Source organism: Halictus rubicundus, chromosome 10, assembly GCF_050948215.1.
Source record: "Halictus rubicundus isolate RS-2024b chromosome 10, iyHalRubi1_principal, whole genome shotgun sequence".
NCBI classification, from domain to species: Eukaryota; Metazoa; Arthropoda; class Insecta; order Hymenoptera; family Halictidae; genus Halictus; species Halictus rubicundus.
Window position 1 is genome coordinate 1,647,593 of NC_135158.1, and position 144,179 is coordinate 1,791,771.

Below are 144,179 nucleotides of genomic sequence, written 5' to 3' on the forward strand. Positions count from 1 at the left end.
ATTTCAAGAAAATTGTGATTTTTTCAATGCCAAGCGCGGAAAAATTTTTTTTTAACATGCTATACATCATTTCCCATAGATTTTTTTCACACTGATTTCAAATCCGGTCTCAAAATTTGTCTACGACCTCAGGATTTTGCAAAAAATATATTTTTGTGACAAAAACTAATGAAATCATTTTTTCGTTGAAATGATTTGTTAACACACTAGTTTGAAGGTACATCTTATTCTCATATATAAAACACAATAGAAATAATAATAATGAAGTATTTGAATGTTTTGAGTTTCTTACGAAACATGAAGCACTTCGCATCTCTTCGATCTCTAGTAAAAGATCAATTAAAGTTGTGCCAAAGAAAGAAAGTAGCACCAGAAGTTCGAAACTTCGTTGATGAAAATACGTGAGTTAAAAAATTTAAATACTTATCTTACTTCCTCTGTAAATGAAAATATAATTATGGACAATAGATATCTAATTTATACTACATTATAGCCACACACAGTCTGCAGAAAGTGCCAGTAGCAATGACAGCGATACGTCAAGTGATGAGGAGATGCGAAGTGCTTCATGTTTCGTAAGAAACTCAAAACATTCAAATACTTCATTATTATTATTTCTATTGTGTTTTATATATGAGAATACGATATACCTTCAAACTAGTGTGTTATCAAATCATTTCAACGAAAAAATGATTTCATTAGTTTTTGTCACAAAAATATATTTTTTGCAAAATTCTGAGGTCGTAGACAAATTTTGAGACCGGATTTGGAATCAGTGTGAAAAAAATCTATGGGAAACGATGTATAGCATGTTAAAAAAAAATTTTTCCGCGCTTGGCATTGAAAAAATCACAATTTTCTTGAAATTGTGCAAGTTTAACGAATTTTCTCAAAGTTAAAAAGCGTTCGTACCATAATATCCCTATTTTTCCCATATTCTAAACAGTTTCAGCTTTAATTTTTAAAAAATTTCATCGCTCTACCTCATTTCTATCGAAAGTTCTTTGATTTTGAATCCGATTTCGTCCAAATTGCCCACTGTGCGGCGTTGTGCCGCTGGACCGTGCCGGGTTTCATTTGTAACTGCCGCGAGTCGTTATCGAGTATCGTGTTCAACTGACGAGTTAAGTAATAAATCTCGTTATTTCGGTCGTTACCCGAGTATATATTTGAAGGGAATTATACGTGTTCAGCAACCACAGCGATTTATTCTATATTGAGAGAGGTATCCCTTTGAGGAGTTACACACAAGAAGCGCTTAGCGCGCGTCCGCTCGCGTTTATATACTTGCGCTGGGTCGAACATTCTAGATGTCCGACGTTTGAACTTTTTATTGGAATCGCAACCGTCAGCTATTTTGCTGACGGATTAATGACCGTTGGGTGATGCGTCTACGTGCTCGCACGTCGATGAGCCCTCGCGGCCTCGCGGATTTGCTTACGCGAATACATGTTCTCGGTTTCTTTCCTAGCTTTCACTGTCAGCTGTTTTTGCTGACGGGTTAACAGCTGCCACATATTATTCGTGAGGAGTGGGCCTCACGTTCCTAACCAAATTCCTACTCGCCGCGGCCACGTGGCGCGTCCATCTTGGACGAGGTTATTTCGTGCGTTCTCAGCAGAGAACGTGTGGCTTCTCTCCACTGACCCCCTGAACTCGTTGATCGAGTTGTCTACACGTTACCGCGTTCGTGGTGGAGGAGCTCAGGTGCACCACTCTACGGGGACGGGACATTGCCCGTCAATTCCCCTGGGCACATTTCCCCAGATTAGTGTGAGGGAAATCCCCATGTTGCGTCGCAGTGTGGTGGGATGGGGACTTTTGTTGTGGGTTCGAGTGCCCGTGGAGCGCTGAAGCGCTCTGCTCGTGGAGGTTCACAAATAACTTAGTACACAGAGTAAAATGGCGAAAATTGTTAAAGATTTATTTAGAAATTCTTGGAGATGTAACTCCCCGGTTCTATAATGAGTTCTGTCTCATCCTGGAGCTTCAAATCCTTTTTCAGCTTCTTCCTTCTCGTCTCGCTTCCTTAGCCAATAGGAAAATTGGGATCTTCTGGCTAGGCGTTGATTCGTCGGATCACTCGTCTTCCGGTTGCTGCTTGATGGTGATTGGTAGTGGATGGATCTTAATAGCGCACGCACGGGAGTGGGGTACGCATGAGGGTGAAGCCCCGCCAAAACGAGGGACGTGGGGCCATGTGGGACCGAACAAGACAGAGGTCCGAGGGAGTTCCAAGAGGTCCTTGACTGAGAATTTATGACCTCTTGTCCTTAACTGATTCCGGACTTCGACTATCCCTAATTTATGTAGAATTGGAGAAGCTACTCTAAGAGGCTGCGTGACTTTCTCTAAATTCTGCAATTAGTCTCGCCGACTCGAATTTCGTCAAGGATCTCTATGGAACTCTCCGGGTCTTTCTTTACCTACTCTAAACAAATAAAATACGTATGTATGAAATACGCAATTACATCTTATATTTAAATTTGCCTCTCCGCGCCATTAATCGATGCTATATATATATATCTAGCTATGTTCGCGTGGTCAACTAGCCACGCTACACCCACATTCTGTAGGGAATTTGTCCCGCGCATCCGTCGCTCCCCTAGGCCGTCCCTAGGGGAATCGCCGACACGCCGTTGGCAGCACTACGCCTCACGTTGAGGAAGAAGGCGGCAAGTGGGAGAACGCTCTCCCCACTTGCGAACACTTCGTTCGTGGTCTTCAACGAGCACAGACGTCCATTTTACCACAGTTAAGAAAGAAGTGAAGTTCATTTTACCCCGCGTGTCTCCTGTCTAGATCACGGATGCTCCCGCATCCGAGTTTAGTATCGGTCTCGTGATTAAAACCGCTACAATTCTGTAGGGATATTGGCGCTGCCGCGCCATTCCCCTAGACACACGCCTAGAGAATATGCTCCGACGAGGTTGGCACTCTCAACCTCGGGCAATGCAGGCGAGAGAACCGCCTATGTACTCTCTCGCTGTCGGACTCTCGATCGAGACAGACGTCTCGATCCTACGCTCTCGAAGTAAAGTCGAATAAAGTTGTTTTGTTGTGTGACGTCGCCCTAATCGAAACAGGCGCCATCTCGGTAATAACTAGACACGATACCGCGCGTATTCGAACAGACACGTATTCTATAAGGATAATTTTTAAGAAAGCGCAGTTAGAAAATGTTATGTTAAGTTAAGAGGTCACTCGAGTAGGGAAAGCGAGACGCAAGGAATGCCAGCTGCAAGCGATAACGGAGCGGAACCACTTCTACTAGGACCAGGCCCGCTTAAGCGAAGGACAACGAGGAAAAACAGACCCGAGAGAAGACAGCTCTACAGCCTCCCTCAAGGACCTGGAAGACATAAATTAGTCACCCCCGAACAAGAGGCCACCTACGAAGACATCGAACGGCAATCGAAACGCACGTGGCATGCTACACGCGAGTAACCCCTCAGATTACGTCCCCTTGGGCCACTCCTTCGAGGCCTTACGCATTCTAGGCCCACGCAACTTAGGGGAGGAGACTACCCTTCTGATTGGACCTCACGACGCCCCACTATCAACGCATCCTGGAACCGGAGGTCCGATAAAAGGAACAGAGCAAAGGCCCGCGACACTCGTTTTTGATCTCGAAAATCACTTTGTCGACCCATCAACATTATTAGAAATACAGTAAAGTTTTCCGACCAAGTTACGTTTATAACATTTTATATCCATTTTCCCTTCCCAGATAAAGCCGCGTTCGGGAGTTTAGTACCTTAGTACTTTGAGGCGTTTGAACTCATGCCGCGAAATTGATAGATTAACCGGTTGTGCCATCTGCAGACAAGTATCGTAATTTCGGGTCCCTAATACGTACATAACAGTGGTGACAGCGGTGGGATACGCCAACTTTCGTGCGCGCTTTTTCAAAAGAACACATTTGTGACTTAGAATTCGAACTGAACTAACAGTGTATTTTAATTAAATAAGGACAATAAAAGAGTGCAGGTGAACATTGAACTGTGAATTACAAACTGAGTTTTCGTGCCACTCTTCCCTCCTGGGTTTTGGCGTGGTTTCCCCAGGGAGCGACGGGTGAATACCGGAAGAGGTGATTATCAGCGGCCACGCAAGCTAGCCTAAAGCAACCCTGAAATCACTGGCAATCACTGGATACCTGCTGCGCACCTGCCATCCTGATAGCTGCACATTCAACGTCCATTTGAAGAAGGGAACAACATCTAGTAAACGAACCTACCCTTCTGGAATTCAGTAGCAGCGGACATCGTCAACTCATCAGCAGCTCAAGTGTAAGACACACGTTCATTGTTTCTATCTCGAGTGACCAGTCAGGATTAGATTAGTTTGGTATTTAGATTAAGATAGATAATTGTCTAGTGTAAACATGAGTAACGATAGTCGATCGACTAGCTCGTGGGTTGTCGCGTGCCCGCAGGGAACCTCACGGTCTGATAGCTCCTCCGATTTCTCTCTTATCCCTTGGCGTGACCCTGAGATCATGCGAAATGAAATTGACAAACCATTTGTTCGGCCACCGGGGTATCAACCCCCATCGATTGTGTCTGAACAGTACGAAAATTCGAATATAGAGGAATTATCTTCTGCTTCCGCTGTCTCTAATGTCGAATCCGTCGGCGGATGCCAAATCTCTTTAAAATTAGCCTCGGAAATTTTGCCTGAATTTGATGGGAAGTCTACACCGGTGAAAGAGTTTACGAGATTATGCCGCGATATTTGGAAGGCGGTAAAGTTGAACGAACGGCAATTTCTTGTTAAAATAATAGAGAAAAAAGTAATTAAGGACGCGAAAAGTCATATCCGACGACAACGAGATACGTATAATCTGGAAGAATTACTAAAATCTTTGGAACGTGCATTTACCCCAAGGCACACTCTCGACACCCTCCAAACGCGTATGTCGAATATGTATCAAGAAATCGGAGAATCTGCACTCCAGTACGGGAATCGAGTCAAAGAATTATTAGACGATATACTTGACGCGATTGATGAAGAATGTGATCCGGACGTCGCATATGGAGTACGGACTAGGGCCATAGACAACGCCTGCAGTTGTTACATCACGGGATTGAGTAATACAATCGAGACTCAGGTTCGTCAAGGAAAACCCGCGATTCTCCAAGCGGCCATTGATTTGGCGATGGACGAGGAGGAACATCAAAAGAATAGAGCTCGTGTTCGTCGGGAAAAAATCGTGCGATACGATCGTCGCGAACGTGGGCAAGAACGAAGATTTGACACGAGACGTCCTCGCGAAGAAATAGAGACAGTCCGGGTAAACGAAATCCGGGCAACACGAGGCGGTGATGATCGTCGTTCACGCCTTTACTGCCATACCTGTCGGAAACCGGGTCACGCGTCAGAAAACTGCAACAGCTTCAAACGGCGGGAGGCCCTTATGTGCACTTATTGTAAACGGAAAGGTCATAACGAGTTTAATTGTTTTACTAAGCGCGATCGGGAACGACGTAGTGATAATCACCCATCATCATACATTGCACCTGGGCGTAATTTAAACTCCAATCTCGCTCTTCGAGACAGCGCTACGAAGAGTGTAGCAATAAAAGCGCGACCCGACTCTGCCAGGTTAACTACGATCTCAGTCGAAAGCGAACAACCCAACTCCCCGTCATAATTATAGATCATTGTTTTTTCCATAACAACCAGGGTTATTTCCTCATTGACACCGGTTCACAATTGAATCTAATTAAAGAAAGTGCGATTTCTCCAGAGGTTCATGTTAACACTAAAATTTCGTATCATTTGAGAGGCATTGGGACAGGAACTCGTCGAACCTATGGAGAAATTACTCTCAATATGCTGAGTGTCGAAATAAAATTTCAAGTAGTAGACCATAGCTTCCCCATAGAACAATCCGGAATTATTGGAATGGAATTCCTTACTAAACAGCAGGCTCTTCTAGCTTTTCGAGAAAAATTGTCAAGTTCACTAATCTTAGGGAATAAAGAAATTCCGTTTTGTAACCACCCTTCGTTCGACTTGCCGCCGCGAACTAAAACGTTAATTAAAATTCCTACTAAAACTCCAAATTTAAGGGAAGGTTACGTTAGGAAAATGGATTTCGGACCGGGAGTGTACGTAGGAGAAGCAATTGTTTCGCAAGATCAGGGTCATGTAAAATTGTTCGCCATTAATTGTACGTATGATCAGGTCAATATTACTCTACCTCCGGTCGAACTGGAAGATTTCGAGGCTCAACCCCCATTAGCCCGTTCTGCTCGAATCGGTAACCCAGGTATAGACAACCAACGCTCCTCTGCCGAGAGACTTTCAAAGCTTTCTGGCCTTCTTAAATTAGATAATTTGAACGAGGAAGAAAGAGTTAGTATTCTATCAAGTGTTGCTACTTACGCATACCAATTTCACTTACCTGGAGATAGATTAGAGTCCACCACCACCGTAAAACATAAGATAATTACCACCGATGAGAGCCCGCTAAACACCAAACAATACAGATATCCTCAGATCCACAAGGCAGAAATTCAGAACCAAGTCCAAGACCTTCTTAACAATAAAATCATCGAACCCTCCGATTCCCCATATAATTCACCTGTTTGGATCGTGCCGAAGAAGCCGGATTCGTCTGGTGAACCTCGTTGGCGAATGGTCATCGACTATCGCAGACTCAATGAAAAAACAATTAACGACGCTTACCCACTCCCTAATATAACGGATATCCTCGATCAACTAGGAGGTGCTAAATATTTTAGCACGCTCGATTTAGCCTCAGGGTTTCATCAGGTATCTATGGACCCCTCTTCTAAATCAAAAACCGCATTTTCAACCCCTTTTGGACATTACGAGTTTAATAGAATGCCCTTTGGTCTTTGTAACGCACCAGCCACCTTCCAGAGGCTTATGGATCGTGTCCTCGTCGGTCTACAGGGTATCGAATTATTCGTATACATGGATGATATTGTCGTCTATGCTAATTCACTCGAAGAACACTCTAGAAAACTAAACACTCTGCTAGGTCGCTTGCAAAACGCTGGGTTGGCACTTCAACCGGAAAAGTGCATGTTTCTTCGCAAAGAAATAGCTTATCTAGGGCATCTGATCACTAACGAAGGAGTGAAGCCGGACCCCGGTAAAATTAAAGCCGTGAAATCGTTCCCGGTACCCTCGAATAGGAAAACAATTAAATCCTTTTTAGGATTAATCGGATACTATCGCAGGTTTATCAAGGACTTCGCGAGACTCGCAAAACCCATGACTCGATTGCTAAAAAAGAGTACTCCATTCTTCTGGAACCATGCTGCGCAAGAAGCATTTGAAAACCTAAGAGACACTATCTGCCGGCAACCCCTCCTGCAATATCCGGATTTTCGCAAATCATTTATAGTCACTACCGATGCCTCCAACTATGCCATCGGTGCCGTCCTCAGTCAGGGTGATATAGGCAAAGATCTTCCTATTGCCTATGCATCGAGAACACTGAACGACACCGAAACAAACTATTCTACTACCGAAAAGGAATTACTCGCCATAATTTTCGCTGTTAATCATTTCCGCCCCTATCTGTACGGCCATAAATTTACCCTTGTCACGGACCATCGACCTCTAGTTTGGCTCCACAACACCAAAGATCCAACCTCCAAATTAATGCGATGGAGAATCAAATTGAACGAGTACGATTATAATATCGTATACAAGCCAGGACGCGTAAATTCCAACGCGGATGCTCTTTCCCGTAACGTTCCGGATGAGGTTTTGCAACAAACGGCAGTGGAACTTCAAAGGGATTCTCACTCTAGATGTCAGGAAAAGATGCTTGTCCGCGCGGACAAAACACCGGTTACTGATATCGAAACGGGTGACGATCCTGGCAAAGTATCTCAATGTCTCGAATGTGAAGCTTCCGTTGCCGCCTGCTTCTTTGCTAGCGAGAAGTTGGCGGAAGAGATAGGAAATCTACCCCAGATAAACAACCAACTTGTATCCACCCGAACACCATCCACAATAACATCGAAATCCTGCAACAACATTTGCATGACTACTCAACAAGACAAGACAGTAGATCGTGTCCCGGGGAGTAAAGTGTGGACCCTTCTTCCTGCAACGCTGGAAAATTCGCCTGCACGCTATGTCGGTAGTTCCGGTTCTGCGCGCAAATTCCCAGACCGTCTCCAAGGACAAGCTGCAGTGCAACGAGAAGCGACGATAAAACCCGTACTCGCAACGAGGGAAATCTCGCCTGTACGCCATGTCGGAGTTCCGGTACGCGCGCAAATTCCCGTACCGTCTCCACGGACAGGCTGCAGTGCACGCATCGAGGGAAGGTATTTATGGGACACGGTTGACTCTGACGCTACCCAACCCGACGATAACCCTTTTTCAGAAGAACGAAACATATCCAACCAAGATCCACCGATCGCTGCCCGATTCAACACTAACGAATTATACACTTTAACCCATTCATGTTTTACCTACAGTAAAGATTTCCTATCTCTGAGAAAAGATCACATAGTTCATTTCATTTCGGCAAACTACGAGTTAACTTCTGCAACTAGTAATGAGTTACTCGAACAAGGGAGGTTCTCCATCCATGAATTGCGCAACGTGGATGCCAACGTAGGTGAAGCCATTGCCATCCGATCCGGTCGAACCAATATTTTCCACTTAATTACCCAAGAAACCCCCAATTCACCTACCAGCCTTACAAACATCGAATTGTGCATTCATAGTTTAAAAAATTTAATGAAGGGACTTGGCCTCTTTACTTGCAGTGTATCGAAAAATCGTAACGACTTAGATCAAATTCCTTGGATCGATATAGAAAAACTATTCAAGGCTGGTTTCTCGACGGAAGGGTATACTATCACTATATGCTCAAACGAACTAAAATTTCCCCCAAAGGACGACCAAAGTCGTATCCTTAAAGAATACCACGAGTCTGTGGTGGGTGGTCACAAAGGAATTACTAAGTTATATAACCGTGTTCGTGAAGACTTCTATTGGAAAGGAATGCGAAAAGATATCGCAGACCTCGTAAAAACCTGCCCCAGTTGTCAAAAATTCAAACTAGTAAGGAAAGGGATTAAACAACCTCTTCGTATTACAGACACCCCTCAACAGGCATTCGATAAGGTACAGTTAGACATTGTTGGACCTTTACCAGTAACCGAATCAGGTTACAGATATCTCCTCACTCTCCAAGATAATCTGACAAAATATTCAGATGCTATCCCTCTCCGAGAAATGGATGCAGTCTCTGTTGCTTCTGCACTTGCAGAACAATTTATTTCTCGTTTCGGATGCCCAAAAACCATCCACACTGATCAAGGTAGAAATTTTATGAGCCGAATAATGAAATGCTTTTGCCGCATCTTCAAAATCAAACAAATTAAATCTACAGCATACCATCCCCAATCATTAGGTTCGCTCGAACGCGCTCACCACGTCTTCATCGAATATTTAAAACACTATTGCACTAAGAGAGATTGGGATAAATGGATACGATTCGGCATGTTTTCCTACAATACATCGGTTCACGAGTCTACAGGTTTCACTCCCCATGAACTTATTTTTGGTAAAAAGGCCCGCATCCCTTCAGAATTTGCCGACGTACAACCACCCCGAACGTTTTCTCAATACTTCGACGACCTTTTCTCTACAATAACAACCGTACAAGCATCTGCCGCCCAAACCCTTAAGAAAGCCAAGGCTAAGTGTAAAAAACTTTATGACCGGAACGTCAACCCACACAAGTTTAGGATCGACGACCACGTGTACCTGCTTCACGAACCTCGAACTTCCAAGTTTGACCCCCAATGGAACGGACCGTATAAAATAACCCGATTATTTGATGATTTCAATGCCGAAATCGCAATCAACCAATCACGTATGAAGATAGTCCATACCAATAAACTTAAATTAGCCCATATTAGGCCTGAACCGCTACCCGATCCACAACCAGATCCTTGATATACCTGTAGAATATCGAGTCGAGCATTATAGCAAGGGTGCTTACGTATGTATGCATATGTATCATGAATGCGGAATATAGGCGAAATAATATATGCATATATCTTCCAAATAAGCTGTATTGTTAGTAACACCTATTTTTATACTTAGTCATACCACATCCTTTTATAATTATAAACATCATTATTAAGATCGCTATTACTATTGTCATTTAATTTCTTTTGTGTTTTTGTATATATGCATACCTTTAATATGATTATGTTACAGTAGTTATTTTCTCTATTATTCTATATATTAAAATAAAATATCTGTCTATGTTACTAAACATTTTAGTACCTCTGCTTTCTATAATAAATATTATTATAACTACCCCCTTCCTATACTATAATCATACTATACTATATTTTTTTTTTATTGTCATCATTATTATTATTATTACTACTGTAGCAATTGGCGCTTTGCTATTATTTTTCCTTTTGCGTTTACCGTTAATTTTATTATTAATCTATTATTATTAATTATTATTGTTCCGCTTAGTTATAAGGTGTTCTACCTAGTATTAAAGTAAAAGTTGTTACTACATGTAACATCCTTTTTATTAAGGGGGGAGGTGTGACGTCGCCCTAATCGAAACAGGCGCCATCTCGGTAATAACTAGACACGATACCGCGCGTATTCGAACAGACACGTATTCTATAAGGATAATTTTTAAGAAAGCGCAGTTAGAAAATGTTATGTTAAGTTAAGAGGTCACTCGAGTAGGGAAAGCGAGACGCAAGGAATGCCAGCTGCAAGCGATAACGGAGCGGAACCACTTCTACTAGGACCAGGCCCGCTTAAGCGAAGGACAACGAGGAAAAACAGACCCGAGAGAAGACAGCTCTACAGCCTCCCTCAAGGACCTGGAAGACATAAATTAGTCACCCCCGAACAAGAGGCCACCTACGAAGACATCGAACGGCAATCGAAACGCACGTGGCATGCTACACGCGAGTAACCCCTCAGATTACGTCCCCTTGGGCCACTCCTTCGAGGCCTTACGCATTCTAGGCCCACGCAACTTAGGGGAGGAGACTACCCTTCTGATTGGACCTCACGACGCCCCACTATCAACGCATCCTGGAACCGGAGGTCCGATAAAAGGAACAGAGCAAAGGCCCGCGACACTCGTTTTTGATCTCGAAAATCACTTTGTCGACCCATCAACATTATTAGAAATACAGTAAAGTTTTCCGACCAAGTTACGTTTATAACATTTTATATCCATTTTCCCTTCCCAGATAAAGCCGCGTTCGGGAGTTTAGTACCTTAGTACTTTGAGGCGTTTGAACTCATGCCGCGAAATTGATAGATTAACCGGTTGTGCCATCTGCAGACAAGTATCGTAATTTCGGGTCCCTAATACGTACATAACAGTTGCATACACGAGTGAATCACTAGCGATAAAAGTCTCCCAGCGGTTCTGTGCAGAGTAGGCTGCATCTTGGTTCCGCATTTATCCGCGGGACCCTTAAACCTACAATTCCCGATATAATGCTGACATCTGCTCAGCCTTAGCATGGCACAGAACCGGGCCGTCTTTCCTGGAACAGAACCGGGCCGTCTTTTAGCATGGCACAGAACCGGGCCGTCTTTCCTGGAACAGAACCGGGCCACCGACGAGATATATATAAAGACTACCAGCCTTACGGGAGAATGTGTCGCTCGAAAAATGCGGTGTGGGGCCGGCGGCGCTCACGCGCATGTGCCATGCGGCACGCGTTAGTGCGCCTGCGTTTCCCGCGTTTTCCGCGGCGAGGAGCGTCTCGTCGACGACTCTTTCTCTTTCGCGAAAACCACGCCGCCGTAGCTAGTCGCGTCTTTCGGAGTTGAATTTGATATATAACGGTGTTACTACGCTGTCCGTACTGGACGGACCTTGTATCTCGCGTCTAGCTGTTTCGCGAGTTTCCTCGTTGCCATTCGGTGAATAAACGTTGTTATTTGATCGTTACCTGACGCCTTTATTAATCGTGAGGTGTGGGCCTCACGCAGTTAACCTGTTCCGACTTCGCCGCGAATACGTGGCGCGTCCATCTTGGACTATCATATATTGCAAGCGTTCTCTCTCGAGAACGTGTGGCCTGTGGTCACTGGAGACCCTGTTTTCTGTACTACGTGCTCATCGTACAGTCCCCACGTTCGTGGAGGACAGTCTGAGTCTACGCTCACCGATGTGGTGTGTACCACTACAGAGGAAGTCGACAGACAGACCACTTCAATATATCTCTCTCTAAAATCCCCACAGCGGTGTGGGGCCGGCGACACAGCCGCGCAGTTAAGCGCTCCTGCGCCTGCGCGGCCGGGCGATAGCGGCAACGAGCGCGTTGCCGACTGTGCCTTCCTTCTTCTTCTCCGAGTCGTCGTCGTGAGAATACGCTGCGCATATAGCGTCTCTTCTACGTAAAGTGTATCCTGCGGTGTGGTGCCGCAGGACTGCCGGCTCGACATATATTGTCATCGCGACTCGTTCTGGAGTGTCGCGAACTCGCACTTTGAGCTCATTCAATAAACCTCGTTATTCGGTCGTTATTCGACGTGTTTATTACTCGTGAGGAGTGGGCCTCACGTGCTTAACCTATATCCTCCTTGCCGCGAACACGTGGCGCGTCCATATTGAACGCAGTCCGTCTGAACATATATTTCGTGCGTTCTCGCCAGAGAACGCGTGGCCTCCGGCCACTGGTGACCCCAATCTCTCGTGTGTTACGAGATCTATGTTCCTAGTCCCCACGTGCGTGGAGGACCGTCGGAACTCGGCAGTGCGTACACCTGTACGCCTCCACCACCAATAAAATCCCCACATTGGTGACCCCGACGTGATGTTGGGAGTCGTGGGAGACGTGGTGGACCAAAAATCCCCACAGCGGTGGTCTTCTACCGCCCTCTAGGATAGATTTTGGCTGGAGCACAGACGAGGTATAGGAGTAGACCAATCACCATATGGGATTTCGTGTCTCACATGTAAACAACTGGTTTTCTTACGCCCTCTACGCTGACGAGCGATAAATGTTGGAACTAGATCCACAAAAATGATCAAATCTGGTCAAATACAAATGATTGACCAGTTATGTACATATCTGATGTTATGACTATAGGTTCAAATTATATTTTTTTATTTGATGTCATTACGTTATATATCTACAATTATCTTTATCAATACAATATTAATAAATATAGATACTACGTTTCCAAATTATAGAAATACAATTTTCATAAACCTTGAACGTAAATAACATTTCTCCATACGTATAATTATTATTCGCATTTCTACAAGTTTTTAACACTATTAATACGCAAGCATTTTGAATATATTTTGTAACTGAACTTGAAAAAGAAATTAAATTGAAATTTACTATATATTTTCATGTATATTTCATTTAAAAAACATAAACTTTAGTTTTAAAGAATCATCCAAAATATCAATTAATATTAGTTGTAAAATTCGAAAGAGTTAAGAATTAATTAATCAATAATTATGTAGTTGATCTTTTTTGCAAGATGTCAATCTATTTCACTAGTGACTGAGAACGTAGTTGCATTATTTTCTTTCACGTTTGTAGTGAGAAAATAAACGACGAAGGCAACAGTACGTCTCCTTACGTTGCTTCTACTACGCACGCGCTACACACAAGCGTACCTCTATTCTGTCCGTGTGAGCTGCCAGCCCGACTGTTCGACGCGTTCCGCCGAATTCACGCAGAGTTGGGAAAAATATTTATCTGAATAAAAATTTCGAATAACGAATAAAAAATAAAAAAATTTTTATTCGTTATTCGAAGGTTCGAATAAAAAAATTATCTTTATTCGACGAGTATCGGATAAATAATTTTATTCGACGAGAATTTATCCGACGAATAAAGATCATTTTTTTTATTCGAAGCGGATTTATTCGAACTTCGAATAATTTTTTCATCTTTTATCTGTATTTTCTATTCGAAGGCTTCTAATAAAGCTTCGAATTACTTTTACCGAGCGCCGAGATTCAAAGACCCATCGACGACAAACAACATACAATGTAAGCCGATGGAGAATCGCGCACGAATGAAAGTTTAAACTTTTAGATTTTTCAACATATCCTCATAAAATTGTGACGAGCGAATGGAGGGGGTTTTCCTGATGAAAATGAGGTCAAATTCGAGTGTAATCGAACAAGTTTCACTGATACGTAATGCTACGATAAAAATTACAATCTCATTAAAGACAGTCCAAATGATGTCGTGTTTGGACTCATTTTGATCGGGACAAGCTTTAATACTCATTCACGATAAGAACGATTGAATTTTGTCATAACTTGAATATTGTATTTATTCTTTTTTTTTATTCTATAACTATTACAGAATATATTTTGTTGAATAATCATTATTTGATAAATATCGCAAGAATTTCCAAATTAATTAATTACACCTATGAATTATTGATTATAAAATAATGATTACAATGGTGAACAATATGGAAAATAAGAAGGCAATAAGAGTGTAATGAAATTATACAATAAAAAATAATTACCGACGAGATATATATAAAGACTGCCAGCCCCCGTGTTAAACTGCGAGCTTCAAAGTGGGTCCCAGGTGGGTACTGGGAGCGATCGGTAATGGCCCCTATGTCGAGATACTCTCGTCGGTTGTAGAACTAAGAACGTGGAACTATCACTAATCTCAAATACCAACATCGCTACACATGCTGCGCTCGCTACCTAAATAGAACATTTGCTCGTGAACTAGGGAAGAAATGTCAGTGAAATAGGCAATAAATAAACGTAGAATGCTGACATAATGCATTCTGTAATTGTTCCTTATTGTTCACCATTGTAATAATTGTTTTATAATCGTTAGTTTATAGGTGTAGGAAATATGAAAGTAACATTACCAAAAAATATCAGAATTTAAAATGTGTAACGGTTCAAGTCTCGTCGCGGGATGCGCGGCGAGGCGTGCGAGCCCTCCCCGGATTGGCTCAGCGGCCAGTGTTCTTTGGGGAGGGGAATAAGGTGGTTAATTAAATACGCTTTATTGAGTGGAATAACAGAAAACAAGTTTATTTTATTTCTTGGGTCCCGGATTCCTCGTGGGTCCGGTCGCGGTCGGTCCAGTGCGGAGATCCGCCTCTCAGCTGGCCTATTACAACAGAAATGAGCGTGGACACCCGGTGAATAAACGGTTTTTAACGAATGAAATTATGAACATTCACTGAAATTAACCTAAACGACTAATTAGAAACTTAACCTACAACACGCACTTAACCTAAACGCGCGGAGCAACGGGGCTCCGAATCGGCGGACGGAACAGGTCCTCGCGGCCACTCGCGGCGGTGACTGGAAAACCTCGGCGGAGCATCATCCACCGATGGACGACGGAGTAAGCGGTGCGCGGTTCGGTAGGGAGCGCCGGTGCTCCGAAATGTCGCGTTACTACTGTAGGATCAAGGAAGATAATATGAAAATGACGATATATTTTATAATTAAACGTCTTTCGCCGAGATCGCGTTTCACCAAAATCCGCCGCCTTGAAAGTTGCGCTGTTTTAAATTCGCTTGTTAAAACTATTAATTGTTTTTGAGCATCGGTCTCTGTTCCGCTCGCGAACCCAAACACTACCGTCTCAACGTCCCGATGCACCCCTTCGTCCCTTCCCACACTACGGTCCGCGGTGGCGCGGGCGAGCAGGGCTCGTTTCGTTGCGGCGAGAGAGAAAACGCGGCGCGAGGGCTTGCTCTCGCGGTCTCGGACCCGGCGACGGATGGTCCTCCCTCCCTCCTCTGTTCTCGGTGATGGTGTTCGGGAACCTCCGCGGCTCAGCAAGGTGGTAATGAACTGGTGACGTGTCCTGGCGTCAGCTGAGCTCGCGGAGCGCGGGTGGTTTTGTCCCCGGATCGGCGGGACGCCTCGCTTGCCGTCCCCGATCAACCGCGGCACGAGTTCGCACGTACGGACGTAAACCCAGTACGTGTGGCTCGATGCCGGCGTGGTTACTCGTCCTCGGTAGTAGACCGCAGGATTAGCTCCGCACGCTGCTGCGGCCGGTCAACGACTAAGCGCACGAGGCGCGAAGCACGGTCGCGGATCGGAAGATAGGATATCAGCTGGGTTCGGGAGCGGGTCTCGAGGAGTGGGGAGAACGAGCCGGAGTGTCGCGGCGACGGTATACTGGAAAGTACTGCCGTCGGGCGATTGCCACCTCGGGGCTTGCTCGCGGTCTCGGCTTTCCTTATACGGGACGTAAACCCACGTATTTGTACGGCCGATCCCGGCACTTCCTCGTACTTGCCCGGTAGTAAACCGAGGTACGCAAGGATCTGCGCGGCTGCGAGAAGTCCTGAGCTCGGGTGTTACCCCGAGAGCAGCTCCAGGCCAACTTCGCTCTCGGTGGATTTCGGCGCGATCTTTATAGCCCGAGTACGGACCTCGTGTGCTCGTTCGCGAATCTTCGGTATTCGCCGATTGGTCCGAGCTCGGGCCGAATTCACGGATTGGCGCGCGGCTGGTTCCCGGCGGTGATTGGCGCGGGTCTAGTCCGCGATTGCGGAAATTAATTTGGAAATTATTTCGATACAAAATAATGACTATTTAGAGTTCGCGTGTTCGTTAACTGAGCGGTAACAATAGTTAAATTAATTAACTAGTAAAATTATGTTAAAAATGGTTTATTTGTAAAATAAAAACTTTGAGAGAGAAATGTACGTGATAATCATGAGACATGTACAGATGGAATGAACAACGAGAAACAAATTGTAATAAAAATGAAAGTTAAATTAATTGCTATTTTTAAATTACCTAGACAACATTATCCAAACAACATTAAACAAGAAAAGAGAAGGAGGAAACAAGAAGGCCGCGATTAGGGTGCATCCTCAAATGCAAACAATGGTAAGCGTCTTCAGGAGTGATCAATGAGAAAAAGCGGCCGCGGCTTCAAGACTTGTTTTCTCCTTCTCGGAGCTTGTTTGTTTAATGTTGTCTAGGAAATTTAAAAAAAAAGCAATTAATTTAACTTTTCATTTTTATTACATTTTGTTTCTCGTCATTCATTCCATCTGTACATGTCTCACGAGTATCACGTACATTTCTCTCTTGAAGTTATTATTTTACAAATAAACCATTTTAAATGTAATTTTACCAGTTAATTAATTTGACTATTGTTACCGCTCAATTAACGAACACGCGAATACTAAAAGTACATACAACCTACAACTGATGACAAAATTCAATCGTTCTTATTGTGATCCTTAGTAAAAAACAGAAAATTAATTTTTGTACTTATTTATCCGATAATACCACTTCTAATGCTAGACAGCATTGACTGCAATCATTACAGCTGAGGTAGTAACGAGGTAAAAGTATTAACTAAGTAAATTAACTTTCGATGGCTCTTATCCATATAATTCTATTTGGAGGCAGTAAACGCACAGATACAGAGATACAGAGTCAACCGATTTCGATGAAATTTTCAGTTCCTGTATCACTAACATAGAGGTAAAGACACATATTTTAAATTCTTATTGCGGATTTAAATAAAAAATTTTTGGAAAGTGTCTAAGTCATTTTGTTTTGGATCTTCGTTGGGTTCCGTAACGCAGAACCTTTAACTTACGATCCCGAAATAATTGAGAAATAAAATGCAATTTGTGGGAGAGCTATCTGATTTATTACTACCGTCACTGCGATTCTCGGAAAAGAGACCGAGGGCTCGACGGATTGCCGTGTATATTGACGCGGCTCTCTCCCCTCGCCGCGCACCCCGAACTACTCGGTCCGCCCGAAGTGTGCGGGGAGGGAGGGAGACGAACCGCGACGACGGCCGAGTCCTCGATACAAACAAGGTTCGACATTCACTAATTTGCTGTGTGTGCGTGCGGACGCACAGCGGCACCGAACAGCTGATTGCTCGAACACATTTTAAGTTTTAATTATAATTGTATTGTTTCCTATTTTTTATACCTTATAGTATTGTTTCTTTATATCTTATATTTTTTATATTTTATAAGCAAATAAACTTTATGTATAATCATATTTATTAATTGTATTGTTAAATTTCATTTTCTGTGAGCAATTGCCCTGATTTTCGGGCCCGTCAGACAGGAGAAAACCTGGGCAACGGCGGATTTTTACAGGCCGTGAGGCCGAGCCACGCTCGGCCGCGCGATACGTGGTCCACCCGTGACAAACGGTATCTCGTAGGCTCGATTTTCCCGACGGATCTTACAAGGTTCGGGATTGGAAACGGGCGCCAGACACTCGCAAGTGTCACACGAACAATTCGTACGAACGCGAGACGCGAATTATCACACCGAACCTACGAGAACCGCGCGAGGTCCTGGATAGCGGCAGCCTGGGCCAGGATTCTACGCGGAGGGAATACGGGACGTTTCCCGCGGCGGAAAGGTTCCTCACAATGAAGCGTACACGAGTGTGGGCTTCGAGTTAACATTTATTTGTTCCGGTTTTTACAAGGGGCTGTCGGGATCGCCCGGCAGCGGTGTAAACGAAGCCCGCGCGATTTTACAAGCTTGTACGACAGGTAGACGGTCGCTCGCGCTTTTTGCACCCGGATATGCTTTTCTACGTGTCGAACTCGATCGCGGGCGCGATGTACGGCAGCCTCTCTCGACAATTAGCCGGTCGAGAAGCGACCGGGTTCCGATGAAATACGCGGCAGTAAATTCTAATGACTGTGGCCGTCGGAAGTAGCCGGAAACGGCGATACGGCATCCGTCGCGTCGTCCCACCGTGGGGCATCCCCAGATTGGATATATTCGCCAAAATCGGCAACGGTACGGGCCCCCCGCCCGTTGACCGACCGACGGCCTCACCCCCTTCGCGATTCTATCCTGATCGCGATTCACGGCGAGCGAGGTCACGTCTTAAATTCGACTCGAAGTCCGGCCGATTCGCAAAAACGCTAACCGAGCCAACGCGAAAATAAGTATGGTGCGGAAACCTGATCGGCACTTACCACTCGGCAACGTGGTTTCTCAGCTGCTTAGTTCTTTCGTGGTTCGACAGCTTCTCCTAGAATCGTACGCCTCGGCAGCAACTAAGATTCCCAAAAGTACTTTGATATTTACGCACTCGTAAAACAACTACCTCGTACTGATTTCGGCAACACAGTGACCTACTTCTCGAAGACTCGCTAACGCGGAAGCGAGGCGTCCCCCACTATACTAGTTTTCCCTGCTCCCGCGCGACGCTCGGACCTATCACTAGCTCTCGCGCGTCAGGGCCGCGCCCGGCGGTCCGGGGCCCTCGTCAACGGATTTATCGGCTAACGCTTTCCAGATGACGCGCGTTGATTGGCCGATTCCCACGTAGGAAGACATCGAGCCGTTCCCTCGGCGGACCCGTAAAGTTTTCCGGGGCGAGGCGGCGACGAGGTTGAGACGATGTTCTCCTCGGGTCCATAATTCCTCGGCGGCGCCTCCGAGTTGACAAACCCGGGCTCGGTGTTCTCCTCGATGTTCTCCTGCAGGGTGTCCCTTGTAGCCGTCCCCTGAGCTTTTCTCCTCGGAGTTTCCGCGCTCCTGGGAGAAGGAAAAAGAATCCGGGTCCCCCTGGGACCCGGCCACGGTCCTGCAACTTCTCGTCGCGCCAAGTGGCGCGGCGTTTAAACCGCGTTAAACTCCAACCCAGGATCTCGGATGCTTCCAGGGAGATCGATCACGACAGCCGTTATCGCGGCGGTGCCGCCAAAGGGTGGCCCGGTCTTTCGATTTTAGATCGAAAGGACGTGGACAAATTTGCCACATCACAATATACATTAGTAATCACATCTAGCCTTTTGCCCAAAATTCGGCTATTTGTCCGCACTGTGCAACGCGGCGAGAACCGAGCAGTCGAACTCGATGCGAGAGGACTCTCCGCGTCTCTTTCTTTTCATATGCTGTTGTAACGGTTGCGTTTTCCTTACGCGAGCGGTTAATCGCGAGAGGAAGGAATTCTGTCCTCTCCTGGATTTGCTCAGCGGCCAGGGTCGGCGGAGAGGACAGCGGGTGAAGTAAACGTAGGCGGTTTTAGAAAAAGATGTGTTTTATTGTCGGCGGCCTCTTGCCCCGGTTAGTGACGACGGTTCCCGGCTGGCGGGCTCCGGTACGACGGCTGGCTGTAAGCAGCACGAGAAACGACAAGTTAACCTAATCTTACTTTACTTTAACCTAATATATACGTGGTAAAATTACGACGAAACGCGGAGCGAGCGGAGTTCGCTAATATGACGGTAACGCGAAGCGAGCAGGGTTCGCTTGTACGGCGGTAACGCGGAGCGAGCAGGATTCGCTTGTACGGCGGTAACGCGGAGCGATCGGGACTCGCTATTTTACGGCGGAAACGCGGAGCGATCAGGATTCGCTGGTACGGCGGGAACGCGGAACGATCAGGATTCGCTGTTACGGCGGAACGCGGAGCGATCAGGACTCGCTGGTACGGCGGGAACGCGGAGCGATCAGGATTCGCTGGTACGGCGGAACGCGGAGCGATCAGGATTCGCTAGTACGGCGGGAACGCGGAGCGATCAGGATTCGCTAGTTTACGGTGTTTCCGATTCGGTGGATTTCCGGGATTCCGGGTCTACGGCTGGTCGGTGGGAACCACCGCGGCTCGGCGAGATGATAGTGAATCGATGTTTCCTCGCTGATGGCCGAGCGCACGGTGGCCGCGAATTTACTCCGACTCCGGACCGACGGGGCGCCCCACTCGTCGCCCCCGAATCGGATCGCGGTGGGGGTCGCTCGCACCCAGGCGAGCCCAGAGAACGAGCTTCCCGTCACCAACGTCGTAGCTCGTGCAAGACGAGCTCCGAACGCGGCTGCGATCCGATGAGGACTGCCACGAATGTGACGCGACGCCTGGTCGCGGACCGGTGAGCGAATTTCGCAGGATCGGCGGAAAGGAATCGGGGAGGGGGGAGAGAGCTGGAGCGCGCGACGAGTAGTAGCGTCCGGAGACACTGCTCTCGTCCGTCTGCTCACTCGAGACCTCCTCGCGGTACTGGTGTCGCTCGCACACGGAAGAAGCCGTAGTACGGGTCCCACCAAGCACCAGCGTGTTCGCACACACACACGGAAGAAGCCGTAGTATGCGTGTTCACACGCGGCTGCGAGTGGCCAAGAGCTTGGGATGATCCCCGTTGAGCAGCTCCAAGCCAACTCCGAACTAAGCGCGCTCTGCTCCGGTATTTATGCAGAAAGCGCGGATCACGGAGAGCGCGCCGTCTCACGAAATGTTCGCGAAGCGGCGGCGTGCTCCGATTGGTTCGCGCTCGGGACGGTTGCGGATTGGCTCGCACTAAGGTCCGCTGTGCGAGCTCGCGACGGAACGCGGATTTCGCCGTTTCGTCGCACTGTTCTTCTTTGCGTCTGAAACTTCCGTCGTTCATTAAACAAGTAAATATCATCGGAATTTTGTCACATTTGGTAACGTTTTCAATGGAAAAATGAAACGAATATGTTGGTGAAAGTCCGATAAAAAAATAATTAATAATAAAAAAGTTAATTTTTTTATTTAAAGGCCTGAACTCACGCCGGTTATTGATATTTATATTTGAGAATTTCTGTCGATTTTTCGGTTGAAAATCATATTTACAAAAAATGAAAGACACGTAAAAATTCCACAAATGCAGGTTTTTTTATAAAAATTGAAAAAGAACATCGATCCTATTTTTACAGTAGGAACATATCATTAGAACTTTTTTTAATCGAAAAAGTGACTATTATGAAATAAATTTTTGCAACAGAGTCAATAAATTTATGTGTAAAGCTAAACTAAACCAAAACTGAAATGATTAAAAATTTCAAAGGTCCAAAAAGAACTACGATTCATAAGTGTCTACAGTTTTGTTCGATCCCTGCTTTGGTCATTGGGCGATACAACTATAGTTGTCTTCTCTGTGTGTGACCTTGAATGACCTTGGAATAATTATTGTTACTGAATTCCTAATGAAGGGGACTATCATTGTAGGTGTTTAAAAAAGGGTGGTTCCATTTAAAAAAGTCAAGGTGACCTTGATATCTCTAAAAAATTACATAAAAACAAAATTTTTTGGCATCGCGTCAGCCCCATTTTACCATTCAACTTTGTCCTTACCATCTTTTACGTATCTTTCGAAACAACAAAGATATTTGAGGTGCAAACGTTAGGAGATTCACCCTGTATATTAGTTTGTAAGTTCGCGCCGCGCCATTAGTTTGGATCTTTTGCCGCGACGTCTACCGCAGCGTTGGGGACCATTGCGGGTCCCATAGTTCTGTTCTGTTCAGTTCTTTTGTCACCGTCATTGCCCCTTGTTGTCAACATTCCGATGTTTGTTATCCGTTGTAATCAAATATTAAAACTAATAGCCTCTGTTACGGATTGGGACGGAGAATAAACTCTTCTTTTACGGACGAGTACTTTAATCACCGTCTAGCGGTTCGTCACTGACGAACTTTACAGAATTTCTATACAATGTTAAAGCCAACTGGTAGGTTGGACTTTGGTTGACAATAAATGTATGAAACCGAAAAAAAACTGTATAATTATTCTCAGCTGAATTGCTGGGAATCCAGATAACCGAATCGCTGTAGCTCAAGACCGGTCCCACGACGCGCGACGTCTTAGCTAACTGATTAACGATTGCAGAGAAGAACGATTGCGAACTTATAACTTGGAGATGAACTAACGATCTGATCGTCGGCGATTCGCGAACGGTTTTCTATCACCGCCGGAACGATGACTTGCCGAATTTGAACCCCGGGCCAATAGAAATTCTATTAGCTGCGTCGATAATCGATTCGGCGGTGACAGCCTATGACACGACTCGCCGTCGTCGTAGGGCGGCGTGGTGGATCTCGCGTTCGAGATCTGATGCCACGCGCAGCCAATCCCAAACAGCCTCCTATAGTCAATCTTTACCCAACTTCGCATAAAGGCCCGGCTTTCGTCTCCGCCGTATTTGACAAAAAAAAACGGTGAAAGAAAGGAATTCTCAGAATGCCGCTATGCTGGCCAAAGCGCTGAATAAAATCAACCAAGGATAGAGGAAATCAGACCGGAAGGGTTTGGAAGGTTCTCAATCCAATTTAAATCAGCTATCGAAGCAAACCATTTTATTAAAACAAACAAGCCAGATCTTGAGGGGTAACCAGTTTTATACCCACATTCAGAAGTACGAGAAGAGGTATCATGAAAGGCTTTTCCACCGATTGCGAAATGGAAGACATAATAAATCACTCCGACTCTTCAGTTCCAATTCTGAGTACACGTACGCTTAATAGGAGAATCAGAGACTCCCAAAACGGGAATTGGTCGTGGGTTCCAAGTGAGTCTATCGTTCTGACCTTTGAGGGTACCGTACTACCAGACAATATCAAATTATACAACCTCATTCTCACACCGGTCGAGCTTTACATTGGACCCATCAAAATCTGCTACGGATGCTTTAAATTTGGACATACCAACAAATTCTGCCGTAGCCCAAAAATATGCAGAAACTGCGGGTCAGTAGGCCATAACCTATTGGAATGTCCAAATAAGGATTCGCCATCCTGCGCACACTGCAAGGAAAATCACCGTACTCTTCATCCAGACTGCACTGCACTGAAAACCAAGAGAGAAATTAACTAGTTTTGGGAAACTCCAGGACTTCCTCCAGATCTCAGTTTGCATCGATCAAAGAAAACTCCCCCCCCCCTCTAGAAACAAAAAGTCAAGCATATATCATTAACTTAAAGGCAATAGGCGGGCAACAAAGTCCCACTTCCTCTCCCAGCACGTGGACTCAGTCCGCTTCCTTCTTCTCCCCAAGAAACTCCACCAGCAAACCCCCAAGTCTATCTTCCAGGCTACTCAATGCAACCAGATCATGCTCTTCAATGAAGGATTACTCATCCAAATTGAATCAACCCCCCCCCCCTCTGCACAAATCAACAAAAAATTGACAAATACTCCCTTATCCTCCTCCCTTTCTTCATCTACATTCACACCATCTACCACGAACCCAACTCCCAATTTACAGCCTCCCCCAAACAGAAAAATCACTCCGGTCCCAATCAAACAATACAAGCCAGCCGTATCGTTGAAAAAAATTAATATATCTTGGTTTCTAGACTTCACAATATGGACAACCCCCTTAGAATCACACTTTGGAATTGTAGGAGCATCATAAATAAGAAAGTTGAGATCACTGGCTTAGCCGCTAGATCGGATATAGTAGTATGCATAGAAACTTGGCTCAGCCCACAACTAAAATTTACTGTTGCGGGATTTAACATAGTCAGGAAGGATCGCCTTGTTGGCAAGGGAGGCGGCATTGCCATCCTCATTGCCAAAGACCTTAAGTACGATATTTTGAATTCCATTGTACACAACGACCCACAAACAGAAACCTGTTGTGTTCAAGTAACGAACACTCAAACAAAGATAGTCTTAGCAGCATGCTACAGACCCCCTCTCAGCAGACTATCCACCGCCCACTGGGACTCCTTCGTCCAAAACATCAAAGACATTAGCCCGTTTTTAATAATGGGGGACTTCAATGCCCACCATCTAGAATGGAATTGCTCCAAAATAGATGAACCGGGCAGAAACCTTCTTCAAGCCATAGACAACCACAACATACACTCTGCCCCACAAGAAAATGGTACCGTTTCGCGCAGCTTGACTGGCCGCGGAAGGCGCTACGAACCTCTCAACTGCCACTCCCCACTGCGAGTTTCATATACGCGGCGTACCGTATTGAAACGAATTAGCATGGAAGTATAGGGTATAGGAAATCGTGACCATTTGCATCCACTATGAATACCGTATGAACACCCGGTATGGCTACGAATGAGGCCACGTGCAGCACTGCAGCGCGTGGCGTCACTACGCGCATGCGCTGTGCATTGGGAAGGGACCAATCAGGGCGAACATGCGCAGCGACGGACGAAAATCGGTTCTCTCGCGCTACCATTCTCTCGTGGGGCAGAGTATAGACATATTGAACCATAACCTATCCTCTCACTATGATAGGCGCAACAACACTTCAAGCAACCTTGATCTGATACTGGCCCCTAGAAGTCTCACAGATTCCCGGTTCATAGCACAGGAAGAAGATCCATTCGGATCAGACCACGTTCCACTACTCATCAAACTCAAAACTTCTAGACACTATTACACAAAGGTGAATAACAGATTGTCCTACACTAGAACCGACTGGGAAAAATATAGTAAAGATTAAAATGGTACCATATTCTACATGTGAGTGCTCTCACCCGGTACAGGATATGGATCATCTCATATGACAATGCCCTCTGCGCTCTGAAGGGAGACGGGAAATGATTCAAAGGTTGATAACCACCGGCAACACCATTCCCGGAGCAATCGATACCTTTCTTAAAAACGTAAACATAAAAGCCCTAAATATAATCAGAGACTTCTGTATGACTAACAAAATTAATGTATAATAGAGAGGATGTGTTAGTTAGCATCACTGGGTTAGACTGTTTACAGTTGTTACTTTTTTATCGTGTATGTTAGTGAGTAAGAGTATGTTTATACAGATGCGGATGTATGTGTGTGATTTCGTACGCATATGGGTTAGGGTGGACCTTATTTTTCGACCATCTGATTTTTTTTATGCGACCCCCTAGATCTGTTCCAGATCCAAAAAAAAATAAGTTCTGCAAAAGAAGAACTCAATTGGACAACAGGAAAGGGTGTCGCAATCGGTTTGAAGTTTGAAAATTTCAGTAATTTCCCTTTAATTTTACATGCAACTCAAATTTTATGTTTTAATGATAAGAGTTACTGTTATAACATAAAAATATCATCTTTTGGTTGTATAATAAGAAATTTTACTTGAAAGTTTCAACAATATTGTCAATATTTGGTTTATTACATTACGGAGTAGAGCTATGAGCGCGCCAAACGGTCGCCAACAGGCCCGAATATTCAACTTTTTAAAAAATTTCAAAATAGTTGGCATGAAATTAATAAAAATAATTACATCCCGGGAACGCACGACGATTACGTTCTGAAACATATTAATGATATACAAAAAAAAATCGAAATTTTTAAAAATTACACAAAAATGAGTCACCCAAGAGATGACTACAAAGAACTTTTAGAATTAGCAATAATTTTTCTTGGGGGGATTCCTTTGGGTGGCATTTCATTCAAAATTCCTGGCGCATTTCACCATGCGAGGTGGATGGCTAAAATAATATACACTTTAAAAATATTTATTTTTCGAAACGAATTTGCTCTCAACCAGGAAGAATATAGTAGCATTAGAGATACATGTGTATTTCTAATTAACATTTATATTGAGCCGTGGATTTTGACCCCAATGGCTGCTATGGCGCCACGTGTAGATCTAGAATTCATCAAAAATATAATTCATTACAAAAATGTTAACGAAGAAATAAGCGATGTGGCATTAAAAAAAATTGTGAACCATTTATGGTACTTGTCACCGGAGAATGCGGCGCTATCGTTTTTTGATAAAAAAGTTTCAGTAGAAACAAAAAGATCGATGGTGCAAGCACTACAAAATGTAAACAATAATAATAATTATAAGAGATACATGACAACGACTATAGAAATTAAAAATCTTGCGAATTTGGAAATACAACATTTCGTATCATCTGAATCAAATAATTTTTTCAAACGGTTCAATATAAATTCAGATTTTCTTTTAATTGATCCAGCACTATGGGAAACTAATAATAATTATACCGAAGCGATAGGTATTATAACAAAATTAGAAGTTGTGAATGACGTTGCAGAAAGAGCAGTAAAATTAATGAAAGATTATAATTTAACGTTATGCAAAAACGAAGAAGAAAAACAATTCATATTACAAATTGTAACCGATTATAGGGAAAAATACCCAAAAATTGATAAAACAACATTAAGTACAGATTTTTAAAAATTATTTATACTCTTATTATAATTAGGCCTATAAATAAAATATTTAATTATAAGTATTTAACTGTCTTTTTCCACTTTTCCTTATATTAATCTGAGATCAAATTTTATATTTAAAAAATAAATATTACAAATTTTGCTTAAACAAATTCATTAAACAATTTAATTTTTGCTTTGATATAATAAGAATATTACATTAAAATAGTGTTTAATGACCAGTGGGATTGAAAAAATGTGTACTTTTTCATTTTTCGCAAAATTAAAATTTTTTGCATAAACAAACTCGTTGCGACACGCCTTCCCTTTGTCCGATCGACTTGAAATTTGGAGGGAATTAGTTTTTTACCGAGTAGAACAGATTGCAAAGGTCGCATCAAATGAATTTAAAAAAAAATTTTGCACAAGAGCAACTAAGGTCCACCCTAATATGGGTATATGCAAGTATACATAGGGACTAAGTTATTTGCTTTATCTGGTTAGACGTAGAAATAGACATAAGGGAAATGCAAGAACCAAAATTCAATCTTAACTGTGAGTTGAACATATTACTGTTGTTAATAGTTATCTAAATATCTAAGTCCCCGACTGGATTAATGTGTTTTTTAATCATATAGCAATATCAGGGTAGACAAATACACATATAATTAGACATAAGCCGATATGATATGACCAAATGCGGAATAATAGATGTAAGAGGAATAGTATTAGACGATAAGCTAGCCGACTATATTGTGATATTAAGGTAATATCGGTACCTGAATATCTCAATAAGGCACAATACCTGTTAAATACTATCAGAAATATGTTTCATTTTATGTATGTCCGTTGATAGCCCAGTTCCGGCCTAAAGCGTAATTAAATAAAAAAAAAATTTTTGAACAGTCGATATTTCAGAACATGAGACATGAAGTCCCATAAGATGATGGGTCTATCCTTATAACTCGTCTGTGGTAATAGGAACAAAATGATGTCATCCTATAACAATAACAATACAGTTCTAAACAATGAATTTATTCTGATGAGTTAATCATATTCTTTATTGTACGTACAGTTTCATTAATTTATTATTTATACCCATTGTTTTCGACAAATCGAGTTTGCCTCGTAGCTGAGGCAAATACTGTCTCAGTCGTAATCGAAAGAACTGGGGAAACGAGTGTGACGGAAACGACGGACAAACGATGGATCGGAGAAAAGAAAACTCGATACTCTACGTGTGTGGTCGTGATCGAACTGTGATCGATCAACCGTCGCGCGGCGCACGCGCCGCACCTGCCCGCTCCCCTCGCACGCCGCGAGCTGTTCGATCCACCCGTGGCGCACGCGGGGGTTGAGGAGAGGTGCGACGGGGCGAGCCGCGCGCACGCGTTGTCGATCAGCCGTTGTCGTGCGTTTATTACAATCATATGTACATGCGGTCGCTTGAACAATAAAATACAATTCTTGAATTGTCGGGTGTCGATTTTATGCCGTTCCCGAACACCCATCATAAAGTTTAATTAATCATAATCGAAATTAGTATTTGAAATCGTTGAAGCATTTTAGAAAACAATATTCTATTGTATTTGCAATACTGCAGTGACTATATATAGCTATTTTTAATTTCAATTCCTACCACTAACGACGCTGTCAGCAGATTTCAGTTCCAGTTGGTAATGCAGGATGTGACACGAAAATACATTGGATGATAGGTCTATCCTATACCTCGTTTGTGGTACTACATACCTTCATGGCGGCGCTCTTACCTGTCGAAAAGCTGAAAATCGCACATCTTTACACGCGCATAACTTTTCAACTAGTGATCTCCTAGGATGAAACTTGGATTTTCGGTATTTTCTCGAAAAAATCTACAGGATTACATAAAAAAGTTACAAATTTCTGGTTTTCTGAGGTGAAGTTTAACCATCGTTTAACTTAGAACAGAATGAATCGGCTTGATTAATGCCAGAACAACAATTTTTTATTGCTCTGCTTGATTTATCTATGGAGCACAGTTTTGGGGGAAGTTGCTACTTATGGACTGCCATTCTTCGGTTTGCTTTCTTGTGAGAATCAATTCAAGCATGCAGTTGTCGCCTAATAAGTACCAGCGCACACTTGCTTAACCAAGTACAGAAAAGTCATTTGCCCCGAACTGATATCTGTAATATTGTTTGAATTTTGAGATCGGTTTCGACGTGTGGAGTCTATCTATACTTTACACTTGACATTCTTGTAGTTACTTTGAATCTAACCTTTAGAAGGTGTTAAAGAATTGTACGTATTATATGTTTGTGTGAAAGGAACTGTTAACTTGATTTTTGGGTTAACTCTTTATGGTTCGAAGAGTTTTCTCAATCTCTTTTATTTCAGACTGCTATAATGTCATATAATTCCAGTTTATTTCAGCTGTGAAATAATGAAACTGCTTTTGGATACTATATAATTGTGGTATTATTGATGTATGGAACATAAATCATTAAACTAAGTAACCGTTCATGCATCAATGTCGAGTCTGGCTTGACATTGGACCGCAAAAGGTCAAGATCTATCTCTTGACGCAAAGCTATGAATTTGCACATTTTTCGACGTCGGAGCCTACTACGGAAGTATCTAGAATTGTTTGAAATTTGCATCTAAAACTTGTTAAAATCATGAGAATAAATCCAAAGTCGAGCAATGATTTGTTGTTTTGATTGATTGTTTTGTTCGAAATCGCTGCAGGCGTTACCGAGAATTTCGGTAACGCCAACATAATTTCTCTTCTCATATAGGCCATACAGTTTTTGCGACCTAATCCGCAGACGAGCTGCCTCGGTGCGACCGTGTCTCGGCGTTGACAATAGCCAGCTGATCGAACTCGGCGCCGAGACCGGGTGAACGCACTCAGACGTAAACTTGGTGTTTACATCTAAACGATTACTTGTCGCGTGAGCCACCGTTCCCATATTCCAAAATATCAAATCCGTCACCCACCGTCCTTGTTTCCTGTGCAGCAGCGGCCGTTAGGGCATTGCCCTCGTACGCTAGCAAACGTTCGACACTGCCAAATCCTTTGTCATTTTCAAAAACCCCACTCCTTATTCCTTCCGCCGCCGGTGGCCACGCACAGTATAAATAACCCGCGATAACCGCTGCGCGAGGTCTTTTGGCATATTCGAACGCTCGATCATAGTCGCTTTTCTTTATCGTTTACTCGTGCGCTTCACGACTCTTTTCTCTCCCAAATCGTGCGCTTCACGATTTGTGCGTTACATTATCACTTCCATCTACTCGCCGCTGTCTTGTACCTTTCTCTATTCACTGCTTTCTTGTACCTCTGCTTTTCACCTCGTTTTCTGTATATTCTCCGCTTTACTCTTAATACACTATTTATTATTTCATACAGTCCACTATTACTCTCTACCTGTCTCTATCGCAACCTATACCTCTTCCCTCTCGCTATAGTTCCAAACAGTTTCCTATTATTTCTTTTTTACCTACCATCTATTAGGTCGTTCTAAGACATTGTAAGAGATTGTTTCCTATTATTTTTTTTTACCTACCATCTAGTAGGTCGTTCTAAGATATGTAGAATGAACTATTAATAAAGATCTTTCAAGGACACTGAAAATCATCTGCAAGGGAACACAATTTACTTTCCGTCATTTATTAATGTACCAGACACTGAATAGAGTATAGTGAGTATAGCATGAATGCAGTATACAGCTACCTTCATATGGTAATTCAGATTTGCTTAAAAAAAATCTGAAGTGAGCATTGAGTTGTAGGAAAGTTTGTATTTTTTGTATTCCTAACAATTTTCTTCAAAGATATAGTATTCAATTCGAAAAATTCAAATTTAAATCACATATTTTTTATGTTAACACATTGAAGGTTAAAGTAGAAACACGACTGAGTCCTGGAGCTATTTTTTTTCTTGTAAAGAAGTTATATTTATCTTTCGCAATCTCTTGACCACACATAGCGTAAGTTCAGTATAACTCACGCTTCGTTAATTTACAATTATTTCTCTGTCGAGGCATTTTGATTCAACAACATTTACAATTACATTTGCTCTATTCTATTATAATCAATAACTCTTTATAAAATTAATATCAATCATTTATTATCAATAATCATATTAATAAAAACGAAATAATTATACTAATCTAAAATTTACATTTTCAATTAATACTTCTATATTTAATTCTATTGCTCAGTATTTTTATTATCCGTAAAATTAACTAGTATACCATTTCCGGCATCTACCCAATCTTCTGAAAAGAGTTTTGTTCGAAGTATTTCTCTTTCCGATAAATCTTCTTCTTTTTTTAGCAAATTTTCATTATTTATAGTCTCGTTATTTTCCTTATCTCTCCTCTTTGTCGTTAACAATTTTGAATCTTCTACGGTGTCGGGCAAAACGATGTCCAGAGTTTCTGGTAGAATTAGGGCGAGGCCCCCAGATACCAAACAGAGCATTCCAATGACAATTAATGGAATGGTTACAGGAAAGTGTTCGCCCTGAAACAAAAATCGTAACCAAAATTTAATCTTTAATATTATTGAATAATTAAATGCTAATAATTTAATCAATTCAATTATTAAATAAATAAATATTAAAACCTTGGGGAAAGTATGGTAGTTCCTGACAGTTAAATGAAACACAAAAAATATACCTGTAATCAATCAATCATAGCTGATCAAATGTTAAGTAATCTTAATAATACGCAAAAGGTAATCCTTTTCAGCATGTAAACACAAAAATTTCCCGATTCATTATAGATAAACCAAATATGGTTTAAAAATAATTTTACAAAAAACATAAGAACGTATAACATCCTCTGTTTTTATCCACTAAAAAATAAGCATGTAAATCTGACATAATTTTCTTTGCTTTTTCTATGAGTTCTTCGTCTTATGAACATCACAATAATAGTATAAACATGAAGAATCAATGTCTGAACATTTTTCATGTGCCCAATTTTTGCATTTATTGCCCTGAATCGAATCCTCTTCGAAGGTTATTCCGCAAAGGATACATTTTGTTTCTTAATTACACAAATTTTTTTTTCACATTGACTTCAGACCTGAAGTGAAAATAAATATTTTCACGTGACATTCTTAGACTGTGAGCCATATACAGGGCAAGTCTCGTAACACGACGACTTCAAATATCTCGTAATTTGTTCGTTGTACGAAAAAATGTTTCGAACAAAAGTTGCATAGCTTCCTGGGGGATTATCTAATATCTTTTTTATAACTTGGCTTTTTCATCGAAATATGAGGATCACCTTCAGTTTTTTAAATGGAATGTGTAAAATTTTTTCTCGAATTTGGATGAACCATGAAATTTTTCGTAAGAAAATATTATACAAAGTGGGATTTAACGAATAATTACTGAGATATGTTTAAAACAAGTTTTATTTTAAGTAATGTTCAATGGGTTGTTCATTACAGTCAATGCACTTGCGTAATCGAATTATCAGTGAGCGATGAACTTTTTCCAGTCTTTCTGTAGTTATTGCAGCACATACACTAATAATATCTTCTTGCATATCATCGACCGTCGTTGGTGGCTCGCGATAAATTTCAAAGGAAATAATCGAGCGGTGTTAAATCTGGCGAGCGAGCTGGCCAATCAATGTTACTATTACGTCTGGCCAACGATTAGGAAACATTTTACCAAATACTTGCCGCGATTGCCGGGCATAATGTGCTGGACAGCCGTCATGTTAGTACCACGTTATTTCTTGCTTTAAACATGGTAAATTTTCTAATATATCTGGAAGTGTTTCAGATAAGAATGAGGAGCACATTCACATTCCACCGGCATTGGTAGTCAACTTCACGAATCCAATGTGGATTCTCTGTTGCCCAATAATGCATATTTTTTGTATTGTTACGTACGCAGAACAGATTCCGTTCTACTTTCCCACTGGAATCTTTTCGAGATCATCTCTGGCAGGAAGCGCCCTAGATAACCTTTCAGTTTAACCCTTTTAACAAAGATCGAACTGTGACCTGATTGGAAACGACAAAAAACTAGAATGTGACCCTACGTGACCTTAGGTTATGAAAAGACCACCCTATTCATTTCGAGGGTATATAAACCCTTGCATTTTCACAGTCGCATCGCACAGTGCGGTGTTACCTATGGAGAAGTTTGTTCCACGTTTATTTCGATTAGAATTTTTCTAATCTCTTTACCTGAGAACGAAAAACGTCCCAACCGACCTCTTCGTTTATAGAAGGGATGATTATGCTCCAGCTGGACGCAGCCAGCACGAACCATGATTCAATAACAGTACCGTACGATTTCATAATATAGAAATCTTGAAAACATTCCCTTCTGGAGTTTGTCAAGATAGTCTCTGATAGGAAACATCCTGGCTAACCCTTCGTTTAGCCGTTTAAATAAAGATCCAGCTGTAAACCTTCAACTCACTGGAAACGACAAATACGAGTATGCGACCCTAGTTTAAAACAGACACCCCCTCTCATTTTCAGGGTATATAAACCCGTTCATTTCCATCCTGTTTGCTCAGTAACTGTGTAGCAACATACAGAATCACGTCGAGTCGTGTCCGTAAGAGTCAGTTCTAGTGAGATCGATAATAGATTCTGCTATTTCGGTAATACTCCTATTTGGCATTCAACAATTGCTGTTAGACCCCACTTTGCGAGTGCGTCAACACCGTGCACCTTAGATAATAATACTTTTGTAGAGGGGTGGTCAGTTGTATTCGACTTCGAGATCCCGACCGCCTCCCAATTAGCTCAGAGAGGCCACCATGGGGTTTAGTGGGTATACCCGGCATTGCACACACTGCCGTGGAGTCCCATATACCTCCGTTCCTCTCTCAGAGGTTCGGGGGATGCGTGATGCATTTCCCCGTAGCGGCGGGCTGGGCGCCGAAAGAGAAATCCTCGACGCATAAGCATTTTATATTTTTAAGAAAACGTCTTCAACGATTTTGGCCACTTGGCAGACAGATGTGTCCTTGTAGAACTCAATAGCGCAAATGGACGCCATAAATTTTGGGTAGTCGAAGGGTCTCCAGCTTAGAGTGTCCCAGCGATGCGTGCTGCTTTGTATCAGCCGGGTAAGCTGGGCCCGTATGACGTAAGCCAGCGATCACGTACCGCACTTAGCGCTGGGCCCGAAAGATACTCCGCGGCATCACCAAAATTATATTTTTAAGAAAAACTATGCGCTCACCCATCTCACGCACGAGGAGCGTGGAACGTGGGCGTGTTAGTCTAAATTCACTGATTGGTGGAAATTCCTCGAAAGGACTTCCACCAATCAGTTGACAGGCGTTCTTCGGGATATAAGCTGGCGAACTATCGACGCCTAGTTGAGCCTAGTAGTACGCTTCTATCCCGAACGTATTAGCGACATTTTTGTATCTCCACGAATAAACGTCTCAGTCAGCGAACCCTGATTTTGAACATCATTCGAAGGCATTCGCCACATTCCTTCATCCCCCACGATAAAAAAGGGTATATCGATTTGGAAACGCAACAAGAATTAATATTCGATGACCTAACGGACAAACCGTCTTCTCTTACGATTCCCGAAGACGAAGGAGATTTGGGACAAGGAGAACCCAAAATAAAATCAGCTCTTTTCAGAGCTACCATATACAACGAGGAAAACTCCAGTTTCAATTATCTTAAGGATCCACAGTTTAAAAGGGCTCCAGGTTTATACAGCCGCGGTGATTAGCACCTCGTCACGCTGCTACTTGCGCCACCTTCTTTAGCTACTAATAAAACAACAAACGACATATAATCTAGTGGTATTGTTCAAAATACTGTACACGTTTATACTAAATGCTTATACTTCTACAAAACAAGCCAGAATTCCTTCCTCCGCACGCCAGGTGCAAGGCTATCTTTCATTATGCATAATTATTGTTAAATGGCAAGAAGAAAAAAATCCTAAAACACGTATCCCTTATTTTGGATCAAAGATTACACATCCGAATTTATATTAAAATGAACTAACAATAAATAAAAGAAAATAAAAAAAAAATCAAATTGTTAATATATAGTTAAAAAAAACTTTCTTAAAATTTTCTTGCGCCACTACATTTCCCATTAGAAAACACACAATTTAAAAAAAATTTAATTTTTTCGACCTCTGGTTTTCGAGATATCTCAAAAAATGTGGTATTAACCCCCAACTTTGAGGGCAGTTTTTACCTCTTCAAAGTCGATGGTTGCCGATAAAAAAGAAACAGATATCAAATATTTTTTGAAGAACTATATCTCATATAAGTTTCATCAAAATCGGCTTGTATCAACTAAATATGGTCTTTAGTTAGTTCAAAATAACTATTTGCCGTTCCAGGAAACTTTTATTGCTGATCATGTCCCATATTTGGAATATCAGTCAAGGGAGGAATTTTTTCTTGAGTTTATATATTAGGCCATTGAGCCAGACAGAATCAAAAGCTTTTTCTATATTGATGAGGACAGACCCCACCAGGTAACTATTGCTGAACTTTGAGTTAACCGTTTGAGTCCCAGGGGTCATTGAAAAAACATGGTCGAAAAACGCCGAACAGTGCGATAGCGCATGTCTTTATCGATTGCGAAGAGGCCTAAGCGACATGATAACAATGAAATACAACATGTTTAATTGTATTATTTACATTTAAAAAAGCAGCTATGTGATGTAAGTGCGTCAGTAAAGTTGAGCCCGCTACTTCGACAGTCAGTGACTGCACTGTCAGTTGTCCATAGCGTTCGAAATGTACTCGGACTTTTCGGCACAAAATCTCAGCAACGCGATCGCGCTGCTTGTGACTTAATGTTGTACCACAAATATTTTATGAAAAAATATTTCGGTAATTATGCTGAAAAGGGGTCTCATCACCAATTTTGATGACCTTCACAATCCTCTGCACCCCTTCCCCCAAAAATCTAATCCAGACCTAACCAAAATCGGCTTGATATGGCGGACTTCGATGTAGTGTACCTAACAGATTTTTTACAAACATCTTGTCAACTATCGCCGAGCGACGGTAAAATATATAGGGAGAAGTTGTTCAGAATGATGACCTTGACAACATATTTCATGGTCATCATAATTGACGAGATTAATTACTTTTCTGATTAATTACTAAGGTTTCTTATATGAACAATCATTATTGCGTATTTCTGCAAAAAAAATGATATTGTTAAAAGAGTACACTTTCTCTCTCTTATTAGTTAACTTCGCGGCAAGCCATGTTTTCGTACGGTAGAAGTTATCTTTGACAATGTTTTAAGGTGTGACGTGGCAAAATTTTGCAAGTCCATCCGAGGGTCGAGCTAAAGCTACAAGTTCGATCGGACTGAATTGCACTCTGATTATTATTGATTTTAAGTTCTAGATCATAGACTCCCGATGTGACACCCCTGACGCGGGCGGGGGCGCCCTTGATGATCTGGGGGCGAGGGGTTCTTAAAACCCTCCTCTATACTCGGTCATCAATTGCATCCCTGGAGGTCGTCGGGTGCTTTAGGCGAGGGGTCTGAAGCACTTATCGGGCGATCTAGATCGTGGGGGGCATCATGTCGTTCGTCGCATGGTGTTCTCGATTAAAGTAGGTACGAGGGGGTTGCGTAGCCTTCCTGGGAGGAATGTTGAAGCGGGGGTGTCCGGTTGGATATGCGCGCGCGGATCATGTGTGGGGAATGCCGGCCCCGGTACGGGTACGTTGCGTAGACCCGAGGTCATAATTGGTATATATGTATGCTCCTCCACCACGAACGCGGTGAAGTGAAGACGACTCGATCAACGAGTTCAGGGATCACCAGTGGCCAGAAGCCACACGTTCTCAACGGAGTGTTGAAAATGTAATACATTTGACTTATGTAGTATGCGTAAGTGGCGACACCTAGCGCGAGCGTGGTTTAACCTTAACCAAATTGAACGAGCCACTTGATCCGAGTCAGCTAACAAGTACAGACGTATATTAAAATATTTCCAGTTCTATATGAAGTGCTTTATTAACCGAAAAAACAAATCCTTTATCGATCCTAATCCAACATGGTAGCAGAGCGTGGTTGTTGGAGTTTGTGGTTTATGAAAAAATAAAGTGAAGAAGAAATAGTCAACACGTGGCCGAAAGCACAAAGAAAGAACATGGCGTACGTGAAGGTAGACGACATGATAATCCCAATATTCGACGGGTCAGAATATCTAAGCTGGAAAAAGAGAATACTAAAATTCATGGAAAGCAAGCAGTGCGAAGAAGCAGCTCTAAGAGAGAGAGTAGCTGCTGATAACGGGGCAGAATGGAAAATTAAGGATGCGAAAGCAATGAACTACATATACAGTTCGATATCCAATAAACAACTACACTACATAGAAGAAAAAAAAAACGCATTTGAAGCTTTAAAAAAATTTGATGAGCTATACCTGAAACAATCCACCTCGTTGCAGATTGTCTGCAGAAATAATATGGAGAGAATAAAACTAACGGACTATGAAAATGCGACGTCGTTCTTCGATGAGTTCGAGAAGGCGTGCAACGAAATAAAATCAGCCGGAGGAATAGTAACCGCAGATGAAAAACTAAGATATATGATCAGAGCTTTACCGTCGTCATACAGCCACATCGGCGATTTGATAGACGTATTACCAAGGGCAGAAAGAACGGTTGAATATTTAATGTCGAAGATAAAGTTGAAAGAAAAAGAAGAAAAGAGTATAAAAGGACAGCAAACATCAAGTGCCTTCGCAGCAAGCATGCGTGGAAAATGTTACACGTGCGGTGAACAAGGGCATATCCAAGCATTATGTCCACGTGGAGAAATGCAACATGGTCGTGGACGAGGAAATTTTCGCAGCAGGGGGCCAAGCAGAGGAAATTTCAAATATGACGGAAATCCTGAACGAGGAAGAAACCATCAATATGGCGGAAATTTCGAACGTGGAAGAAATTTTCAACATGGCGGAAACTACGCACGAGGCAGAGGAAGACATCGAGGCTCAGCAAACCCCTCGTGGCCGCTACAACAGGAAAGAAACAACGACAATAGCGGACTAGGAAACGCATTTATAACAGAGATAAACGAGTCACGAATAGAAACACAGGTTAGTTCAGGTTCAGAAAATTTAATCTCTTGGATTATAGACAGCGGGTGCACAGACCATGTAGTAAATGTAGATAACGTTTTCGAGGAATATCTAGAATTAAAAAAACCAGTAAATGTAAAATTAGGTGATGGCCATACCTTACAAGCAACAAAAGTAGGAAAGATAAATGCAATTTTTCAAGTAAATGGAAACGACATCAGAGTAACACTAAATAATGTATACTATGTAAGTAATATGAAAAAAAACCTTATTAGTTACTCAAAAATAACTTACCAAAACAAAATAGTTTCATATGGCCATCAACTAAAAATTTATAATCCATCAAATGTATTAATTGCAGTAGCAGTCAAAAGAGACGATCTGTACCATATAACGAGTTTCGTTACAAACAATAAAAATAAACAAATAAGTACAAATTTAAGTACAAATTTAATGATAAAAAATAATATGACAAAAAAGGAAAAATGGCATCGGGCGCTAGGTCATGTAAATTTCCAATATCTAAATAAATTATGCAATGATGAATTGTTAAATGGACTGCCAAAAAATTTAGAGACTGAATACATAAAATGCGCAATATGCAGTCAAAGTAAAATGTCAAATTTACCGTTTGCCAATAACAGAAGTCACGCCAATGAAATTTTAGAAACTATATACACGGATTTAAATGGGCCTCACCCGACAGAGGGTAATAATGGTGAAAAATATTTCGTATCATTTATAGATGACTACAGTAAATTAGCCAAAGTATATTGTATAAACTCAAAAACTGATACTTATAACTGCTTCGTAGAGTATGTAAACTTAGTAGAGAATTTAACAAAGAAAAAAATTCAAAATCTAATCTGTGACAATGGAAAAGAATATATAAATAATAGAACTCGTGAATTTATTAGACAGAAAGGTATACGTATGATTCCGTGTCCTCCATACGTACATGAGTTGAATGGAGTGGCGGAAAGATACAACAGATCCATCATGGATACAGCTAGGTGTTTACTAAACGAAGCAAAAGTAAATAGAATATATTGGCCGGAACTTATTAAAGCAGCAGCGTATTTAAAAAACAGAACTATAGCCAATACAATTCAAAACAAGTCACCATATGAAATATTCTTTAAGAAAAAACCAGACGTAACACATTTAAAAATCTATGGAAGTAAGGTATTCGTTAGAGTCCCAGAACAATTACGCAAATCAAAATGGGACAATAAAGCAAAATTAGGGATTTTACTAGGTTACACAGAGACAGGCTACAGAATATTGGTTAACAATAAAGTAATTAACGCTAGACATGTAGATGTAATTGAACAAGGGATAAAATGTATAGGTCTTGATGACAACGATGAATCTGATAGAAATTTTGATAGTGTAAATCAAACCGATAATGAATCAAGTGGAACCGATACAGAACCAAGCTTCGAGTCAGTAGAAAGCGATGAAATAAATACAATTCAAGGTTCAAGAAATACCAATAGAATTCAGGGTTCAGGTAATACAAACACAATTCAAGGTTCAAATAGTACAAACGATGCAAGGTCTGAGCGTCCGTCAAGGAGTAAAACTCCAAATAAAAAATATTTCAATGATGAATATGTCACAAATTTCATATGTGTAAATTATTGCGATGCTATGGTACCAGTATCAGTTAAGGAGGCGTTTGAGTCTCACGAATCTGAAAAATGGAAACAAGCTATGAAATCAGAAATAGAAAGCATTGAACAAAATAAAACGTGGAAACTAGTTGAGAGGCCAATAAATAAAAAAGTAATCGATTTAAGATGGGTTTATAGGAAGAAAGATGATAAAACATATAAAGCCAGACTAGTGGTAAGAGGTTTTCAACAAAAGGATAGGTTAGAAAATGTATATTCACCTGTAGTAAAAATGCAAACTTTAAAACTATTACTTTCTTACTGTTGTCAATATAGCTTACTCATTGAACAAATGGATGTTAAAACCGCGTTTCTTAATGGCAAAATTATCTCTGAAGTGCATGTAGAGCAACCAGAAGGGTATAATAATGGCACTGGACAAGTGTATAAATTAGAAAAGGCATTATACGGTCTAAGGGAAAGTCCCAGGTCATGGTACGAGTGCTTCAACGAGTTTATGAAGAATTTAAACTTTAATCGAAGCAAGTATGACTATTGTTTGTATGTAAGAAGAAGTGAAAAATATGAAACATATATATTATTATTTGTTGATGATTTATTAATATGTTGTAAGAATCAAAAGATTATTAATGAAGTAAAGTCAAAACTGTCAAATCGATTTAAAATGAAAGATATGGGTAAAGTAAAAAATTACATTGGAATAAACATTGATCACAATATGGAACAAAATATGATGACCTTAAGTCAAGAAAACTATATTGAATCTTTAGCAGAAAAATATCAATTAGAAAGTACAAAATTGTATAGCACACCCATGGAAGAAAATTTAAAACTCAAACCTGCAAGCAATATTGATACATGCATCAAATATAGAAATTTAATTGGCGAGCTATTATATATAAGTACCGGAACAAGACCTGACATTGCGTACAGCGTTAACTATTTAAGCAGATTTCAAAACTCGTACACTAATACTCATTATAAATACGCGTTAAGAATTTTAAAATATTTGTACTCGACCAAAGAACTAAAGTTAACTTACAAGAAAAATTGTAATACGGAAATATTAGATTGTATGGTAGATGCAGACTGGGCAGGTGATTGTAATGACAGAAAATCTACAACAGGATACTTTTTAAGATTGTTTAATAATGTAATCTACTGGAAGTCACGTAAACAAAACACGGTAGCGAAATCTTCCACATTAGCAGAATATATAGCCCTATCAGAGGCAGTAACCGATGTAAACTTTGTACGAAATATGTTAAAAGACACTTTTAAAATCGAAATAACAAAACCAGTGAGGATATTCGAAGACAACGCAGGGGCAATTGCGATAGCCAAGTTTGGAAATTACACAAAAAATTCCAAACATATTGAAGTTCAATATCATTACATAAATGAAAACTACGACAAAGGTATTATAGATATAGTTAAAGTTGAATCTCAAAATAATGTAGCAGACGTACTAACAAAAAGTCTAGGTAAAGCGAAATTTATGTATTTCAGAAAATTGTTAAATATAATATAACTGAATCCGTATGCGTGCAGAACAACTGTAAAGAATAAAAGAAATGTCTTGTGAAAAGTCAAATGTAAGAAGGCGTGTTGAAAATGTAATACATTTGACTTATGTAGTATGCGTAAGTGGCGACACCTAGCGCGAGCGTGGTTTAACCTTAACCAAATTGAACGAGCCACTTGATCCGAGTCAGCTAACAAGTACAGACGTATATTAAAATATTTCCAGTTCTATATGAAGTGCTTTATTAACCGAAAAAACAAATCCTTTATCGATCCTAATCCAACACGGAGAACGCAGGAAATAACTCTTCCTCGTGTCGCGCCAATATGGACGCGCCACGTGCTCAAGGAAGGGAAAGTGAGGTTACGGTCGTGAGGCCCACTCCTCACGGAAACGGAGAACTGAATTTATTATTAACAATAACAACGCGGTGCACGTCGCGTAAACTCGAACACGAGAAGCGACGAATGGCGACAGAGAGTACTTCGGCACGAACGACGGGGTAACACGCGATAGGAAGACCAGATTGTATAATACACGTCTATATGCGGTGAAGCACGGAATCAGAGAGCCACCAAGCGAAGCCGCGGCGCCAAGCGTGCCGGCGCGATCGCTTGCAACGCATGCGTAAAAGTATTCTCCGCGCAACGCATGCGCGGAGCGCCGTTGGCCCTACACATGGACACCCGCAGGAGCTTAGGGACGGGCGTGGAGGAGTTAGTGGGTATACCGGCCTTACACACCCTAGCCGGGGAGTCCCACATAACCTGGACTCCCTCCCCTGGAGGGTGGCTAGGTATCCGTAACAAGATTACCTCCACGGAAAAAAGGAGAGCTTCTCCGCCCCCCCCTCCCTGGGATGCCATGCAAGAAGAGGGGTGCCCGTCGCGGCCGAATCGGGTTTCAGGCATTCGAGCCTGGCAGGTCAGGCATTAGCCCATGACAGGTCATCGGGGTAGAATTAATGGGTATATCTGGCCCTCCTGACTGCCCCTTATGGGACGTCCGAGGGTTCGTGGGGGCCCCACATCCCCGTCCTCCTAGCCCCAGGGGAGGCGGGGAATCCATAAACAGGATTATCAATTCGTGAAAAAAATGGTGTAGAATAGGGTTCTTCAATACAGTAATATACCCAACTGTCCGTTGTATTCAAACTCTACATACATTTTTTTCAAATGTATGTAAATTTCTTTTTTGTCATTTGTGTTTATAATTACGGGTACGTTTATTATAAGCATAAATCTATCGACCTACTCATTGAAATTGGTGGAAGTCACATCTGAAGCACTTCTTGTAAGTCTACGATCATCCCAATTGGATAAACTTGTTTTACAGCGAGTTCCAACTGCTTGACCAGTGATGATCCTAACTATCCGTGGTTATATCCGAAAAATCCCTGTTCCTGGCATCTTCATCTGAACCTATTCGAAGACTAGTGTTTGCGCGGTATTACAGTTCCTAACAATGGCTCCAGTTTCTAAATTTAATTTTGCATCTTACATGAAATGAATTTTGTAAATTACAGACATGCAAATCTTACCGATAATAATACGTGTGGTGTGCACAAACTGCCGATTTTTGCAACAACAGTGCACAAACCTAAGAAAGTCCCTCGTACAACGGTCGGGTAGATTTCAATTGTATATAAATACGTTATGCAAATCGTACTCGTCACTGCTACTCTACCAAGTAAGAGTATAATGGTCTTCATGAGGTCTGAAAGTGAAAATATAGAATATAACGTAACTATGCAATCCAGAAAATAGACAAATTCATGTGAACAAATATGACTAAACAGTTGACCATAAACGGTCGAGGTGATCGGACGTGTTCGTATGATTCGCGAGTCCCGCTGCGTTCGGAGTGTATAATCGGTGTTATTGTGCTCTTTTGGTTCGTCCCGGATTGTCTGTGTGCATGTGTTTGTGCGTGACTGCTGTTTCGTGCTCACTGCATGAGCAGTGGTGTGTGTACTACTATGATCTCTGAGTAAAGGGGTCTAAACATGGAATCCAACAGTACTACTTATAAAAATCTACCAAATTCTTACGCCTATACTACAAAGAATAATATATTCCCCGCTAAAGAACAAGCAATCATAATTGACACAGTTGATGGTTCTACCATGAAAGACTATGCACAAGCAGTTACTAACGTCACAGGCACCAACGCCATTGAATTTGTATTTACTTGGATAGTATAAATACTGCCGAAAAATTGACAACCAACCACCCGAAATTGCAAATAAAGGATACCTTCACATCAGTCAGACCACTACTAAATCCATCCCAAAGAATTATACTATCAAATTTGTCTCCAACCGCATTACATGAGTATATTGAAAATATCTTTATGAAACAAAACATAAGAACGACGTCTAAGATGTCTTTTATTCGAGCAGGAATTCAACATGATGGTTTCACTCATATTATGAGTTTTAAAAGGCAAATTTTTGTAAACTCAGAAGATGTTGCTAAAATCCCGGATTTCTGTCTAATAACTCACGACAATACACAGTATAGAATCTTCGCATCTACAGACAAGATTACCTGTTTCCTATGCAAACAAGAAGGCCATGTTGCTATGCAATTTGAAAATCTCATAAAAATACCATCACTCAATAGCAATGAAATCATGGAATCACTCGAAACAAATATGGATCAACTGATGAATTCAACTGTTTCTTTATGAAAACACTCTCGATATCGACAGCCAACCAGAACCTTCTCAAAAAGTATATAATATTACTCCAGGAATTAAAAGAGCTCACTCTACTTCAACAGAAACATCACACAACCCTAACACTACACTAAACAAGACAGAACAGAATATAAACAACGCGCAACCAAACATGGATACCATGATGCCGCTTACAAAAAAAAAACAACAAAAAAAAATACAAATAACGTAGTAAAACCTCCAAAATTAGCAATATTAGTGAGATGATAGAACCAGCTGGAAGTAAAATTAATAATGCACAATCAAATTACTCCCTAAACCAGTTACAACTAACCAGTTTTTTGGAAAATTCATTTGGAGTGGAAAACCCGTCTGAAATAGCCCATGAATATACACACTTAACCTCGCAATAATAAATATGTTAATCGAAATGTATGCTCTGCTTTAGGAACGAAGCATCGAAAACAGAATCGATAGGTTGATTAAGAACAATCTAACTAACTTATCACAGTCTCCAATCGGTAGCAGTCTAATCCCCGAGTTTTCGACATCGATTGACTATGAGACATTAACACCATATACATTACATATTTAACTCTACCAGCAAAATACTACCAACTAAATAGTAATTCAACTTTAATATGTCAATAAAAATCCTACAATGGTATCTAAACGGTTTCTACTCTCGATTGCCTTTTTTCAAGTCCTAATTAATAAGTACCAACCCAATATAATCTGTTTGCAAGAATCGAATTTCAAACCTAGCCAAACAATTAAAATAAAAAATTACAACATTTTTGTTACTGATAGAAACTCTCAAACTGCTAGCGGAGAAGTAGCAATACTGACTAAGAACACTCTAACTGCCAATGAAATTCAAATCAATACAAATATGGAAATCATGACAACGAAAGTGAGGCTATTCCCGGATATATTTATTTGCAATCTCTACCCATCTAACAGTTATGATCTGAACGAAGTTGTCCTGAACCATCTGATTGACAAATTGCTGAAACCTTTTATTATCTTAGGAGACTTTAACAGCCACAATTCCCTTTAGAGTTCTGATCGAACAGATACTAGAGGAAAAATTATAGAACAAATCATCCTTAACCATAACATTATCATATTAAATGATACCAAACCAACTTAATTCAGTATTTCAAGGGGATCGTTTAGCTCAATTGATCTAACCTTACGTAGCCCTAATATGGCTCATAAATGTGAATCCAATAAGCTATCAGAACTGTATGATAGCGATCATTTTCCAATTATAATCAAAATATACTTAAAGCAAAATACTAAACTACGTTCGAGCTATCCGTTACAGCCAAAGCTTATCTATTTGCAGACGACCTAACCATCCCATAAAAAGGGAAAACTGAAAATATAACGCAAAGATTTATCCAAGATCTACTAAACAATCTTCAAAATTGGTTCAATGAAATCAGGCTTTAAATGTTCCACCACCACAACAAAACACAGTGATTTCTTTTTACCGGAGAATCCGGGATATATGTCGAGATTTCTGAGTTAGCCGTCGTGGCATTATCCCCACTACGGCACGGTACACCTATACCCCGTGAGGGACCAAGAAGCTCGAGATCCGCCGCCGCCACACCGAGGAGTGTGAACATAATACGGGTCGAATATATCGGTGTGAGACCACAAGACCACTACTAATGCAATAACAAAACTCCTTTATTTTTCATTATTTTTTTATGGGACTTTCACCAATATATTCGTGGCATTTTTCTAATGAAAATGATACCAAACGCGATATAATTCGGATCATGTTTACACTAATTTTCCGCTAATGTAATTGTAATGGGAAGTAACTTTCATCGATCATTACTCAAGTATCATTGGAATCGTATCATATTTGGTTTCATTTTAATCAGAAAAATTCCACATATACAGAGTGTCTCACCTAACTCGACCATTTAAAATATCTCGTTTGTTTTTTTATGATAGAAGAAAATTTCAGAGGAAAACATTAGTTGGTTCAGAGGGGCAAATATTATGATAGGCAAAAGAATTTGTTCAATGTTACATTTTTTTTTAATTTCAAGGTCACCGAAGTCTTCTTAAATGGAACGATATATTCTTATTATCGCTACATGATAGCCGAGGTCAAGACGAATCCACGACCTGTAATATTATGACCTTCACGTGACCTTGAGTATGAAAAATTCATAAAAGTAGGGCACCTGATGTAAATAGTAAAATAACGATGACATGGTCCCCTTAGGGTTTCAAGAAATGTTCTTAAACCTTAACTAATGACTGGGAACACGCTTACAATAAATTGTAAACACTAACACAAATTCTTCCCCTAAATTCTTCTTCTTCCTTTTTAAATGGAATGATATGTATTTTTAGCCATCGTCATATAGTGAGTTCAATGACCTATGACTCAAGGTCATTCAAGGTCAAACTTGCAGGGAAATGTATAAAAGATGTGATCGTTTTATTTGTACTTTAGTTCGTGCCTTCGAACTTTCACACCTAAACAATAACATGCGTTCAGTATCAGCATTACTCAAGACAACATCAAAGTTATTATCAATGTACTGAAAACAAACGTATTTATGTAATTATTGTGCTCTTCTGCAGGATAATCAATTTACTTTCATCACTATTCGTGCTGAGTTATCCTTCGCTGAACGATAGTACTGAAATAAGTGGTGAAAATGGAAAAGTATCAAAATTTTTTTGTGTTTATGGTACTAGGGGAATGCAGAAAAAATTACAGAATGGCTGCTGATTTTTATGCACAACGCTATCCACATGGATCATCAAAGTTGCATATGGCATTTAAAAGACTAGAACAGCGTTTTCTCAGTTCAGGTCCTGTGCAAGTGAAATGAAATCGACCTCGAATTGTGGCTAACGATAACGTCGCTGCTGATGTATTGACACGAGTTAGTGTGGATCCTCATATAAGCAGTAGACAAATTGCAAGAGAATGTGGAATTGGAATGTGGAAAAAAGTTCCATCCATACCACATGAGCATCAGGATCAGAATTTGTACGAAGACAATTTCGTCAAACGATCGAACTTCTGCAATTGGATTCATCAGAAGATAGTTGAAGATGTTTCGTTTTTACCTAACGTCCTATTTTCTGATGGAGCAATATTTACAAATACTGGCAATGTAAACAGGCATAACATGCACTACTGGGCAGCTCAAAATCCGCATTGGATGGGAACAACGGCGTTTCAAAATCCATGGATTCTGAACGTTTGGTGCGGCATTATCGAAAATTTTCGAAGGACATTTAACTAGGCAACGTTAATGTTATGTTAACTTTCTACACAATCTACTACCCCAATTATGTGAAGAGGTACCTTTAAATAAAAAGTGCGTTATGTAGATGCAACATGACGGTGCGCCTCCGCACTATGCACTATGCCCTCGAACAGTAATGAATGATATGTTTACAGAAAGGTGGATAGGACGTCTACGTCCTGTAACCCCATTCGCCGGATTCAACACCACTCGACTACTTTATATGGGGTCACATTAAAAATTGTGGAATCTCCATTAAGCCGACGACGCTTGAAAACATGAAAGTCAGAATACGCGAAGCTTGTGCTAAGATAAATGTTGAAATGTTAAGCAACGTTAGAGAATCATTTAAACAAAGAATTGTTAAGTTCATTGAAGTAAGAGGTAATCATTTTGAACACATACGAAACTAAAGTACAGAGAAAAAGATCATACCTTTTCTACATTTCCCTGCAAGTTTGAACTTGAATGACTTTAAGTCGTAGGTCATTGAACTCATCTTAAAATGCACTATTTGATGGTAGATATAAAAACATATCATTCCATTTAAAAATAGAAAGTTGACCTTCGCCTCACCTTGGAGTGTCCACTGGGAAAAATAAAAGTCCCACCACATGACGGTCCCACCACCCTCGGTACTGAATAACTTTCATCTGAACCATTTTTGCGTATAGTTCTGTTATTGAATTAGTAGTGGTCTCCTGGCCTCACATTGATATACTCGACCCGTGTTGTGTTTACACTCCTCGACGACCGAGGCCTCTCGAGCTTCTTGACATCTCACGGGGTATACCCCGCGGTAGTAGGGATAGTTCTGGGACAATCATAGGCTAGATATTTAGGACATTGATCGAGTAGAGACTGTAATGGGAAAAAAACCGCCGCGCCTATTTCGAGAAGCTCTTATTCTCAATATATTTCGATCATCTTATGTCTCAATCTTTTCTACGTTCGGCGCGGATCAAAGAATGAAAGAAGTGTCTCCTGGACGATACCCGACGCTGGCAGGACCCATGTTGTTGACATAAATCGAGAATTCATTGTATATCACCTTTTGTAGGCAATATAAACGTCCTGAAATTAAACTTCACTTAGGCAACTCTGAACTTGAAGATGTAAATTCCTTTAAAATATTAGGTATGATATTCGATAACAAACTTTCATAGAGGACCCACTCAACACTCAAAAATTAATGCAATTCCCGACTTAATATTCTCAAAATAATAGCGGCAAATTCCTGGGGAGCAGATAAACAGACATTAATGAATACGTACAAATCTATTATTTGACCTAAATTAGACTACGGGTGAACCATCTATGAATCAGCAAGCAACACTGTACTACAAAAACTGGACCTCATACACAACGTTGCAGAAAGAATAGCTTCTGGCGCATATAGAACCAGTCCTATCTTCTGCATACTAAAAGAAACATCCGAACCAACTCTAAACTTAGAAGAAAATTACTTAGTGTAGCATCCTAAATCTTAGCTTCGCTTAATAACCCGTCATATTTAAATACCTTTCCCAATCAATATATTAATAAATATATATAAATATACATTTCGGAAATCCGCTAAACACTTTTATTACAAAATCCATAACTATCCATCAAAGATACGGAATCAAATGACGAAATTATAATCCAAATTTTTGAGATACATAAAAAAATTCTTACGAAAGGTAATTAACTCAAAATGATGTGGATCCCTGCCCATGTCGTAATAACCGGTAATAAAAAAGCAGACAAAGCGGCAAACTCTGAAGATCTGATAAAGGAATCAAAAAATATTCTAAATTAACAATGGGAAGAAGAATGGAAACAGAAGGCGTCTAACCACATTAAAAATATTGATGACAAGTTCTTCGAGAACCAGGAAAAGATCCTTAATCTACCTAGAAGAGACCAAGTAATCATCTTAAGAATTAGAATTGAACACGCTATAATAACACATTTCTACAGAATATCGAAGGATCCCGCTTCCCGTTGCGATTATTGTGATGAATTAATATCTGTGGAGCATTTGATTCTTCACTGTTCTCCGCTGTTAAAATGATATTGTTACGTCCGTAACCAACGGGTCTGGCGAACCTCTCCTGTCTTTGGGAAAACCATAAAAATCTTAAAATAGTCAAACCTTTTGCATACCGACGGGCCTTCTGGGGTTGGTGCAATAAATTTGGAAAGAACCGGACGCGTCACTTAAGACTGTACGAGACACCGAGAGCCCTGACACTCTGAGAATGCTCTTGTGTCAGTGTGCCACGCGTCTGGTTCATGATTACGATGTCCGTCTACGCCCCACGAAGGACAATTGTCTAAACTCGGATGGGTCCGCTGAACCGTCTCGAAAATTTTCCAAACATCTATTCTCGTCTCAATTTTCTTTCTTGTAACCTATTTCCACCACCCCGAGGACAGGAGAGGGAACCGACGGACCTCCAGTGGTAGGAGGAGGGGGGGGGTGTAAGTTTAGAAAAATCTTCGCACCAGTTCGTAAACACGTGTCTGTACCGCTGAACTCATAACTAAAGTGTGTGTATTTAATTTTTGTGGTGGTCACTATCGCAGCTCCTATCTCGGGTAAACTCCTTGAATGGACGTAACAATATCAATTACTGAATCACTGTGTAAATGTCAACTTGAAGAAAGGAAATCACAATTACAGGAATTTTAAGAAAATCATAACGAATCACATAATATATATATTTTTCTTTTTCAGATGTACTAAATGATGTTTGTTACGTTGATTACGTACCGGCTTCAATTACAGGCCTCGTCAAAATGATTATTGCTGCCAGTAAGATGCAAATAACACCGTTGAAAGACTGACACGCCGACATTGGCAATCGTCTACCGTATCTGGATAATATAAAATAAACGAACACATAAGTAGCAATTTCTAATGCACTGCCAAGTGCAAACGTAATGTGCCGGTTGACAGGAAAATTTGGTACCAGTGTCATGTACACGCACCATGCCATGGATGATGTTAACCTTTAAAAAATAGAAAAATAAGAAATCAATACACACATATTTAAACATAATGCGATAGTTATGTGACATGAAAGTAATTTTAAGTTTTATATATTATACATTTGACGTCTTAGTAGGCTATTTTAGTACAGTATTCACTTCGTAACTGTCGCAAAGGTCTCCACTGTAACTGTCAAAATTTTATCCTCACCACTGAGGAGGTTCCTCCTTGGAACCAGTGGTAAACACGCTGGATGATCGAGCCAGCAAAGGATCGAGTATTGGTGAGAGTCGTTAATGCAAGCGAAGAAAAAGATCGCAACTTTTCTAATTTTTGATTTTTTAAATAAAACTTTACCAAACTTGACCAAACACGATATAATTACGATTATAATTTTACTCGTTGTACCTTTACCGCAATTGTCCAGTCCGAAACTTGAAACGCTTGTTACACAAATAAGTGTAATTTTGGTAAATGTTGACTAAAGGGTATATGAAAATTATCAATATCAAATTTATTTATAACATTGAAACGCATTTTGTTTCAAGAACTTCTGAACTATTAGTTTTAAGACATAAGTCCCTTAATACTTTCTTGTAGAGGAGAAAAAAATGCATCGATTATAAAAAAAGATGGAATTTAGAAAGGATAAAATTGCAGTTAAATACGGAGAAATCCAAGATGATGAGGTGTAGGAAGGGCGGGGGAGATGGAAAAGGGTGAAGTGGAGGTGGAAGGACAGGGAGATTGAAGAAGTAAGAGAATATAAGTACCTGGGGTACGTAATATCGAGGAATGGTGGGCAAAAAGCGCAAGTGGAGGACAGAGTGAGGAAAGGAGCAGCGATAATGGGGAAGGTTTGGGGGATAGGAAAAAGGAGGTTTGGTAAAGATTGGGGTAGGAAAATATGGTTATTCGACAAGTTGGTTTGGTCGGTGATCAGTTATAGGGTGGAAATTTGGCACTATGTTGGGACGAGGTAAGGAGGAGGGACAGGCTGGGAGGGGCAAGAGATGGATGGGAGAAGGAGAGATGGGAATTCTTTGAGGAAAGAGCCTGGTCAGATGGGGAAATTAATGAAATGTTGGATGAAAAAAGGGAGGGGGTGAGTGAGAAAATAGTTAAAAAAGAAAAGGAAAGTCAAATAAAGGAAAGCAGCGATAAGATAGCGGTATCGAGAACAAACAAGGGGTATGGGATGGTGAAGGGGGAGGGATTACCGGGGTACTTCAAGAAAGGATGGGGGGAAAGTAGGTGGCAGAGGGTGACGAGATATAGATTAGGATGCGAGATGAGGGGAGAGAGGTTATGGATGAATGAGGAACAGAGAGTATGCAGAGTGTGTAGGTGGGAGAGCGAGATGTGGGAGCATGTTTGGGAAGTGTGTATGAGAGTGGATTTGAAAAAAGGGTGGCAGGAGAGAATGTGGGAAGTGTTGGAAGATGAAAGAGGAGGCGAGGAGTGGATGAGAAAGGTGGATGAGTGGAGAGAGGGAAGAAAAGGAAAGAATGGATTGGATGGTGGGCGACTGGAAGAGGGGGTCCAAGGTAGGGATGGGGGAAGAGGGGTGAGGGGAGGGGCGTGGGGTAGTTTAAGGTTAGTTATATAAGGACTTTTGTAAAAAAAATACTCTCTCTATATATATAGAATTATGGTTAGCTTAAGTTTACGTTTAAGTTAGTGTTAAGTTAGGTTAACACTTAGCCGACCGCGCGCGCCACAGCGAACTGTACGGTTTCCACCGCCCTCGGGTAAGCCTAACTGTGCTGTCCACCACGCATTTTTCGGAAGTAAAGTGGGAGATCGGTCAAAGTGGCAGATCGGTCAAAGTGGGAGATCTCCCCGATCGGTTGTGCACCGACTTGCTTTAAGGGGTTATATACAGTGTCACGTCCGGCGGTTCGCACGGTTCGCCGATAAACGCCTAAACAAGGACCAGTAGTACTATCACACGGGAAAATTAATAAGATCGAAATATACGTGACAACCCGACGCGGTTAGAGATACGCCGACTGATCTTCCTGCAAGACACGCAGATGAAGACCAGATTACAAATTAGACGCAAAAAAGGGAGATATCAAATTACGCCGAACCATAAGAAAAGACGACGACTTCATCTTGGCAACACACAGCTGACGAAGCAAGAAACATCAAGAAGATCGGGAAGCAGAAATGCTAAACCAGCACTTCAAGAAAACAAAGGACCGCCCACATTATAAAAAGGAGACCAGCTCTTCAATTAGAATTCACTCTGTTCAAAACCAGTGCTACTGTGCAGTTCCGTCGACAGGCCCTTATATCATACACGCGTCGCGCCGGCAGTAAAACAGTGTCACCGAAATTCGAAAACCCTTGCGTAAAGTGTCCGCGTGTGCCCCAGCGTCCAGCGGCCACAATCAGCGAGCGCCCCTTCAACGCCCACAACCAGCGAGCGCCCAAAAACCCCACAACCACGACCTGCGAGCGTCTACCAGCGACTCGGTAAATTAAACGTTTTATTAAGCGATTTGTTATAAGTGCTCTAGCGTATGTGCTATAAGGATTCACCCATGTATGAGCTGATTCAGAACTAGACTCTAAATAAACCAGACATTTCCCGTTTTTATATAAAAATTAAAGTACAATTTATTTAACCAGCCCTCAATCTCCCGAACCAAAGCCGGTGAACGCAGGTAGGTTCAAAACTGCGCCTTATCCCCGGAAAATTATAAACAGCCCCATCTGGGACGTAACAACAGTAAGGAGGCCCAAATAAAAGCGATTTTTTAAGAATTTTTCTTGAGAAAACTTTTACATTTATTAATGTAAAAATTTGTACACATATTATGGTAACTTTTAATTGTATTTTGACATTTCTTATTTGTAAAAATAATAATTTTGAAAGCTGCTATAGCTGATCTCCAGGAGCTCCTCTCAAAAAAGGCGCCTTGCGGTGACCACGATATCTCTGGACTGGATCATCTAAAATGAAAAAACCAAACGGATTTCGTTAAAGTAATGTATAGTCTTGTAATTAATCGAAGGAATAAGCAACATAAAATTTTTTGACAAAATGGCGGCTTTTCCAAAAAAAAAAAATCGATTTCTCACCAAAATTTTGGCCTTAAATTGTTTATAAAAAAAGAAATATTCATCGGTGAGAAAAATCCTTCGATTAATTACAAGATTATACAGGGTGGCCCACATAACTCTGAACAGCTCAATATCTCGAAAACTATGCCATCGATTTTAAAGTTCTTAGTCTTAAATTGCATGGAACTGAAGGGCCTTTCTGATTACATAAACGTGAAGTGGCCTCCCTTCCCCTTTAACGGGGAGGGGAGGTAGCTTTGTAATTTTAAATAGAACTCCCTATAAAATGTTACATATTTAGATTCTACCGGAAAAAACAAGTCAATTTTGTCTGAAACATTTTTTTGTCAGATACTTCCATGATGAGATATAACCGTTTGAAGTTTCGAGTTGTAGGTACTTGAAGCGCTCGGAAATAGCGTTATGGAATTATACGCGCTTGAGTCCTTTGCTTATTCATGAAGAAACACAAACAATAATATTTACAATTCTTGAGTTTGACTCACTTATCTATGAAAACGTTTTCAGTTTAGAGCTGTTATTCAAGCAGTAACATTGTGATTATGGCTACTTTTGACACAGAAGTGAATATGTTATTAACGTTAGGTGAATGCCAAAAAAATTATCGGTGTGCAGCAGTGATGTTTTTTGAACGTTATGGGATCAAAAAATGTCATGCAACATTTCATAATTTAGAAAAGCGGCACAATGCGGCCAATGTTTACAAGCCCGTGGTGGACATTTTGAACATTTAATTTAAAGTACATTTTATTTCTTCACGAATAAGCAAAGGACTCAAGCGCGTATAATTCCATAACGCTATTTACGAGCGCTTCAAGTACCTACAACTCGAAACTTCAAACTGTTATATCTCATCATGGATGTATCTGACAAAAAAATGTTTCAGACAAAATTGACTTGTTTTTTCCTGTAAAATCTAAATATGTAACATTTTATAGGGGGTTCCATTTAAAATTATAAAGGTACCTCCCCTCCCCCGTTAAAAGGGAAGGGAGGCCACTTCACGTTTATGTAGTCAGAAAGGCCCTTCAGTTCCATGCAATTTAAGACTAAGAACTTTAAAATTGATGGCATAGTTTTCGAGATATTGAGCTGTTCAGAGTTATGTGGGCCACCCTGTACATTACTTTAACGAAATCCGTTTGGTTTTTTCATTTTAGATGATCCTGTCCAGAGATATCGTGGTCACCGCAAGGTGAGAGGAGCTCCTGGAGATCAGCTATAGCAGCTTTCAAAATTATTATTTTTACAAATAAAAAATGTCAAAATACAATTAAAAGTTACCATAATATGTGTATTACATTAATAAATATAAAAGTTTTCTCAGGAAAAATTCTTAAAAAATCGCTTTTATTTGGCCTCCTTAAAGTGGGGAGATCTCCCCGATCGGTCGGGCAACAACTTACTTTAAAGTGGGGAGATCTCCCCGATCGGTCGGCCAACGACTTACTTTAGAGTGGGCAGATCTCCCTGATCGGTCGGCTAAGTGTTAAGGGGGCCGGCAGGCATTTGGCCTTGACTGCGCAGTGCCACCACTGCGGCGAAGATGTGGACACGGCGCGGCACACTCTGGAGGAGTGCCCAGCTTGGGCTGAGCCGCGCCGTGTCCTTAGAGCCGCGGTGGAAGGGTGGGACCTCTCGCTGTCGACCGTGGTCGACCACATGGTCGACAGCGTGAGGTCGTGGAAGGCGGTGGCCTCCTTCTGTGAGGACGTGATGTCCCGGAAGCAGGCCGCCGAGCGGGCCCGGGAACGTGACCCAGGCTCGGCCAGGAGGGTGTGGGCGCGGGGACGACCCCCGCGCCGACGTGTGCCCCCCAGGAGGGGGGCGGCGGCGACTGGGAGGGCGCGGGGGTCTCCCCCGCGTCAACGTGTGCCCCCGGTGGTGGGGGGCGTAGTGGGGTTGGCGCGGGGAGTTTCCCCGCGCCCTGTTATGCCCCCACCATTGGGGGCGGCGAACTTGGGGGCCCGGGGCGTGAGCTGACCAGGGCCCCCGGGGGGAGCATAGCTCCCCCCGTGATAGGCCGACACCCCCCGGGTTAGTTTCCCGGTGCGGGGGGGGGGGGGGGGTGTCGGTCCGTCCCTCCCCGATTGGGGAGGGGGATCCGTGGGGGGTTTGGGGAAAGGAAGGGTCGGGACGTGCCGGATCGCGCCTCCGACGGCCCTTCCTTCCGGTGGCGGCGTCTTCTTGCCTCGGCCGGGGCTGGTTCCTTCGGGACACCGGCCCCGAGCGGGGCACGAAGACTCCGGGAGCTGTGGGTGGACCGAGCTGGGGCTCGGGAAACCCAATCCGACGGCTCCAGGGATGGGGACACCGGGCGGGTCCCTCCGCCCGGGGTCTTATAGCGTAGGCAGTGGGGGAGGTTAACCCCTCCCCCGGGGTATGATGATAGCTGGGAGGTGACCTGTTGAGTACTCGCGTGATCCAGGCACCTCCCCTTTAGCTTAGGTGGGCGTGGGTTTTTAGTGGGTACTCCTTGGGGATTTCCCCCAAGCGCAGTCCCACATAACCCCGACTCCCCCCAGGGAGTCGGGGTATGCCTAAAGCATTTTCCCACGAAAAAAAAAGGCATTTGGCCTTGACTGTCACGCTATGTTATCCTGTGCCTTTTTTCTGGACATTTTACGTCTTAAATAAGTAAGTGATCAATTAAAAATGCATACCACCGTGTTTGTACATGTCTTTGCTACGTCTGTATAGAGCCCAAATTGCGAATTTATACCTCATCGTGGAGTAATTTGTAATATTCGGCAGAAAATTATTTATTTTTTATTCGTTATTCGAAATTTTTATTTAGATAAATATTTTGCCCAACTCTGCGTGAATTCGGCGGAACGCGTCGAACAGTCGAGCTGGCAGCTCACGTGGACAGAATATAGGTACGCTTGTGTGTAGCCCGTGCCTAGTATAACCAACGTGAGGAGACGTACTGTTGCCTTCGTCGTTTATTTTCTCACTACAAACGTGAAAGAAAATAATACAACTACGTTCTCAGTCAGTAGTGAAATAGATTGACATCTTGCAAAAAAGATCAACTACATAATTATTGATTAATTAATTCTTAACTCTATCGAATTTTACAACTAATATTAATTGATATTTTGGATGATTCTTTAAAACTAAAGTTTATATTTTTTAAATGAAATATACATGAAAATATATAGTAAATTTCAATTTAGTTTCTTTTTCAAGTTCAGTTACAAAATATATTCAAAATGGTTGCGTAGTAATAGTGTTAAAAAATTGTAGAAATGTGAATAATAATTATACGTATGGAGAAATGTTATTTACGTTCAAGGTTTATGAAAATTGTATTTCTATAATTTGGAAACGTAGTATCTATATTTATTAATATTGTATTGATAAAGATAATTGTAGATATATAACATAATGACATCAAATAAAAAAATATAATTTGAACCTATAGTCATAACATCAGATATGTACATATATGTACAGATATGTACGTCAATCATTTGTATTTGACCAGATTTTATCATTTTTGTGGATCTAGTTCCAACATTTATCGTTCGTCAGCGTAGAGGGCGTAAGAAAACCACTTATTTACATGTGAGACACGAAATCCCATATGGTGATTGGTCTACTCCTATACCTCGTCTGTGATCTCGACATTGGGGCCGTTGTGGGGATTTTAGCGATGGTGGAGGCGTACAGGTGTACGCACTGCCAAGTTCCGACGGTCCTCCACGCACGTGGGGACTAGGAACATAGATCTCGTAACACACGAGAGATTGGGGTCACCAGTGGCCGGAGGCCACGCGTTCTCTGGCGAGAACGCACGAAATATATGTCCAGACGGACTGTGTTCAATATGGACGCGCCACGTGTTCGCGGCAAGGAGGATATAGGTTAAGCACGTGAGGCCCACTCCTCACGAGTAATACACACGTCGGATAACGACCGAAATAACGAGGTTTATTAAGAAGCTCACAACGAGCGTTCGCGACACTACAAAACGGGTCGCGATGATAATATATAGACCAGAATAACGGTATAGGGAGCCGGCACGGTTGAAACGTTCTATATCGAAATCGTAACGGAGCGAAATACGTCTGTCTGCAGCCAGGTTCTCACGAAGAAGAAGGCGGAAGAGTCGCACGGCAAAACCGGCTCCTCGTTCCATGCGCTTGGCGCAGGCGCACAACACGCGCCACCGTGCCGCCGCCCCACACCGTTACCGACCGCTCCCAGCACCCACCTGGCAGTGCCAGGCTGGCACCCACTTTGAGACTCGCAGTTTAACACGGGGGCTGGCAGTCTTTAAATATATCTCGTCGGTGTTTTGGGTTTGGAACGTTAGCGCCCCATTACCATTCAGTGTCAACACCCAACGTTACCGACAAAATACGATTTCTGAGCATTATTAGCACAAAGAAAAAATGTTATACTCCATTCGCATTACGTGTATTAAAATGATTTTGCGGGAACAAACATACGTGATGCTTCGGTTTAAACATTGAATATGACATTTATATAGCCGTTTTTTACTTATCGAAAAAATTGACTTATTCTATGTGCATCGTTAACGGAGAATTTAGTAATGTTACTTTTTACGCTTTCCTGATATATTCGATTCTATAGTATTCTTATTAGAGTTTGATATAATGTGCATACTTATAACTTTTTTATTACATTTCGATCTAGTAATGCATACATAGCTATATAATTACATCAAAATGTAATAAACAGATATAAATAGTAGGCACAGATCTTCTGTCATTTAATAAATTTTTACCCACTGGTTATTTACAATAACTTTATTTCTTGTGAGAAATTAAGTAATAAACTAAACAGGGTGGTCCACGCAATTGTTTCAAGTCATAACTCCGTTATTATTGCATTTACGAAAAAATGATAAAGGGGAAAGATAAATGGTTCGAAGAGCACTACATCTGTAGGCCTTTAAATTTTTTTTAGATGTAGCAGTTCATGTGTGTTCAGGATTCAAGCTGTGGAATTCGGTGCCTATTGTCGAACTGGCGACCGCTATTTCATACGGTTTTTGTCGCGTATGTCAACACGCGGCAAGAGCGCGTGTCGCCGTTGCTCGACACCGCGTAGCAACCGTTTCAATTCTCATTGGCCGAATTTCACAGCTTGAATCCTTCAAATTGAGACAAACAAGGATCGTCCGATGTGCGAGCTCCAATTCGGTCGACGCCAAACAATGTGCAATTAACAACTGCATCATTTCTTTAAATAGAAATGCATATTTTTTTGCACAGATCGATTCTTCTGTTCATTCTACGTAAAAAATGATTAGGGTGTAACAGTACATTCCTTTCTCGACTGCGTTGATTTGATTTATCCCTGTCCCGACGACTCAAGGGTTATTTATACTAAGACACGGGGGCCGGTTACTACCCCCAACTCCCTACGCGTGTCAATTCGCGAAGGAGATGGATTCGTGCCTCCAGGCACTGGAAAGCGGCGAGGTTTGGACGAGACAAATAAAGCTTGTAGACAAATTACTGGTAAAAGGGCAGTATATTCTTGGAAGAACTATTTATACTTTGACGAGCAATCTCTCCGATATGCTCGGAGATGAGCTATTTGTTTACAGGACGACCCGTGATCTTTCCCGACGTACGGGGCAATAAATTCCTTTATGATGACGAGCTGAATACCGCGTATCGGTAATCCGTACCGAATTCTCGTAACACGTAAACACGCAATGTATACCGTGTTACGACGCACGCAGTTCGCTCGCTTTTGCCTCTACACCTGGTTTTTCAATGAATGATTTTAACGATTTAAATGTGGATCGCGCCTCGCGATATGCGAATTCGTGACCTGTCTAACCAACCGTGCACCCGGCCGCGAATGCGTACGAGTAGTCCGGTTGGAGACACACACTAAAAACCCCTGGCACTCCACGCGACCGAGGAGTTTACTCTTCAGCACGATACGTGGCCTCCGAGCAATCTCCGTATCGGTAGCGGCAGAATAACAAGAATTGTGCACAGTCCGCTCGCTCTAATCCGACCCGTGTGCCTGACGCAGTGACGGTTGAACGACTCGTTTCGACCTCGTAACCGATCGAAGGCGAACCTGTCAGACCACCCAAGTATTTGGCCGAATTCTCGTACAAATGGCCCAAGTGGAGACACACACTAAAAACCCTTGGCACTCCACGCGACCAAGAAGCTTACTCTTCAGCACGATACGTGGCCTCCAAGCAATCTCCGTGTAGGTAGCGGCAGAGTGACGAGGATTGTGCAGGGTCCGGTCGTATCGAATCGACCCGAAGGGAAATTGTGAGTTCGTTCGAACAATCCGTATGCGTACGACGCACTGCACGATTGTGGACTTGTCAGACCGTCCATACACTCGTCCGAATACTCGTACGAGTGGTATGGATAGAGACGCGCACCAAGCCGTAGGTCACGCCACGCTACCAAGGACTACGCTCTTCAGCACGATACGTGGCCTCCGAACGTATTCCTTGTTGATAGCGGCAGAATGATCAAGACCATGCAAATCCTACCGAAGCAGTGATGGGCATTTCGAACGAGAACCACGAAATTTACGATGACGAAGTGTCCACTCGGTACCACGATTTACAAATTCTAAATAACCCGTGATAATTCCACAGAACACAAACTGCGTCTTAATCGTCGGCAATGCCACAGCGCAGTTTGCACCTGTGACTCCTCGGTTTGAGGCGCTTACGCGTCGAGGATAGAACAGTCGGTTTTTGCCTGTTCTTTCGGATCGGTTTGACCCCTCGATCACGTACCGTGTTTCGCCGACGGGACACTTCGCGAACGCGTGCGGCTAGAACCGCTTCCAGATGTAGAGTGATCTATCTGCGGCACGCATCGACCTCCTTCGATCGGTATCGAGTGGGGATCGATGCGTGCGCATTGCGACAAGTGTCGCGATATCTCGCGGTCCTTTTCTCCGTCAGGACTCGCGGGTTACGTCACCGAGTGTTATGGTGGGGTTGACATCGACGTTCGATATATGGGGTGTATCGATATGTAACCTGCACGGTTACAAGGGTCACATGGCAACAAAATTATTAGATCTCGAGATATTTTCTTTCGATTATTGTCATAGTACGCGTATGTATTAGTTAGTTACTTAATCATTTTAATAATAATGAATGATAAATTAAGAAATCTCAGGTGTTACTCACGACATATTTATTTAATTTGAATAAATTATTTATTTATAAAATCCCGTTCAGAAAAAATTCAACATTTTTATAGATATCAGAACAATCTATCATCATAAGAGCTATAATATGATGCCACTAAAAAAGAGGAAAGAAAAACATTAATATACAAATTAATACAGTATTAATAAATTAATATAGTACTTAATTAAGTAGTGCTTGTACTTTTGTAGTGCTTGCTACTTTTTATTCGCTTATGCTTTCGCTTGTAATATCATTAATCAATGCATGTTTTATGAAGAATACTTTTACCATGCTGGTGTCATACTATATTAATTTGTATATTAATGTTTTCTTTTCTATTTTTTAGTGTCATCATAGCTCTTATAACGATAGATTGTTCTGATATCTATAAAGATCTTGAAATATTCTGAAGGACATTTTGTAAACAAATAATTTATTGAAAAGAAATAAATATGTTGCGAATAGTAACTGAGATTTCTTAATTTATTATTAATTATTATTAAAATGATTAAGTAACTAACTAATGCTTATAACTAACGCTTATAACCACTTCTCTGTACCAGCAACGGGCACATAAAATTTTATCCGTAGAGCTTGCTGTACGCTTCGCATAGAGAACACGTATTGTGACACGACGCTTCGTGGATGTTAATAGACAGTATAAAGGTCGCCCCAAACAAGACGGGCAATATGCCGAAGTTGTTTGGGTGGCCAGATTCAAGAACACGAGCTAGAAATTTGCCGGTCGGGAATTGGTCTTCGTGCTCGAAATCTTTCCGGCGTCGCCCCGACGTCGTTGGGGCCATAACTTTGAACGTCCAGATGGCCTTTCGAGAGCACGTTGACACGTTCCCTGCTGTGCATGGCACAAAAAAAAATATTTTTAGGGGCTCCACAGCTCTTTAGGTACACTCCGAGTGTACAGTAAAGGTTAATGCCATCCATAGTACAAAGGACATTGGTTTTTCCAAGCCTGCCGGTGAATAGCGGTCGATCAGTCGGTGCACTTGCAATTAGCTACCTGAATCGCCGAACGCCGCGTCCTTCGCCGGTCTTACCTGGCCGCAATTTTTTAATTTTTGCCTTGCAAAATTGTTTATGCATAGAAATTATTATCATATGATTATTAATAACAATTTCCATCCTCATATACATACGCATTTAGTATCATACGCATTCTATGCAAAAGGAATGTATTTCATATCGTGATATACACGAATATTGAATTTTTCCAGTAAATTCTGCACCGTGACTGCGTCCGTATCCGCAGAGATTTCTAACGCTGCTCAATCATGTCTGTGGGTTGCCCGTGGGCAACACGCTCCAGCATAGGCATCTCGGGGGTGTAGAGGGGAGTAAACAGTTCTACGGTTTTCGGCACTTGGCCTTTGTTGCGAGGACCGTCTAGCGCCTCTCAAGTGGCCTGTCAGTTCGAACAACTTCGGCATCTTGCCCGTCTTGTTTGGGGCGACCTTAAGCCGCGTACAGGTTGGCTATAGCGGGACGTATGAGGGGAGAGATGAAGGCACGCGGCACCGCTGCGCAGCGAAGGTGCGCGCTGCACTAAATAGATGGTGGTGGAAGCGTTTTGCCTGCGGCAAACATACCTGCCCATAACTGATCTACCTGAACGGTGAGGCTTGGCTATGTGGTGTGTGTGCGAATTTTAGAAATTTAGAAAGGTGCATTTTGACCTGGAAACATTAGAAATCTTTTACAATTTTTCCTCTCTTTTTCTGTTTTCAATGTGTTAAATGCACTGATGTATAAAGTAAAAAAATTTAACAATAATTTACAATGTTATAAACAATTTTCTGCATGGTTTTTTAATTTTAATTTGTTGCGAATGCAAAGTTGTGTTCTTGTGTATCTTGTCAAATACAGGAACAAAAATAAATTTGAGATTAAATTAAAGTTAATGCAATAAAAAAATTTACAATAGATGGAAATAGAAATTTAGTTTAACATAAGCTAGCGTAAGGTTGTTAACGTAAGGAGATGTCTTTCTAGTATGCTCTCTTTACGGCGGACGAGCAGAAGAGATCCTTTTCGTGATCTCTAGACTGCAGATCTTTATGCAAAATAAAAATTGCTTGTGTCAATTGTAGGAAAGAAGAGCCAAATAAAAATTTGGCAGTCTAGTGATCAAGCTCTCCTATGGTTTTCGGATGTATTGAAAACTCATAATCTGACAACGTTGCATACTTTAGACTTCACCCTCTGGGACCAAAAAGATTGACTCTTTTTTTATATAATCCTGTAAATTTTGACGAGAAAAATACGTCATATTGGTATGTAATTAGCGTCGCTTACCGTCGCACAGTGGTCCCGATCGGAAAGGTAAGTGACATTTAGTCCAAAAACGAACTTTCTCGTATCGATATCTAATCAATGAACATTATTTCTTAAATGTCCATGGACCTTGAAAATGAAGAAATTAGTACAATTTAATAAATATTATAGTTGTAATAAACAATGAAACTTGGACGTTTTAAGAACAGCATTTTTCGCCACAAAAATTGCTTCTCTTTAATACGATATCCTGACGCTCCTATTTCATATTTTCCCTCGATTTTTTTTTTTAATTGAAGAGCAGACTTTTGCAATGAGAATGACATCATGTAATAATGATTACTGTAGAGAATCTATTTAAAAAATAATATTAAATACGGAAGGGAACATTTGTAAAAATTTTGACATTCAGAAAGACATATTTTCTAAGTTTCAAACAGTTTCACATCCGGACAAATCGGAACATTTTCAGTACATTTTCAAACCGCTTTGCAAATTATTGTTGTTCAAATGTCTCATGAATCTCACTTCGCGACGCGAGTTACAGTATATGTATAGATCGTATGTTTGATTGAATGTTTTTTAAATATGTACATTTCTACAATAATGTTGGATTATTAGCAATAATAATGCAACTGCCAAAAGAGCAAAAATGAATTTCGTTGTCCATGAGAAACACTGTAGCTTTCTCTATCTTAGAATAACAGACCAGATGTCATCGGGCCCATAGGCCTGGTATTTGTCGTACCCGAGGGCCAGGGCAATAAACGATGCAGGCCTGGGTTTTTCCCTTATTTCAAGTGGACGAAAGATTTCTCTTTCGCCCCTGCTTTTTCTTTTCTTCACTTCGAGTCCGTTAGCCGAACTGGATACATCGTCCTTCCGCGCTGTTTAATAAAACAGCTATAGAAAGAATTCTCCAGTGAAGTCGATTATTTAAATACCCAATCCTAATAAATAATTTTACGTTTATACCTGATATAACTTATACAGGGTGAATTCGATAAAGCAGGACACCTAAATATCTCCGTTATCTTTCGTTGTACAAAAAAACATCGTAGGACAAAGTTACACTGTTTGAAGGACCACATATAACGGTGTAAGGGAAAAAAAATTTCAAGGTCATTTTTATGAGATTTCAAGGTTATCGATGTTTTTTTAAATGGAATGATATATTTTCGTTAACGTAATGTTGTAGCTGACAAAATAACGAATTCATGCATGTAACACAATATGACCTTCAAATGACCTTCAACCCAGAAAAATGGTATAAATAAAATTCAACGTGTAAGATTCATTTGATGTATTTCTGTTACGCCAAATGTTTGAAAATACATCCCTTGAGCTGCTATACATTCAAATGTATCGCAATACATAACATAATAACAGATTGGGTGTTGACAGGAGGACAATTATGATATACCTTCACCTATACGTTCATACAGAATCGTGTTTACCACTACTAATTACTCAGAAGACCTTCTTGCTATCAGATTTCCACTGTTTCTAAGATTTCTCGATCAGTATATCGATGAACGTTTCACAATGCGTTACTCGAAGGAAGATAAGATTGATATGATTTTCATTTACGGAGAAAGTCGACAGTGTTTAAGAGAAGCCGTGCAGTTGTACAAGGACCGATTTCCTAATCGTAATTGTCCATCAGTTTCCGTTTACTCCAATTTGATAAATAAATTCCGTGAAACTGGTAGTGTCGAAAATAAAAAACGTACAAAGGTGAGGACTGTAAGGAATGAAGCAAACACAATTAATGTTCTGGCAGCAGTGAATACAAACCCTCATGCTAGTACGAGGCAAATCGCACGAGGAAGTGGCATTAGTCAAAAATGTGTAGTGCAAATACTCCAGGAACACAAACACCCCTTTTACCTATCAATTCATCAAGAACTTCATGGTAGAGACTTTGTAAATCGTGTAAACTTTTGCCAGTGGGGATTGAGACAATTGATAAACGATAGAGCATTTTTTAATCAAGTATTATTTACCGATGAAGCTTCGTTTACAAATCACGGGCAAATAAATTTAAAAAACCTGCATTATTGGTCATCTGAAAATCCGCGGTGGTTACGGACAGTCGACAAACAAAGACCATGGTCCGTCAATGTTTGGTGCGGAATTTTAGATAACCAAATAATTGGCCTCACTTTATTACCGGAACATTAAATGCAGAAAAATACATTGCATTTTTACGAGAATCGTTACCAATTCTCCTGGAAAATACACCCTTGAACATTCGTGAAAATATGTGGTATCAACATGACGGATGTCCGGCCCATTCTTCCCGTGTCGTAACACAATTCTTAAATAACAAGTTTCCAAATCGTTGGATTGGACGTAACGGACCCGTATTATGGCCAGCTATCTCACCAGACCTTACACCCTCTGATTTTTATATATGGGGAAAACTGAAAGACGACGTTTATAGTGAACCACCAACGACTATAGACGACATGAAAGGAAGAATCGTCCAGGCTTGTGCGTCGATTTCCTCAGAAATGAATTACACAGCAGTACGTTCTGTAACTTCACGGCTGAATGAATGTATAGCAGCTCAAGGGAATATTTTTGAACATTTGGCGTAACAGAAATACATCAAATGAATCTTACACGTTGAATTTTATTTATACCATTTTTCTGGGTTGGAGGTCATTTGAAAATCATATTGTGTTACATGGATGAATTCGTTATTTTGTCAGCTACAACATTACGTTAACGAAGATATATCATTCCATTTAAAAAAACAGCGATAACCTTGAAATCTCATAAAAATGACCATGAAATTTTTTTTTCCCTTACACCGTTGTATGTGGCCCTTCAAACAGTGTAACTTTGTCCTACGAAGTTTTTTTGTACAACGAAAAGTAACGGAGATATTTAGGTGTCCTGCTTTATCGAATTCACCCTGTATAGCCACTTTAAGAAATCATTTTTTTTTACTATTTTCTTTAAGAAACATAATGAACGATAAAGGTTGTGTAATACTATTGCTACATGTATACATATCTATCGTCAAAGGCTTGTGAAACGCGAAACTGATTCTGAACACTCCTAACGAACTGTTTAGATTACACTGTCCAACAAAATCAAACTTTTTTCGAGTTTTGCGATACCTGTTGGGTGATTTTTATACACTTTGTCATCCTAAAACCAAATCTGAAAACTTTCAGATGCTTTCAGATTTGGTTTTAGGATGACAAAGTGTATAAGAATCACTCAACAGGTATTGCAAAACGATTTTGGTGTTGGACAGTGTTATAGAGTATACATTGTATGATATTGAAAAAGTTTATATTTCGTAGGAGGGACACAGTTACTATTGGCATTCAGTTGAGAGAAACTCGTTCTGAAAAATTCAAGACATTTTTTTACATTCTATTTTTTTCGTTTTGTTGCATTTATGTTTTCGTGTGTGGTATATATTTAGTGTGTATTGTAAAAACAGTCTGAAAGTCTATCATTTACCTATTACCAATTTAATAACGTAATAATACAGTGAATTCCCGTTGCAAGTCAGTGCCAGTTTCGCGGTTGGGATTCATTGGAACTACATACCCACACCACCGCGGGGTATACCCCGCTCTCGAGATTCGCTGTCCGTTTCTACGTGCAACATTGTATCGGAGAAAGACATTTTCTCAGCCTTCTTGTTACTATCCGTCAGTAGTCATAGATTTATGACTTAGAGACGGATAAATCTTGGGTTTCCAGCGTACACTGTGTATTTCAAATGCAACTTACGACGAGAATTCACTGTAAAGGTAAGTTTCATTGAAAGTATTCTTTGGGTAAGACTTGGGAAAAAACGCCCCCCTTCCTTTCGATACATGACCTACGACATTCTATTCGTTTTGACATGTTGAACACGAAATGTATTCATCATTTTTGGCGCAAATGAATAGTTTTCGAGATATTCGCGAAAAACTACCGCTACTACTACATAAATTCTGCGTACACCTACGTGTTCGTGACGGCGCGTCGCGACGTGTATGCAGCATAGGCTCCCCACTTTTCTACTCCTCAGCGCGGCGGCTGGCAAGCAACGTATATATCGGGCGAACTTCTTGAAAAGATATTTTCTGTATAGAATATAGAAAGGTCGAGATTTCTGAGATCTTTAATATTGTCGAATGTGAGAACTTTAAACGTTGCTCACTTGATTCGGTCGCTCGAAAAGAAAATAACTAACCCACACCAACACCAGTTCCACTTATTAGCAAATTCTATAATAGAATGTTATATTGTTTAATGTGAGAATCGTAAAGTTTGCTCGCTCGCTCGAAAAGAAACTAACCCAAACCAATACTATTAACTAATGGTTTTCGGTAAGTTTTGAATTGGTATTGGTTTTAATTAGCTTTTTTAGCGATCAACTCTGATGATTCTCACATTCGTCAATATTAAAGATCTCACAAATCCCGACCTTTCTATATTCTATACAGAAAATACTTTGTTAATAAGTTCGCTCGTCATATACATTGCTTGCTGACCTCCGCGCTTGGGAATAGAAAAGAGGGGGGCCTATGCTGCATACACGTCGTGACTTATACTTATTTAAACAATTAATTCTATGTTACTATTTCACATTTTTCTTCATTATAAATAATATTTCCGTAAAAAATTTTACCGAAACATCAAATGTAACTTCCGTGCGATTCGTTCTGAAAGTTGATATTTAAACTTAAATTGCCGCGAAAGGGTCTGTAAGGGTCTCACGATTTCTTACACAAAGTTAGATCAATATTATACCTTGTCAAAACGATCAGTGCCAGACCAAAATCTATTAAAGGATTTGTTGTATGCTTCCATAAATAAAAAATGGGCAGAAAACAGAGATTTCCGATTAGCCCATATTACTTAATGTTAACAACTTTTTACAAAAATTTTTTTTACCAAATAAGCGTTGTACCTGTGGCAATCTCTCCAAAAATTTTCAAACAAATTCGTTGGATAGTTTCTTTTTTACAAATTTTTTGCCGCTTTTTGGCCATTTGGCACAGTGCGCCGCGTCGTAATGGACGCGTAGGTATACGCAGGATTCATGTGTAGTAGCGGTAGTTTGTCGCGAATATCTCAAAAACTATTAATTTGCGCCAAATTTTTAAATTTTGTTTTTTTTTGGTATTGTGTAAATTTTATTGTCAAACTATTATTTTTAATTTTTTATTCGTTACTTACTTATTACTTTTCAGTAATTATACAGAAAAGGGTACATTTCACCAATTTTGATAAAATTTCTGAACAAGTTGTTCATATGCACCCTACAGGTTGCATAAAAAGTAATGGTCATCCGTCCTAGGGGTGAATCTACACCTCTGGATCGGTGGACATTTGTCAAAAAAACTTGCCGCAAAATTGTTTATAACAAAAAAAATTGTTGTTAAAGTTTTTCTTTACATCAACACCTTCTATAGATCAAGAAAAGAAAAAGTTTGAAAGGAACCAAATGTCGTAAACAAATAGTTATTGAGATATAAGCAGTTCAAGTTTTTGCAAAATTTGCGTCGTAGCAGAACTTGCGACGCGAGATATCTCGTCTATAGTGTCAAGTAACGTGCGTTTTGACACGAAATATCTCGTCCATAACGTCGTGTACACGACATAATAGTTGCGAGATATCTCGTCCATGGTAACGAAAGGGTTAATGTTGATTCTCCGTTCCGTTCGCCGTTCGGTTCGCCGAAATTAATGTCGATTTTGCGTTCCGTTCGCTGTTCGGCGCGCAATTCGGCGAAATCTTCAGGCTTAATATGTCAGCAGAGAAAACTAGCATGCCTCTAGACTCTCAGGCAAATGTGATAGTTCCTCACCGAGAAAAAATATTGAAGTATCCATTTGCGAGTTTCAAATTGCTGCTCGCTCTCGGAGAGTTTTTCGTGCAGCTCTTCGCTAACACTCTCGATACGGTGTACACTAGGAAGTCTCTTATTTTGAACATTTGAATTTTTTTTGCGGCACCCCCCGGAATTGTTCCAGTTAATAAAAAAAAACTTTGCACAGATTGAGCTCGATCGGATAACGGGGAAACGTGCCCCGAGCCCTTACATACTACATTATTAATAAAACAATTGGTGTTCGAAAGAATGGAGAAAAATGTTAGAACAAAATCAACAAATGTCAAATGTTATGTTTTCATTGTCTTGTACAAACAAACATTAACGAAAAATGTGTTTTTTTAACCTGCAAAACTTAATTTTTTTTAATTACATATTATTTAGAAGGAAATTGCGTATATTTCCTTTATTAAAAGTCATAAAAATGTTCAGGTTTCGCTTTATCAAGGTTAAAGTTCTTATAAGGAGAACTAACTTTCGAAGAGCCCTCTAAAATGAACCGTTAAATAAATATAAGAGAATTTGTATGGCGTTATCCGTGCGAGTTACGCGTTAAATATTATTATTTTTACTACGATTTCTGTAATCCTCATGTTTGAAGTTGCATAAACATTGTCTTTCTTGATACACCGCAATTAATTCTTCCTCTTCTGCGTCAGACCATACTCTCCCGTCGAATTATTGGAACAACGCGACGCGCGACGCCCATCCGTCTAACGGGCCGGGCCGGGCCACGTCGCCAACGCGTTATCGCATTGCTTGTAGTTCTCTTTATAAAACCTTTAACGTTGATAAAGCGAAACCTTAACATTTTTTTTACTTCAATATATATTTCTATACATATGCAATTTAAAAAAAAGTAAGTTCCGCAAGTTAAAAAAAAAATACATATTTTTCGTTAATGTTTATTGATAAAGTACAATGAATACACACTTCAGTTTTCAAATTTCAGAAAAAAATTTTTGATTTTGTTCTGACGTTTTTCTCCATTTTTTTTTTTCTTTGAAAACTGTTTATTTTACGAAAAACCGTAATACGACATAAAAGACGCAGCCTGTCCAGATCTAGAGGTTTTGTCTGACATATTGTTCGATACAGTCAATAATTTAGAAGATATTCGAGAAAAACAATTTTATGAGCATTTAATTAATTTTCTCGTTATCCGGTCGAGCTCAAACTTTGCAAAGATTTTTTTTTTTATTAATTGGGATAATACTGATGGTGCCGCAGAAAAATTTGAAACACATATTTTTCAAGAATAAATAAGAACCAACCTTGCGTACACTGACAAATTTGACTCTCGAGAGTAACTCGCAATAGTTTTACTATCAAATGGACACATACCTTTAGGTACAGACGCTTTCCATAGTCAAGCGCACTTACATATATCCAACGAATATTAAGTCGATTTTCTCGAAAATATATGCTCATATGAACAAATTATATTGCACGTTTTTACTTCTTTTTTTAAAGGTGGAATCACCCCCTTTCCGTTTTGCATCACCAGTTACCGATCCCCTGTATATTTTGAATTCAATCTTATATTAACGAATAGTATGTCTAGAATATTTAATCAATAGTTCGAAGTAAAAATAGATTTGATTTTATATAAAAAATAAATATTGAAAGACTCACCATTGACAAAACAATACTACGCTACATCTCCTTAACATCGTGGATTTGAACGCATCTTTGAGTACCTGCGCCGTTTGCGCTTTCTGAGGTTTTTCTCTAACCTTTTTTTCTATCGTCTCTTCGTCTTTATATAAGATCTCCTTGTTTGCGGCAGTTCTCAGCTCTACGATATCATATTCATTTTTCATGCAAAGTCGTTGAACATCGGCAGTGGCCGGTTGAGATATGGATTTCGATTTGCGATGGCTTTTCAAACTTGTGGGACGGTCCTTTTTCTTTATGTCACTACATTCAGGAGAGTCTAATACTGATTCCATTTTGGGAAATTTAACTTCTAGGTTTTCTGAAACACCTCCAAGACTTGTTTCTGAAACATATGTAACATATATTACCTATCTATTTACATTATATCTACATTCCACATACAGGGCGCCCCACTTATCTATAAATCCAGAATATCTCAGAAACTATTAATGATACTAAAAATGTTCCAGACAACAGTTAAACGGTATCAGGGGATACACTTTCCGATGTAGATATCTTCTTTCTATGTAGACAACTTTGTTGCTTTAAATGGAATACTATATTTTTTAATACACTGTTGGATGCTACTTGTTATTCCCTCCATAAAAGTACAAAGTCACTTATGGCAAAAAATTAAAGTAGATATTAGAAGATATTGATATTTGTTTAGAAGTTATTTTGTTTTTAATAATGAGTACAAGAGATTTACTCGAACTCTAATTGAGTTACTAACTTTTTGAAGCATTTCTACAGATATTTGCTCACACGTTTGAAGAATTTTTTGTTTTAGATCATCTGGACTTGCACATTTTTCCGAATAAACTTTATTTTTTAAGTAACTACATAAGAAAAAGTCTAATTTCTCTTTTCTTCAATACACCCTCCATATCCTATCCAAGAGTTGGAGAACATTTCGTTTAGTGGACGTACTTTCGAATACTAACTTTAGAAAGGCGAGTGCTGAGACCTGTACAGTAGTAACTGAAGTACTCAATACTGAAATCAAAATACAGTGAGTCTTTATATATGTCGTCGAGATCTGGATGATAAACGTCGCGAAACTATCCCCTCTACCGCGGGGTATATCCCGCGAGAGGCCAAGAAGCTCGAGAGGCCTCGGGCACAGAGGAGTATAAACATAACAAGGGTCGAGTATATCGGTGTAAGGCAAGGAGACTACTAGTATCCCAACAACAAAACTTCTGTACTTTTAGTAAAAGTTTACTTACTTCTTACTTACTTTTCGTAAAAGTGTTCTGTACTTTTAGTAAATATCATCGAAATTATACCATATTTGGTATCATTTTCATTAGAAAAATGCCATGGATATGTTGGTGAAAGTCTATGCGATATCTATGCGATATCTACATCGGAAAGCGTATCCCCTGATACCGTTTAACTTTTGTCTGAAACATTTTTAGTGTCATCAACAGTTTCTGAGATATTCTGGATTTTCAAATAAACGAGACGCCTTATATATCTATAAGATCAAAACTGAAGCTTTAAACTTGTATTAATCACCCCAAAACTATGCAGACATTGAAACATGCTGAAAATGAGTTTATAGTGAAAGAAAAAACAAACCTTTCAATTTTCTGAATTACTGAATTACCAATACCGAATATGTGCATAGTGTAAGAAAAGTAATGGTCATTCATCCTAGGGGTAAATCTACACCTCTGGATCGGTGGACATTTGTAAAAGAAAGTCGATGTTAAAATTTTGTTTTACATCAACACCTTCTGCTCATCGAGAAGAGAAAAAATTTGAAAGGAACCATATGTCGCAAACAGACATTAGGTGTGCCGGACATTAAAGTGCCGATCTTCAGCTTAAGATTGTTAATTTATGGCACGATGTGTAACGGCCAGCGTCGGTCTCGGCTCTGTCCTCGTGGCCTTCCCCTCGGACTGCCTTTTGGAGAGAGCGCTCCGCCGTCCAGTGTCAAGGCGCGTTTACACATACATTACACCTCCCCGTTTTAGTCAGTATGTACATTCAATAATTATGTTCAAATCGGATGACCAAGATTTTTCCTTTGCAGATCTAAGGATTAAACTTCACATTGGCAAACCAGAAATTTTTTAACTTTTTTAAAAGTAGCAAGCGGTAGGCAGCAAAAGCGGTAAAACAATTGACAACAAAGCGGCAGAAAATAAATCAAACACATTATATAAATATGAAATGGCAATACAGCAGCTGAGCGACGCGACATTGCATCGTGGACCGTGGGGGGTTTGGGGAAAGGAAGGGTCGGGGCGTGCCGGATCACGCCTCCTACGGCCCTTCCTTCCGGTGGCGGCGTCTTCTTGGCTCGGCCGGGGCTGGTTCCTTCGGGACACCGGCCCCGAGCGGGGCACGAAGACTCCGGGAGCTGTGGGCGGACCGATCCGGGGCTCGGGAAGCCCAATCCGAAGGCTCCAGGGATGGGGACACCGGGCGGGTCCCTCCGCCCGGGGTCTTGTAGCGTAGGCAGTGGGGGAAGTTAACCCCTCCCCCGGGGTATGATGATAGCTGGGAGGTGTCCTGTGGAGTACTCGCGTGATCCAGGCACCTCCCCTTTAGCTTAGGTGGGCGTGGGTTTTTTAGTGGGTAGCCCCTTGGGGATTTTTCCCCAGGGGTAGTCCCCCCAGGGAGTCGGGGTATGCGTAATGTCATTTTCCCCACGAAAAAAGGCTCTCCACCCCCTTACCGCGCGTATCGGCTGGAGCCACCTCCCCAGTACATACTGGGTCCGCGTCGGGGATGGCGCGGTCAGGATCAAGTCCCAGATGCGGTACCTGGGACTTATCCTTAACGGTCTGTGGTGCTTTGATGTCACTTTGGACTCCTTGCTCCCCGAGTGGAGGGGATGACCGCTGCAATCGGTCGCCTCCTCCCAAATCTCGTGAGCCCCTACGGATGGGTGAAGCGCTTGTATGCCGGGGTAGTGCGAGGTATTGTCCTTTATGGAGCTCCTGTATGGTCGCGCGATGTCGGTGCCAGGAGGTACAGCAGCACCCGGAGGCTGCTCTTGTTTCGAAGGCCCTGGCTCTTTCAGAAGTCTTTGGTTACTATCGTGACGTCCGGCGGGAGAGGGCTCCCGAGCAGAGAGAGATAATGGTAGCGAATTTCAGGCGTCACGTCCGGGAGCGCGTTGGCCTGGCGTGGCTACGGGACCTCGCCGGGTCGGTGGATGGTCGGCAGTGTGATGTGCGGGCCATCCTGCCTGAGTACCACCGGTGGGCTCAGGCGGGGATGGGGCTGAAGGTTTCCTATGGAACGACACAGATCATGACCGGGCACGGTTGCTTCGGTCGGTCTCTGTATTGGACCGGTAGGGAAGATACGGAGGCGTGTAGCCACTGCGGCGAGCTGGTGGATACGTCGGAGCACACCATGCAGAAGTGTCCTATATGGTCGGGCGAACGACGTGTGCTCCAGCACGCAGTGGGATGGGACCTTTCTCTCCTTGCTATTGTCTCGGCAGTGCTCCGGAACGTGGGGTCCTGGATGTCTTTCGCCTCCTTCTGCGTGCAGGTAATGCTCCTTCTGGAGGAAGCCGAATAAGAGCGAGAACGTTTCCTCGCCCCCGGTCGCATTGGGGGGCGGTGGTGTCGCAGGGCCCATGGCGGCCTCGATGCAACGCCCCTGACGCGGGCGGGGAGCCCTTGATGATCTCGGGGGGGGGGGGGGAGCTTAAAACCCCCCTTTATACTCAGTCATCAATGGCATCCCTGGAGGTAGTCGGGTGCTTTAGGCGGGGGGTTTGAAACACTCATCGGGCGATCTAAAAGGGAGGGGGGGGGGGGGTAGATCATGTCATTCATCACATGGTGTTCACGATTACAGTAGGTAGGAGGGGGCCGCGTCCCCCTCGTGGGTAGAATGTAGAAGCGCGGGTCTGGTTGGACATGCGTGCGCAGATCACGGGCACCAACAGGAGCTTAGGGAAGGGCGTAGGGAGTTGGTGGGTATATAGATGGGTATACCACCCCGGCCGGGGAGTCCCACATAACTTGGTCTCCCTCCCCTCGAGGGTGGCTAGGTATTCGTAACGAGATTATCTCCACGGAAAAAAAGGCTCTCCACCCTCTCCCCACACATCTAACCCTGACCAACCTTCTCGCGGCTCCTCTCATTGAACCATGTTTCAGTACATCGTTTAACTTTAAACAAGCATAACTTTTGAACCAGTGAATTCCTAACATTTAAACTTAGATTTTTGGCATTTTCTCGTCAAGATCTACAGGATTATATAAAAATATTAAAAATTTTTGTTTGCCAAGGAGAAGTTAAGCCAAAAGAAAACATTAACAACAATTTTCTTTGTTATTTTTGTGGAAAGTTTCTTTACAAATGTCCACCGAATCAGAAGTGTAGATTCACCTCTAGGACGGATGACCAGTACTTTTTATCCACTCTATATATGTGGTCACGAACACAAAAGTATTGACAGATATAAACCAGTTTTTATGTCTAGAACGGACTACATACAAAATATTAAGTAAATTAAGCTAACAACGTTATGCTATTAGATTGTAAGTTACCTATATAATTAAAAGCCAGTCAATACTTTTGTTCGTATCTGTATTCTACTTTCTCCAATTTCTGTATTCTTTTTACATACAATTACTTCACAATGTCAGCATCATTAATTATATTATTAGAAATGATTATTTTTGACAACTCATTTCTTAGAAATTATTATCGAATCAAAAGTTCGAAGTAAAGGTCATGTCTAGCCGATTGTAAAGAATACTTATTTGAATTTTATTATCTATGCCTTACTTCGATTTGTTTGTTGCATATCTTCCATGTTATTAGGTAGCAAATTAGTGGCTTCCTTGTTCATTTCAGTATCCGTTTTTAGTTTTTTCAAATCCGAGGATGATACGCGGGACTTTCGTTCCGGTTTCAGCGGTGCCGTATTTTCAGTCGCAATTTCATCTATTTTAACATTTTCTTGATGAGATCTTACACAGCACACATTATACTTCACAATACGTTCCAATGCCATATCCGCTTCTGTGGTTTTACCCTTTGCGAGTAGCCATCTTGGTGATTCCGGTATGATCCTAAAAAATAACAATATTATATAACCATTTGACTATCCATAACAACAGGAATCATCGTTTGACATATTACCGACAAGATACATTCTGTTTGTATTCGCCATATTTTGAAATAGTTCTATTCAATTCTTACAACTTTAAAATATATTTCAATTAAGCATCAAATAACGAGATAATTGATCTTTAGTTACTAGTGTGTTATAAAGATAGCATGCTACACCTTAACACATGTACCAGTTTGAATTACGGAATTATGTAAAATTAGATTGAGTTCGTTTCATTAGCTTCCCTTTAGTCTAGAACAATCCCGTTCAGCTATCGCCCGTGCGGGCAGAGAATTTTATTCCGCAGGCACAAGCGACTTGGTGGGCAACGGACCATGCCACCTAGGACAACATTGCATGTGTTCGTCACACGTATTATCGCTATTGGTTGAAGGCAATTACGGGTTCGACAGCATATTATCCCGAGACCGGGTGAGATAGAATGATCATCAGCCAAAGGTCATACAGGGTGTCCCCAAAAAGGTTTTAAGTCCTTGAAAGGGACGGTTCCTGAAGTTGTTTGAAGCGACATTTTTCTTCGTAGAAATGTCCGCCTCGGCTTTGCAAAGAAGTTACATATTAACGAAAAACACGGACCAATCAAAGTGCGGCCACGGCGCGCAATGGCCGAGAAAGAGAGGCTTGGCGGCAGGATCCACTGAGCAAAAGCGTCGGTGTTACGCCGCGCCGCACAGTGCAGACAAGTCGGCACATCTCACTACATTTTTATTTGACGATGCACGAAAATTTCCTTTGGCAGAACTCTTTATTAGCAGGAAATGCATATTATTATTCATTTAAAAATCATTTAACAAATTCTTTTATGCATAAAAATAATTTTTTTTTCAACGTATTAATTTTATTGTTAAATTTAATTTTTTGAGACTAATTACCATTGCATATGCATTAGTAACCAAATTTAGATTTTTGTAAAAAAATTTAGCCATAGAGGCACTCTCTAAAGTGCCAAAAATCGAAAAATGTTATATTAACTGTAAATGAGTGTGCAATAATAATTCTGTGTAATGGAAAGTTCTTACCAAGGAATATGCATTCTTTATACATTTAATAAAGTAGATTTATCTTTTGTACAAATTTTCAACGGTGGTTTTATTTGTTAATTGCATATAAAATTTCAAATTAACATAAAACAAAAACGGCAAAATATATCCTGAGATTCATGCATATTCGGATACATTACTTATTATAGTTTAAGAATTTCATAGTTTTGTCTGCGACTTTTTGCGACACTCAATTTTATAAACTTTTTAAGAAGTGTTTATACCTTTCCTTTAGGATCTATCGTGGAAAATTTGTTATTTTCTTTTTAAATGTATTAGTTATATTGTTAAATTTCATTTTCTGTGAATAATTAACAATAAGTATACATTTGTAAACAAATTTGGTTGTAAAAAATGTTGCCATTTGTTCGCCACAGTTACAGTGGGGAATTTACTGGGAAAGTTCAATATTCGTGTATATCACGATATGAAATACATTTCTTTTGCAAAACATGCGTATTAGGATGGAAATTGTTAATAATAATCATATAATAACCATTTTTATGCATAATACAATTTTGCAATAATTATATATCAATCATTTTTATGTCTTTTTAATTTGTTTTTAATATATGTTTTATAACTATTGAAAAAGTAATAAGAATGTAAGGATAGATCGAAATGTGCAAGATCACGAAAGTCAATGATTTTGAGTCGCAATCAAAGTACTGAGAATGACTCAGATAGCGAAGCAGCAGCAGCATGCTCGAATAGCATTTTGTTGAGTTTATTCATTTTATTCACTAATATTATAATTTGTTTAAGTTTATTATTGTTAATTTTACATATGGTTCATTTATTATTAATTTTTTTCTAAACTTGTTAGTTTTTAAAAATAAATTTGTTAATTTTTAATAATAAATTTTTTTTCTTTAAAAATTTTTTTTTTGTTAAAATTATAAACTATATTGGTAAATATAATTGTCTGTAAAAAATTTCCTCCATATATGCATTAATAACCGAACTACGAGAAGTGCCGAAAACAGTCGATTTGTCCGCACTGTGCGCCGCACAGTGGGCAATTTGTACGAAATCGGATTCAAAATCAAAGAACTTTCGATAGAAATGAGGTAGAGCGATGAAATTTTTTTTAAATTAAAGCTGAAACTTTGTAGAATATGGGAAAATAGGGAGATTATGGTACGAACGCTTTTTAACCTTGAAAAAAATCTATGGGAAATGATGTACAGCATGTTAAAAAAAAATTTTTTCCGCGCGTGGTATTGGAAAAACTAAAATTTTCTTAAATTTGCGCGCGTTTAACGAATTTTCTCGAGGTTAAAAAACGTTCGTACCACAATCTCTCTATTTTTCCCATATTCTACAAAGTTGCAGCTTTCATTTAAAAACATTGCTCTACCTCATTCCTATCGAAAGTTCCTTGATTTTGAATCCGATTTTGTCCAAATTGCCCACTGTGCGCCGTGGTGATGCAGTGAACAAGAGAAGGAGCAGAAAGACTCCTTCAAGAATTCGAAAACGAATTTTAAAAAATAATCAACTTTTTAAATGCCTATTTCTTGTACAAATTATGAGACATTAAGTTTATATTTTTGCAGTTTTAGCATCTTGTTATGGTTGTTAACATATAATTTTTTCAGATTTTTCAAAGTGGGGGCACATAGTTAAAAAATTAAAAACCATAATCAATGATGACAGCGACAAAGACTAATGTAGCGGTGGGGTAAGAACTATTTCATGGGAATACATGCATATTATTTAGAATTTGATATATCAAATAATTTATAATTTGATATTTTATAATTTGATATATCCATCTAAGAAATTAATTATATGAGTCATATAAACATGGTACGTGTACGGGCATGGAAAATGTAAAAAACGACGTTTTTTATTTTTTTAAATATGCGCCCACACTTTGAGAAATCTGAAAAAACTATATGTTAACAACCATAATGAGATGTTAAAACTTTAAAAATAAAGTATTTCATAAATTTTACAAGAAATCGGCATTTCGTATTTTTTAAATTCGGTTTCTAAGCTAAAAATTCTGAAAAAATTCATAAATGTGCATTCTAATAGTTATAATATGCCTGATTTTTCTATTGAAGAGAATAAGACAAATTACGGAAAAACCTGATTTTCTTTGTCACCCCATTACTACCTCCTATGTCGACATATAGGGTTGAAAATTGGCACGAAGTATTTTCTTTACTACTTTTGACCTCCTTATCCGGCTACACCATTTATTTAATTAAAACTCCCTTACTCAGCCTTAAATGTACTTGCTGCTTGGAAATGTGCATCACTGGGCCTTTCGGAGACGAACTGCACAGCTGACTTCAAGTATACGCCAATGCCGAAAGCTAAGGGAGGCACGGCCAGATCAACGAACTACACATCTGATGGTGGATAGTACAATATGTATACGACAATCTAAAGTATGTGCGGTCAAGTAAACGATCCTGAATTTCGCTTTCACTTTCTTATCGATAAATTAATCGTATGTTCATTTCACACAGATGCCGTGAAATTTTTTCACACTCAAGATGATCGTTCACATTTACCAACACATAGCTGTGTATTAATAACAATTGCAACATCACTTACATTGAAGCACAAATAACAACAATCAATTAATGTTTTGTAGCAAAAATAGGTAGGTGTATTTTAAAACAGTAGAGATTAAAATAATTTAAAAACGCTGATGTATTATTTTCAACGTGTTAAAATGATTAAAGAACGAATCAAATATTTGTCTGATTCTCGTCCCTTGCAATGGCACTTTTATATTGCAAAAAATCCGCAAACTGTTGATTGTTAAAATATGACTATTAGCACATATATTAGCAGCCGTGAGCTTTGAATTGACAAATGAGATGTGTTCTCTACCGCGGTTCGCACAATACTGACCAAACGTAAGATATTTCTAAAAAGTTTATGGAATGCGTTACGCGTGTCGAAATTGACCGCTGTAAGACTAGAATTTATGTCATTCACATGTTTAGCAATGGGTAACTGCACGGAAACATCGTCTGCCACCCTTTAAGAAAGTTTCTTAAGGGAGGTATAAGACAATAGCCACGCGGACCTGACATTTCAATCTTTTCCTGGATAAACGGACACACGATGTTTTCGAACAGTTAACAATCGACTCTGCATACCAATCTGCAGGTAAACCAAAACATGTGATTGCCATGAATTCTAGTCATATAGCGGTCCCTCTCCTGTCCTTTTTTTCATCTGACCATCCCGTTCTTTTCGTGAGCATGTTACAGCGGTCATTTTTGACCTGCGTAATGCCCTCCATCAACTTTTCAGAAAAATCTTGCATTAGATCCATCTTGTTCGAATCGCGGTAGAGAGAACATCTCGAAAAACTTGTCAATTCAAAGCTCACGGTTGCTAATATGTGTGTGGTAATAGTCATATTTCAACTACAGTGATGTCTCTATATATGTTGCTAAGGCCTGAATGATAAACGTCGCGAAATTATCCCCACTACCGCGGGGTATACCCCGTGAGGGGCCTTGAAGCTCGGGAGGCCTTGGACGCCAAGGAGTGTAAACAACACGGGTCGAGTATGTCAGTGTGAACCACTACTAATCCAATAACAAAACTTCTTTATTTTGCATTATTTTCTTTATGGGACTTTCGCCGACATATTCTTGGAATTTGTCTAATGAAAATGATATCGCATATGATATAATTCCGATGATATTTACTTATGTGATGAACGATGAGAGTTTCGGATCCAAAGAAGAACAGCGTATGGGAAAGAAAGAGATGCGGAAAATCGAAGAGTTTGGGAAAGGCGTGAGCTCGGGCCTTTAAGTAAAAAATTCAGCTTATTGATTATTAATTATTTTTTTACGAGACTTTCACCAATATATTTGTGGAATTTTTCTGATTAAAATGATACTAAACACGACACCACTCGGATCATATTAATATTAATTACCCGTTAATACAATTGTAATGGGAAGTAACTTTCATCGTTCATTGCACGAGTAAATATCATCGGAATTATATCATATTTAGTGTCATTTTCATTAGAAAAATGCCACGAATATATTGGTGAAAGTCGCATAAAAAAAATAATTAAAAATAAAGAAGTTTCCTTATTGGATTAGTAGTGGTCTCCTGGTCTCACCCCGATATATCTGACCCGTGTTATGTTTATACTCCTCGGTGACCGAGGCCACTCGATTTTCGCTGTCCTTTTCTACGTTCGGCACTGCATCAAAGAATAGTACGATTTTCTAGACGGCATTTATCACTGCCAGACCCGCGTTTTTGACATGCAGAGCATAGGACAGGTACGCTCGAGGCCACGGCGGCAAGCATCACTGTCCTTTTCTACGTTCAGCGTGGATCAAAGGATGGCAAGACCTGTGTTGTTGATATGTATCGCGAATTCATTGTAATCGGTAGTAGGATTTTTATGTAAAATAAAAATTGGCTGCTGCTATTACAAGGGACGGGAGTCAGACTGATAATTGATTCATACTTTAATCATTTTAACAAGCGGAAAATAATGTGTTTTTATTTTAATCTTTCTACTGTTTTAAAATGCACCTTCTCATTTTTGCTACAAATGCGTGAAATTCACAGTCTAGTGAATACATTAACTGATTGTTGTGATTTGTGCTCGAATGTAAGTGATACTGAAATTGTTATTAGTACATCACTATGTGTTGGTAAATGTAAACAGTGATCGTGAGTGTGGCGAAATTTCACGGTATCTATATAAAATAAACATACGATTAATTTATCGATAAGAAAGTGAAAGTGAAAGCCACAATCGTTAACTTTACTGCGCGTCCTTTATGTTGTATACCTACTCTATCTATCACCAGTTGTGCAGTTCGTTGGCCTGACCGTACGTACCTTAGCTTTCGACATTGCCGTATACTTGAAGTCAGCTGTGCAGTTCGTCTCCGAATGGCTCAGTGACACGCATTTTGAAGCAGCAAGTACATTTATGGCTGAGTAAGCGAGTTTTTGTTAAAGACATTCCTGCTCCTTTTGTTCACTGCATCACCGCGGCGCGATACCAACGCTTTTGCTCAGTGGATTCTACTGCTGAGCCAGACTCTCCCCGTCATCGCGCGCCGTGGCTGTGCTCTGACTTGTCCGTGTCTTCCGTTAATAACTCCTTAACAAAGCCGAGATCAACATTTTTGTAAACGAAAATATTTCTTCAAATGACCTCAAGGACTGCTTCTTTCAAGGACTTGAAACATTTTTGGGACAGCCTGTACAGTGAATCCGGGTTATACGTCGCAAAGCTTCTGAATTAGCCGACGTTGAAATATCCCTACTACTGCGATGTATACCCCGTGAGAAGTGTGAACATAACACGGGTCGGGTATATCGGTGTGAGACCAGGAGACCACTACTAATCCAATAGGGAAACTTGTTTTCATCATTCATTCATTCTTCATTATTTTTTTATGGGATTTTCACCAACATATTCGTGGCATTTTTCTAATGAAAATGATTCCAAATATGATATAATTCTGATGATATTAACTTGTGTAACGAACGATGAAAGTTACTTCCCATTACAATTATATTAACGAAAAATTAGTGTAAATATGATCCGAATTGTATCGTGTTTGGTATAATTTTAATCATAAAAATTCAACAAATGTATTGGTGGAAGTCTCGTAAAAAAATAATTCATAATAAAAAAGTTTAAGTTTTGATTTAAAGTCCTGAGCTTACGCCAGTCTTTCATCTCTCCCGAACGCTTCGACTCTCCGCGACTCTTTCTTTCCCATACGCTGTCCTTCTTTGCGTCCGAAACTTTAATCGTTAATTGCACAAATAATTATCATCGGAATCATATTATATTTGGTTTCATTTTAACCAGAAAAATACCACGAATATTTTGGTGAAAGTCCCATAAAAAAATAATGAAAAATAAAGAAGTTCTCGAGTTTCGCTCTCCTTTTCTACGTTCGGCACTCCATCAAAGAATAGTGGGGTCTCGTCGACAGCAAATAATTCAAAGGAGACAGGAATTACGATGTGTTTACACGAGAGACAAGACTTAACCTGTCCATTTGAATGACAATATTTTTGTAGAAGAAGAGTAAGATTTAGTTTAGATTTAATAGTTCATGTTAAAAGCTAACTCAAGACTGGATTTTTAAATGTTATATTATTTTTTTGCTACGAAAAATATTGTAAACATAAAGCTACGATTTTAGAAAACATTTTCATACATATACTTGAATATAGTAAATTACGCTAATTACCAAATATAAAGCACGGTAACTGCAGTGGGAACTGATACTGCTAGCTGCAAAATTCTCCAATCTGGTATGGCATAACTTAGTGTAGCCAAAAGCAGTAGGCCGATGGCCCACGCAATTTGCATAACTAATGCAATGAATGTCCGAGCTTTCGCAGGAAACAATTCCAAAGAAAGAATATATGTAGAATTTTGTAAACCCTGGACAAAAACTCCTTGTAGTCCACGAAGAGCCAAGAACGTGGGATAATTCTAAAATAAATGTATGTTATTTGTCACGCAACAAGAACCTTAATTATTTTAAGCTGCGTAGACTGACTCTAATTTTTAAATTAATGCAGGTAAAATTGCATTTTTTCTATTAAAAATTGTATTGTATTATACTATACTATACAATACTATGTATACTGTACTACTATACTATATTACACTATACTATAAATATACTATTAGTATGCTATGCTACGCTAGACTATCGATATTTTATTAGTTTAATAACTCATCGTTAGTTTGAAAGTCTGATGAAATTACAACAATAACATGTTAGATTCTACAATTTTTCTTTTACTAATTCAATTATTTATTCTATTTTACATTTACTTTAACAAGAATTTGCATTGCTCTTGGTACTCTTAATTAAAATATAATAAAACTATTGTACCTGCACGACGTATAATGCAACAGCCATAGTTCCTTGAGTGTAAAGACAAATAGCTAGCACGGGAAGTCTTCCAATACGATCACTCAAAATACCTGCGATCCAGGCGCCTATTAAAACTCCTACGTAATAAACTATAGGTCCAAGAAAGGTCAAATATCTTTTTTCACAAATTAAATTCCACTCTGTCACTACACTGTTTTCTCCAAACTCGGTAGCGAACTGATAGTCACCAAAACATAGATCTGTATAGTTGAAAACATTTTTGTGACCAGAAGTCTCGTTGTTTTCAACGATCATTCTGCGCAAATCCTGGCATCCGTACGTTCGTTTGGTCTCGTTTCTTATCTGAAATAGGAAAATTAATTTTTATTCGTTAAATAATTTTAACTAATTCATTTTAATTATGATAGAAATAAGAAGTCTTAGAAATTCCATTTTTTTAAACATGACTTGAAACATTTTATCGAATTTATTTTTGAGATTAATGCAATGAAATAAATCAAATAATAAAACATGTTCTGAACCAGATTTACGAAGGACACTACAAAAATTATTAATCTTTTGTCTACACTAGTAGTTAAAATTGTGTTTAGGTAGCAATTTTAAAGGAAAGTAGGATCAAAGTTTTCGTACATAATTCTGTTGACCGTTCAGTAATTAATAAAATAGTGCTTTATACTGAACAGTCGCATTTTACAGCTTAGAAATCTTACCTGACAATAAAATTCCGGTGTATAATTATAAAAGGCCGGTAACGCATGGCTCATAGCAACAATAACATAGTTAACAGCCAAAAGTATCGCGATGACCACTTGGAAACACCCAACTTTGACCTCTTCCGCGTTCATTTTTCACGATAACAATATCAGATACACTAACTTTCCTGACAAATTGGCGGTACGGAACAATTAACTAACTCACAATTGACAATCGAAAATTCACTCGAAGGAAAGAGGAAGAGAAACATTAGAATTTTCAAATCGCTCACACAAATCCATTTATATTCAGTATATCAAGTCGCACTGTCCAAATATTGCCGATAACAGGAAAACAATTTAATTCGATAACGTTGTTTACTGTTAAGGTGCGTGTGTTTGACGCGTTTCACCTCGAAGCATTAGGATCTAACGCGTATTCACCGGTACAAGTAAAAGTTGACGTAAAGCGCGGATAAACTGTCATCGGTGAGGGTGAGGCGCATACTGACAGAGAGGAAAAGTCTTCTCCTTGTCGAAGGGGATAGCTACGGAAAGAGGAACCGATTCCAGGCGGCTTTGAACCAACAAGGACGGCTGCTGCGCTGGTGCTATTGTTTTGCGGTTGGCGACACGTATCCCATTAATGCATCCACGTCACGAGAGGATGATTTTCTGTCACTGATAATCGATATTCAAATTGATGCGACATTAGTTCTTTGTGTCTGCCAAGTTCATAAAAGAAAATTTGATCATCAGATTTTTTATAAATAATTCAGTAACCGCCTCGATTGTAGACTGACTCTTATGTACACACTTGAACTAGGATAAGGAAGAAAATTACTGTGGGGTGCCAATTACTGTGCCAATACTAATTACACTTATTTTTAAAGCATAATGAATATTAAAGAAGAGATATTAAATTTTCTTCATTAAAATCAGTTAATGTGTATGTTATATATCTCACATTTTAATATTAATTATGCTAAAAATAAGTATAATTAATATAGGCACAATAATTGGCACCCCCTGCAGGAATTGGGTCCCTTACCGTATAGACTTTTACATCTTTTTATTTTGTATCGATTATCTAGTCTCTTTGTTTTCTATGCGCTTCGAAGGTACAGTAACGATACTTACCTTTCTTAGCGACATTAAACGGAAATTTGATTTTGTTTATAAATATTCTACGTGTCAAGAGGGATTTTTTTTTATTACAAGAGAAGTATTTTGTTACTTAAAATTATTCATACACTCTGATGTCAGCTGTTTAATGTAAAAATGGTGCAAATCTAAGCAGTTAATATTTGGATAAAGAACAATTAAGTAAAAGTTTTATAAGACACAACAATATCGAAGAATGTCATGTTTGTGTTATGAATGTCACGTTTACATTACATATATTACAATTATTTTATTTAATGATGATTGAACGTTTGAGCTGTGGTATTAAACCGAGCAGAAAAATATTGTCTTACACCATTTGTTCATTAAACGGATTATACAATAATGAAGTTCTTGCACAGCAGAGACTTTATTTCGTTCTGTATATGCCATTGTTAACCAATAAATAGCGAAATAATAAAATCCATTGGGTACCATGTACGTATAATTTAAATATAGCAATCCCCGACATGAAATGACAGCCTGACTAGGTGTATGAACTCGCGACGTACATTTACTTCATTCTCTACCCATATTCGTTGCAACATAAAGTTCTTATTGACCGTCGAGGTATTGATGGTTTCGTTTTACTAGCTCTCGTTGCAATGAAAATCTTTGATTAATGAAATAAGTCCCGTATTACGATTTTAATTCAACTTTATATAGAAGAAATTTATAAACAAGTTATAAACTAGCAAACGTATTAACATTTAATTGTTAACGGATAACTAAAAAAAAAATGTTAATAAATCACTTGTGAATTTAAGCAACCATTCGTAAACCGTCCATTGATGGGTATTTATTGATCATAGTAGCATTTTACAGCTTCCGCAAAACTTACAATTAGTTATGCGCTGTGTCAGTAGATAAGGTAAGGGACCGAATTACTGTACGGGTACCAATTACTCAGCCTATATTAATTATACGTATTTTTAAAGTATTAAACGAATATTAAAAAAGAAAATTAGAATATTAAAAAAGAGATATTACATTTTTTTCATTAAAATCAGTTAATATATATGTTATATATCTCTTTTTTAATTATTTATTATGTTTTAAAAGTAAGAATAATTAATATAGGCACAGTAATTGGTACCCCCACAGTAATTAGAACCCTTAACCTACGGTTACAAATTGCGTGAACGAAAAATTACCATTTTAAATTAAATTAAAACTGTTGCCATGGCGTAAAAGCTTTCGTTGATGACGTTTTTACGCCGCACCAACACCATACTTAGGTCACGATAATCTTGATAGGTTATGGAGGGGCACCGCGATCGTCGTAGACCAACGACGGTGTTTCCTTCGTTTCTGGAACTGTTTCTGTATGCGGCAAACGTCACGTCCGGTCCCGGCCGCATCCTGCCTTTTATTAGAACTACCTCGAGTTTGCTTGATCGCCGATTCCAAAGGAAACCCTCGTGCTTGATGAATCCCTATCCTTCGATTACACGGCAAGTCGACACAACTCGACGTCATTAGCATCGCCTTGTGCAACGTGTGATCATTCGACAAGCCTGTATAAAAAGGCTTCTAAAGAATTTTGCATTTTCATTCAATTGCCAATAACGGCCAATGTCTATATTTGTTCTACATATGTTTATAGGTCGAATTGTGTTCTCTTTCATAAATCAGTTATTCAATCTGGATAGTTTTTCATTATCAAATTCAAAATGATATCTTATACAATTTTTGTTTTATTCTGCATCTTCGAAGTTTTTAAGCTATCAGGGATATCTCTGTTTATTTTTTGCTTTTCTTTTCGTAAGTTTGTTCATAGAATTGTAGACTCGCATAAATGTATATTAGTCTGGTACATATAGTAAAGAAGAGGATTCGTTACTATTAACACAATAGATTTTTTCATGTTTCTTGTCTTTATAGCAACTGCTGTTTCTCAAATGTTAACATAAGATACTTAATTGTTGTGTTTGTATAAAAATGCCAAAAGTGACGTAACTGAAGCCTAAAATTAATACAAATAAATACATCGAGAAAACGAATGGTTTTTGCAGAAATTTTAAATCTAAGTATCTTGATTTTTACAAAAATAAGAAAAAATACTTAAAAACTATATGTAAAAATATATTTCATTATATTTATAAGCTTTTTATCGATAAGAAGGTGACCTGTGATCAATAAACGTAAGCTCTAAATGAATAAAACCTGACTATGACGTCAATAATTATCATTTCACGATGGCAAACGGTCGAGTGGTAATGGAATCATCATTTCCAAGGCAATCGTTAGTGGTGTTATGGCAATAGCAAATCATAAATCCATTTACACATACCGAAAATACGAAAAATCAACTTCATGGTTGAGAACCATTCATACTTTAGTTCCACATCTATAGAATTTGCACACCTTAACAAGTTACAGAAATCATAACATATATCTTTCAGCTATTTACATTGACTTCGATTAGTATAATAATACGTGTAGGTACATATATTTATTTCCAATTCTTTTAGCATGAAATATTTATACATAGTTTCCTTTTTTACAGTTAAGTATTCCAGTAAAGGGTATAGCCGGATGAGGAGGTTAAAAGTGCCCATAAATCAAATTGAATTTGCAATAGGTCATTCGATAGCTTATAAAAAAAATACTTTGTTCCAATTGTCCGCCCTATATGTCGACATGGGGGGTAGTAATGGGGTGACAAAGAAAATCAGGTTTTTCCATAATTTCTCTTATCGTCTTCAATTGAAAATTCTGAAAAAATCAGGCATATTTGAGCTATTAGAATGCACAGCTATGAATTTTTCAGCATTTTCAACTTCGAAACCGAATTTTTAAAAATAAAAAAATTTTGAAATACCGATTTCTTGTGGAAGTTATGAAATACCAAGTTTATATTTTGACAGTTTTGGCATCTCGTTATGGTTGTTAAAATTTTTCAAAGTGGGGGCACATAGTTAAAAAAATGAAAAACCGGTCATTTTCGAGGGCCCTGTGGCAGAACCCCATTACTACCCCCATGTCGACATATAGGATGGAAAATTGGCACAAAGTATTTTTTTAGATAAGCTATCGAATGGCCTATTGCAAATTCAATTTGGTTTAGGGGCACTTTTGACTTCCTTATCCGGCTATACCCATTCCGTAGTGCTACGCGACTTACATGGTGATTGATGGCACTATACACGTATAGATTTTTTAAAAACTGATGGTCTCTTGTTAGAGGTTTTGCTACAATTGAAACTTGGATCCATACTTTTAAATACAATTTACTGACAAAAATACAAATCAGACGTATCCCATTTTCTTCAACCTTTAATAATGTAAAATCTCTAAATAAAAAAATGGTCAAAGAATATATAGCATACACCATCCATCGAGCATGATGAAATACTCCTGGTACTCGAAAAGAAAATTGTGGAACGGTTTCATTAAAAAAAAAAAAAATGATTTCTAATTCAAGAAACTCTCGATACTCTTCGCTCGGTTGGTTCACTTCCAAATTGTACGATGCAAACTGTATTATTTCTTTAATTTTCATGTTCAACTTCCGATCTAAAATTAAATTTATTTATTTGAAACCAAAATCCTTGAAACCGTTTAAGGGCCCGGGGTAGTCACGTGATTTTTTAATTAATAATTTCCATTCACAGCCTTCAGACACAGACTTAAGATCCGTCTTGGTCTTGATCCGGCGGGTCTTAAGTCTGTGACTAAACTTGTCACATTTTTTGCTCTGTATTATCGATATTATGAATTCTGACGCCAGAAACGTGCTTCAAGTGTTTGGCTTTATTTCGCAGAGGCAAAATTAGCTCAATTTGTAGCTGGAGATATTTCCTAGTGCGCGCTGGTCTCGACTTCATCCAGAAAACTCATCCAATAGCACAAAAATGCTTGGATTCCACGGCATGCATATCGTCAATTTTTGGCCTACCTCTAACACTTATATTATCAAATATCTGCATAATCTCGTTAGCTCCTGACCAGCGCGCGCTAGATCAAACCTTCCTTTTTAATATGAGCCCTTTCTCAGCGAAAATATTCTCATATAAGGATGAAAAGTTGAGCTACGTAAAACCATTTTTCGCCTATTTTTGTCGGTAACGTGGTCACTCTACCTTATCGCGAATCTACGGAGTTGGTCTCGTGTTTGTGTCAGTGCCAATTATGAAGGTTTTTCATCCAATTCTATGCGGTAACGAATAAACATAAAACCCTAGACCGTAATCCGAATTCCGACCATACTCCGTGTCCCTAAGCCGTTTGTCGTAACTGTAAGCGCATCGGATTGTATCGTATCGTATGGTATCGTAGCGTTAGACCTCGACGTATGATCGTTCTTGCGCGAGTCCCCGGCCGCGGCCCGGAGGCGTCCTTATCCGCACCTTGATCGAACGTTCTCGATGTTTTTCAGTTTGATTTCGTATGTTGAGGTAAACGGCCTTACGCCCGCTACTCGTTCTCGCGGCCGCTAACGCTTGTTTTTAATATTTCGCGATTACAATACCGTCAGCGCTTATGCATACGAGCACACGCATCTATCGGACGCAGGAGAGTTCGTTCGGATGTTTTTGTGCATATTTGGCGTCATCCGTGTTCGTGAACTCTCCTTTTCATGTCTGCCTGCCGCCTACATATATTTAACATTTTATTTAAGAACCTTTCACTGCTCTGAGAGATGCAAATCGCTTTGGCATATTTGTTACTAGATCTTCACAATATTCTCGAGATTTTGATCCCTATTGTCTCTTTACATCATTGTTTCAGTGAAGATGTTTGAGAATGATATTTTTAATTTCTAAACAATTACACCTTCAAGAAAACCAATATTTTTCGGTTGGATTTAAGGCTAGAATTTAACCATTCTTAGACTACTTTTTATGTGCTTTTCGGATCGTAATCTTGTTGAAAACTAATAGTGTTTCCTTTGTGTTGCATATTTCCAATCGTTCTTGTCAATTGCGTTCGTAATATTTCTTTATATGACCGCTGGTTAAATTATCCTCTAATACAACACCATACCTAAAACTATAACACGCAAAACCCCTCCTTATCATGAATGCGCCTCCATCAAAACAGATCTTACACTTTGATTTTCTGATTTTTTTCCGATTGTATGGCACACTGTGGAGCGGCAGGTGTTATAACTAATTCAAAGAATATTCAACATGTCTTACAATAGTGTAAATACTATACTTGGAGCACTAACAACTGAAGCATCGCCCTCGTTTAACGTCCGAACATACCTAAAAAAGAGCATTTAAGGTTTGTAAAGATACATATCCATTGACAACCGATTAGAGACAAGTGTTATTCAGTGCCGAGAAGAAGTTTAACTTATTGTTAAATCGTCCAGATGATACGCATTTATCTCGGATCGCGTGGACAGTCAGAGATATTTATGTATTCATTATGTACATTGATTTAATCCAGAGGTCGGCAAGAAATCCTTGTTCCGTCCAATTTTCGTGGGCTCCATCCTCTGGCTCCTGCCACACGTCTTGACCCCCCCCCCCCCCCCCGCGTGGCGACACCCGTAGCAATAGGTTTCTACATTACCAGATACTCGATAAATGTCCGCAACAAGATTCTGGCGAGGACCATATATCGGATAGGCGAAACTATTCTTTTATTCACGCCGAACGTAGAAAAGGACAGCGAAGCTCTAAAGTCTAGAGGCCTCGGTTGTCCAGAGCGGACCTAGTGATGGGATATGGGATATGGGATGGGATATTTAACGTATCTATATTGTGGAGAAAGTAGTGGGGCATTATTATTGGCGGAAAAGTGCCGGAAAAGTCCAAGACGAGACGACGAGTCAAGCATGCTACGAATTTTTGATAAATTATTATTAATATTTGAATAACATACACATGTTGCACATTCCAATTTTACGAAATTATGCGAGGTGACCAATGTACCCCATTCAAGCCAATCTCATTACTTTACTGACGCCAAAACCGTCGCGCATGCGCGAGAAAAACCACCCAGTATCCTATCACTGAACGGACCTAATATTGCTCTAAGAGTAAACATCAGGCAAAATCAGACTAAACCTTGTTGTGGAAGGAAAAACGGAATTTTATTTAAACTTCTAAATAATATAATTTGAAGTTTCATGTATTTTCAATCATTTAATTTCGTTTTCCTTCTTACAGGAAGGTTTACATACTCCGATTTTGCCCAATATTTACTCTTAAAGCAAGGTTAGGTCCGCTCTTAGTGCGATCGACCTGCCGTCTATAACGGAGATAATGTTTGGCGTCCATTTGGCATGGAATTTTGGCTGCAAACTTTACACTCGAATACCGAGCCTAAAGCGGAAACGATGGATAGGAATTTGTAGAGTTTTGGTGCCAAATTAATAGCAAATTGTTTACTGGGAAATTACTGTCTCTATATTAATTATACTTATTTTTAAAGCATATTATACAGAGTTAGAGTCTGCTAGAGTTTGATCTACACATAAAAAGAAGAAGACAAACATATTCTATTAAGTTTTTCAGGAAACGTTTTGTTACTGTACCGTACCGTAACTGTTACCACACAGATGTGCTGTAACGAAACATGTGTAGCTGCCGATTTCGTACGTACAATAGTTATTTGTCTATAACTCTGTAACAAAGCGTTTTCTGACAAACTTTATATAACATTTCTTTCTTCTCCATATGTGTAGACCAAACCCTACTAGTTTGGTCATTTAAGTTCGGGACACCCTGTATATTAACTGTTTTCAATGAAAAAAATTTAATCTCTTTTTTAATATTCATTATGCTTTAAAAATAAGTATAATTAATATGGTCACAGTAATTGGTACCACCACAGTAATTGGGTCTCTTACCCTGGTACATTGGTAATATTTCCATACTTTGAATGATTCATTGATAGTTTCTTAAATGGTATGATTTGGCTGCCAACAGCGCATCTTGAAAGCTCAAGTTGAAAGTATTTGTTTTTATTTAAGTTTTTCGGAAGTTGTTGTGAGTTAGGCTGACGGGGGTGGGATCGAAAAAAATAACATACTTACCATTTTCATAACAATTCTACAAAGCTAGATGTATTAACCTGTTTTATAAACTTAAGTTACAAGTAATTGAATAATTAATATCGGAGCATTTGGCAAACATGGAACGAGGAAAATGAACACAATCTAAACACAATCCTAGTTTTAAAAGATCAGAACTTTTCTACTTCCAAAATTACTTCAGCAATCAAGAGAAGTCCGAGTTTATAATTTATTAAAAAATGTTAAAAGTTACAAATGGAAAAAAGTGCTGGTCGGCCATTGGCATTAACCAAACCCGAAAAAAGAGCAATTCTTCGTGCTGCAAAACTAATGTCAGAAATGTACGTCTCGGTATTCAAACATGTGAACATCTGATAAGAAAGAAGATTCAAAGAAAACCGCCATTAACAGTACGTCGCAAAATGGATCGATTGATGTTCACAAAGGAACACGCTCAGTGAAAGAAAATATGGCAACATGTGATGTTTTCTGAAGAAAAACGATTCCATTTAGATATGACCCTGATGGCTGTAATTATTATTCCCATGACATTAGAAAATAACAGTTATTACAAGTACGTCGACAAATGGGTGGAGGTACAGTATTTGTAATGGTTTGGGCCAGACTTGACTACAACGAAGAAACAGATATGTATATGAAGAATTCGTTGACTACCGAATGAATGCTATTCTAACACGATAATGCGTCCGTTCAGGAATTGTAAAAGCATTTTTCGCATCCGAACATACAATATAGGGTAAGGGACCCAATTACTGTGGCCATATTAATGATACCTATTTTAAAGTATAATGAATATTAAGAAAGAGTTATTCAATTTTTTTCTTCAAAATCAGTTAATATATATTTTATATATCTCTTTTTAAATATTCATTATGCCTTAAAAATAAGTATTATTAATATAGGCACAGTAATTGGTACCCTCACTATAATTGGGCCTCTTACCCTATTTGTTCTCGTTCTGGCCTGCAAGGTCTCCCGACATTAATATTATAGAAAATTGTTGGGGAGATCTCTCACGAACTGTTTATGCTAGAAATCGACATTCAATACAATTCAAGAATTAAATGAGTGCATTATGGGACAGACGTCCACAAAAGAAATAAAAAGTTTATATGAATCACTACCCGGCAATATGGTAAAACTAATAGAAAAAAAGAAAGTTCAACACATTACTAGATTAATAAAAAATGTCATTTTGCTTGCAAGAATTCTATTTGTTTTACGAATTTGTCTAAGTGTTGCTATCTTTTCGTCAGTCTCAAATATGTATAAATATTATATTACTCCAAAGGACTCATGAATTTCATTTGTTATTTTCCTATTATGTTATTCAAGTGAAGTGTATACGTGTTGTATTTTGAAATGTTTATGGAACTTTGAGTGTAATATGAAAATTGATAAAATTTATTGTTGTGCTATCTTTTTGTCTGGGAGTGTAGGAATACTAATTAAAAGTCCAGAAATGAGTGGACTGCTCAATCATTGACGGATCGACGAAACTGGTACAATACATGCTGAACAATGTGTTGACACTTTCACAAGGACGTCCCTGTTTTTACGCGCACGATCCCGGTAAAGATCCTCTGCCATCCGTGACTGTACACTGGCCGACCGAGCACGTATCGCGTAACCTGGAGAGATGGCCTGGATGCCTTTTTTCGTCGTATACCGTTACTGTAGAATAACTTAGGTATCTACCATCATGGGACCGCCATATATTTTACTTTGTCCCCTTCGTTCACCTGTTCGATCGAACGTTACAATCGGTGCTCTATCAGCCAGTGAGTTAAAGAGAAAAGGAACTGGCTAAGTTTCTCCACGCGGAACAGTGATTTCGTTCAGTATTTCGTACGTGCTCGTTCGAAGCGGGCGCACAAATGTAACCGAACCTGCCGAGGTGAACGGATTAAACCAGGCGAAGCATCGGAGATCAGCCAGTGGAGAATTTTACTTATTTACACTGTTGTTCCGAACCCATACACAATGAAGATATTTACAATGAGAACAACATTCGTTCTGGCGCTAGTTATTATCACTTGCCTTAATGTGAGTTCCAACCAAACAAACGTGTCTTATTTTTTAAATGTAATTAACCATGTAATCATATCATTAACTATGTAATTGTTGTAATTGCAAGTAGTGTATAACCTAGACCTATTGTAACTAACATTTAGTTATAAATGTCAAGTATAATTGTTACCATGATTTTGAATTAGGTAATAAGTGCCAATTCGATATAACAACACCGCAACGTGTTGCCTCTGATACGATACCTATGAAAATATCTATTTTCTTATGTGGCTAGTGATTTTTATAATATTGATATCACATTATACGCTGTGAACTTTTTATATTTTGCATGTAGATATATGGAAAAGTGTGTAATGTTGCAAAATTAAAGACGCAGGTTTACAATTAATATTACCATTGTGCTGATAACACGATAATGTTAAAACTAATTGAAGTTATTTTAAATTAGAAGTGAATGAGACATGTAACATTAATCAAGAAGAAATTGCTGCACAGTGAATATTCTTTTTCTTCTGTATGGGTGCGCAGTATAAGAGAAAGTGGGTAAATATTTAGAATAATAGAGTCACCTCCAATTCTAAAATGTTGTCAAGGTATTACTAGGCACTATTCTGAATAATTTTTTCGTATACATACAATCGGTAAGATCTTTTAATTTCGGTTCGATACCTCATCTGTAAAAGTAGTTACAGAGGAAACTCGAAAAACCGGTTTTTATTCTTGTTCTATTTCCTATTTAATTACAATTAAAAACTCTAAAAAAACCGACACATTTCGCCACATACTAAGAAATTTTCAAACAAATTTTCGATTTTTCAGTTAAAAAACCCTGATGATAAAAAATAAAATACACAAAAAAAAATTGAAAAATTTATATTTTATATTGAAGTTTAAAAGTGACATCTACGAAATTGATTCAGCAATAAGATATTGCCATCAGCACTATTCCCAACATTTTTCATATCTTTTGCTTGAATGTGCCGCAGTTAAAAAAATAAAATCAAGTTTTTTCTACGTATGCAATATTACTTCTTTGTGGTAATATGTTACATCTAGTGAAATAAAAATATAGAATATAATTTTGAACGTTTTCATTCACACAAAATGAGTTGTAGTTAGGGATGTGCGAGAACCCGAAATATCGAGTCGGGTTGGGAACGCGACATTTTTTAGGCATCGAGACGGGTACCCGAAAATTTCGAGATTCTCGAAAGTGTCGGGATTCCCGAAAGAGTCGGCATTCCCGAAAAAGTCGGGATTCTCGTATTTACCGGGATTCTCAAAATAATCGGGATTCTTTAAAGAATCGTGATTTCCGAAAATTCCGAGAACCCACTAATCATTTATATCCGTTTTAATAAATACATTTATGATTTTTTTATTGTAGGTGTTTTCGGCAAATTATGTTATCTTACTTTTTAATTATTTAATTAATTATTATAAATTTATACAATTCGGAATATATGGAATAGGAATGGGGTACAAATAAATAATAAGTATAATTATTTATTGTAAATTGAAAGAATGCTGTTCATCATGAATTATTTTCAAGAGTGTCATACGTTATATTCTCGAAATTTTCGGAAACCCGACCCGACCTCTTCCCGATTCGCCCCGACCATTGGGTTCCTATATTTCAGGTTCTCGTACACCCTTAGTTGTAGTATAACCAGATTAATAGAGAAATAGAAACTAAAAAAAGCAAAGTGCTAATTTAAATCCAATAGAAAATTTTTGGATTACGTGGAAGGGATTAATCTATGTGAAAAAAGAGTGTAAGAATAAAAATGGACATTATGAAGCAATTCAGATATAATGGAAGAAAATTATACCAACACGAATGAAACAATATAATTGATTCAATGCCTAGTCACACAAAAGTGGTTATACGTGCACGTAGAAATAAAACTAAATATTGGATAATATGCATCTTAAGTAAATTATTGTACATTTGCTATTAGATTAACCACAAATTTATATGGTGGATTACTTTTTCCAGAGCTTCCGTTAGCCAAATTCCGTTTTTTTAGTAGATAATAAATAAATGTCCCAGTTATTTTTTTGTATTAACTTTATATTTGGCAAATTGAATGTTACCATAACATTTTTATTTATCTCATATCGTATGATGTAAATGTAAAAGAACATTTGGTACTTCTCGTCAAATTCACACCATTGCGTTTGCTTGAGAACAGATTGCCAGGGGTAGCATAATCTAATTAAATGAAAAATAATGTTATACAATCCAACATCACCGATTATTTGAGATGGTTCGAGACCCCGCAAGGACCTACGTTCTTCTTTATTTCAGAAATAAATAATTTTTCACTTCTCAACCGTACAATTTTTGTTAGAACATTTCAAGAACATATTTGAACTGTTTTAAAACTTCGGCTAGACCCTTTTCCGCAGCATTTGAGCGTCCAATAGAGTGTTTTGCATGTACATTAGGGTGGTTCTTATTTTCAACATTTGAATTTTTTTACGGCATCCCCCAGGATTTTTTTAATTGATAAAAAAGATCTCTGCAAAGTTTGAGCTCAATCGGATAACTGAAAAACGTGCTCATTGGCCCTTAAACATTAAAATAATTAATAAAATGCTTATAGAATCGTTTTTTCTCGAATATCTACCAAATTATTGAGTGTATCGAAAAATATGTTAGAGAAAACCTGTAGATCTGGACAGGCTGCGGTCTTTTATGTCCTATTACTTTTTTTCGTAAAACAAACAGTTTTCGACAAAATTGAGAAAAATGTCGGAACGAAATCAAAAAATTTTTTCTGAAATTTGAAAACTGAAGTATGTTTTCATTATCTTTTATAATAAACATTAACGAAAAGTGTGTAGCGGTCATTCCGTGCCAAGAATAAATGAAATGTATTGTAGTTCATGTGAAATTAAGGGGAGGGGTTAAGTCGTCATTTTGCTGGTTTAGAATTTGTTTACAAATTACAGACCCTCGAAATTTGCAATTTTTGCCCAGTTTGGCGAAAATGAGCTTCAGTTACGAATTTTTATCTCAGAAACTATTTGTCTGATCGAGCTAAATTATTTTTGCTTTATTCAAAAAGGATTGGGCTATTGAAAAATAATTTTTCCAACCTCGATAATTAACTTTATAACGTCGAAAAATGTAAACGAATTCTTTTTTCGCATTTTTTCGATGAGGGGCCAAGGTTTTTTAAATTTTGAAAAAAATATGCAGGATGAAGATTTGAAAATTAAAGTCACAATGAGCTGGGAAGGTATGCGGTGAATCCCCGTTTCAGGTAGGCGAATCGTGCGCACTCTATTATGGTCGGTTATCTATACCGCTGATCACAAAGCAATACCAGCAGACTTGTCTTCCATCGGGAAGGGATAAGGAGGGATTATGGTCAGAAGTATGAAAGGGATCATTGTGTGGGCTGGACTTAGGGATTGTGGGAAAAAATATAATGAAAACTATTTCATTACACTAAAAGGTTTACATAGCACTTCTTTATTTGATAATGGCGTAAAGGTATGAAAGCTTCTAGTACCTGTAATTGGAAATTCTGTTGCAAAGCGAGGTTAGCAATCAGCATGTTTATTGTATTCATCCTGGTTTGCGTAATTAAATGTTATGTTTAAAAGAGATGTTTCTGCCCATTCAAATAAGTCTTTAGGGGTGAGAATTTGTTTTTCCAACGTTCTTTGTAAGGTAGTGCGCATTGCATGTCTTCCAATGCCATCTCCAATCCTGTCACATGGTCCCGCTTACCATGAGCTGTTGCAAAAAAATGCCATTCAGCAGGAACACCAAAATCGTGAAAATGATGAATTAAATTAATGAAATTATTTTTGTTCTTATATTGCACAGCTGCTCCGTCAGTAAAGTATATACTGTGAATCCGGGATATACGTCGCCGAGAATTCTGAGTTAGTCGTCGCGGAATTATCACTACTATCGCGGGATATACTCCGCGAGAGGCCAAGAAGCACGAGAGCCACCGCCGCTGAGGAGTGTCAACATAACGGATTGGGTATATCGTTGTGAGACCAGGAGACCACTACTAATCCAATAACAAAACTTCTTTACTTTTCATTATTTTTAATGGGACTTTCACCAACATATTCATGGAATTTTTCTAATGAAAATGCTACAAAATATGATACGATTCCGATGATATTTACTGTTGTAATGAACGGTTAACGTTTCGGACGCAAAGAAGGACAGCGTATGGAAAAGAAAGAGACGCGGAGAGTCGAAGCGTTCTGGAAAGATGGAAGACTGACGTGAGCTCAGGCCTTCAAATCAAAAGTTAAACTTTTTTTATTGTTATTTATTTTTTTACGATACTTTCACCAATATATTTTTTTAATTTTTCTGAATAAAATGATACCAAACACGATACAATTCCGATGACATTTACTTGTGTATTGAACGATGAAAGTTACTTCCCATTACAATTACATTAACGGAAAATTAGTGTAAATATGATCCGAATTATATCGTGTTTGGTATCATTTTAATCAGAAAAATTTTAAAAATATATTGGTGAAAGTCTCGTAAAAAAATAATGAAAAGTAAAGAAGTATCATTATTGGATTAGTAGTGATTTCTTGGTCTAACACCGATATACCCGATTCGTGTCATGTTCATACTCCTCGGCGGCGTCGGCTCTCAAGCTTCTGGGCACCTCACGAAGTACAGTGAAATCTCGTTGTATGTCAGTCTCGCCGTTCTTTTTACTGACACGAATACGAGATCGGAGGTTCTCGCCGAGCGTCGTATTTGAAATACACAGTGCACGCAGGAAACCTAAGAGTCATACCGTCTTCAAGTCATAAGAAACCTATGGCCACTAAGCGTTAGTGACAAGGAGACTGCGAAAATGTTCGTTTCCGATACAACGTTGCACGGAGAAGCGAACAGCGAAGCTCGACAGCCGTTGTCGCCGAGGAGTGTGCCGAGGAGAAAATGTTACTTACAAAAGTTGTAGGATTTAAGAAACTACATAATATGGTATAAATAATATTCTTGCAAGTGGAGACGTAGAGAAGATATAGAGGTCACCTTTGTTTTTTTTAAATGGAATATCCAATTTTTTATGCTCGATTTCGATAGGCGTATTCTGAGTGTTGCTGAAATATTTGACTGTTTTCATGAAGAGCAATCTTCATGAAAAGCCTACCAATGTTTACATTTGACATAGTGAGCATATCCTTGAATACGTTCCATAATCACAGTAATGGAATGAAAACAGTTAAATATCTTGGCAGCGGTAAACTTTAGGACAAATACACTTTAGTACTTTTATACTCAGAATACGCCAATCTATCGAAATCGAGCATAAAAAATTAGACATTCCATTAAAAAAAAACAAAGGTGACCTTTATATCTTCTCTACACCTCCACTTGCAAGAATATCATTTATACCATATTATGTAGTTTCTTACACCCTACAACTTTTGTAAGTAACATTTTCGCGTATTGTTTGAAATAACCAAGATATTCAAGTGAACAAAGTTCGTGGGACACTATATGTAAAGAAACAAGTTTTTTAAAATGGTGACCTTAATAACATATTACAAGGGTATCCAAATTGGATGTAGCACTATTCTAAATATTTACCAGAAAATAAGTACACAATGCTATCCTACCATTTGATGCATGCAAAAAAAAAAGAAACATACAAGACAGGTAGAAATTGAAATGTTCGAAATTTAGATTCATGAATTTTTAGTAGACTTAGTGAAGTTTTCGGCTTTTTTTAAAATGGCAAAAGAAAATATTTATATAAAATATCAATGTCACTGTATTTAATCTTTACAATTAACGATTATGGTTGTTGACAGGACCACTATGTTGAGAGCAAGGCAAAGAAATCAACTCAGTTGTCTCTTCAAAGCAAAGAAACAAATATGGCAAATTTCATGAGACTACTGGTTATGAGGCTAGTCTTCGGTGTAGCATCTGCGATGGGTCTCGGAGAAAATCTTTCTGGCGTCCTTGGAGGAATTTTTGTGCCACCCGGAGCTGACGATTACGATTATGGCGGCGATGACTATATAACGGATTTGTTTTAAGGCCGACGTTCGTTCAGATATTATTTAACTCCTCAATTCTGTGTCGACACAACGTAATCCATATTATGTACATTGAATTTTATTATTCATAACACATTAATCGTTTAACCCATTAACGACAGATGACGCATAAATGCGTCATTCTAGTTTTTTACTTGGGTACGTATGTTGCGAAAATACATCATCGATATCTTTAAATTAGTATTTAATTAGTCTAATATAATTGACATGACGCCAATGTGTTAATGTTTGTACTACAAGAGGATATTGTACACCTATTGGTTAGATAGGAAGATACAAAACCGTTTTATTAGACTCAATTAAACAGTCGATCTTGTGTTACATTATTTACAGTATCGTTGGGGACGTTTCAAAGTTTTTGAATTGTGTATAAAATGCAACGATTACTTTTAGCTGTACAGAAAACATTTAATTAACCTTGACGTGGAATGTTTAAATGTATTCACTATAAAAAATCTACGTGAGAATACATGGTTATGTGTTCAGACTTTCTATCTCTTACTTCATCTATAAATGAAAGACATTGAGGGTAAATGGGATGAAGTCCCAACTCATGCTGCGTTCAGCAATTGACACAAATGTTGCAGATCTGGGTTAAGTATCGGTGTGGCAACTATTAGCATAAAAGAAGTTTACATTTTTGATTGCACTTTTATTCAAGATTTATTAATGCATTGATATTGTCTTCATCAAATTTTTCTGTTTCTGTTGCTATTCACGTTTGGATTGTTTTCACCGTCAACTGTAACGCATGTTAAGATTTTTTTCACTTACAGATTCTTTAATTAGTTGCGTAGGATGACATTACTACAAAGCTTTATACAGTCTTTACTCTATACATATCCCAAATATCTAGCCTATAATTGTCCCAGAACTATCCCCACTACCGCAGGGTATACCTCGTGAGGGGCTCGAGAGGCCTGGGTCGCTGAGGAGTGTAAACGGGAGACCACTACCAATTCAATAACAAAACTTCGTTATTTTCCATTATTTTGTGATGGGACTTTCACCAGCATATTCGTGGTACTTTTCTAATGAAAATGATACTAAATATGATATAATTCCGATGATATTTATTTGTGTCATGAACGATGAAAGTTTCGGACGCAAAGAAGGACAGCGTATGGAAAAGAAAAAGACGCGGAGTGTCGAAGCGTTCGGGAAAGATAAAAGACTGTGGCGCGAGCTCAGGCCTTTAACAAGTTCCGTGCCACGTTTTTTCGAGCCAGAACGTTTAAAAGTCGATTTCCATTATCCGTTCAGAACCGTTCCAGTACGTTCCTTTCTGTTCTGATAAAATCAGTGGTGTATTTACACCACCAGTCCGTGTCCGGGAACGACAAGCAATTGACGTAAAAAATATTTCTCTCAGAAAGTAGTGAACTTTTTTGTGTATATAGGCCTATAATGAAAATTTAAAAAATACATTTTGTAGATCTGTGACAATAATACATGTTCTAAAAATTTCATCAAAATCTGTCACCGTTGCAATAAGCTATAAACGTTTAAAGATGTATACAGATCTACAAAATTTGTGTTTTAAATTTTCAATATAGGCCCACATTAAAAAGTTGTAAACAACTTTTAGTATTTTCTTTGTAATTCCGACCACTTGCAATTTTTTTCAAAATTTCTTTTCCACGTCATGTAGTAAACTAATTGTTCTAACATCTCAAAAAAATTAAAGTCATATGGTCCAATGTCAAAAATGTTTCGTATTTTGAGTATAAAAGTACTAATGTGTATTTGTTCTAAAATTGCTGAGATATTTAATTGTTTTCATGAAGAAAATGTTCTTCATAAAAACCGTACCAATGTTTACATTTGACGTAATGACCATATCCTTGTAATAGAATGAAAGTAATAGAATAGAATAGTATCATAGTTGATAGAAAGTTTCATAAAAAAATAATGAAAAATAAGGAAGTTTTTTTATAGGATTAGTAGTGGTCTCCTGGTCTCACACCGATATACCCGACCCGTATTGTGATTACACACCTTGCTGACCGAGGCCTTTCGAGCTTCGCGGCCCCTCACGGGGTATACACCGCGGTAGTGGGGATAGAGTAGAGACTGTAGTACCTTCAATGTAGTAGCACTCGTTTCACTAAAAGCGAATAGAAGCTACGTTTTTAAGAATACAACGAAGTGTTATCAATGTGAACGGTGGTTTCCCATTTCGTGCATACTTTTTTCTTATAGAATGCAACTAATCAAGAGATCCAAGGGTAGAAATTGTCATTATATGACAATGTTTATGATTATGTTGTTATTACACATTAAATTTTCTCCAAACATTTTTGAATAACGATTTATATATTTCCCATTTTTCTTGTGCCGATTTGTATTAAAGTCTAATCGACATACTCACTCACTTATTAATTTATATCGCTTTTCATGTTGTAACTATTTGATCGAACTTGGGTAATATATAAATCTGAAATTTGCAAATATATGATAATTATGCGCTAACTTTTAAATTTTTAAGGTGTCATTAATGTAACATAAGATTTATTTATTTGTAAATAATATGATACTATTTATTTATTTGAATGATTTAATGTGCAAAACAATGAAACAGTGTTGCATTGAAAAGCACTCCTAAGTAGGTATTTGTGAAAAATGGGCTATTATAAGTTGCTTTTTGTATGTATGTATGTATCATAGTTTTACTGTAATAAAACTTACCAGAATTACATAACTACAAAACTTACACGTGTTAGTGTTCAGTATTTACTATTCCTGTTTTTAATTCTTTCGTTAACTTTCGTGAATATTTAGGACCAAATTGATCCAAAATCTCACTTATTCTTCTTTCAAGTACAGTTTTCACGTATTGTATCAGACCTGGATAACTGGTGGCTCGCGAGCCACATGCGAGTTCTTTTCCCACTCATGAGACCCCTTATCATGCTCCTATGGAGTGTGGGAGAAGGGGGTGGGAGCTAGGAATCTATATACAAGATTGTCTCCAGGAAAGATAAAAGCACAGTAGGGTAATATGAAGCATCCATGCACGGAAGCTTCGGTCATTGCCTGTGCTGCATCGATAGAGAAGAGGAGGCACGATGTCACCGCTGCGGCGAGCCGCAAGACGCGGCGCAACATACCTTCACCTTCTTCTACGAGCAAGTGCTAATGCTACAGAAGGAGGAGGTGGAACAGGATCGGGAGCGGAATCTCGATTCCGCCTGCCGGGAAGGGAGGAGGCACAGTGTACGCGCACAATGCGTGCATCCAATGAATCTCCACTAAGCGCGAGCGGAAGCGCCTATGCTGATCTCGAAGCAGGGGCCGGCCTCTTGTATTCGGTCAGAAAAGGCGCCCCCGGGGGACCGTCGGGCGGCTAGGCGGGGGTTCAGTTGTCCAACCGGCGGTTCCATGGGGGAGAGGCCACGCGTCGCTTGTTGCGGTTTGGTCTCCGGCAGCGTAGGTTTGGAGAGGAGAGGTGGTGGCCCTTCTCAAAGGGATGGAATGAAAAGGCGGGGGTAACCGGTTCAAAATGCGCGCACAGATCACGGGTACTCTCAGTAGCTTAGGGATGTGGATGGAGGTTTTAGTGCGGCATACCTTATCCCACAGAACCCCTCCCCAGGGGTCGGTGGAGTATCCGTAATCGAGATTACCTTCATGAAATAACCAGTCATGGGGGAACCTGGTCGCTGGTAGTAGGGATCGTAATGCGACGGCGGGGAAGAAGTTGCCCAGGTCTGTATTGGATAAATGCAAAAATTCATTTCCAATTTGAAAACATAACCCAAGCAGTTACAATTTAAAATAAATAGTTTTGTCAATCAATTATGTAGTTCATATTAGTTTCTACAATTGTCTCTTAACATACTATAAGCTGGTACATTTCTTCTTCGTAGAAACTGCGTGACTTTTCTTTAAACAAGGTCTATGCCTCTAAATCTACGTTATCGACATCACCGTGTGCTTGTGGCGACACCTAGCGACTCCGCTCATTAAACGACGTGCGGCGGTGAGTGCCTACCAATATGGTGGCACCCTTACCTGTCAAAAACGCTTGAAATCGACCAACTTTAAACACGCATAACTTTTGAACCAATGAATTCCTAACGTTAAAACTTAATTATGTAAAACGATTATATAGAAAAAGTTCAAAATTTATAGTCTCCTAAGTTACAGTTTAACTGACCCTCTATATTGTACAGGCAAAGCGAATGGTGCGTGATAAATTTTCGCTGCTAAATAGTAGCTGATTAGTTAAATGGTGCACTATTATAAATAGCAAAAAATACTTCATGGAAAAAGATAAACGAAACTGAAATCAGCTTACTTCAGCATTTAATAGATAAAAATTATTTAGTGAAGGATATTGCAAAAATATTAGAAAGAAGATGTTGTGTGATTTACAAAAAGAAGCCACGTGGTTGTTCAAAAATCACAACTGCTCCAGAAATACGTACCAGAGACGAAATGAGAGTGCCCACGCCCGGGATTGTAGTGTCCCCGGTATAGTGCTGCCCCCTAGTCTAATTTTTAGCCTGGACCAGAGCCTGCATCATCTTTTTAGCCTGGACCAGAACCTGCATCATCTTACCTGCATCATTAGCAGCGGATTCCTAATAATGCCAGAGTGGATGCTACTTCTATGTTAAAAGGGGCTCTTCTATGTAGGCTCTGATCCAGCCTAAAAGATGATACAGGTTCTAATACAGGCTAAAAAGATGATGCAGGTTCTGGTCCAGGGTAAAAAGTTGATGCAGGTTCTGTTCCAGGTTAAAAAGATGATGCAGGTTCTGTTCCAGGCTAAAAAGATGATGCAGGTTCTGTTCCAGGCTAAAAAGATGATGCAGAAGCGTGAGCACTCTCATTTCCTCTCTGTACACACAGTATTGTATGGATTTGGACAGATCTAGTGGTTCGACTAGTGACCCCCCATGGTCTCGGTGGATAATTGTGTATGATATAAATCTGTATTTCAATTTTCGACTCGTACACTTCTGTCTTACAATTCTCTCTTTCTCCCCCTCTCTCTCTCTAGCTCTCTCTCTCTCTCTCTCTCTCTCTCTCTCTCTCTCTCTCTCTCTCTCTCTCTCTCTCTCTCTCTCTATATATATATATATATATATATATATATATATATATATATAATCTCGACGCACATTGTACGAACTTCGCGGTCGTCGCACCTTTGTCGCTTTTTCTCTCACGCATTCATGCTCTCTCTCTCTTTCAACACGCTCGCTCGGGCATTCATCTGTCGACTGTTGTTTTGGTGACTTCGCCGGTGTCCTTTGGCTCTCGGGACGTCCTAACTGCCGATCGCGCTTAGCGGATTTTTGCATCCTCACTATTAAATAGTAGATGACGCTGCAGCAACATGTAGGGTTAAAATTTTGCAATGGGTAATAAATAATTCGTTTAGTAACTCTTTGAAGAGACGTAAAATGTTAAAGAAACCACCACTAACAAGTCGCCATAAAGAGGACTCATTAGAATTTGCAATGGAATAACTACATTGATACAAAAAATGGGAAAGGTGATCTTTTGCAACGAAACATACTGTAACTCATTCACTGCCAAGCAAATTTAGAGCGTCTTGTCCTGGGCGCCAAGATTTTATTTTACAGAAAACATCGAATTTCACAAGATTTAACCCTTAGCACTCGAATGGAGACTGTAAGGCGCCATTAAAAATTGCTGTATCATTATTCAAAATATTTTTTACATTACTAAATTTGTTTGTATTGAATAAATCACTAAACACTTCAGTATTCTACGAGCAAATTGCACCATTTTGAAAAAAAATATATATAGAAGGAAAAAATTCTAGATCGGAAGAAATGTTTCGTTTTGGAGTTGAAATAGCTTCGATTGCAAAGGGTTAATAATATTTAGTTGCAGATATAGTACTGAAGTGGCATTTACAGTAATTTGAAAATGATAAAAACACTACAAGGTATCTCGTAGTCGGTAGACTTGGTACATACGCTTACTACGAGATATCTCGTAGTTGGCAGTGAATGGGTTAATGTGGATCGTCCAGACTGTTTAAATTATTACTTTCGTAATTTGCGAAAGAAATAAATCATTTTGCAGAAGCGACAGATAGATGGTGGTAGTATAATGGTTTGGGCGGCAATAGGATGTGACGGGTATCCGTCGGGGTGGAGGGAGTGCCGGCTGCCAGGGGTCGGTAGCGCCTCGAGGAGGAATAAATGGTAGTCGTTTTCTGGTAGAATACTCGTGTTTATTGTCCGTATTCTCTCTATGTACAGTGGGTGCCCACAGGTGGCGTGATTGCGGCGGTATCGCGGTGGTATCGCGGCGGATCGGTAGCGCGGCGGCGCGGTATCGCGGCGGCGGTTCGGATTCGAGGCGGTATCGCCTCGATGTCGGGGAGTCGGTCAGGGTTCGCAGGACGGTCCCGCAGGCTTGCGCCCCTCGGGGGAGGGATTCCGGCCCGTTTGCACGGTGCCGGCTCGGACGAGTTTCCCGTAGGCTTGCGCCCCTCGGGGGAGGGATTCCTGCCCGTTTGCACGGTGCAGGCTCGGATACGGGAACGAGGGTGTCTGGCGGAGACGGTGGTTTCGGTAGGAACGGGGTGCGGTCGGGTTGGAGGTACAGTGGAGGTCTTATTCGGCGGTAGCGGTGCTCGGCGGAGATATGCTCTCGGTCTCGCATGCCTGGCCTCAACTGCCCCGACTGCTGTTTCTCGTGGCCTATTTATCCTTCCCACCGCCCACTTCCACTCGCGAGCAGCCGGCTCGACGCGGTGGCCACCTCGCGGCCGCGACGGGAGGCTGTGCTCGGCCGTGGTCTCGGCGCGCTCGCTGGGAGTGGGGCGGTGGAAGGCACGGTGTTAGGCGGGGAAGTCGCGGGCCTTAGCTATACCCGTTACAAGGATATCAGGGGAAACTAATATTAGATTTATTTCACGCAAAATGCATAATAAAATGAATGTCAACATCATACAGAGTAATTAACAAAATATATACATCGCACAGCGAAACAGAAATACATGCATCTTTCAACAAGACATTTCTAGCGTACGTGCATACCTTAAAAGTTGTAGAAGCTTATTTTGAGTCTTATTTTACGTCGCCTGACGACGTTGGATTGGGTTAAGACATTGCTGACTGTAGGTTTAAGAGTCCCGCGCATAAATACGGAACTACGATGCAACCTACTCTGCAGTTAACCACTAGGAGACGTACTAATAATTTTTCATCACGTATATAAAACGCAACAACTTTATTGTGTCTCGATCGAGGATCAGGCAGCGAGAGAGCATCGGTGGCAGTTCTTTCTCATTGTTCGAGGATGGCACTTTCAACGTCGTCGGAGCATATTCTCTAGGTGCATGCCTAGGGGAATGGTACGGCAGCGTCAATACCCCTACACACTCCCCACCGAGTGTATACGCTGTGTTCGCAAGAATACAAAAGTATTACATACTACGGTACGCACTTACCAACTATGTAAACATGGTTGCACGTGTTTACAATTTTTCGGTTTGACTCGCTGTCGCCAGCGACTGTGACACGCTTTTTGTTCGCGTTTTTGCGGGGCGTGCTGCTTCCAGCACTAGCGACTGCAGGTTGCCCGCAGCTTCCGAGTTCGACTCGCGAACTGCGTATGCGGGCTTGACATTCTCGACAGATACCGAACCGGTTGACCTCGATTTCGATAACTCTGTCGTTAACGCGTTTCAAGACTCTATGCGGTCTAATTTATGGGCGTTCGAGTGATTTCTTAATAATGCCTGAGCATAGGAACATGTACGAACATGTAGTAAAATCCTTAAATATAAACGAGCGTTTTTTATGTCGCTGTCCCACGAGGACTTGATTTATAATTTCAAAATTTATAAATTATAATTTATAATTTATAACTTGATAATACGTACCGTAGTATGTAATACTTTTGTATTCTTGCGAACACAGCGTATAATTAAAATACAACGTATACACTCGGTGGGGAGTGTGTAGGGATATTGGTGCTGCCGCGCCATTCCTCTAGATTTCTTTTTGCGCATGTGATCGCGAAACTCTTCGACGAATAGTTCCTGGTCGGAGGGATCGTAGTCGGGGAGAACAAACCCTCTCGGAATACGGAACGTTGTGCCGTATACGTATTCGGCGTGTGACGACCCAGTGTCCATCACGTTGTTTCGCAACCCTAGCATCATGGTAGACAGGACTCGTGACCATTGTATGTTTGCGTGACACATTATCGCAGTTTTAAGGCAACGGTGACGTTGTTCGATCATGCCGCTAGAGGCAAGATGGAACGCGGTGGTACGTATCCAGTGACATCCGGACAGTTGCAATAGCGCTGTAAACAATTTGGATTCAACTAACTACCTTGGTCAGTCATTAGAATCGCGAGATCCAGTGATCTACGAAAGCTCTAAAAATGGTGATCGCTTCGATGTTCGGCAGCGGAATGGCTTCGGGTCATCGACAGAAACGATCAATTGTAGTGAGGCAATAGGGATTGCCGTCGGAAACCGATAAAGGGCCGATAATATCCATTTGGACGTGTTTGAAGTGGCTGTCGGGGGCTACGAATTTCTTAGGAGCCACGTAGTTGTGCAGCGTTATTTTGGACTGTCGACAGTCCAAACAGTCTTTGGGCCACTTTGCAATGTCGCGAAGCATATCCGGCCTGAAACCATATCGATTACATATCGATCAGGCGGCGTGCCACATGATCAACGCGGGTTCCCACCACATCGCTCCTTACGGATCTGCGACCCTTGTCATAGTGAAGGACCACAGGGTACCCCACTAATCAGATTGCGCGCGCATTGATTGATCGATAGAGATCGAAGGAGGGCAATGCGCGAATGATCTAAACCACTCTACCTCTGGGATCGGTTCCATCAACACGTGGATTTCAAGGGTGTATGGCGAAAACCGGTACGCATCAACTAGTCAAATTGACTTGGGAACGGTTCAGTCAAACCGACTACGTTGCCCTCGCATAGTACGGATCTCAAATTGAGGAGTTACAAGTGCAAACCGCACTGTAACACTGTCGTGAATTGTCTGGACCGTGAATATCCGATCGCGATCTCCCTTTTTTTTTATCGTGAGGGAAATGCATTACACATCCCCCGGTCCTCCTGGGAGGAGAACGAGGGTATGTGGGACTCGCCACGGTGGCCTCCCTGAGGTAATTGGGAGACGGACGGGATCTCAAAATCGAATGCAACCGATCACCTCCCTTCCCCTGGCAACTAGGGCCAACCCAGGAGGAGAGAAGCTCCCTCATGTGATCCCACTCTAGTAGAACCCCGCGCGGGCTACCCACATGGAGTCCCCTCCACGAGAGCTGCTCGGCTGGGCGACACGAGTCCCAGCTCGTGTCGCCCGCGCCCCCCGGAGAACCCCACCCTCGCTCGGGGGGTGGAGAACTCCCGAGGGTCTCCCCACCCCGCCGACGGAGGAGATCTCCGCACGCGGTAAGAAGGGGCCAAGGCGAGTTCCAACTCACCCCGTCCAATGCGTTCGGGAGCGAGAATACGTTCCCCCTCCTGTTCCGCTTCCTCCTTCTGGAGCATTACCTCCTCGCAGATGGAGGCGAAAGCCCTCCAAGACACTCTGCTCTAGACCACTGCTGAAACCCACCCCACTGTGCGCCGTAGTGCACGCCGTTCGCCCGACTATACAGGACACTCCTGCATGGTGTGCTCCGACGTATCCATCACCTCGCCACAGTGGCTATACGCCTCCGTTTCTTCCCTACCGATCCGACACAGATACCGACCGAAGCAACCATGCCCAGTCATGATCTGCGTAGTTCTGTAGTAAACCCTCAGCACCATCCCCGCCTGAGTCCATCGGTGGTACTCAGGAATGATGGCCCGTGGCTTCACACATTGCCTCGGGGCCGGCGGATGGCCCAACTCTGGATCCGGGTGGGTGATGCCACTGTCGAGATGAAGGAAGAGATGGGTTATCTCTGCCTGACCATCAACAGCCGCTGGAGCTTCGATAGGCACTTCGACTGTACGGCCCCTCGAGCTGAGAAGGTGGCGGTCGTCCTTGGGCAACTGTTGCCTAATAGTGTGTAACCGTACATTTACTATTTGACTATTTTAATTAACTCTCAAGAATAATCTATACGATCTTGCGGGGGCCGGTTACTACCCCGACTTCCCTACGCGTGTCAATTCGCGAAGGAGATGGGTTCGTGCCTCCAGGCACTGGAAAGCGGCGAGGTCTGGACGAGACGAGTAAAGCTTGTAGACAAATTTCTGGTAAAAGGACAGTATATTCTTGGAAGAACTATTTATATAATGTGCTCGCAGAAGAGCTGTTTGTATACAGGACGGCCCGTGATCTTTCGCGACGTTCAGGGCAATAAATTCCGTTGTGATGACGCGCGGAATATCGAGTATCGATAATCCGTACCGAATTCTCGTAACACGTAAACACACAATGTATACCGTGTTACGACGCACGCAGCTCGTTCGCTTTGTCTCTACGCCTGGTTTTTCGAGAACCGATCTAAACGATTTTAATAGGGATCTAACTGTCTATGACTAACTGATCTAACTACTGTCTAACCAACCATGCACTCGGCCGCAAGTACGTACGAGTGGTCTGGTTGGAGACACACACTAAAAACCCCTGGCACCCCACGCGACCAAGAAGTTTACTCTTCGGCACGATACGTGGCCTACGAGCAATCTCCGTATAGGTAGCGGCAGAATGGCAGGGATCGTAAACAGTCCGATCGCTCTAATCCGACCCGTGTGCCCGACGTAGTGACGGTTGAACGACTCGTTTCGACCTCGTGATCGATCGAAGTCGAACCTGTCAGACCACCCAGGTACTTGGCCGAATTCTCGTACAAATGGCCCAAGTGGAGACACACACTAAAAACCCCTTTTTTTTTTATCGTGAGGAAATGTTTTATACATACCCCGACTCCCTGGGGGAAGCCGGGGTTATGTGGGATTCTCCCCGGAGGACGAACCCCCGGGGACTACCCACTAAAACCTCACGCCCACCTAAGCTACACGGGAGGTGCCTGGATCACGCGAGTACTCAACAGGACACCTCCCAGCTATCATCATGCCCCGGGGGAGGGGATAACCTCCCCCACTGCCTACGCTATAAGACCCCGGGCGGAGGGACCCGCCCGGTGTCCCCATCCCTGGAGCCTTCGGATTGGGCTTCCCGAGCCCCAGCTCGGTCCACCCACAGCTCCCGGAGTCTTCGTGCCCCGCTCGGAGCCGGTATCCCGAAGGAACCAGCCCCGGCCGAGGCAGGAAGACGCCGCCACCGGAAGGAAGGGCCGTCGGAGGCGTGATCCGGCACGCCCCGACCCTTCCTCACCCAATACCCCCACGGATCCCCCTCCCCAAACGGGGAGGGACGGACCGACACCCCCCCAAACCGGGAAACTAACCCGGGGGGTGTCGGCCTATCACGGGGGGAGCTATGCTCCCCCCGGGGGCCCGGGTCAGCTCACGCCCCGGGCCACACTAAAAACCCCTGGCACTCCACGCAACCAAGAAGTTTACTCTTCGGCACGGTACGTGGCCTCCGAGCAATCTCCGTGTAGGTAGCGGCAGAATGTCAGCGATGGTGCGGGGTTCGGTCGTATCGATTCGACCCGAAGGGAAATCGTGAGTTCCTTCGAACAATCCGTACGCGTACTACGCACTGCACGGTTATGGACTTGTCAGACCATCCATGCACTCGTCCGAATACTCGTATGAGTGGTCTGGTTGGAGACACACACTAAAAACCCCTGGCACCCCACGCGACCAAGAAGTTTACTCTTCGGCACGATACGTGGCCTACGAGCAATCTCCGTATAGGTAGCGGCAGAATGGCAGGGATCGTAAACAGTCCGATCGCTCTAATCCGACCCGTGTGCCCGACGTAGTGACGGTTGAACGACTCGTTTCGACCTCGTGATCGATCGAAGTCGAACCTGTCAGACCACCCAGGTACTTGGCCGAATTCTCGTACAAATGGCCCAAGTGGAGACACACACTAAAAACCCCTTTTTTTTTATCGTGAGGAAATGTTTTATACATACCCCGACTCCCTGGGGGAAGCCGGGGTTATGTGGGATTCTCCCCGGAGGACGAACCCCCGGGGACTACCCACTAAAACCTCACGCCCACCTAAGCTACACGGGAGGTGCCTGGATCACGCGAGTACTCAACAGGACACCTCCCAGCTATCATCATGCCCCGGGGGAGGGGATAACCTCCCCCACTGCCTACGCTATAAGACCCCGGGCGGAGGGACCCGCCCGGTGTCCCCATCCCTGGAGCCTTCGGATTGGGCTTCCCGAGCCCCAGCTCGGTCCACCCACAGCTCCCGGAGTCTTCGTGCCCCGCTCGGAGCCGGTATCCCGAAGGAACCAGCCCCGGCCGAGGCAGGAAGACGCCGCCACCGGAAGGAAGGGCCGTCGGAGGCGTGATCCGGCACGCCCCGACCCTTCCTCACCCAATACCCCCACGGATCCCCCTCCCCAAACGGGGAGGGACGGACCGACACCCCCCCAAACCGGGAAACTAACCCGGGGGGTGTCGGCCTATCACGGGGGGAGCTATGCTCCCCCCGGGGGCCCGGGTCAGCTCACGCCCCGGGCCACACTAAAAACCCCTGGCACTCCACGCAACCAAGAAGTTTACTCTTCGGCACGGTACGTGGCCTCCGAGCAATCTCCGTGTAGGTAGCGGCAGAATGTCAGCGATGGTGCGGGGTTCGGTCGTATCGATTCGACCCGAAGGGAAATCGTGAGTTCCTTCGAACAATCCGTACGCGTACTACGCACTGCACGGTTATGGACTTGTCAGACCATCCATGCACTCGTCCGAATACTCGTATGAGTGGTATGGATGGAGACGCACACTAAGCCGTCGGTCACGCCACGCTACCAAGGACTATGCTCTTCGGCACGATACGTGGCCTCCGAACGTATTCTTTATAGATAGCGGCAAAATGATCACGACTGTGCAAACCCTACCAGAGCAGTTATGGGCATTTAGAACGAGAACCACGAATTTGACTATAACGAAGTGTCCACTCGGTACCACGATTACGAAAAACGATTTATAAATTTCAGATAGTTCGCGACAACTATGCGATCGCGTCTGCAGAGCACAAACTGCGTCTTAATCGTCGGCAATGCCACGGCGCAGTTAGCACCTGTGACTCCTCGGTTTGAGGCGCTTACACGTCGAGGATAGAACAGCCGGTTTGTCTGTTCTATCGGGTCGGGACGAACCCTCCCTCGCGAACGTTGACCGATTACATTTCCTGTGCTCGTCGTTAAAGGGCGAAGCGAGTAACGCGATCGCTCACCTATCAATTACCGACCAGAACTTCGCCGTCGCGTGGGAGCTCATTACGTCGCGATACGAAAATAAACGCCGCTTAATCACGACGCACCTTACCACGTTATTTTCGCTCCCGCAAGTGATTTCCGAATCCTCGCGAGAATTACGTGACCTACGCGACCGAATCAACGTTTCCACACAGGCGCTCAGAAATCTAAAACGTCCCGTTGATCAATGGAGCGATATTATTGTTTTCCTCGGCGTTCAAAAGCTAGACCGATCGTCGCGGAAAGCGTGGGAACTCAAATTGGAAAACGCGAACGAGTTTCCAACGTATGCCGAATTCGACACGTTCCTCGAGTCGCGATCGCGAGCGCTCGAAGCCATGGCGCCGATTCAAATTGGAGGTCCAACCGACACCGTCATCGTGAAACGACCGAAAACAAAGTCACTCGCTACGAACGCGACCGCTGTCTCCACCGCGACCTGTTCTGTTTGTCGACAGAACCACCTTATTTACCGGTGCCCGACGTTCGTCGCTCAATCGCCGTCCGACCGCTACAATATCATCAAAACACAGCGACGCTGTATCAATTGTTTCTCGGCTAAACACGCGAGCGCGCAATGCACGAGCCAACACCACTGTAAGGAATGCAAGCAGCGGCATCACACGCTCTTACATTTTCCACGCGCCTCCGATGATCAGCGCGTCGCAAACCCGAATCCGGCCGTCGCGTCCGATAACGAGCCCACGATCAGCGCCAATCTGGTCTCCGACTCGCTAACTCGTTACGGCGTGCTTTTATCGACTGCCCATGTACAGGTACATTCACCACACGGTCGGCGTACCACCGTCCGTGCGCTCCTGGACCAGGGCTCCGCGGCGACATTAATCTCAGAACGGACCGCTCAGTTGCTGCGCCTCCACCGAACGCGGACACTAATTCGAGTCACCGGTATCGGCGAAACGCAATCAGTCGCAAACTCCACGGTTCGAATCACCGTTTCTCCATCGAGGAAGGATCAACCTGCATACTCGACGACGGCGGTGATATTAAAAACGCTCACGAGTTACGTGCCACCTAAAAAACGAACCGATATTAATTGGTCTCACCTTTCAGACCTGGAGCTGGCCGACAGAAACCCCATGAGCTCGGAGCCGATCGACCTCATCATCGGGGCCGACTTATATAGCCAGGTCATAGTCGGAGGCATACGAAGGGGCTTACCTGCAACTCCGGTTGCCCAGAATACCACTCTCGGGTGGATCCTATCCGGTCCCGTTGCATCCTCTCCAACCCTATCGTCCATCGGTGTCCATCACTGCGCCAACATTGAGCAGCTCGACCAAGCCCTCAGAAGGTTCTGGGAAATAGAGGAAATCTCCACCTGTAGGTTCCTTACGAAGGACGACGAACAATGCGAGAACCACTTTCGTGAAACACATACCCGTGATCCAGATGGACGCTACGTCGTCCGCCTACCATTTCGTCATGAGCCACCTCTCGAATTAGGCGACTCCCGCCTCGCCGCTCTTCGGAGCTTGCAGCGTGTCGAACAACGCCTGCGCTCCAACCCTGCCCATGCGGCCCTGTATCAGGACTTCCTGCGTGAGTACGAAGTCCTCGGTCACATGCGGCAAACCCCGGTAGCACCAATCCACTCCTCCGATCAAGCGTACTATATTCCGCACCACGCGGTGTTCAGAGAGAGTAGCTCCACGACGAGCCTACGCGTGGTCTTCAACGCGTCCTGTCGTACCACTAATGGCCAGTCTCTGAACGACCACCTTCTACCGGGTCCAAAGCTCCAAGGCGACTTGATTGCCATCCTGCTTCGCTGGAGGCAGTCTAGGTTCGTCTACGCGGCCGACATCGCTAAAATGTACCGCCAAATTAAAGTCCATGAGCACGATCTCAACTATCAGCGAATCCTGTGGCGCCCTTCGCCAACCGAACCGATTAAGGAGTACCAACTCCGAACCGTTACTTACGGGACATCCTCAGCTCCCTTCCAAGCGCTGCGAGTCATCCAGCAGCTCGCTGTCGACGAAGGGCAGCGATTCCCCATGGCCGTTCCGGTCTTGCAAGACCAAACGTACGTCGACGACTGTCTATTTGGTGCCGACAGCCCGGAGCTCCTGCGACGAACTCGCGATCAGCTGATCGCGCTGCTCCAAGCAGGCGGGTTTCGACTCCGTAAGTGGGCGAGCAACACATCGTCCCTGCTCGAGGACATTGACCCAGCGGATCACGGACTCGCATCGACCAAATCGATTACCACCACAGACACGATCCCAATACTCGGGATAGCGTGGATCCCCGCGCTAGACCGATTCCAGATTCGGCTCCATCACTCCACCGAGCCAACCAACACAAAGAGAGCGGTCCTGTCAGCCCTGGCACGTCTATTCGACCCGCTAGGCTGGATCGCCCCGGTCGTTGTCACGGCCAAGCTGATAATGCAGCGATTGTGGGCGGCACGGTGCGATTGGGACGAACCTATTCCCGACAGGCTTCGTCACGAATGGCAAACTTATCTCGGTAATCTTCCGGACCTTGAGGCGATCCAGATCCCTCGTCCCATAGCGTCGGGCTCGGTCCGAAGGCGAAGTCTTCACGGCTTCGCCGACGCCTCCTCGACGGCCTACGCTGCAGCAGTCTATATCCGCAGCGTGCTTCAGGATGGCCGAGTAGAAATCGAACTCCTGATAGCGAAATCACGGGTGGCCCCCGTGAAAACCATTAGCGTGCCTCGCCTTGAACTGAGCGCCGCGCTCCTACTCGCCAGTCTCGTCGCCTTCGTCCGCTCATCGTTACGGTACGAACAGTGCGACACCCACTGCTGGACCGACTCGAGCATCGTCCTCACCTGGCTCAGCCAATCTCCGGCGAAATGGAAGACCTTTGTCGCCAACCGAGTCGCAAAAATCCAGGCGTCTCTTCCTGACGTGCTCTGGCATCATGTCCCAACGCAGGACAATCCTGCCGATTGTGCATCAAGAGGCATATCTCCACGCGAATTGCAGAGTCACCCACTCTGGTGGCACGGGCCAACCTGGCTTGAAAAACCTTCTGAGGCTTGGCCGACTCGCACCTTCGACTCCACTTCGCACACAGAATGCGAAGCGCGACCTGTCTCCATTGCCAGCATGGTCTCAGTTCCCGACAAGGTCAATTTGGCTTCACGCTACTCGTCGTGGCCGAAGCTGATCCGGGTGACCGCGTATGTGCAGCGCTTCATCAAGAGGCTGCGGTCGCAACCTCGCGGCTGCACAACGACGGCCCTCTTCCCGGACGAAGTCGCAGAAGCAAAACGCCACTGGCTCAAGCAAATCCAAGCCGATACATTTCCTCAGGAGCTGCGTACGCTCGCCGCTCACGGGACCGTTCCCAAACAAAGTCCATTATCATCCTTGCACCCGTACCTCGATTCGGACGGGCTCATCCGAGCCAAAGGACGGCTGTCGAAGGCGCAGCCTGAAATCGAAAACGAACCGATCATCCTTCGCTCCCATCCTCTCCTGTCACTCCTCATACACCATACCCATCTCACGCACCTTCATGCGGGACCTCAGCTCACACTCGCGTGCCTCCGACATGAATACTGGATTCTGCGAGCACGTGCAACAGTCCGAGCTGTGCTGCACCGGTGCGTTCCATGCACCCGGGAGCGGGCTGCTACTCCTCACCAGCTCATGGGGGATCTGCCAGCCTCACGCGTCACTAAAGCTGAAAGAGCATTCACTCACACCGGCGTCGACTATGCAGGTCCGATTCAGGTTCGAACCGCTCGTGGAAGGGGACACAAGTCACAGAAGGCGTACATCGCCGTATTCATATGCCTCACCACGAAGGCAATTCATTTACGGTTGTCTCCGATTACACATCAGCAGCGTTTCTCGCCGCCTATCATCGGTTTGTCTCCCGAAGAGGCCTCCCGCGCTCTATGTCCTCCGATAACGGCACAACCTTCCACGGGGCGAATCGCGAACTAACGACAGCGTACCGCGCCGCCACTCGCGACCCCGACGTCCACAATAAACTCGCTATCGACGGGGTAACTTGGCACTTTCTACCCCCCACAGCCCCTCACTTTGGAGGACTGTGGGAGGCAGCGGTCAAAAGTGTCAAGCACCACCTAAAACGGTGTATCGGTGCGCACACGCTTACCTTTGAGGAGTTGTCGACGTTCCTCTGCCGCGCCGAAGCGTGCCTCAATTCCCGCCCGATCGCTCCGACGTCCGAATGCCTCGACGACTATTCCGCCCTGACACCGGGGCATTTCTTAATCGGTGCCGCCCTCGTCGCGAGTCCGGAACCCAGTGTCCTGCACCTGGCGGAGAATCGGCTGTCCCGATGGCAACTCATCCAACGACTCACGGAGACCTTCTGGAGCGCCTGGATGACCGACTACGTGCAGACACTCCTCCAGCGTCCAAAGTGGAAAACAAGGCAAAACTTAACCAAAGTCGGCCAGATAGTCCTGCTCCGGAACACCAACACTCCTCCGTGCACGTGGGCACTGGGCCGGATCGTCGCGTGCCATCCGGGCGATGATGGGCTCGTTCGAGTCGTCACCGTAAAAACAGCCCAGGCTGAATTCAAACGCCCGATCGCGAAACTCTGTTTCCTCCCGGTCGCGATAAACGAGGCGAGCGACGCGTCCATTAGCACGTAAAGCCACGTACCCTGTATAATTGTACATACCGCGTAGCTCTAAGTTAGATTTAATTAGCTTTAAGTTGTATAAAGTACATTAGTCACTTACCTGTACGTGACATTCGAACAACGACACCGATTGTCAGCCAAATTACGCAGTTCGGCGTGTGACAGCGGGCGACCGACCACACGCGAACATTACCGACATCAGCCGAATCTGCCGATCACTCGTTCCGTCCGCCGATGAAGCACGTACGTGCGAAAATTGTAACGCGCTTGCGCCACGGCAATCCCGTGTTGAACGCACCCGTTCAACGGGGGGGCGGCGTGTTCGGGAATCGGTGACGAGTTGCTCCGAGCAACACGGGCAGCGGGCCGATCCCGCGACTTTGTACGATTCAAAACCGCGCGCGCTCAGGCGTAGCGCTAATTAGCTCCCGAGCACGTCCGTCTCTACGAATAAGCCCACGGCACACCAGCCAATCGTCGCACTCGCGAGTGACCACATCCGCGAGCGATTCCCGGAATCGGTCTTCTTTTTCGGCGAACCGTCTTAGCGATCGCACGTGATACAAAACCGTTCCTTTCAAGCCGTGATTTCGGAAAGTACCGCGCGTACCGGATAACTCACACAACGTATATCGTGTACGCAGGGTTTAACAATCAAGTGTGAACCTTTATTTCCAATTACAAGTGTGACAACGTATAGTGCATTCTTTTCTTATCGACCGACCACGTGCTCGATCCGATTTTCCTTGTTCGCATAGTCCCGGCGCTCGGAGTTTTCGCCCTATCCGTTTCCGACCATCCGCCTCGAATTTCCAAGCCTTCCGATAAGGCTGTCCCAGCCACCCATTCCCAAACAGTACCCTTACACCGCCGCGCTGCGGTGATTAGCACCGCGTCACGCTGCTACTTGCACCACCACACATATAACCCAGTGTTTTTGTTCAATATACTATACACATTTGTACTAAATGCTTATACTTCTACAAAACAAGCAAGAATTCCTTCTACGCCAAGTGCAAGGCTATCTTTCATTATGCATAATTATTGTTAAGTGGCAAAAGAAAAATCCGAAAACACGTGTCCCCTATTGTGGGAATTATTACATCGCGAAGGCCACCAACCGGCCGAGTCGTTGCTCTCACACCGAAACAAACACCGCGCGCCCGAACATCGAATGTCGCGCGTTTTTTGGTATACTGTAAACGACCCCGGGGACCGGGGGAATGAACTGGCCAGTAAACCTATGCCAGTTTCATTGTCCGTACCCCGACCGGGTCACGGGCAAAAACCCATGTAAATGTATTGGATCGTACCTGTGTGGTGACGGAGGACACGGACTGACCTTTTTGCAAAACGCGACGATACGGATAGCACTACGGAAACACGGTTAACGATAATATTCACGGCTTACGATTAAGGACTTACGAACTCGGACACGTTTTATTATACATTCGCGATCTTATCATTGTAATCTCCGCCGCGTTATTCTGAATAAAGGGCACATATTTTATACACAAAAATCCTGTTCCTACAATTGGGGCTCGTCCGGGATTAGCAGCGACTGGAGAATACGCGACGGAAAGTGCAATATATCGAGAAACGGTATCGGAAATAGAGTCGCGATTATGCTCCAATTCGAGACGAGATGGACGACCGAACGTCACAATGCCTCACCACGGCGCAACTGAAAGAGGTCTTGAGGAAGAGAACCCTGCCCACGAGCGGCACGAAGAACAAGCTGGTGGCAAAGCTGCTAGAGCACGGCGTCGGAGAAGATGACATTTTTCGGCCGTACGAACCGCTAGACACGGGAGACAGCAGACCTACGCCGACGCTCGACGCGTATACTCGAGCCACCGAGATGCAACTCCTGCAGCTTCGGCTCGAGCTGTCGGAAAAGGAGAAGGAGATAGCCGTCAGGGAAGCCGAGATGGCTAGACCCGAGCTGGAATTTGTGCGACAAACGCAGGGTCGCAGCGAACAGCAACCTGCGAGACAGGAAGCAGCAACCACGGCAATGGAGCCCCTCTGCATGAGCATTACGGTCATGGCGGACTTGCTCAGCCACGTCGATGCCACTGAAGGCACCTTCGAAACGTGGTCGAGGCAACTCCGACTTCTACGCGACACCTACAAGTTGCGAGACGACGCTTGTCGCGTCTTGATCGCCTCCAGGCTCCGAGGCAAGGTCCTGGATTGGTTCCATTCCAAACCGAACACATGGGGATGCCGATCGAGATGCTGCTCGAGCAGATGGGCTCCATGTCCTTTTTTTTCCGAGGAGGTAATCTCGTTACGGATACCCGGCCCCCGGGGGGGGGGGGTGGACCGGGTTATGTGGGACTCCTCGACAGGTGAGTGCAATGCCGAGTATACCCACTAACTCCTTCCCGTCCGTCCCTAGGCTCCTGGGGGCACCCGTGTTCTGCGCGCGCATATCAATCCGGTGTGCCCCCGCCTTTACATACCGCCCTGGGGGGGGGGGGGGACGCAGCCCCCTCCCGTACCTGCTCTATCCGAAGGCACCCCGCAACAGACGACGCGGTGCCTTCCCCCCCTTTTAGGCCGCCCGATGGGCATCCGGGCCCCCGCCCAGGATGCCCGACGGCCTCCGAGGACGCCGTTGGTGACCGAGTATAAGGGGATATCCGATCCCCCGCCTCGAGATCATCAAGGGCGCCCCCGCACGCGTCAGAGGCGTCGCAACGGGGGTACGCCCCCGGGGCGTACCCTGCGCCGCCTCCCCCCCCTCTTCGGCCGGGATCGTGATTACGCTCACGATCCGCAGCCTCTTTCCTCAGCATCACCTGCTCGCAGAAGGAGGCGAATCCCCTCCACGCCTCCACGCCCCCGGCTGCCGCAGCGACGGAGGAGGGGGATCAGCCCCAACATCACCATCGCCGTCGCGTATGATATGATGCGGTACCCCCGCACGATGCCAATGGCCAGCCTGCGCTCGATGCGGAGCAACAGCGACCGGGTGCCGCCACTACGCCCCCTAGCCAGGACATCGTGCGCCCTACAGGGGCACCGTACAGCACCAAAACTCGCACCACCACCGCGAACAGGCGACACACCCTTCCACAGGGGCCTCCGAGAGTCGAGAGAAGGCGACCGAGCGCAGCGATCGCCCTCTCCGCTCGGGGCGCCAGCCCCTCAAGCTGACGGTCAAAACTCCACAGGCCGTCGAGCTCGAGTCCCAGGTACCGCATCTGGGACCCGACCTCGACCACCCCCTCCCCCACTCAGATCCAGCACTGGGGAGGCGCCGCCAGCCGGGCCGAGCGGTGAAACCACATGGCCCTGGTCTTCCGGACGGACACCTCCAGGCCCAGCGACCGGATCGCGCGCACCGCGCGCCACGCGCCGCGCTCCGCCAGGCAGATGGCCTCCTTCGCGTACCTCCCGGTGGCCAGTACCAGCGTGTCGTCAGCGTAACACGTCAGGCTGACCCCGGGAGGCATCTCCTCCCGCAGGACGCGATCGTACGCAAGGTTCCACAACAGCGAACCCAACACCGAGCCCTGCGGAACCCCGCGCACGACGCTCCTGCGCACCATCCCGTACCGGCCGGGATACTCTATGCCCCTGCCGGAGAGATAGTCCCCGATCACCCTCCTGAGATACGGGGGTATCCGGTGGAAGACCAGGGCCTCAATTATTCGGTCCCAGGGGACGGTGTTGAATGCGTTAGCGATATCCAGGGATACCGCCAACGCGACACCGACCCCCCCCCCGTACAGGCCTCCGAGAGAGCCCTCACCCGCCGGACAGCGTCGACGGTGGAGAGACCCTCCCGGAAGCCGAATTGCACCCCGCTCAGATCGGGGACCCCCCTCGCCGACAGGTACCGGACGAAACGTCTAACGAGCACACGCTCGAACAACTTCCCCGCCTCGTCCAGCAGACAAATCGGCCGGTACCCTGAGGGCGAGTCCCGGGACTCGCCCCCCTTCGGAAGGAGGACCAGCCTGCCCGACTTCCACTCTGGGGGGAACACCCCCTCCCTCAGGCAGCCGTTGTACAGCTGCCTGAGCTTGGTTGCGAGTCCCCCCTCCAGGGCCAAGACCAACGCGCGACCCGGCACCCCGTCTGGGCCTGGAGCCTTGCGGCCCACCCGCCGCGCCCTGGCCATCGCCTCACCCAGCTCGCCGGCCGACACCTCCCACTCCGCGGACCAGGAGAGAGGCTCCTGTTCCCAATGGGAGCGGTGCAGTTGTCCCCCCTCTCGCGAGAAGAGGGACGTCGCCACCCCCTCGAGCAGGTGGGGGTCCATCGACTCCGTCACCGGAGGCGCCCACGCGCGCAGCTTGTTCATTACAAGCACACCGCCGTCATCACGTCCCGCAGCCGCCTCGCCCCGTGCGCAGGCGCCAGCCCAGACAGGGCCGGCCCCGCCCAGGTCGCCGCGGTGACAGCGGTCCCGAAAACGTCCGAAAACGGCCGATCCGGGGCGGCCCCCCGCCACTATGACGACGGAGCCAACCTCGTCCCGCACCCAGAGGGAGTGTTCGGGGACGGCGTGCGGCTCCGCCGCTACTGCCAGCCCAGGCCCCCACTCGCGCATAGCTTGGGCAAACAAGTCCTGTGCCGCGCGCGAGTGGTTGAGGTTCGCCTGCAGAACTGGAATAGGTTTAAAAGTTCCTACTCTAACATGGGTTCCGCAGACTCACCCCCTGGGGGGACTGGGCCCCCGGCGCGGCCTGCGGCTGTTGCGTGGATGCAGCCCCAGACGCGTCCTTCCCCTTTGTCGCCGCGCGGCCCCTCTTGGGAGCCTGGGCACACGCCTTGGCCCCGAATCTGTGGCCCGACGGCCTCCCCACGTCCGCGCAGAGCGGACACCTTGGGGCGGCCGTGCAGGCCGAGGCCCGGTGCTCCGCCGCCCCGCAGCGGTAGCACAACGCGCCCCTATCCACCGTGCTCTTGCACGTGGCCCGCGTGTGCCCCGTCTCCAGACACCGGAAACACTGGAGGGGCCGCTCCCTCAACGCTTCGACGCGGGCCGAGGACCAGCCGACCAACAGCCGACCAGCAGCCGGCCCCCCGCCACCACTTTCTTGACCACCGCAAGGGGGCCCTGGGCCCAACAGGAGCCCAGCGCCTGCTCCGTGGCGGGCCTCCGGATCTCGCCGACCCGGAACTCCGCCACGGAACACCCCCCAGCAGCCGCCAGCGCCGCCGCGACATCCCCGGACGACACCGAGTCGTCCAGGCCCGCAACCCGCAGTTCGCCGCGCTTAAGGGGGCCGGCAGGGTTTGAAATCCATATGCTTATGCATGGGTCAAAACCTTTTCAAACTATCGCTTCAATATTGCAATGAGCAGTTTAAAAGTGGTCACTTGTGTTTCCTAAAAGTCCAATTTATGTCTGTATAGAGCCCAAATTTCGAATTTCTACCTCATCGGGGAGTAATTGACAATATTCGGCAGAAAATTCGAATTCTGAAGCAAGTATGACGTCACAAGATGGCTGCCGCTGAGAGATTCTCTTAATTTCGCGAGATTTAGTGTTCGTATTGAAAAAAGGGCTCTATACAGACATAGAAAAGACATGTACAAACACGGTGGTATGCATTTTTTAATTGAATACTTACTTATTTAAGACGTAAAATGACTAGGAAAAACGTCACAGCGTAACATAGCACGACAGTCAAGGCCAAATGCCTGCCGGCCCCCTTAAATCCGGTGTAAACTGAATTCCAGCGTGCTAGGACGTCATTTGAGAGAGCTTCGTCCCAGGAGACGCACAGACGCCATAAATCCTGTAGAAGGATTTTGGCCTTGATTGTAACTGGGGTCACCCAGCCCAACGGATCATAAATCTTCGATATCGCCGATAAAATCGCTCGCTTGGTTTTGGGAACGGTCGCCGGGATATTTATTTGGACTTTAAATGCGTCATCCGACGGATTCCACCCGATACCGAGCACCTTGACATGGTCGTCGGCGGCCAGCGACTTGGTGCAGGCCAGTCCATGGTCGGACGGGTCAATGTCGCTAAGGAACTCAGGGCAGTTACTTGACCACTTCCGAAGCTTGAATTTTCCGCGGCGAAGTAAGCCTACGACTTGATCGCGGCGTACGCGGACAAGTTCGACAGAATCGCCACCGAAGAGGACATCGTCCACATAAATCTGGTCGCGAAGAATGGGCACCGCAAGAGGGAATCTTGACCCGTCGAGTTCACGGAGGCGCTGAATGACTCGAAGCGCAATGAACGGAGTGCACGTCATGCCATATGCGACTGTGAGCAGGACGTGGTCGACAGGAAATTTGGTAGTGGCATCTAGCCACAGAACGCGTTGAAAATTGACGTCGCGAGGGTCGACTAAAATTTGTCGGTACATTTTTGCGACGTCGGCAGTGTAGACGTACCGGTGATGACGCTATTTAAGAATTACAGACGGTAAGTCTGTCTGTAATTTTGGCCCTGCTAGAAGGTGTTCGTTAAGCGATTTACCATTGGCGGTCAAGCTTGACGCGTTAAACACGACGCGTAAATGTGACGTGGCGGTCCCGGGCCGAAATACAGGACGATGAGGGATGTATACAACCTGAGCGGCCCGGGGAACTCTCGCGGTCGCGCGTCGCATGTGGCCGAGAGCCTCGTACTCGCGCATAAAATCGCAGTATTCTCGTTCGAGTTCGGGATCTTTCCGGAATTTACGAGCCACTGCGAGTAGTATGCGTTCTGCCGAGAGCCGAGAGTGACCTATTTCGAGCGGAGGATCGCGAGTGAACGGGAGATGAACTACGAATCCTCCGTCTTGATTTCGCGAGTGAGTGGCCATGAAGTGTTCCTCGCATTGTCGGTTTAGCGGAGTCAACGGGGAGCACCGAGGAAGTTCTTCCACCTCCCAGAACCGACGTAACTCCGACTCTAGGGAGGATGAGCAGTGGTGTGAGAACGCGATCGAGGAGGATCGATTTTTTACGAGCGAACAGGAAGAGCTCCTGGAGGAGGAATCGTCACTTTCGACGGAAGAAGAGGGGATGGGGCCCGAGATGACCCATCCGAAAATTGAATTCTGGGCTATCGGCTGCCCCTGACGGCCTTTACGAATTCCGTCGAGAATTACGTCGCCGTAGAGGTCCGCTCCGAGGATCATTTGAATGGGCTCGGAATTCGTGGGAACCCGGTCTGCCAACTGAAGATCGTTCAGATGCTTGAACGAAGACGGATCCGCAGTGCAGTGTGCGTGATAGGCGGTCAAAGTTGGCATGACCAACGCGGTTGTGACCAGCGACGGAGTAGTCGAGTGTACTGGACTCACGCGAAGTTCGACAGACGATCGCACAGTTTCTACGTGCGCTCCGCCGACCGCGGAAATCGTGACATTTCTACGAGTCTTTTTTGCGCGAAGCAGTTGAGCTAAATTCTCCGTAACCAATGTAGCTTCGGAGCCCTGATCAAGAAGCGCTCTTACAATCGCGGTGCGGCCTGACGAAGCACGTATTTTGAGTCGAGCGGTAGCCAAGAGCACGAGCGAGGGGGGGCGGCGAGGAGTCGTCACAGACAACGATACTACAGCAGAGCAGTCAGCTAGAGGAGATGAAGAGCGGGGAGCCGGCGGATCGGCAAGATTCGCGCGACTGTTCGACGCTTCGTGCATAGACGTGTGGTGAGTTTGTTGACAAACGCGACACTTGAATTTGCTCGGACAATCGGACACGACGTGTCGCTCGCTTAGGCAGTTGTAACATCGCGAGAATCGAGTTACAATTTCGCGTCGCTTTTTCGGAGACTCGTCCAGGTATCGCGGACACGAACTGAGAAAGTGTCGCGATTGACAGAGTGGGCAAGACGATTGCGAACTCGGAGTGTTCGTCTTGCTCGTATTCTCGGGTTTACGGCGCGATTCTAAGGAGACGCTCGGACGCGATGAAGATTGTGAGGTCGTGACAGCGTGTACGCGAGGGCCTGGAGTCGACTTCGGCGTTACAGTACCGCAGGATTCGACGGACATTTCGTCGAGCGCACGCGCGCGAGCGGATAAGAAAGTCGTTAACTCGGTAAACGATTTTGGCGTGTTGGACTGAGAAGAAAGGAGGAACCAAGCTTTCGACGTAACTGGATCAAGTTTTCGCGACACTAAGTGAACTAGCATGTCCGTCCACAATTCTTCCGGAGAGCGATCCAGTTGCTGAAGCGATGAGTTCGCGACGGTCGCTCGATCAATCAAGGAGTGCAGATCGGCTGCGGACTCGCGCTTAACCGCAGGTAAGTCGATCAGATTCGACAGATGCATTTTAATTAGCCGGCGTTTATTCTCAAATCGCGACGTCAGAGTGCGCCACGCTGTCGAAAAATTGTCGGCGGTTGTCGGAATGTTTCCGAGGGCTTCGAGCGCAGGCCCTTTGAGCGACGACACTAAATAATGCATGCGCATGAAATCTGTTAATTCGCGATTTGACATAATAAGTGCCTTAAACCGATCGCGAAATGACTCCCATTCGTTACAGTCGCCGCTGCACGGAGCTAACGGTACGCGAGGAAGATGCGCAAGCGTGACGGAAGGCTTGAGAAGACTCGTCGAGGCGGTTTCCGGGGAATGCAAAGATGGACTCACGTGTGACTTTAGGTCATCGAGGGCGTCCAGTAGAACATTCTTGGAGCTGAAGTAGGTATCCTCGGTTGACTGGAAGTGATCGTCCACGAAATAAGGGACTTTCCGTTGGTCATCCTCAGGTACGTTGGTGAGCAGCTGCACGTGGCCATCGCGAAACGCAGCCCAAGCGTTTTCGAGAGAGGAGAGGCGCGCCTGGACCTTGCTGGTGGTGAGGTTGGCCTTCCCGATCTTCCGGAAGTTCTCGACCGTCCGCAGGATCGTCCGTCGTAGCATGGCTTGCCGTTGGAAGTCCGCCATCTTGAGAGAGCACGTGTGAACTCCGAAATTTTCCCGTGAATTTCAACTTCGATTCCGGCTCGAAGGACCACTTTTATGTATCGGAAAAGGTCGCAGACCGAACGATACTTGGAATGAGGAGGAGCCGGAATCGCACAGCGCTGTGCGTCGAAGTTGAGTGAAAGAGAGTCTCGCGAACACGTGTATTTTGGATGAAAGTGGACTGTATTTTGAACTGTATGAACGCGAAATGAATGTGAAAATATACGAACACTGTACTTTGAGATATACAAGATATATACAGAATAACGCGTTGAATAACGAGTTTAAACCCAACGATTAGAAAGAGCGCAGAGAAAAAGGACCGAGTCGCACGACGGTTGCACAGCGAAGGAGGAAGCAGAATTCGGAGAACGACCGAATCTGCCTTCCTGGAAGTCGCATATTGGTCCTTTGTGGATCACGCGATGATCCACGATCGATAATTGGGTCGCGATCGATGGATCCCGAGGGGAAAGACGGGGGTAACGCGAGCTGGCGCAGCGGCTTTCCGCGAGACCGCGTTCGGTGGCCGACGTCACGGCGGGGCAAGAGGAGCGCGAGACGAAGACCCCACCGCGAACGTTCGCGCGATCGCGAACAATTACTACAACAGGGATGACCCATAGTTCTTGAGGTAAAAAAGGGTCATTTAGTCGTAAATAGGGATGTGCGGGCCGACCGATTGTCGGGCGCCCGAATCGTCGAGTCGGGTCGCAGAAAGTCGGGCGCGCGATACTTCATGACACATCGGGCGGCCCGAGCGTTTCGGGCTACCCGAGGGTTTCGGGCAGCCTGCTCGACTTCGTCGGGCGGGTTCAGAATGAATCGGACAAGTTCGGGCGTGCGAGTTATCGCGATACTTGAGATTCAACTCTGCGTTCTCTGTGGGTTTTTTTGGCAGGTGGCTTCGCCACGCTCGCGCCGCCCGCCGCTTTCGGCTTCTTCGCGGCCTGCCCCCGAGATGCGGCGGTAGCCGCTTCGGCCAAGGCGGCTCTAGCCGCGGCCTCCTCCGCGACCATCTTCTTTTTCGCCTTCTTCTTTGCGGCCTTGCTGGTCACCACCGTCCACGGGTCCCGAACGACCGGCGACGGGATGACCACAGGGGGCACCACCCTCACATTTGACACTACGACCGGTCCGGTCTTCGTGGTGTCAGACGTCGCCGGCGTCGCCTCGCGCGCGCACTTACCTTCTCCCTGAAGGGCCGGCGCCAACCCGACCAGAATCCTCCGAATGCGTTCCTCCATCCTGGCCTCCATCTCCCTGTTCCGGGCCGCCAGCATCGCATCGACCCGGAGAAGCAGGGCCCGGGGGTCCAGCGCTTCCTCTCCCTTCCCCGAGGACGCCGTCGCCTCCGCCCCCCGCGTCGAGACCCCCTGCGTCGAGGAGGTGGAGGGCACTTCCTCTGCGGGCGCATCTGCCTCCCGGCGCCCGTTCTCGGCGCTCGCCCGCCTCTCGAATTCCATTACCCTGAGTCTCGCTCGGAGGTCATGAACCTCCTTCGCGAGGGCCTCAGTGTGCTCGCTTAGGCGGGCGTTCTCCTGGCCTCTCTCCCACGCCATCCCGGAGTAGGACCTCTGCATCAGCGTGACGCTGTAGGCCCTGGCAACTGCGCAACTACCCCGCAGGTCCTTCGCCACGTTTCCCTTGAGGCCCTTCGAGACGGTGGAGACCCGCTCTATTACCGTCATCGCCTCTGCCACCTCCTCGACGAACTGTGCCGTCGGCATCTTCCCCCCTGCCTCGTGGAGCTCCTCCACCTTCTTCGTCTGGCTCCTCTCGGCACGGCCGCTCAAGGCCGGCTCGGCCACCGGCGTCCCCGAGGAGCCCTCCCCAGGGTCTGCATCCAAACGCAGCCGGCTGCGTGTGCAGCGCCCTCCCTCTAACCGGGCCCGCTTGGGGCCATTGACCCCCGGCGCCGAACCCCGTTTCCCGGCTCCCGATCGCGACACGCTAGAGCCGATGGAGCTCGAGATGGAGACGACAGTGTCGCCCCCATCTGAATTCGCCCCCGCGGTAACTAATACCGTGTCCTCCCCCGTCGTCTCCACTGCCATATCGGCAGCCTCCCTATCACCGTCAAATTTTTCGTTGATTTGATCATCCACATTTGGTCCCACGAGCGTGGTAGGAAGAGAAGTCCGCCCGGGCAGAGCCTCCTTGCCCGGGTAAGGCTGATACACTCGGGGGGCGCCAGGTACCCGAGGACTGGAACGCTACCGACCGGTGCACTCACCGGCCCACACCTCCAGGGCCGTGCGCCCGAAGGGTGCCTCCTCGCCGCGTTCCAAAGCTTGAGGTTAAGGACTTTGCTGAGAGGTTTTTCCTCCTCGCGGTCCGGCCGGTTAAGGCAAGACTCCCGTTCCGGTAAAACATGACCACCGGTTTACGGTAAACGGTCCTGGAACCGGCAACATGCGGCCCAGTCCCGACCCCTCGCTCCGTTAGCACACACCGAAGTGCGTGCCAGGGTCCACCACGGGGAGGTGGAGCGAGAGGATTTAGCCGTATGACCATCTCAACTAGAGATGACGAACTCCATAGTGGATCAGAGTCACCACTATGAAGGCCACACGACCTCGGACCCCAGATGGGCTCCATGTCCTACCTGAGGCCCAACGAGGGCAGTCCTTTGCCGATTACCTCCACCAGAAGGTGATCCTGGCAAACCGCGTCTCCATAGAGGAAGAGGAACTGATAGATTGCGTCATAGACGGGATACCCAATCCTGTCCTCCAAGAACAGGCCCGGATTGCAACATTCGCGATCTTATCATTGTAATCTCCGCAATGTATATTTTATACACAAAAATCCTGTTCCTCCACTATTTTGGATCAAATTAAAATGAACTAACAATAAATAAGAGAATAAGAGAACCAAAAACTTTTGTCGAAATCTTCTTGCGCGACTACATTTCCCATTAGAAAACACGATTTTTAAAAAAATTTAATTTTTTCGATCTTTGGTTTCCGAGATTTCTCAAAAAATGTGATTTTGACCCCTAACTTTGACGGCTGTTTTCACCCCTTCAAAGTGGATGGTTGCCGATAAAAAAGACAGGTGTCAAATATTTTTCGAAAAACTATATCTCACATAAATATCATCAAAATCGGCTTGTATCAACTGAATATGTTCCCTTGTGATTCTCGGATTTGTTGCCGAATATTGTTATATTCGGAAACAATGTATTCAACCATCTCTTCAGCGAATTGCAATCTGATGGGTCTACAGTATATGGTTGACTATGTTTGTAGGTTTTGACATAAAACTATTTTATTATTGTCTTGGTCAAATCCATATAATTGACGGGGAACCAACGACGTAATTAGGATGGATGAATCGTTAAAGTCCTGCAATACCCTTTGCTAACTTCTAAATATCTAGTTTAACAATCCCACTTATTTAGGACTTTCGCTCGCATTTCTTATTAATTACACCAATTAAGTCTCGTAAATAACAAAAACGCTCTTTTGACAATGGTTTTGTTACTATATCTTCTCGTTGGTCTTGTGTTTTTACATAATTAATTTCAATTAAACTTGTTTCTACAATTTCACGGATAAAATGATAACATACATCAATATGTTTAGATCTTTTATGAAATTCCGGGTTACTCGCGAGTTTAATTGCAGGTTGATTATCGACATGAATTCTAACTCTTTCAACTTGTATATTTAACTCGGATAACATTCTTTGTAGCCAAATTTCATCTTTTGTGCCATGCGCTAAGGCGATGTATTCAGCTTCAGTAGTTGATAGTGAAACTATTTCTTGACGCTGACTGCACCAACTGATAGGGGCGTTGTTTAACAGATAAATAAAACCACTTCTCGACATCCGAGTGTCCAAGCATCCCGCATAATCTGCATCCGTGTATCCAATTGTATCAAGCATGCTCCCACTTTTTTCGTATACGATCACATAATCTATTGTTCCGGCCAAGTATCTTAATATTCTCTTAACTGCATTCCAATGTATTGTCCGATAATTATTCAAAAACTGGCTGGTCGTGTTACCCTTGCAGCAAATAGAAGGGAACCGACGGCTTCTCGGTAGGGGATTATTTCGCGCTTCTCCTTCTCATATTTTTCGTTCGAATTTGTAGCACTTAAAATTAGTTCAGGTTCACTTTCTAAACTTTGAAAACTAAATTTATTAAAAAATTTAACAAATTTTTCGTTCCAGCATCGAGGTGATTGTGTAAGTCCGTACAAACTTCGATTTAGTTTGCACACTAAATTTTGTCCGCACTCATATCCCCGTGGCTGTTCCATGTATACAGGGTGGCCCACATAACTCTTAACAACTCAATATCTCGAAAACTATGCCATCGATTTTAAAGTTCTTGGTCTTAAATTGCATGGATCTGAAGGGCCTTTCTAATTACATAAGTGTGAAGTGGCGCCCCCTTTCCCTTTAAAGGGGGCCGGGGTACCTTTATAATTTTAAACAGAACCTTTTTTCCCTCTCATTTTTCTGATCTTCGACCTCTTCGTTAAAATCCACATCGCTACTAACGTAGATTTTTCGGCATTCTTGGTCCCACAAACGATAATTTTTCGAGTTATTATCATATCCGACAAACATCATTTTCTTACTTTTAGGTTCAAATTTCGGTCTTTTTTCTTTGGGAATATTTAAGTAAGCAACAGATCCGAAGATTTTTAAATGATCTACTTCCGGCTTCTGTTTAAACCATAATTCATATGCAGTCTTATTTTTATTTTGTTTGTATAACACGCGATTTAATAAATAGACCGCCGTATTTACAGCCTCCGTCCAGAGTTGGTTTGCTACGATTTTACCAATCATCATTGATCTTGCGCAATCAGTAATGTAGGAGGCAGACGCGGAAAGGAGAGTTCGCGACCGCGGAGGAACACCTAAACAGGCATAAAAACGCCCAAACGAGGCCGTCGAACTCTCCTGCGATCGAAGGACGCGCGCGAGCATGTGTGTGCGCGTCTGCGTGAGCGTCGACGATGTTGTGACCGCGGCGTAACACAACAAACGGTAGCGACCGCGGGAACGAGCGGCGGGCGTTAGGCCGTTACCCTAACGTCCAAATCATATAAGAAAAGATCGCGAATGTTCGATGAAGGCGCGGATAAAAGGACGCGTCCGCGCCGGGACGGGGGATTCGCGAAAGAACGATTATACGGTAAAGGCGAACGTCACGATACGATACGATCCGATACGATAATTACGATTACGACAAACGGCTACGAACACGGATTACGAACACGGATTACGAATACGGCTTACGGACTAGGTTTTTCTTTTATATTCTGTCGGCGCGCGAAGTAATTGTGTAATTGTCTCGCTGTATTGTGATTATCGTCTACCTATCTGTTAATAAAGTGGTTACTTAAAAATACTGCTCTTACAGTAATTGTGCGAATTTCACGCTCGGCACGTCCGTTCTGCGCGTGAATATGTGGAGATGAAAATTCGTGTACAATACCTTTTTCTTTCAGAAAGTCAGAGAATTAGAAAGATGTATATTCTGTACCGCTGTCCGAACGTAAAAGTTTTAATTTATTTCCCGTTTGTCTTGTAACCGTGTTATTTTATCTATACTGACTACGCTCGAGTACGTTAGCTAATTCTATGTCTCCTTCGGTTTTTCGAGATTACCTTTACCGTCTCGCGGGGCCGGTTACTACCCTAATCTCTCTAAACTCGCAAATTCCCGAGATAGAATGGATTCGTGCCTCCAGGCCCTGGAAATCGGCGAGGTTTGGACGTGTTAAATAAAGTATTAGAGACCCAGATAGAGTAACAAAAGGAAATATATTCTAGGAAGAACTGTTTACAACCTTGTATGGCAACAAATACCGCCGCGGTGATGCGTAAGACAATGGGCGTCGGCCTTCCGTGCCGAAACTTGGCGACGCGTAAATAGTTCGCAACCAACGCGTGACGAACGCTCGCGGTACGCTCGCTCGACTCTACGCCTGATTTCTGAATCAACTTAGAATGATAACCCAGTACGGATCGCGCCCCGCGATAAAGCAGTTCGTGACCAGTCTGACCATCCCTGCACTCGGCCGAATGATCGTACGAGTGGTCAGGATGGAGACATACACACAAAATTGCAGTCACTCCACGCTCCCAAGGAGTCTGCCCTTCGGCACGTTACGTGGCCTCCGAGCAATCTCAGATAAGGGCGACCGCAGTGACCGTGCAAAGTCCGCTCGCTCTAACCTACCCGTAATCCGCGATCGAACGACGTCGTACCCGTCAGACCATCCAGACACTTGGCCGATATTCGTACAAGTGGCCTGGGTAGAGACGCACGCTAAACCCTGGTCACTCCACGGGACGCACAAGTCTACCCCTTGGCATGACACATGGCCTCGCAGCGTCCTCGGGTATTGGTCACGACAGAGTGCCCACGATCGTGAAAAGCTCGATTGTCTCGATTCGGTGGAGACGCACACTAAACCTCGGTTATTCCACGGGACCTATAAGTTCACCCTTTGGCACGATACGTGGCCTCAGAGTACGCTCTGTTAAGGTTTCGACAGAATAACCGCGATCATGCGATGATTGACCGTCCCGCTTCGATCCGAGCGGTACGCACAGTATCTCTCAAATGATACTTTTACGTACCTTGTAATTAATCTTTAATTAGAACTTTGAATAACGAGACGAATTTGTTGTGTCTATTCGACGCGACGATCGTTTGCAACACGACGCGTTTCTATTTCTGTGTGACGCAGGGCTCAAACTTTACAAAATTGTGTCATACGGACACACGGCGCTTTCCACTCGCCGTCGCTTCTCACCTTCGCGGCCTGCTCGATGCAAGTTACATACATTTACGATCTGAACACTTTTCCTATCTAACTCACGATTTACACAATTTTCTGATTGAATATTCGAACGCGGAGAAATCCTATAATTGCTACCGACTACTACGCGGTCGCGACCGAGAGTAACGGAGCTTTAGAATCCTGTTACGACGGTGCCACGGCGCGGTTTGTGCTCGTGACTCCTCGGTTTGAGGCGCGTACGCATTGAGAGCAGGAAGAACGGTTTGCCTATCTCTGCTGGGTCGGTTTGACCCCTGTAATGCGTACCGGGTTTCGTCGAACAGACACACTTCGCGAACGCGTGTTTCCCGGACCGCTTCCAGACGTCGAGTGCTGGATCTGAGGCTCGCATCGACCTCCTTCGATCGTTATCCCAATACACAGGGTTCGAAAAAAAATCTTCTCTGTTGTTGATGTTTACATCTGCCACCGCCGCCGAGTTTTCCAAAACCTTAATCACCTGCACATTTATATGGCCCATCCTCGCGTGCCATAATTTTAAGGTAGAGGCGACTGCTAAATTGCACTCCACAGAAATCACCACCCTTAATAGTGAAGTAGAATAGTCACGGATAGTTTTACTACTCACACCTTCGTTTTCCAGCACTTAACGTTTTATTTTGTACAAATATATACATGGACTTATACTTAGTTATCGCGGACCAAACCACCGAGAAACGCTCGATTGCCGCGTAGACTTCTCGGTTTTGGCTCTGCTGGACATCAAGGGTGCGAAATAATACCCGTCCGTCGTCGAGCCCTGAGAGTGAGGTTCTCAACCTCCTGATAATTCCGAGGGCTATATATAGGGCCTTAGAGAAAGGCGGGCGAAGTCCCAAGCGGGGGAAAACGGACGCGAGGAACATGGCTACCAGATGCGGAAATCTGTGAGAGCCAGACTCGTACCTAACCTTGGGGAAAAGCCAGGAAATTAGGGACCGGGTAGTTTGGAGGTACGGTCATGGCCGCAGGTCAAGCTGCTACAATAGCATACGGAATAAGGAACTGGCAGTGCTCTTTGTACGAGTGGAAGCAAAATTTCTTCCTATCAACGGCCGTTATAGAAAAGAAGTTCTGTAGCTGCCTATCGTAAAATGTACCGTTTAGGTCGGCTTGGATGTTTATTGTATCGATCCCAGCTGTAGGTAGCAACTGATGGTTAGCGGTGCGCACGTGCGGAATGGTAGTTGAAGGTTCAAGATGGCAAAAGTAACTTCTACACGGTGTCATGTGCATGCTCGCACCCGTGTCTCCGATCCAGATGTCTTTCTCCTCCAGAGTGGTTTCATTCTTTTCTTTAACTCGCGTATTTTCTTTGCTCTCTCTTCTTTGTCCATCACCGTCGCACTATTGATCTTTCCATCGTCAACGTTTTTCATTCTCACGGCATTTACTTGTAGGGCAAGTGCAGACATCTCCTCCTTCAACTGTTTAAGTCGCTTGTCCTCACGAATAATTTTCACAAGGAGATTCTCAAACTTTTGGTCATTTTTAGCCGTGCATTCCCATGCCATTCTAAATGCTGAAAACCTCAGTGTTAAGCTGTTTAATAACTTTGAGATTTTAGATTTTTCAGTGGGCTTCTCATTTTCACTCTCAAGCTTGTTGCATATGCTTTCTAAATTTTTCAATCTGCCCATTTACGGGCTCACTATCGGTAATCTTGAAATCATAGTACTGCTGCCATGCAGTAACTGCTGCATCTTCACTCGCTTCTCCGTAGAATGCACGCAATTTGTTCCAAAGGGCTTCAGGGCTCGTGCAATTTATTAGGTTCGGGTGCAACAAAAGGTACAGGTATTACAATAGTTGCCACGTGCTTGGCAGAGCGGAAGACAAACGACAACGATAACGGTTTGTTGCAACAGCCATCAACTAAGTATACGTATTAGACTCGGGGTGTGGGCTCGCCTTTACCCCTGACCGATGGTGGGGTACCGCGCCTGCGCGCTCGCCGTATTCCCGCCTATTCCAAGAGCCATGCGAGTTGCTCTCCCCTTCCGATTTGAGCTCTCGAGCGAGTCATACGCGTTTTCCCGCGTTCTCTTAGTTCCACGGCTCGTATTCTATAAGTGTACCTTTACTAGTAAAAGCTCCATACATCACTCAGATGCTAACACGTTAAATACTGTTCTTCTTTGATATCGCTGGCTGTTGTCCGTGCGAGTAAGTGACGTGAATAAATCAATTGTGGTAAATCTTATTAAATTGAACACGTGGAGAGGATGTAGGCTCTCCATTCTCCTTCTGATTCCACATCGGGTATCAAGAGTATCCCACATTGGTGACCCCGACGTGATATCGTCCCGACGTGATCGGGAAACTGATATCGGTGACCCGACAGGAAACCTCGATTTTTTCTACACGTCGTGAGCACATGCATTGGCACGCTAAGAAAATTGGATTCCTGTTTGCTGTGTTCCTGGAGGTCGTCAACGGCACTCGGACATTGTGGAATTCCTTGAAGGAGCTGATCTCGACTTCCATCGATTAACGAGTCAACGGGGACCATCATCCGGCGTTTCCACGGTCGATACGGCACAGAAGAGGTTCCTCGGTACACTACGACACGTGGTTGGCCACTCCGGTCCAGTAACGGGCGTGTAGCGTTTCATTGCGGCCCCGGATACGTCTGATCTAGACGCTTAGAGATTCGGAAGGGCAGCCGGCATAATCTTGCAGTTTTGGTAAGAAGCCTGCTGTGCTCTTGGCAAAAACCTTTGTGTCAGTGGGTATCTTTACCAATGCGTGAGTTTGGCGGCCATTTTCGTCGTTCCACCGTTGCCAGCCAGCTCTGGGCACCAAGGTCAGCCTTGTTGATGATTTTCGTCACCGCTGCCTGTTACCGAGCTGTTCGCCGCCATAGGTTGCGGCCAAGGACAACGTGTGTTGTCAGTTCCAGCATCGTGCCTGTTGCCAAGCTGTTGCTGTTTGCTGGTCGCTGTTTGCCAAGGACAACTTTGTTGTCAACACCTCGACATCGGTCCTGTTTCCTAGCGAGAGTGTCCTTGAGGTGTCATCAGCCGTACTGTACATTGACACCGGTGCCTTGTGACTGTGTGCGTGCAAAGCTATATAGACACTGAACTGCGTGAAGTTTGCGTGTAGTGTGCATATGTTCACGTTCCTCGAATTTCGTGAACCGCGCGCGTGTGCTCGCGGTTGTAACCGTTTTATTCTCCTTTTTTTTGTTTTACTGCCGTGTCTTTATACGCGGTCGTCCCGACGCGTCCGAGCGATCTCGCCCGCTATATCGAGGTCCGTCGCAACACCCGTACACGCTGCCGATCTCTCGGGAGGCGCACACGAATGCCGACTCGTGCGAGGCTACGATCGCTCAGCCAACCCTGAGAAGATCATTCGCGATCACTTTGCAGCGGGTCAGAATGATCTCCGGTGATGGAGGAGCGACCTTGACCGCATCCAAACCTTGTCGTCCCGACTTCGCCGGACGACTGGGGTCGTCGTAACACCCATACACCAAGCCGAGGCTTCGGGGAGTATGCACGGATGACGACTCGTACAAGACCTTAGCTCACCCGGCCAACCCTGAGGACTGCCCCGTCGTCACTATTCAGTGGGTTCGGGTGCACTCCGGTGTTGGTGGAATGAACCAGGCAATACGGAACCCGTCCCCGACCGGCCGCGCCTCCACGCGAGGTCGTGGACGCACGCAGACCACGCGCACGCTGTCGCCTCCACACGAGGATGGTGCGTGAGAGAAAACGTATCAATGTTGAGTTTCCGATAGAGAAATAGGGACGGTTACGACCCTAGTAAGATAAGGTTCGTGCCTCCAGGCACTGGAAGACGGGGAGGTTCAAACTAACTTTGAATCATTCGGAGACGATGTTGGAGGTAGAAATAAGATATATTCTGGTTTTCGTTATATGTACAATAACCGCAATATGACGGTTGCTAGATAGATGCTGTTCGCAATTCGCGCCTAATCTATCGCGACTTCGTACAATCGTGCCATCGCGTAGGCAGTTACCCGAGCCCTGTCCTGGCTCCACGTCTGGGTCCCTTTCTTATAATTCCATCGTACGTTACTCACGTCACGCTGTCCCGGAGGTTACGCGTTCTCGTCGTGATTCTCCCGAACGAACGTGAGTCGTCGTAGCATACGAGCACTCGCTGCTCACGCAGGAAAAGTGCCCGAATGACGACACGTACGAGGCGTCGGTCAGACAGCCGATCCTGAGGATCGCCTCCGTCGTCACTAGTCAGTGGATTCGGAGGCGTTCCGGTATCGGTGGAAAGACTTTAACCGTACTACTCTGAACACCGCGTCGCGAATACCCGTATGGACGTGAGTCGTCGTAGCACACGAGCACTCGCTGCTCACGCAGGAAAAGTGCCCGAATGACGACACGTACGAGGCGTCGGTCAGACAGCCGGCCCTGAGGATCGCCTCCGTCGTCACTAGTCAGTGGATTCGGAGGCGTTCCGGTGTCGGTGGAATGACGTTAACCGCACTGACTCGGTACGAAATATACCGCGAATCTCCGCACGGAAGTATACCGAAACGAGCAAGAAAATTAACTTCCCTCTGTCGAGAATTCGACTCGAGACCGATACAGTTTCCTTCGTCTCGTTGTAGTTATTATTTGATTAATCGCTACGGCCGTTGATTGCCGCCTGTAGGACTTTATGGACCTGTGTCGTGCGGTTTGTACGACACTTCCTCAGTTTGAGGTTATCACGAGATGAAGGAACGCAGTCGGTTTGACTGTATCGCTCCTGAGTCGGTTTGACTCGCTCGCTGCGTACCGGACAGCCCGAAATTCCAAGACCCGAACAAGCTCCCGCCCAGACGTAGAGTGTCCTAGTTTCGTCGCGCATCGACCTCATTCGATCCGTATCGCGTGGGGATCGATGCGCGCGCACGCTAATTAGTGGGGGATCCTGCGATCCTTCATTAAGAGAAGGATGACAGGATGACCAGGAACGTCGTGGTGGGGGTCCGCGTCGCTCATGCGACACGCCGCCCGATCGATATGTAATCGATACGGTTACACGGTGTTTCACTTCGAGGTTAGGTTCGGTTATCGCATGACAGTTTGCGCATGCTACGCGATCGTTTTGGAATCCGCGTCATCCGCGTATATTTGTGTCATTATATTAACGCTTTCGAAGCGATTTCCATCATTGGAATTTCAAAGCTAGCTACGTCTAGGAACTTTGTTCGTTCGCGTTTCCACCGCGATAATTTTTTTAGTGCAAAAGTTGTAACGCGCCTGTGCGCGAATTTAGAAAGGTTGTGATACGCTCGTGCGTAAGGTTAGGTTAGGTCCTGTTGCATATTGCAATCATGATGTCAGGTTCCGATACCGAAAACAACGCGTCCACTTTGATCGCATTGCAGCTAGCAGAGGTGTGTCGCGAGTTAGCCGCGCTTGAAGCCACGATGTCTGATATGCCTACCTCTCGGATTCCAAGAAGATCGTTGAGAGAGCGGTCAAATGGAATTGCGAGGCGAAGCGTGCCTTTCGCAAAATCGAAAACGATATTGCTCCGGCTACCCTTCTGGTGTACCCCGTGCCGGGGCAGAGCTTAGGTTAGTTGTATATGCGTCGTTGCGCCGTGCAGGCGTATATTCCGAAACGGCGAAATTAATTTAAAAGACTTAGTAAATAGTCAGAAGGCGGACGGTGAACTGGCGGAACTCCGCAAGTCAATCGCTCATTCCCTTACTTTAAAAGATGTTTTTAGAGGAACGCTCCGAGCATATGCGTCAGGTTCGTCCTGTACCTGCAGCCCTGGTCTTATAAGCGTCAGGGACTTATATCATGGTATAACCCTGTCGCACCAACCCCTCCTTCACGTGATAGGACCTGGACACCTTCGGGTGACTAATGGGGCTCTGGTAAGAGAGTTCCTGCGTGAGTTCTTGCCCTGCGACAACCGCAGCTCTCGAAAGAGAGCTCTTGCGGAGTTGTCGCATCGCGAGGACCGCGGCTCTCAGAGAGCTTTGCGTGAGTTGTCGCTCTGCGACAACCGCGGCTCTCTCACAAAGAGAGTTCTTGCGGAGTCATCGCGGCTCTCAGGGAGCCCATGCGCGTGTTATCGTTCACGATAACCGCGGCTCTCACCCGGAAGACTCCCCTCTGCCGCGACGACCCACCGGATACATCCGGTGGTATGTTGCAGAGCGGGAGAAACGTGGGGCTTACCTTAACCGGTCGGCCCAACGGGGAGGCGAACCCCTTGAACAAACCCTTAACCTCTAAGCTGAAGAACGCGGTGAGAGAGGTCCCGTGTTTTACACGGGCGGTCTGTGGGTCCACCGGCCATTAGCGTCTAACCTCAGGATACCAGGCGAAACCTGAGAGAAATAGCCTTCTCCCCGGAAAGGGCGTCACCCGGGGAGCGACCGTCTTTCGTCCCAACTCGTGGGAACAAACATGAATAAAATGACAAAAACATTAAACAAAAAGAAGAAGGCGGGAGGAAAGAAAGGAAAGAAAGAAGGAAAGAAGACGGAGGTGAAGAAGGAAACGACCCAGGCACAAGGGGACACAGCTAGTGCCTGGGAAGACGAAATGGACTCAGGCGAGTCAGACCCAGAAGTGGGATTTGAGGACTTTTCATGGGGAGACATTCCCATAAATAGAAAAAGGAAAAATAAGCACTTAAGTGACTCGTGTGACGAGTCACAACTAAGACAGCTGAAAGAAGTAAAGATTGAGCTGGAGAGGTATGATGTACTGCCACCAACCACTGAGGAACTTCTTAGAAGTTTCCTCAGGGGCCTTACTCAGCCCCAACAAGACAGAGGTGAAGATCTCCTCAATACCCTACTCAGGGAACATGAGGAGACCGAGACAGAAGCCAGGGAGTTCAGAATTGAACTCGCCAAGGATAACAAGGCGCTAAGAGCAAAATTAGACGCACAAAGGGAGCAGCGCTCCGTGCAAGACACTGTCATAGACAAAATAACAGAAAAGCTAAATGAGCTTTCTGCTAAAATAGACATGCTTACGTCCGAGAAGAGTCGTGCCCAAGAGGCCCCATCCTCCAAGCCGCTCTTGTACTCGGACATAATTAAGGCAAACAAGACAACTAAGCAGCTGGCTAAAAGGACCCTTGTAGCTAAGTCCAAGCCAGCTGCAGCCATCTACCCTGTAAAGGGTAGTAAAATACAGAATAGCGACGAGACCAAGAAGGTACTGTCGGATTGTATCAATCCGACAGAACAGAAAATAAGAATCCGGAACCTGAGGAAACTCGGGAACTCCGGTATTCTTATAGAAACTGAAACAACCGAGGACCTTGAGCAAGTCCTCGGAAATAAGAAACTACAAGAGAAAGTGGATATTGGTCCCCTCCCCAAGAGGAGACCAAAAATCATAATATTTGGAATCCCCTCGGAGACATCTGAGGCGGAAATCCAAAAAGCAATCAAGAATCAAAATCTTGATCTTGAACCAGAGGCAAAATTAGAAGAGGAGTTCAAACTCCTCTTTAAAACCGGCAAAAAGAACTGTGAAGCCACCAACTGGGTGGCGGAGGTGTCAACTAAGACCCGGAAAATCCTGCTGGACAGGAACCGGGTCTTTATAGGGTTCCAAGCCTACGGGCTCAAAGATTACATTGCTGCAACGAGGTGCTTCAAATGCCAGTCATTTGGGCACGTTGCAAAGCATTGCAAGGCAAAAACCGACACGTGCGGGCACTGCGGTAAAGACGGGCATACGTATGACAAATGCCCGTCGAAAGAAGAGAAACCTTCTTGCATAAACTGCAAGAGAGCAGGCAGACCAGCCAACCATGGTCTGCGAGACAAGAATTGTGCGGCGTTTAAACACGCAATAGAATTATGCCTTAGTCGCACAGACTTCGGCACTTAGAGAAATAAAGGCAAAATAACCCTGACGATCCTTCGCAGGTAATACCTCAACAACTGGGTATTCGGGATCGTAGGGTGAAATAGTCATGAGAACGGCTACCACACCGTTGAAGAAACCTGCGAGAGACCGAGCGCTAAGTTGGTAACTCCGCCTCCTCGTGGCCCCCGCTGGTAACGCTCCTGGGTCGGCGCAAGCCGATTCGGTAGCGGCTAAGCGAGTTACTTCCTGTATGGGACGGTCTACCTTCGTGATGATCCTTAATTGGTGAACGAGGGGTTTTTCCAATGCCCAGTCCACAACACCTACGGGCTGTTTCCTTTGCAACTGATGGAGTTAGGGGTAGAGAGCCAAACATGAACGGCTGACTTTTCCGGTATGGGGCGAATCCCCGAGGTACGGAACTCCCCTCACGGGGAGTGGTCAATACTACATGTACCTGCAGCCCGTGGCTATGACCCAAAAGTGAGTATGACCGGCAAAGTCCGATCAAGACTGGTACGCGTTTCATCTAGGCGTATCAGCGTAGCGGCAAAATGCCTATATTATGGAGAAAAGGCTGAAGGCATCATTTACTGCCAAACCTTCAGCCGCTGAGGGACACGGCCCCGGCAAGAAAAATGCCCCTACAAAAATAAAGCAATACGTGTCTAGGAGGATTTACTAAGGGATGAGCTCTATTCCTCGGAGAAGCCGGAGCTGTAAAGGGGCACTATATGTCCTAGCTGCGCTTGCGCCTCCACGTGGTCCCGCTGGATGGCAGGCTCTTCGGAGTCGAGCGAACTAAACGAACCGCAGTGGAGTGAAGGAGACAACCACTCAAAGTCCACGTCTCCCACGTGTTTGCCGTGCGTGGCGACCCTTGTCGTCAGAAAAGAGGATCCTGGGATCTGAGGGGGCCCTCTCCTGCGGGAGAGACGTCGCCAACACGTACCTTTGGCCATCTGTTTCGACTAGATGGGCGGCTAAGCGAGAAAAGTAACCCTATGCTTAGTCAATCGGCTTGGAATATCATGAGCTATTAGCGAGTGGTGTTCGGCTTGGGCGAGGAAGTGGATGGTGTTCGAGTAATCGGCGCCAATATCCGCGGACTATATTCCGGGTGATGTCCTAACCTAGCGGGATGCAGGTTCCATTTGAGGGTCCGAGGAGGCCGGGACACGCAGCGGAATGAAATTACACTATGCTATATGGGTAATAAAAAGAATAACAAGCGAGTCAAGTCGGTGGGTCCAGCGCCCGGCACTGCCGGGGGTGAAATCACCGCAACAGAGGTGGAAAAGGTTGTTATCAACCAAACCACCCCTGTGTCCGATACCAAAATCGAGAGGGCCGAGGTAGATGACGACGTAGACGTTCTGACACCTTGCGTGCCCCTCGTAAGGTGCGATGCACTACTAGAGGTGAAGGTCGAGGCTGACGGGAAGAAAGCGGATGTACCGCAGCCAAAACCGGAACCGAAAAAGAAGACGACCAAGTCGTCAAAAAAGAAGGGCTCTTCCTCTACGTCCGGGAAGAGCTCAAAAGGTCAGGGGCAAGGTTATAACCTTGTCTCTCACAAAAATGGCACGGCGCTCAACGGGGATGAAAACCTAGAGCGCCAAGAAGACCATAATGAAGGAGGGGATAAGGAACCGGTCCCCTCCAAAAAGAACAAACTCGACACCGAGCCAGCACGAGGCAAGGTGAAGAGAAAGAAAAAGGGAAGGAAGTCGAAGGACGCGGCTTCCGGGCCCAAAGAAAGGACCCTCGATCTCGTAAGAGAAGAGGCCTTTCAAGAAATCTTAGCAGTCACAAAGATCTGCACGAGCGCGAAATCGCGACTTGCAAAGATCACGGCTAAAGAGATTATCGAACATGCGAACGCACTCAACGAGCTGGTGATGGAGCTCATTCTTCGGAATGGCTACCTCGAAGGGCAGCTCATAGCGGCTAGAGCAGAGAAGGCTCGAGCTGCTGTGAGTGCAAAGACTGTGTCGCTGACTGCCCCGCGGTCAATGCCGACCGGTCAAGCTGGTAAGCGCGTGCAATCGACCTACGCCGATATGGTAAAGGTCGAATGCAAAAAGGTTTCCCAAGACGCGGTGAAGCCACCACAGCATGTGGTGAAGATCTTCCCGCCGAAGGGCAAGAAGCAGGACAGCGAAGCGACCAAGCGGACTGTCCTCTCCTTGGTGAAACCCAACAAGGAGAAGATCCGCGTGAAGTCGGTTCGGCGCATCCACTCCGGTGGCATAGTCGTCGAGACTGAACGCAAGGAGGATCTTCAGGCTTTTACGGGGAGTAACAGCCTTAAGGATGCAGGACTCTCTGTCTCTCTGCCAACCAAGAGGAACCCGTCACTAATAGTGTACGACGTTCCTCGAGAGTTGACGAGAGACGAGGTTGCTTCCAGTCTCTGGAAGCAAAACCTCTCCGAGATGACCCAGAAAGAGTTTGCCTCTAACCTGAAGGTCGGCTTTCAAGTCGGTCCCAAGGGCAAGGAGGCGGCCAACTGGGTCATCGAAGTCAGTCCGCAGGTTCGCCGGCGGCTGAAAAGTGGGGAAGGCCGAGTTTACATGGGCTGGTCGTGCTG

General features: G+C 43.3%; 2 protein-coding genes and 1 long non-coding RNA gene across 5 annotated transcripts; 1 reads left to right on the plus strand and 2 right to left on the minus strand.

Annotated features, from left to right (window-relative positions):
* Window positions 1-23,197: 23,197 nt before the first annotated feature.
* On the minus strand, window positions 23,198-23,564 carry LOC143358074 (uncharacterized). 2 transcript variants are annotated; one of them, XR_013082921.1, is made up of 2 exons: window positions 23,431-23,564; window positions 23,198-23,329 (listed from the first exon to the last, which is right to left on the minus strand). It is a non-coding gene; the product is annotated as an uncharacterized LOC143358074 (long non-coding RNA). The 2 variants fall into 2 exon arrangements; XR_013082922.1 differs by having other exon boundaries at window positions 23,427-23,564.
* A 7,254-nt stretch (window positions 23,565-30,818) lies between these two features.
* Window positions 30,819-84,307, minus strand: LOC143357903 (organic cation transporter protein). Of its 2 annotated transcripts, none has more exons than XM_076794591.1 (8): window positions 83,851-84,307; window positions 83,138-83,482; window positions 82,481-82,728; window positions 74,865-75,151; window positions 70,071-70,437; window positions 49,815-50,053; window positions 42,625-42,800; window positions 30,819-31,369 (listed from the first exon to the last, which is right to left on the minus strand). In XM_076794591.1, the coding sequence occupies exons 1-8, from the start codon at window positions 83,983-83,985 to the stop codon at window positions 31,055-31,057; spliced, it is 2,112 nt and encodes a 703-aa protein (XP_076650706.1). In that variant the 5' UTR covers window positions 83,986-84,307; the 3' UTR covers window positions 30,819-31,054. The 2 variants fall into 2 exon arrangements, with proteins under 2 accessions (XP_076650706.1, XP_076650708.1); XM_076794593.1 differs by lacking the exon at window positions 30,819-31,369 and adding an exon at window positions 42,298-42,561.
* A 9,541-nt stretch (window positions 84,308-93,848) lies between these two features.
* Window positions 93,849-100,477, plus strand: LOC143357904 (uncharacterized). Its single transcript, XM_076794594.1, has 2 exons — window positions 93,849-94,036; window positions 99,845-100,477. Exons 1-2 carry the CDS (start codon window positions 93,974-93,976, stop codon window positions 100,073-100,075), a joined length of 294 nt encoding a protein of 97 aa, XP_076650709.1. The 5' UTR covers window positions 93,849-93,973; the 3' UTR covers window positions 100,076-100,477.
* Window positions 100,478-144,179: the final 43,702 nt, after the last annotated feature.

What these genes read in the sequence shown, in the direction of transcription:
- LOC143357903 (XM_076794591.1), bottom strand. Translation starts at nt 83,985, where the DNA reads ATGAACGCGGAAGAGGTCAAAGTTGGGTGTTTCCAAGTGGTCATCGCG. An exon ending in GTAGTATTGTTTTGTCAATG is followed by an intron (nt 50,054 to 70,070) that starts GTGAGTCTTTCA and finishes TATTTTTTAAAG; the next exon opens with GTTAACATCATCCATGGCAT. An exon ending in GAGGCCTGTAATTGAAGCCG is followed by an intron (nt 42,801 to 49,814) that starts GTACGTAATCAA and finishes TTTCACTTTCAG; the next exon opens with ACCTCATGAAGACCATTATA.
- LOC143357904 (XM_076794594.1), top strand. Translation starts at nt 93,974, where the DNA reads ATGAAGATATTTACAATGAGAACAACATTCGTTCTGGCGCTAGTTATT. An exon ending in TTATTATCACTTGCCTTAAT is followed by an intron (nt 94,037 to 99,844) that starts GTGAGTTCCAAC and finishes GGTTGTTGACAG; the next exon opens with GACCACTATGTTGAGAGCAA.